Consider the following 144,179-nt stretch of genomic DNA (forward strand, 5'->3'; position numbering starts at 1 on the left):
GCTTGTTTTGAGGTTTTAATTTGTAATACATATATAATGAATAGATTTAAGTTCCAATCAATGACTGAATAACAGTAGAATATCTTTTTTCCTGGTAAATTCCACCTCCCATACACATTGCTTGAAAGGTGAATGGTAGTTATGGGAATGAGAGCTAACCTAAAAATTTGGAGACGAAGAAGAGAAGAACATGGGAGAAAGTCAGTAGATATAGAACTGCAGGATTAATATTCTTTTCAGCCAGTGTCAATGATCTTGACATAAATTCATCAACTTTCCCTCCTTGCTGAGTAGTCTGTTGGTGTAAAAGTCTTATAATGGATTTCACATAAGGAGCATAGCATTCAAACTTTGGCATATAATGCTTTCCTGTGTGTCCATTTTAAGCATCTGTATCAATATTTGAATTTTAGAAGCCTCGAAAACCTAAAAAACACTTTAGAGGACTAGAAGGACTTCAATGTTAACATTTTTCTAGTTAAGTCAGGAATATTGATGGTGAAATTTTGTCTGTGCTTGGTAGAAAATTTTGACATTTGTAAATGGAGGAATTTATTAAATTGTAGGCAGAAGTTTGTTAGTCATTCAGTGGCTAAAACTAACACACTTAATAGCTGAAATGAAATTGATTCAATAATCTAACTTTGTATGTAGAAATTTAATCATTTTATAATTTTGGAAGCTAGTAATGCTCTCCAATCTTGCAGCCTTTGCTCAGTTCCAACTCAAACACAGTATCACACCTTTTCTACTGATAAAAATGACTAAAGAAAACATTAATATTTTAGAATGACTACCTTAAGATATATAAACAACCCCATGAACATGGGAAACAAAGATCATTGTAAGAGGTGAAAGCAGATATTCTGCAGGGAACCAATGACTTTATTTTCAGATTGCTGCCTTGGATTTCTCCAAGTTTCTCCAGGTAATACATTCAGCTGGAGCCCTCCTTGCAAACTAAACTCTCCACACATGGTATTTAGAATGCAATGCTTGAAAGCTCTCTGAAAGTACAGAGAAATGCAGAGGCTATAATGCATGTTTAATTTATAACATAAACTGCTGACGAAGACTGAGCCAAAGGCAAAATATTGTATCTCAGACCCATTTACACCTGCTCTTGCTAAATTCTGCAGTGGCCCTGTGTAGTCTTCATTTCACTTTAATTTTAAATTCAATATTAACAGGTCACCTTGGTGCCCTTGAATTCCCTTACGAGAGTAAACTGAATACCTGTATGGACGACTGCTGTACTTGCAGGAGATTGTCCTTAAAGACCAGCTGTGCTGAACTCTGCTGCCCACCAGTACTCCTGCTCATTTGAGCTCTCCTTCAGAAAGGGCTGAAGTATGCTCTTTCAAGTCCCAAGAGCCAACACATGTGACCGCTTTTCTTCATAGCAGAGATGTGCTTGGACATTGGTAGATGGCAATGTAAATAATGACATGACATATGACATGTAGATCATGAAGCAAATGTCATGATGTGTCCACAGAGTGAGCAATGGCTGTTCTTTCCAATCCAGAGATCAGTAAAGCTGGGCGGTGCAGCCCTGACAGGAGACTGTGGCAAGTTCAACCACCCTAACATGGACCCAATATGGCCTATTAAGGAAAGACAATGGCCTACTAAGGACCTGAGAATACCAAGCTAGCCAAAGACACAAGGCTGTTGAAGGTCCATTCCCTTTTCCACCCCCCAACACTGCTGCAGGAAGGAGGTAGAGACATGTTGCCAGCCGCACAGTCCCAGAAGATGTGGGTCCACAGTCAGTCAGAATTAACAGAAATCACACTCAATGAAGTATAAAACAGGATCCCGCTGGAGAGCCAATTCGAGCTGGTTTCTCCTCATGGCTACAGTCCTGCAGTGCAATGGGGACCCACCCCTCGGACTGGGATGCCAGCCAGTTTAATGTCCACGGGACTGATAGCACTCATATGTCAGTGACTGTGTACATTTTTGGTCATCCTCTGAAAGGATTGTTCATAAAACTTAGGAATTCTTAAGTCAGTTGTGTAGTAATAATTCCTGATTGACATCCAAACCTGTGACTTATTTTTGCTTGTTGGAGTGCTAAGTAAATCCTTATTATTTCAATAACTGATTGTCTGTTTTGTGGGTGCCTTCACAAGTGAGACTGTGAGATATTATAGGTAGTGTGGACCTACAAAAAAACAACTGATGGAGAAGTGAGAAAACCTTAGCCCTCAATTTGATCAGATGAGTATGTCTATAGGCGGCCCTTGCATATGCATGGTATCAGCAGTAAGTACAGAGCAACATGGCCAATGCTCTCATGCTCACTACATTAAGACCTTGGAATCGCTAGCACAAAACTCGTGAGATGAACAAGCAAGAAAAGGTAAACGCAAAGATAAGAGGCACATCTATAGCAAGTAGTTGTTGTGCTTTATCACTATAGCTGTGAGATCCTTAGAAGTGGAACTCACTGGGGTAGTTGCTAATAAGGTAACTGACAATACATAAGGCCTTGCCTGTGCACAATAAAGTGATTTTGTTTCACCCCTTCACAGAGTCCATGCCTTAATTTCTACAGAATTCGCCAGTGGTCTCAAAGGTGATGCCCAGCTGCCACACTGTCCCGCACAATTGCTCTGTTACAGCTTGCAGTAACTGCACATGTCTTTCGCCATCTGTAGGACCTCAAATCATAGAATCATAGAGTCATAGAATCATAGAATCATAGAATCATAGTATCATAGAATCATAGAATCACAGAATAGTTTGGTTTGGAAGGGACCTTTAAAAGTCGTCTAGTCCAAGCCCTCTGCAGTTAGCAAGGACATCTTCAACTAGATCATATTACTTGGAGCCCCATCCAACCTGACCTTTAATGTTTCCAGGACCGGGACATCTACCACCTCTCTGGGCAACCTGTTCCAGTGTTTCACCACCTTCATTGTAAAAAACTCATACTAGTTTAAGTCTATTCTCTTTTAGTTTAAAACTATTATGCCTTGTAATATTGCAATAGGTCTTGCTAGAAACTTTGTCCTCATCATTCTTTTAAGCTCCATTTACGTACTCAAAGGCCTTCCTGGAGCCTTTTCTTTTCCAGGCTGAACAACCCCAAATGTCTCAGCCTTTCATCAGAGGAGAGGTGTTCCATCCTTCTGATCATCTTTTTTTGGCCCTCCTCTCAAACAACCCCAACAGGTCCATGTTTTTTCTGTGCTGAGAGCTCTAGAGCTGGATATAGTATTCCAGGTGAGGTCTCATCAGAGCTAAGTAGAGGGGCATTCTCATATGAGATGTCCTTTATGTCCATTCACTGGACTCCCTCAAGTTGCTCCATAACAGTCTCGTCCTGTGGAGCCCAGAATTGAGAGATCTAGATAGACTAGAGAGCTGGGCAACTGCAAGCCATAGAAAATGGAATGAGAACAAGTGCAGGATTGTCCACATGGGACATGGACATGGTGGATTGACTGACCTTGACTATCTGCCAAGGTGCCCACCAAGTCACTCAGTCACTCTCGCTCCTTGTCTGGACAGGGGACAGAAAATGTAACTAAAGGCTTGTGGGTTGAGATAAGATGGGGAGATCGCTTACCAATTACGATCATGGGCAAAACAGACTCAGCTTGGTGTAAGAAACTTATTCATCGGTAAAATATTGGAAAGGACAAAGTCTTCAAAGCAAAGATAATATTTTTATTTTAAAATTCAGCACTGAATTGGATGCCCTTTAAAAAAGGCATGCCATCTTACAAAAGTAGTGGATATATATACTAGTTTTAGACAAAGAATCATATAAATCTCTTCAAGATTGCTCATTATATTTTTGGAGTATTCAACCATGTCCAGAGACTCCCTTCAGGTTATCATTTGACCTAAGATAACTACATCTTGCTAGACAACTAAACATCATGTCTGGAGATTGTCTGCATATTATCTCTTGGTACAAGACAGATTTATATGACAAGATAATTAAACATATAAACCAGCCACAGCAAAATTTATCAATTAATTCTCACATTGGGGAAAGTAGCTTAATGTATTTCCAATCAAAAGTCAGAGTAGGGTAATGAGAGATAAAAACAAATCTTAAAATACTTTCCTCCAAACCTTCCTTCTTCTTGGGCTTAATTTCACCCTGGACTTCTCTACCTCCTCTCCACCCAGTAGCACAAGGGGACGGGGAATAAGAGTTGCAGTCAGTTCATTACTGTCACAGTTTGGATCCAGACCACTTTGACTGGCAGATAAACATGAGCAGCTGTGATCCAAATTCCCTTTCCCCTACCCCAAGGAAAATGAGAGAAAAAGACATGTGAGTTGGAAACTAAAACCAAAATAGCTTTAATTAAATAATAATAACAACAACAACAATAACAACAACAACAATAATAATAATAATAATAGTCAAAACAAATACAAATACAAAATTGCCACTCCCCAACGACTGTGTCATCACAGATGCTGCAGAACAGGCATGGGGAAAACGTCTTAGGATGGACTCAGCATCCCTTCTGACACATCCATGCATAATGTCTGCAGCGAGGCCCATATTTACATTTCTTTGCAAAGTAAGAAACCAACAGCCTCCTAGAACGTGCGCGGTGCGTCTTGAACCCGTGGTAGGGCACATCGCATACCTTTGGCGACTCCTGCTGCCTGCCGGGCAAAACCGCGCTTCCGACAAAGACGGACAGCAGAGTAACAATTCCTTTCATAGGCTCGGTGATACTTCAGCTTTCTGAAAGTCTTCTCTTAGCTGCTGTACTTCCATTGAGTTTAAGATTTCCAAATCCACCTCTGAGTAAGAAAACATAAATTCCTGTTTTCTCATTATTTGGCTGGGTTTTGGAAAGGCGTTTCTAAAAAGAAAACTTCATCTTGAAAAAGTAGATGAAGTCTAAATTAGGGAATGAGCTCTATTGTCTCAATATATACTTTGCCAAAAGGATTGGACTTCTTTTTGAACAGAGATTAGTCGCAATATAAAACAATCATTATCGCTTTGTTCTACTTTGCATTTCTAATCCTGCAACATTCCAGTTGCACTGCTTCAAACACAAATCCATTATAACTGAGGAAAAAAATAATTTCTTAGTCATTTGTACACAAGACTGTATACCTGATTTTGATACAATGCTAAAGAAAACTAAGGACAAAATGTGTGCTGTGATGGATAGGGAAAAAAGACTAATTATATATGACCATATTTCATATGAGACAGCATTAATGACAATTAAGATAACTTTGACTAGATAATGCAAACAAAGCAATTATAATAAAGCACATGTTAGTCAGAGATTTACAGGATCCTGAGTGCGCAGAGGTGCAGAGCTGTCAGCTGGAGTGGTTCAACTATTAGCAATAGAGGAGGCATCTCAAATGACTTATCATCTGTAGAAGACATAACATTCTGTTATCAGTAAAGCAATGCCTAACATGGAAAACAGTAAAATTTTGTCACATTTATTTAGCTTGAGACAAAATCACTGGAACAGGCTGCCCAGGGAGGTGGTTGATTCACCTTCCCTGGAGGTGTTTAAGGCACGGGTGGATGAGGTGCTGAGGGATATGGTTTAGTGTTTGATGGGAACGGTTGGACTCGATGATCCGGTGGGTCTCTTCCAACCTGGTTATTCTGTGATTCTGTGATTCTGTGAAAATAAATCCCCAGCCATGGCACACAACAATACTGTCAAAACCTAAAGATGTTCTAAGCTATGCTGGAACACCAGCACATGCAGTTAAGATCAAAGCAAATCAGCAACACAAAAATGAATGAAACAAAGTCTCAGGCTCACCAGAGAAGACTTCTGAGTATCTGCCCAGGAGCTTGAGCACAACTCAAGCAGTCAAATAGGAAATGAATCTCCTAAATACAGAGAAGATACAGGTCATAAACCCAAGTGTGTTTGTGTTTAGATATGTCTGGGGGTCATACTTGCACTTAGATAGCTCCATGAATGGAGGTACAGCTGGAAGTAGAGCGAAAGAGAGGTGTTAAAATTGAGAAATGGTTAAGCCTAACCATAAGTTATGTTTCAAGAAAGATACCATTATTATTAAAACCACAAAAGAGTGATACTTATAAGATTCCAGAGTTCTAAACTTGTTTTCATCATTGACTCTATTTCTTTTCAGAGTCCTTTTATATATATGTTTTAGGGTCAGTTTTCCCTTTGATTACACTAATGTGGTTTAACTTGTAGTTGACAAGCAGGTCAAATTATTTTAGTATAGCACTTTGAGATCTTTCTGGAAAAAAAAAAAGATTGAGCACAGAAAGAGACAGAACTATGTTTCATTCCCTCTATTTAGCAAGTGTACCACATATTTTATTAATTTATGCAGGGGCTACCTGCAAAGATGAACAGAGATTCATCTGTCATTTCAAATTCAAAATACACAGGTGCATAGGAATGTTGACATACATCAAGCAGAAGGCTGAAGAAGACTGTAGAGCTATTTATTTACTTACTTACATATAAAGGCAGCATCTAGCGTACCAATAATCAACCTATAATCCAATATTGACTATGCACCTATATTAATGTATTTCTTTTGGGCACAGACTAGAATGACTTTTGAATCATCACTTCAATGCTTTAGAATGCTAATTTCAAACTGAGCCACCTAGAAGGATCTCAGTGATTAATTTATTAACGTTAGCTGCTAATATAATTTAGGCTTCATTTTCTGGATGAAGAGAGGAAGTATATGTATGGTTAATGACTGATAGTAATCCAGTTAGATGTGGAATTATTACACTGTGCACAACTACTGTACTTTCAGTTATTCTGCATGGCCAAAATGAAGGTGGGGGGTGGGGGTGGAACATGGGACACAGGATGGATGACAACTATTGTAAGATGTACTGCTTTTGGTGTTTCTCTCACAAACTCTACTTTTAGCTTCCTTGGGATGGTATTAATCCCTTGAATATGTAAAAAGTGTAATCCAGGTGCATTGCCAAATCTTAGAAACTGAGTAGGGGAGCCTCATCTGCTGAGTAAGGCAGCCCCATCAGCTCCCTGGGTAACAAACAGCACAATGAAAAAAAGGCAAGAGGTGATAGTACTGGGAGACTCTCTTTTGAGAGTCATGAAGGCACCCATTTGCTGACCCACCCCACTCTCGAAAGAGATGTTCTGCCTAGCAGGGGCTTGGATCAGGGATGTCACCAAGACTACTACAGCCGCTGGCTACCATCCACTGCTGGAGAATGTGACACTTGAGGGAAGCCTTAGCTGCAGTGACCATGAAATAGTGGAGTTCAAGATCCTTAGGGAAGAGAGGAGGAGGCTCATCACCCTGTATTTCAAGAGAATAGACTTTGGCCTCTTCAGGGTTCTGCGTGGTAGGGTACCAGGGGGATGAAGCCCTGGAGGGCAGGAGGGACCAAGAAAGGTAGTTAATATTCAAGGATCACCTCCTCCAAGCTCAGGAGCTCAGGAGCATCCCAACGAAGAGAAAGTCAGACAAAAACATCTATGAAGGAGGCCTGCATAGATGAACAAGAAAATCTTGGACAAACCTAAACACAAAAAGGAAGCCTATTGAGGGTGTAGCCAAGGGCAAGTAGCCTGGGAGGAACACAGAGAAATTGTCCAAGCAGCTGGGGATCAGGTTAGAAAAGCTAAAGCCCTGGTAGAATTAAATAATTAAATCTGGCCAAGGACATCAAGCACAACAACGGGAAACATAACCCCCATATTAAAAATGGAAAATTAAAGACCCGAGGAACTAAAGGCCATTCAGTCTAACTTCTGTGTCTGGCAAGATCATGGAGTAGATCCTACTGGAAACCACGCTGAGGCATCTGGAAAATAAGGAGGTGATTTCTGACAGCCAACATGGCTTCACTAAGGGTTAATTGCACCTATTTTGGTGGCCTTCTACAATGGGGCTACAGCTTCAGTGGATAAGGGAAGAGTAACTGACATAATGGCTCTATGTCCAAGTGGAGACTAGTGACAAGCAGCACTCCACAGGGGCCAGTACTGGGATCAGTGTTGTTTAACATCTTTGTCACAGACATGGACAGTGGATTCAGGGCAGCCTCGGCAAGTTTGCCTATGACACAAAGCTGTGCAGTGGGGTTGATATGCTGAAGTGAAGAGACCCTGACAGGCTTAAGGGGTGGACCTGTGCAAACTTCATGAAGATCAACAAGGCCAATGCAAGGTCCTGCCCCTGGGTCAGGGCAATGCTAAGCACAAATACAGGCTGGGCAGATAATGGATCAAGAGTAGATCTTGCGGGAGTTGATGGATGAGAAACTCAACACGAGCTGGCAATGTGCACTTGCAGCCCAGAAAGTCAACCGTATCCAGGGCTGCATCAGAAGTGTGACCAGCAAGTTGAGGGAGGGTATCTTCTCCCTCTACTCTGCTCTTATGAGACCTCACCTGGAGTACTGCATTCCATTCTGGAATCCTCAGCACAGGAAGGACATGGATCTGTTAGAGTGAGTCCAGAAGAGTGCCACAGAGATGATCAGAGGGCTAGAGCACCTTCCATATGAGGACAGGCTGAGAGACTTGGGCTTGTTTAGTCTAGACAAGAAAAGGCTCTGGGGAGACCTTATAGCAGCCTCCCAGTACTTAAAGGGGGCCTACAGGAAAGAAGAGGACGGAGCTCTTTAACAGGGAATGCAATGATAGGATGAGGGGTAATGGTTGTAAACTGAAAGAAGGTAGATTTAATTAGATAGGAAGAAATTTTTTACTGTGAAGGTGGTGAGGTACTGGAACAGGCTGCCCAGAGAAGTTGTGGAAGCCACATTCCTGGTGGTGTTCAAGGCCAGGTTGTATGCGGCTTTGAGCAACCCAACTAGTAGGAGGTGCCTCCTTTAAATTAAGTCAGATGGAGTTCCTCAAAAACTGAAAGCAGGCTTTGGTGTCTAAATTGCACTGCCTTTTTGCTTTGAACTTAGAGTGACATAATTGCAAAGTTCTGATAGGATTTTAAGCATTTTTTCACAGAATCACCAGGTTGGAAAAGACCCACAGGATCATCGAGTACAACCATTCCTATCAATCACTAAACCATGCCCCTCAGCATCTCATCCACTTGTCTTTTAAACACTTCCAGGGAAGGTGACTCGATCACCTCCCTGGGCAGCCTGGTCCAGTGCCCAATGACCCTTGCTGTGAATTTTTTTCCTGATGTCAAGCCTAAACCTCCCCTGGTGGAGCTTGAGGCCATTCCCTCTCATCCTGTCCCCTGTCACTTGCAAGAAGAGACCAGCACCCTCCTCTCTACAACCTCCTTTCAGGTAGTTGTAGACACCAATAAGGTCTTCCCTCAGCCTCCTCTTCTCAAGGCTAAACAACCTCAGCTCTCTCAGCTGCTCCTCGTAGGACTTGTACTTCAGCCCCTTCACCAGCTTCATCACTCTTCTCTGGACATACTCCAGAGCCTCAACATCCTTCTTGTGGTGAGGGGCCCAGAACTGAACACAGGATTCAAGGCGTTGTCTCACCAGCACCAAGTACATAGGAAGAATAACTTCCTGGACCTGCTGGTCACACCGTTTCTGATACAAGCCAGGATGCCATTGGCCTTCTTGGCCACCTGGGCACACTGCTGGCTCATGTTCAGTGGGCTGTCAACCAACACCCCCAGGTCTTTCTCCTCCAGGCAGCTTTCTAGACAGACTTCTCCTAGTCTGTAGCACTGCATAGGGCTGTTGTGCCCCAAGTGCAGGACCCGGCACTTGGCCTTGTTAAACCTCATGCCACTGGTCTCAGCCCAGCGGTCCAGCCTGTTCAGAATCCTTTGCAGAGCCTCCCTGCCCTCCAGCAGATTCACACTTCCACCCAGCTTAGTGTCATCTGCAAACTTGGTAAGAGTGCACTCAATGCCTTCATCCACGTCATTGATAAAGACATTGAACACGGCTGGATCCCGCACTGAGCCCTGGGGAACCCCACTTGTAAGTGGCCTCCAGCTGGATTTAACGCCATTTACCACCACTCTCTGGGCCCAGCCATCCAACCAGTTTTCCACCCAGGAGAGTGTACGCCTGTCCAGGCCAGAGGCTGACAGCTTCCTAAGCAGAATGCTGTGAGAAACTGTGTCAAAGGCTTTACTGAAGTCAAGGAAGACCACATCCACAGCCTTTCCCTCATCCAATAGTTGAGTCACTTTATCATAGAAGGCGATCAGGTTAGTTTGGCAAGACCTGCCTTTTGTGAACCCATGTTGACTGGGCCTGATCACCCAGTTCTCTTGCATGTGCTTCATGATAGCACTCCAGATCATCTGTTCCATGACTTTCCCTGGCACTGAGGTCAGACTGACAGGCCTGTAGTTCCGTGGATCCTCCTTGCGACCCTTCTTGTAGAGGTGCACAACATCAGCCAGTCTCCAGTCCAGTGGAGCTTCCTCAGTCTTCCAGGACAGTTGGAAGATGACAGAAAGGGGTTTGGCCAGCACATCGCCAGCTCCTTCAATACCCTTGGGTGGATCCCATCTAGCCCCAAAGACTTGTGGGTGTCTAGGTGGGCAAGCATCTGGTATGGTTCACTGATTTGGTCATGTTATTGTATTCCTCATGTCTTCAATAAAAGAAAAAGAAAAAAGAAAAATGGAAACCAGTTGCTTCAATAACAAAGTTTTGGTGTTTGGGGTTTTTTTTCCATTTTTTTAAAATGGATATTCCAAAAACTGTAGACGTATTTTGCAGTAGGATTTATAACTAATGTATTTGCATAACTATTTCCCAACTCAAAGACTGATTTAAGGCTGTCAATATATACTTAATCTGACATTTTCTAAATTACAAGATGTCAGATTCTTTAAATTACTTAAGGGCCTCTGAAGAACAGTCACACATCGAAATGACACAACACCACTGCTTTAGCAAGTATGCAGAGAAATGTTTGTTACCTGTATCACTGAATGTTCCCCATTTAAAAACACCAAATAGCTAAATGCATTCCTGCCACAAATATAAAGGTATTAATTTCATCTGAAGCTTTTCCTTAACAAACAGTATTATTTTATCTTCTTGTTTAATAATAATTTACTAAGCTTCATGAAATCTCTCTGAGATATAGCAATGTTTTTATTTCCATTCTGCACCTGCCTGCAGAATCTGGAAGGACTGATCAGGAAGGAGGCCACTAGAAGTTCAAGATATGCTAGCATGCAAATAGAAAAAGCAAGGAAGAGACCAGATGAACAACATCTATATATTACTGTTGCAAACCCTGAAAAGGGAAATCTATGCTAGAAATAGAAAAACAGCTCTCTAAAACAGATTTATGATGGTTTAAATCTACGTGTAGGAGCTGACATTTTTTGATTGTTCAAAAGATGTTTTGAACAACTTTAAACTTAAGAGTTTAGGAGTGTTTTAGGAGTAGATAGAGTCTTTGACTATTATTCTTTCCCACACATTACTGGCACTATTCTTCTCGTAGAGCTTCCTAATGAAAAAAACATACAGTTGCACTATCTCTATTAACTTTTTCATTCCCTACCTTCTTCTGCAGTAAATTTTGAAATCAACTAGCAAGTTCCAACCAAATCTGTCAAAATTGCTAGGGCTCTGAAAATACAGCCTGTGCCTATAAAGACAGGTCTAAATGAATGACCCTGATATCTGGTATCAGCTGGTATTCAACAAAGCCAAAACAGCCTCCTCCTGCTCTCTTCCACCCTTGCCCCACAACACAGCACAGTCAGAGGACACAAAAAGGAACCTGAAGTGTTGAAGAGTAGGAAATGTCATAGAACATAACAGATTGAGATGGTAGTATACAGGATACAAGTTTGCATAAATGAAGACCTTAGTCAGCTGGAATACCTTTGTTTTTCTTCTTTCATGTACTTAGAAACTGCCAGGTACAGCATGAACCTGTAACAAAGGTAACTTTTTTAGTCCCACTCTGTAAACAAGAAAAAGGTTATCTAGTAAGCATAGGTATCCACTGGTGTGCTTATGGCTGGGTCTGCTCATGCCATTAGCTTTTCTGTTCTAAAAATACCTGTCTGTTTGTACATTCAAAGCTTGAAATAGTTTTAAAATTTGGGCGCTCTTTTGAAACAAGATACTGACTTTCAAAGCAATAAGCAAGAATCAAAATAAGTTGCATCCTGTCCTGGACACTTCAACTGAACCCATGTACTTTTCCAAGTAGGTGAAGCAGTCAATAAGCATTGTAAGAAAGCACAACCCATCCTAGGGTGGCAAGTGGAAGCATAGTCTAAAGATGCTACTCTTGCTAGCAATGGCTTGCCACCTACATTGGAACTGCTCTGGTGTACAGGACTTGAAAAGGCAACCACAGGGTTAACCATTTGCACAGATACAGATGAGGTGTTACTAGGCTGCTTACAGTGATGATTATCACATGCAAACTGAGTAGCCTCAGTAAAGCTTGAAAATTGCAATACTCTGAAATAGGTTTATTTAGCTGAATCCACCCCTCTTCAGCTTCTCTTGATTCCCTTGATCTTAGCCAAAACTTAAGATATAACAATGACTTATTTGTGAATTTTTAATTTATGGGGTCATTTTTTACTAAAATTAGAACTAGAAAGAAAATTTAAAGCATCAGTTCATTATGAAAATAATGACTTGAAAATAGACTTTTAATAAATATAGTAATGGCTGTAATTGTGCCTTCATGAGCAGAACAGTCCGAGATTGTTGAAAACCGAGAGGGAAGAACTGAAAGCATAGGCCAAAGATAAATAAATTCATAACAAAGCAATGTCATCCACATTCCATTTGTAACAGAGAATATCCTTCCCCTTCCAGACAAACTAAAACTATAGAAAACTAAGACTGGCAATATCATCCAAGAATTAAGATATCAAAGGCAATTAAGAGAGAACAGTCTACTTTTTTTCATTATCAGATTCCAAAGTACAATGAAACTAAAAATCTAGAATTAACTGCTTTACAAGCTCCTCTTCTTCTCAATAGAAAAGTTCCTTATTTATTTAAAAGAAAACTGGAAGAATTACTATATGAAGAATTATACGTAAGTATTTACTGTGAATAAGTAAGTCTCCACAATTTAATTTCTTTCTCCTATTCCAGAACATAGTCTAAAGTAGTCTATCATTGTCTTTGCAAGCATTAGTCACAGCTTTGTCTTTATCTTGAAAATACCAAGGGTTATTGCCTCAGAGGGAGGGAAAAAAAAATTCTACTTCTATCGCAGTTTATACTTTCTTCAGATAAACCTTAAAAAAATTACTCCCATGCTTCTAAGGCACGCAAAGTCTACACCCTGAAGCTGCTTTCAGAGAGAATTAATGGTTCCAACAAATCAATGGCAATTTACATAGACCAAACAAAACAGTAGTGTAAAGAGAAGTGTGAACTTTTCTCAGCTATCCTGTTGGATGTTAACTCTTAAGTCTCATTATAACCATTTAAATCCTTCTGCTTAAATTACTTCTTTGGTCTTTTCAGCAAAACATTCAGCCAGTGCACTGATCTAATGTTTCTGTTCTGATGTTCCAATCAGATACAGATACTCTATCCAGACAAGGCAGAAATTCAAAATTTTTTATTTAATTGTACTATATATGAGGTGTAAGTAAGGCCTTGAATCATGCTTGTCCAGTTATCAGTTTGTTGTTAAACTCATACACTCAAGAAAATTTATGTATTAACTTATACCAGCTGAAGCTGTTATATTTTATTTTAAGTTGAAAATAATTTACTTGAAGTTGATGTACTTATATATTTTTAAATAATCCAAGAAATGTATCGATAAATTATTAAAAACTCCATGCTTAGTTGGTCAAGTTTAGACGATTTATTTAATTAGCCACTAAAATATTTTTTGTTCCATATTTCCAGTTTCCATGCTCTGCAGATAACAAATCTGCCTGCATTTTAACAGCAGCTCTAACTCCAATTTATTTAAACCACTGTGAAAACATGCCTTCAAAGGAGATTTCCAAGGCAGCCGAGAAACTCTACCAGTAAAGAATCTAGGTGAAGGAAACTGAAGAAGCTAAGACTATTAAGTAAAATATGACTAAAAATGTAAACTTCTTCCAAGTTTCATAATTAAGGGTTCAAGTCATATCCTGCTGAAACAGGAATTTGTTCTGCTTAAGTCTTCCTCATATTGCAGTGACTCCAAGTGAGGTTACCAAATGTGAAGCACCTTCATTTCTCAAATGCAAATAAAAGGGCATGTGCACGTACATCCTGAGGAACAGCACCTTCGGACATATTTATAAGACTTAGGGAATGGAATCTATGTCCTGGGCTGCAAAGTGTAGACTAGTACCTTTAACTGCTGAGTTCAGGAAACAATTCATATTAGCAAGCACATGGGCTAGCTTGTCTGCTACAGACAGGAAGCAGAAGGACATCTCACACCCCTAACCAAATCATGCAACTGTTAAAAAACCTGAAGGCTACTCCTTACTGGAAAGGAATTAGGTTTAGCCTTATTAATTTGGATGTGAAATCCACTGGTGTCAAAGGCCTGGGTGACAGGGTGGGGTGTGTGTTGGTAAAAAAACCTCAACCAACCGTTCATATTAGATTAGCCAATAGTAACAGATCATGGTAAAGTTTACACACAAAGGCCTTCCTGGCAAAAGGGTGTTCATAGCAAGAGCAGTATGTCTGTATCGCGTAATTAATCTAAAACAGCTTTGCCCACTCCAGAACCTTCTAGCAACCATGAGGCAGTTTTCCAAGGACATGCTGGGCTGCATATAACTGAAGAAGATAGAGGTGCTGTGCATCTGCAAATGGAACCATACGTAACCACAATTTTACAATTTTGGTAGTACTGCTGATAAAATTCTCTAGCACTTCTTCTGTTTTTACTTATGCTAATATTCATCCTATGATATGTTCACAGTTATTTTTGATTGCTAAAATAAGCTGTTACAAATAAATTTAGTATATATTAAGTAGAGTCAAACTTTCCTACTGTGCAGAAAGTGAACATCTTCTTAATGAAGCAGAGGCCACAAACACTCTGAGGAATACCAGGAAATAGTGGTCATATTTCAGATGTTTAAAGATTTGGGGGTTTAACCTGCAAGGGAAACTGTGTATGTTTAGTGTATCATAGAACCATAGAATCATAGAATAACCAGGTTGGAAGAGACCCACCGGATCATCGAGTCCAACCATTCCTATCAAACACTAAATCATTCCCCTTAGCACCTCGTCCACCCGTGTAATCAGTATTTAAACGTAGAACATGTCACAACATTAATTCTAACCATGCAAAAGATACAGTAGCTGCCACATGAAATGGAAAATCTGGACTTTGTCCCTCAATTCTTCTCCTGAAAGATTTGGTAGTTTTTGTTAATTCTTATACTAATGTCTAAGCCAACATACTGAACCTATGGGGAAACTACTTCACTTACATTTCTAAACCTAAGTTGATCACTACTGTTGATGTTGCTATGGATTAAAAATTAACATGTACTAAAATGAAATTATAGATGACTCAAAACAGCAGCCTCGAAAGATACTTTCTAGCAAACTATTTTCTATACATAATTTCTTACGGAGGGGAAGGAATGAGGAGAAACAAAAAAAAGAGAAGGATGAAAGTCATTGTATCTCTGAATTATTAGGAATTTTGATAGAAAAACAGAGAAATGTGACTAACATCTACACTCTTAACTTTTTGGATGGTTATTAGGCCTTGAGTGCATTCTACAGCTAAGCAACTGGAATTGCTGGAATTCATTTTGTTTCCTTTTTTTGTGTGTGTATGTGTTCTTCTACCTCCTTTCTTCCCAAAGCATTTTTTCCCTATCTCTCCAACTAGACAAAGAGTAGCAGTTTGTAAGAGAGATTCTGTTAACAGAAAGGGATACTAAAATTATTTATTTCCTATTATTTGTATTGAGCTGTGGTTGCATTATTAAAGGTTTAACTGATGCTTTTATTAGGGCTGAAGCAACTCTCCTATGAAGACTGGCTGAGAGAGCTGGGGTAATTTGGCCTGGAGAAAACACAGTTCTGGGGAGACCTTATAGCAGCTTTCCAGTACTGAAAGGGGGCCTACAGGAAGGCTGAAGTGGTACTTCATACAAGGGCAGATAGTGACAAGGGGTAATACCTTTAAACTGAAAGAGGGTAGATTTCAGTCAGATATACATAAGAAATTCTTCTCTATGAGTGTGGTGAGCCACTGGTACAGGTTGCCCAGAGTTCTGGATGCCCCATGCCCAGAAGCGTCAAGGTCAGGCAGGATAAGGCTCTGAGCAACTTCATGTAGGTGTCCCTTTCCACTGCAGGTTTCCCTGCAGGTGGACTGGAACTAGATGATCTTTAAAGCCCCTTCTAACCCAAACATTTCAATGATTCTGTGGGTCACATTGATATTAAAGGTGTAAAATATGCATTTATGTATCTATATTGATCTATGGGAGTTTTGCATCAGCTTTAAAACTCACTGGAGCCTCACTCTGTTATTTATCTATGTATTCAATTAGTTCATCTAAGTAAGTCACACCATTTGTACTCCTAACATCTAACATGTATCTGAATTCTGCACAGTGCCTATCCTTCTGGCTGAACAAAGCAATGGCTTTCTACTGTTTCTTTCCTCTAAAAAAAAAAAATTCTAAAAGCAATAAAAATCCTTTCATTACGGTCTGAACTATCCTTGGTAAAGTGTTTTGGTATTAATTACCATAATTTAAAACAGTCTTCACTTTAAACTTCAGTCCATTGATGTTGCAACACTCGTATATCACAATACAGTATCCTCCCTTAAGCTGACTTAGGCAACTGTACGTGCTTCAGTAAGGAACAGAGTGTAATATAGCATTTTTGTAAATTTGGAAGCTGTTTTCTTGCCTGAGCAATTCCTTGCTCTAGAGGGAAAAATTATTCTGAGATTTTGGGGTATTTTCGTATGGGTTGCTTGGCTAGTATATATGTCTCAGCTCCAGGCAACTCCAGGAAACTCCATCAATGCAGCAGCCCACCCTCCAGACTAGCTGCCCACCCGTCACTAAGCACTGAATCAACCAGCTTTGCTCACCTTTGAAGAGCAACCATGAGGTAAGCTGTAGGCCCAAGACGTCTCCAGTTGAGTGACTATGGCTCAGACCAATAGGCTCTTGGCCAACATAATTCTTGAAGTCTGAATTCATTTGACAGCTAATGTAACCACTTTCCTGTACTATAAGCACACAGTGGCTGGCTTCCTTCAAGTGTCCCTTCTTGACGTTAACTACCACTGCTTCCCTCTACCACTCTGCGAACATCTGGACACACAACTTTGTTTTCATGCTAATCTTGACCTCTTTCACTCTTGCAAGGTGCTAAACAAACAAATGCAGAAAGGTCTGGTGCCAGGTGTCACTCGCTAACACAATCTTCCTTTAAAGTGATACAGCATGTGTGCCTCTGAAGGGGAAACCACAGGTAAGCTGCTTCCTCTTTCCAAATGTTTGGCTGTGGGGTTGCGTATTTTACAGCACGCTCTCACTTAACTACCACTGCTTCTCTCTACCACTCTGGGAACATCTGGACACACAACTTTGTTTTTTTTTTTTCTGTTGGGCTCCCCCCAAAGAATGTGACGCATGTTAAACAAATGACTCGCGTTTATCACTTAGAAAACCACGGGCAGTAGGTTCTGGAAGGATGAAGCCCAGGCCCCAGTCAGGGGACAGTCCACGCAGATAAACATCCAGCTGGCGACAGCACGCCAAGCCTCCCTAAATATAGCCCGGTACCATTTGCAACTCCGTAGTTAGTCTAAGAAATGCGGTCGCTTATGTCGCCAGACTGTGATTTTACACTGAAAACCCCAGAACAAACAAAAAACACGCGACACAGAACGGTAACAGGCGCCCCACGCCAGACTTGCGGCCGCGCTCAGGTCATGGCGCCCCACCGGTCCGGGCCACGCCCTGCGCCTTCACACAAGGCTGGGATCTGCAGCCACGCCGGCCTCCGCGACCGTCCCATGAGGCGGGCAGGACCGCTACCCCCAGCGCAGCGAGCAACAAGTCCTGCCTCCGTCACCTCCCTCTGAGCGACCCGCCAAGGCTGTCCGCCGCCCTGGCCTTGGCTCCTCCTCCCTCTCCTGGCGCTCGCTCCCAAGGCGCCGTACTGACATCACGCCCGGGGTTTCCGTCCGACCGAGGGAGGGAGGGAGAGGCTGAGCGGAGTGGTAGCGTGATGGCGGCTGGCGGCAGGAATTAAGGGGTTGCTGAGCAGACCAGCGTAGCACCCACCCCGCTTCTCCCAGCACCCCTCCCTGCCTGGTTCGGGGCCCCATTGTTCGAGCCGGCAAGGGTAGTGGGACGACCCCGCCCCGCGGGGCTGAGAGGAGCCGGCGGCCAGCGTAAGGAGCGACGGCCAGGCCCCGCCGCGGCCACGGGAGCAGCACCCGACCCTGGACTGCAGCACTGACCGTTCTGCGGGACGCAGCGCAGGCCGGGGCGGCCGTAGAAGTGCCAGGCCGGGCTCACGCAGGTAGGTATAGAGGCCCGCCATGGCCGCTCTTCCTTTTGCCGGCCGGGAGTTGTGTGGCTTTTGAAGATGGAAAGGTGGGGGGGGAGGGCGAGTTGGGCGGAACTGAGTAGATGGGGCCGGGGCCGGCAGTCGGCAGGGGCGGGTGGATTCCTTGTGCGGGGCTGCATGCTTGGTCCCTTTCACTGTTGTCCGCGCAGGAAGGGAACTGTGAGAGCCGAGGTGGGCAGCGGGGTCGAGCCACCTTCATTGCTTCTTGCGGGCACAGCAAGTGTCCAGCCGCCCAGGCAGGAGAGCGGCCGCGGCTCCCCTCTGGCCACAGGGCGCATCGGGGGCAGCGACCATGGAAGACGGCGGCGGCCTTGGAGACAGTGCCAGGGGGCCTTGGCTGGGAGCGGCGCCTGGGCAGGCCGCGAACTGAGTGTCGTCTCTGGGGGAGGGAGGCAGCCCTGGCCCAGGTTCCCGCGGGAATGCCTGGGGGCGGGCAGAGGGAGAGCGGCGGTAGAAGGCCGCAGGAGCGTGGTGCCGAGGCTTTGGGGAGGGATTGTCGCTGAGCCGGCAGCGAGCGGCAGGGAGCAAGTGTTCGGTGCTGCTCAAGCTGCTTCCCGGGCTGCGGAGGGTGCCGGGCCCGGAGGCGAGGGGGCGTTTGCCCGCGCGGAAGGGCGGGCAGTGGGAAGCCTGCTGTCGAGTGGTGCAGAGGGCGGCAGCCCCGACTGCTTCGTGAGGAGCCGGCCTGCCTCACCTCAGCCGCATAGAGTCTCCGACTTCTCTTCGCAGCCCCTTTGGGGTTGCAGGAGTCCTTCATATCATTTTCTCCTCCCTCATCGCTTTTGTTTGCTGGCCGGAGTGGTATCAGAGATAGTGCCTGAGTGCGGGGCATTTCTCGACCCGGAGCGAGGCTTCCTCGCGCATCCTTCCCCCCACCGATGAGTTCTGGGGTTAGGCTGTTGAATATTAGAGGAGAGCACCTCGGGGTGGGCCATCAGCAGACGAGCCCCTAATCGCTTTGACGCCACTAGATTTGTTAGAGGCACTGTTTGTTATCTAATTATCAGCGCGTTTATACTTGCAGTCGTTTTACCGTGAGTCTAAACTTTCCCTGGCTGCAGCAGAAACTGTGGTGATCTGATCTAAGATACTCTTGTATGTGAAATAATGATCATTCCATCTGGGGGATGGTTTGATTTAGTTGGAGCAATTGTTTTTAACGGGGCAGTCTTTTATTTTATTGCCTCTACTCACAACTGGATGTAAGCATTATGTATGTATCAGGAAATGCATTGAAATACATTTTAGTAAGCAGATCTTAGCAGAACATAAAATACCTGGGTTTTACCTATGGGTTCAGGTAGGCAGTTTTTCCTTAAAATTTAGTTTTGCTTTTTCCTTAAGTCAGTACTATGGCGAAAGTTAAGCCACGAGGTATGTTGCAGACATGCAGTAAGCTATGCTTCTCACTTTGCAATGCTAAAAAGAGTGTTATTTCCTATTCTGCAGCTGGTAGTTCCACAGAAATTGCCATCTCTAGTACCATCAATGAAAAGTTGCATAAAGAAGCACAATGGCTTGTATGCTGGGACCCAGCTGCAGTTGAGCAAAAAGCTGAGCAGGTCTTCCCTGTCATGTGTTTGTGTATTTCATTTAGTTCTTCTAAATTTTCTAAGTGTAACTAGTAAAAAGACCTGTTTTTCTTTTGAGAAGACTTTTTTGTGGTTTTCATAGACATCAGGAAAGACTTTTTTTTTTTTTTTTCCAGACAGGAAAACAGTGATAAAATGATCAACCATGAACAGGTAAAAGACAAAAAGCCATTTTTCAGTTAAAAACATGATATCAAACATGATGCTTCCTTTCAGTGTTATTAGTGAAAGACCAAGTTATTTTTGGTATATTTTTAGTTGCAAACATACTATCAAATTGTGTCAATGTTTTCCTTTACCATTTTAGGCACTTTGGGAGAAATCTTGAATACTCGCAGAGAACACTAGAGCAAACATATCATCTGGAAAACGTACAGAGTACCAAGAAGTGGATTTTTTATATCCACATTGTAACCTGAGTGGGCTTTTATTTATCTTTTAAACTTATTAATATTTACAATGAATGGGCACAGTGATGAAGAAAGCATAAGAAATAGTAGTGGAGAGTCCAGGTAAGCACTTGGTCATTTTGGTTATTCTTGGCTATATATTCTCCTATATTTTGTTTACTAGAAGTGGTATGTGTTTGAACTTGGTGCCAAAGCTTCCTGGTTAGCAAGCAGAACTTAGTTAGGAGGGCTCGACTTGCTTTCTTACAGATGCTTAATCTACTTGTCACATTCACATCGCTTAAGCTCAGAGTTGTAATAATCTTGTATACATCTTACATAAGTAAAGCTTAAATAGTATTAAAACAGCAGTGTCAAAAGCTGAAACATTGGATTAGGATGTAAAGCTACTGTTCATAAAGTGGAAGGCATGGACACATATTGTGTTGTGTAAAACCGTAACTAGACTCTATTTAAAAGTGGAGCAATGGGCTGTTCATTTTAGTTTTTGATTTATGATTTTTCCCTCTTTAGAGCTGTAAGAGTGGTGTTGACTGAAAGTGTTAAGTTTGTATTTGTTTTCTGAAGTGAAGGTACAGTTTTTGAGCTGTGATTTGTTGATTGTTTTTAATTAAAGATCAGTCCTCTTATCATAGAATCATAGAATAACCAGGTTGGAAGAGACCCACCGGATCATTGAGTCCAACCATTCCTATCAAACACTAAACCATGCCCCTTAGCACCTCATCCACCCGTGCCTTAAACACCTCCAGGGAAGGGGACTCAACCACCTCCCTGGGCAGCCTGGTCCAGTGCCCAATGACCCTTTCTGTGTAGAATTTTTTCCTCATGTCCAGCCTAAATCTCCCCTGGCAGAGCTTGAGGCCATTCCCTCTTGTCCTGTCCCCTGTCACTTGGGAGAAGAGGCCAGCACCCTCCTCTCTACAACCTCCTTTCAGGTAGTTGTAGAGAGCAATGAGGTCTCCCCTCAGCCTCCTCTTCTCCAGGCTAAACAACCCCAGCTCTCTCAGCCACTCCTCGTAAGACTCGTTCTCCAGCCCCTTCACCAGCTTTGTTGCTCTTCTCTGGACTCGTTCCAGAGCCTCAACATCCTTCTTGTGGTGAGGGGCCCAGAACTGAACACAGTATTCGAGGAGCGGTCTCACCAGTGCCAAGTACAGAGGGAGAATAACCTCCCTGGACCTGCTGGTCACACCGTTTCTGATACAAGCCAGGATGCCATTGTCCTTCTTGGCCACCTGGACACACTGCTGGCTCATGTTCAGTGGGCTGTCAACCAACACCCCCAGGCAGCTTTCTAGACAGACTTCTCCTAGTCTGTAGCACTGCATAGGGTTGTTGTGCCCCAAGTGCAGGTCCCAGCATAATGCTGAATGTATGTGTAGAGTGTTCGCATATTTGGAAGGTCCTGATTGGAACTTCCCTGCCTTCATGCAGGATGACGGCCAATTCGTAGGGATGGAATTAAGTTCTCCCTCTAGAGCAATGCTAAGTTCAAAAAGTTCTTCCTGCACTGAAGGGTTTAGATTTCTAAAACTGGAAATACAATGAATGCTGAAGGTTTAAGAAGTCAAAAGTAAACTTGAAAATTAAAAGTGGATTTAGGCTTCTGAGAGGTGGCTGTGACCACACTGTTAGTCTACCCATCTGCCTCTTTGCCCTTCTCTCTGATAACAGCCTGTTGAACCATTTATGTGGTTCTGTCAGTCAGGGGGTCATAAAGAAAACTGTTCTGTGGCCTTTCTGTGCAGCCACTGCTTTCTGTGGAAACTAGAGAGAAATCTAAGTTATTGCCTTAAGTGAAGGAAGCCAGGAGGAATATAGTTGTAAGCTGATCAGTCAGCATATGCTGGTCATTAAGCTTGTTCATTGTACAGTGCATGATGGAGTGGGAAGAAGGGGAAGAGAGAAGTGTTTGGGCAACTTTATATGCAAATTGCAAGGAAAATTATGAACAATAAAACTAAAAAAACTTCAGTACCCTTTGTGTGGTTTTATATCAAGATTACTGTTCTGTAAAGGAGTGTCCTAAAAAGACAGTAAACGTTCAATCCCGTGAATAGTTTCTAAGCTCTTACATAACAACTCTTGAAGATCTCTGCTTCCAGTAAAATTGATACTGTTCCATTTATCAAACAAATTTGGAGTTTATTTTGATAAGCTGCAAAATATTCCTAGTTATGTAAAAAAAAATATTTAAAAAAGTAATTTGTGAGCAAGGCTAGTCTTCTGGACTGTAAGACCTCCAATGAACATGAACTTACCAGGATGAGTCATGATTTTGTGTGTAAATTTTCATTTTACTTGAAACAAGGCATTTTGCTAAAGATTACGTGGGAAAAACTACTGTGACTGCCCATAAGTAACTGTATATGGAAGTTACTTAAAAGCTGAAGCCATCTGTACCAACTAAACATTAAAACTAAGTATCAGCAGAATGTAGTCAAAACTTGAGTCAAGCAAGTCTTTGTTCTATATCTTAGGTGTCTTACTGAGCACATGTTAAAGGTTTAATGTGCTGAAAACTTTTTTCCTTGACTTGTATCAATCATTAACCTCATAGCTTAATTCGCAGGTGGGTTTTGGAAAGCTTATTTTCATGTTTGCCATCACTATCAGGAAACTGTTCTAGTAAATAAAAGTCTGTAAAAGTCTAGTAAATAAAAGTCTGTAAAGTCTAGTAAATAAAAATCAATTTCTGACTAACCTAGTTCCATTATTAAAATAACAATTGCAATAGGAGTGTGGTACAGAATATCTCTATATGACTTGTCCCTGTTGTTTAGTCTTTTTTCTTCATCATTGTAAATTTCTAGAACTCAAGATGAGGATGGATGTGGAGGTGAGTTGCCTTAGCAAGCTGCAACTGCAAGCAGATAACTAACCACAACTTAGGAAGTGTTGCTGTGTTTAGCCTTCAAATCTGGAAATGTGAATTCTGCAGAATGAAAATAGGGATTGGTAACGAAATATGTTTACTAAGCTTCTGGTGGTCTTGTTCCGTTCAGAATGCTAATGGGGGAAGTGGGACAAGTAAAGAAAGCCACTGAGAATTGCTGCTGGGAGTAAATTGCAGAGGTGATCAGACTATCATGAACTGGTGCAGTTGGTGACAAAAGGCAGATACAGGGGTAATCTAAGGAGTGGCAATGGTGATAACTATAAGAAATATTTTAATATTTGTGTCACTTCACTGCACTTGTAAAGTGCCAAATCTGTGTAGCCCTTTACTTCCTGGTGTAAAGTTCCATGGCTGTCACTTAATGAGTGACAGTGTTGGTAGAATGTTAAGAGAAGTGGTGGATCAGGACTGGATTTACAAAAGTACACAGGCCTCATGATTATGGCATTTTATTGTTTTATGGAAACACCGTGACTTGCTAAATTTGTGGAAAGCCTGTAGTGGTAGGAGGGCTAGAGAGGGGACTGATCACAAACCTTTGGTTTTATGCACTCCCAACTGGCTGTGAAGGTGAGTTACTTCTGAAATATCTGAAAGAAATGGCTAATTTGCCATGCTCCTGCACTCCTTTCAAACATTGCATGTGTTGATTTGCCTGGTAGACAACTCCCCTTACTGCAGGTATTGAGCCTGAAGTTCTGTTTTGCCACAGATGGAAAAGTGCATCTCTTGTATTTTTCACAGCTGGATAGCTGGCTCCAGTGTTTTCACTTTCCTTGCCTATTTCAGCAGCTTCTACAGCAGTACCATAAGTAGTAGAACCAAGCATGATGAAAGCTGTAGACTAGCGTAAATGCTATTACCAAATCTTGTTACTTGATATTTTGATTTCTGTGTGGTAAATACAGTGGAGTCTACTTTTCAGCCTCTTGCTAATTTGAATCACCTCTCTGCAATATTTTTAAATGGCTCAAGGTAAAATATCACAGATATCATTCATCTGAACAGCAGGTGACTATAGACAAAAAAACTTTATAACAATACTGTGACCATATGACTCTTAAGCGTCTGTTATTTAATGTTCTTGAAAGCATTCTGTTACAAACCTGAATGGAAGTAAATATTCTACTTGGATAGTAATAAGAAAGCTTAATCAGCAAGGAAGAGCTGTTGTACCTGAACTGCAAGACAAGCTCCAGGTAGAACAAGGACTGCAGAAGCGAAACATTGGTGATAATTGGGTAGCTATCTGATTTTCAATCTCTTTGCTCTTCCTATGTTCCTATGTAGCAGAACAAGGTATAAAGGACTTGAGCAACCTTCCTTCTCTGTAGGTAAAAAGGGATGTGCACAGTGCAGCTTAACTGGAAAGTAGCTGGCTAGTACTCCCCATTTTTTCAGTAAGGAGAAAGCAGCTACTTACACCAAAGACTTACGCTATTCTTTAAACTCTTAAAAGTCAATGTTCATAGAAAATATCAGTGGGTTTAATTTAGTTTTTTCAGTATAAAGATGGTCAAGTAAAGACTAAAGATTGTCAACAATCTTCAATTCACTATATAAATTAATACCTTCTATTGGAGATTAAAAGATTAATTGAAAGCTACAACTTTTAAGTTCTTGCTTTTCAAGAAGTCGAAGTGAGGCTTGAAACAGATATTCCCCAAGCATATTTGCAGACTTACTAGCTTCTTTTTGGTAGAAGTTTCATTGATAATATTAATAAAAATGTGTGTATGTAGCAAGAAAGAGCATATACATAAAACTGTACATACATAGACAAATACTTATATATTAATGCACAGGAATTCTCAGATCAACGAAAGTACCTGAATGGCAAATGAAACTACTGGTAGAACATACTGTGAATTGCTAGTGGATAAAACAAGCTTTTCATTTCTGTAATTAGTCTTCTCTTTAGTTATTAAGTTGCTGTTTTATCAGGAATGACTTCTTGCAGAGTTAAGCACATTCAAGTATGAAATGGTGTCCCAAACCAAGTTAAAAGCATCTTTTAGATTATTTTTGGAGTAGTGCAGGTAGAATATGTATCAAACTTGAACTATTTTTTCCAAATGGAAGAAGAAATTGCCAATTGATGATACAGCATTAATTGTACATCTGGTCTCTCATTTGGTGTTGGGACTCCTGCTGAGTTTATCCAGATCCCAATCTCTGTGTAACCTAATTGGTGGGCAGACACTTGTTCTGCATATTTTTTGCTCAGTTCCACCATTCTGGCTCATCCAAGCTTTTAAAATGCTTTAAGGCAGAGTGGAATTTTGTGGTACAGGCAGGACATTGTGTTGCCCCTGGAACCAGTTGCATGTCTAAGGGTGGTCACGTTGTGCAACAGAGCAGTAAAGCTCTGGGAAACCACTGATACTTCCTTGCCTGTGAAGATTTTTGGAACTTCTTTGTGCTTTAAAGGTGTATGTCTTACGGCTCTCAATAAAGGCTTCCAGTGTACTTCATAGGGTCGTGAAAGTTGATAGATCATCAGTGTAGTTCTGATACCTTTGCTTTGGGGAAAGTTTATAGTGGCTGAATATAGTCTGTAGGACTAGAAATACAACACATCTCTGAGTTGTTAGCCCGTATCAGGAAAATCTAATTGAGTTCATGTTTTGTAATAGCTGAGGACAGGAAATAATTCTTGGTACCCTGAAATTCTTACTCCTGGTTCCCTCTTCATTCACTGGTGGTGATAAATAAGATACGTCTTCCTTGAACATGTAAAACAAATTAAATAGTTAATTTTTAAAATTAAAAATATCTAAAAAAAATACTTCCATGGCATTTGCCTGAAGAAACTTAACTTGTGATCTTGCAATTTTAAGAGTTTGGCATGCAACGTCTGTTACTTCTGCATGTTTTGAATAGGCTTTTCCTGTTCAAATGCTTGCCTTGAACTTCTAGTTTATTTTAAAAACAAAAAAAAGCCACACCAAAACCCCAAACAGCCCACTGTTACCTCAAATGCTTTTCAAAGACCCTGCAGTGTTTTCTGACGAAGAAATGCGTTTTTAGTTTTGCTGTTGTTTTCCATGCATTATTTTAGCCATTTTTACAGCAGCAAGAAGTAAATTCTCCAATTGCGTGTGGCATTATGTCCCTGTTGTTTAGGTAAAAGAAACTTAAAACAGGCTTCTAAACGTTTATCATTAAATTTAATGAAATTTTGCGAAGTACAGGATTGAGCATCACGTGAGTTAAAAAATTGCTGGAACGTCTTTGTGTTCTGAATAGTGAGCTTTCAAATGTCTTGCTGATTTGGATGGCTTCATACTATCATTAGCTAATATCTCAAGTCAATACACTTCAGAGGGTTAATTAACAGTAATGGGCATCAGTACATATTTCAAGTAGTCTTGATAATTCCAATTTTTTTGTTTCATCTTCTTGTCAGATGTGATTGCTTCTTATCAGATGTTTTTGTTTTCTGCCTTGCAATGTGGCTAACTAAGACCTTGTGCTAGGAGTAGAGGTGTCGGCTCTGCCATTTTTGTTTGTTTGTTTGTTTGCTTGCACTTACTATGTTAGTATTATCTTCAGTCCACTGTTCTTTGCAGGAATCTTTTTAAACCACTTCTCCATTTTGTGAGGGCTGGTTTGGTTAAAACTAAGTAACATAATCCATAAATCCTTCTAACAAGGCAGAGGCAAACTACAGTATATTGCAGTGCACAGAAAGGGAATGATGGAGTGATTGTGCTGCTGTTAACACTTTCATCTTGTGGAGCACACACTTCCCCTGGCACATCTCACCTACAGTATTTGTCGCAGAACTTCCAGATATACAGACTGAGTAAGATTGCCAGTGTCAATCTGTATATTAAATGTTTACAAAGGCTGAATGTGTAGGTGGTTGTTTTGGGTTTGATTTCTCAATTAAATCCTGAGTCAGAGTGACTCTAGGTTCTGCTCTTGGTCTTGCTTAGCAGAGTTTCCAGGATGATCTAGTCTGTAGTCTTGTTGGTCACAGAGATAAGACTGACCTGCCTTTAGTTCCCCAGGTCTTCCTTTTTTCCTTTTTTTAAAAATGAGAGTTACGTTTCCTCTTTTTCAGTCAGTGGGAACTTCACCAGACTGCCACGACTTCTCAGATATGAGGGATAGTGGCTTATCAACTTCATTCACCATTTCCCTTGGGACTTACAGATGTGTCCATTCAAGTCTTGGGAACTTGTGCACATAAAATAAAATATATTTAATTAGTTGGTTTTTTTGCATCCAGACATCTAAATCAACTGGATTTTTTTTTCTCTCTTTGGTCTCTCCACCATTCTGTTCTGTAGCTGGTTTACATGGTTCTTATATGTTGGCAGGTTGCTTGATTCCAGTGTCAGTTTCCCCAGGATACCTTAGATAAGAGGTACTTTGCTTTGATTGCCTCTGTCTCTTTATTCAGTTGAACCTGTGGTTAGCACGTTAATGTGTATGACAAATTTTACTGCTGTGTGGAAAGCTTACCTTAATTACAATCTTATGCCTTAATGTGTTGCATCTCCTTTAGATTTGTAATCCACATTATTATTGTCCTCTTTAAGCAAGCCTTGTACTGCATGGTGATTCCCTTCCCTTCCTCCAAGATTATGTAAGATTTAGACATTTGTCATGGCTTTTTGTCACTGGGACTTGCCTAGATGGTGTTTACTTATGTCTCAGGGTGTCTCGCACTGAGTTTCCACAGTCACCATGGCGTTTGCTTATCACAGTTTGCTATGCTGAGAAATGCTCAGTTATATGTGTGTTTTAATTTCTGATAAACAGTCTAAACTCTGGTCATACTCCATAGCCAGTGCCCTGCTTTATTTGGCAGGTGCGGTTAGTCTTACTGCACCATGTCTGAAGTAAGCCTGTGTTGACAGAAGTAGGAAGTTTGGGAGCAGTCTTGTTGCTTCCCAGTTTTCTTCAGCATGTGCAAGGAAACCCGGCAGCAGTGGGTTTCTCTACATCTCCAGCTTCAGAACAAGGAAGCTTCACCATGGTCTATTTCTTTTTGTTTCTTTCAAAGTTAACAGATGTAGATGGCTGATAGAGGTGCAGTCTGTCATAGTCTGTTTACACAAACAGCTTCATTTCTTCTTCACTGGTACAGTGTTCTGATGTTAGCAAAACCAGAAAGAGGAGCAATTTTCCTTTGGTTTGTGGTTTTTAAAATGTTGTTAATTAAGTTTTAGCTCTGCTGCTTCATTAAGTTAGAAAACTAAATTTTTCTAAGCTTTTGAATGGTCCTAAAATCAATATTTATCTTTAAATGTTGTGCTTTCTAAGTGTGCTTAATCTGGTGCAGAATAAACATACAAGTGGAATAATAATCTGACAGCTCAAGAATATGCCAAGGAATAAGGAGTGCCTTGGCACAAGGCATACCATCAGTGACAAATTCAGAGTGGTCTGTGTGGATAATTTTGCTGGTGTTATTTTAACATAAAAACACAGTCTGCATAGCCTGCTTTCTTTCCTTTTTATGTGCTTCTATTTTTTTTTAAGGAGTGCTGCTGATCTATAAACATTGATCCTTTTAGTTGCATAGGTCTTTGTGGAGTAGATTTAACTGTTAGGAGGTGTGTATGTATGTATGGTGTGTGAAGGAGCTGAACAAGAATTTTGGAGGGGCTGGAAAGTTTGAGTGAGTAAGGAACATTTCTACCACTTCTATTTCTCATTTAACTCCTCCATGTTAATTTGAATGGCCTTGCTTCATCTTGCTTTTTTAAGGCTTCACAAAGAGTATCTAATTACACTCTGAACTCTCATTCCTTGTTTTTTTTTTTTAAGTTCATTCATTTCAACTTATTTAATTGTCTGTGTCCATTTGTGTGCTGCCCATTTGCCTGTTACAACTTACCAGATGATATACAGGTGAAGCTAAGGTGAGTTTTTTTCTCTTTTAATTGTGTTACCTTGGCAGTTCTGTAATATCTCATTGCAGCCAGTCAGATGACGATTCTGGGTCAGCATCAGGTTCTGGATCTGGTTCAAGCTCTGGAAGCAGTAGTGATGGAAGCAGCAGCCAATCAGGCAGCAGTGACTCTGACTCTGGTTCAGAGTCAGGCACTCAATCAGAATCAGAGTCTGACGCATCTAAAGAAAAGAAACAAATTCAAGCTAAACCACCAAAAGCTGATGGATCTGAGGTACGTGAAACATGTAAATGATCCCTTTGTAGGAGAAAAGAGTTCTTAAAAAATTATTCAGTGCACTGAGTTCCTAGAGCAGTTTTCACTTAAATAAAAAGATGTAATGAAGTGGTATTAACTAGGTTTTAACTTGGTTGGATTGGTGAATGTGTGCGGTTAGAGATCTTAAACGTTGGGCTAAGTTTCTCATGGATTACATGTTTGAATTGAGTCTTTTAAAATTCTCATTTCCTAAATTTGATCATGCAGAAGCACGTACAAATTTACTGGAATTTATGGAAGACAAAGGCCAATGCAGTGTTTTTATTTCTGAAATTCTATTCTTAACATTTTTCTAATGCTTAGTTTCTTAGTATCAATAAGTGATTGTAGAAAAATTTCAGACTTACCTACAGTTGGCTTTCTTTATCAATAACTCAGCTAAATGTGGGAAGAAGTGGTGTTTTGAATAATCTCTTAAATCCAGTGGGCCAAAATTACCTGCACTATCTTGTAGACTTATGTCAGTAGTAGATAGTATATATGGAAGGTAATCATGTATTAGTTATGATGAGACTTGAAGACTGTTAAGGATTCTCTGTGTGAGAAACACTCATTCACTGGTAAAATATTAAAAAGGACAAAGTCTTTGAAGCAAAGGCAATAATGTTTTTATTTTACAATTCAGCACTGAATTGGATGCCCTTCTAAAAAGGCATAATGCAAAGGCTGATTACAGAAGTTTTATACTGGTTGGACATACATATTCGTACAGATTCCGAGAAACACATATTCAGGAAATATTGGTTAAACATACACGGAACTCATCTCGCCCATTCTCAAATGTACATCACTGTTCCTTTGTGTCTTCAGAATCCTCTGATGCTCTTTATCTTATCTCCTTACTCATTATCTCCTCTTGGTGAGCTCAGGTCTGCCCTTTGTTCCTGCTAGGGGACTGTCCTTGTTTCAACTAGTAAACAGGCTAAACTCCTGTTACAATCGCATCCTTGTTACTGCAAGCTGGCCAAGATTTGCCTCTATATATATACTAGTTTTAGACAAAGAACAGTGTAAGTCCTCGAAGAATATTTATTTAAGCTGGAGATTGTCTGCATATTATCTCTTGATATGAGACAGATTTATATCACAAAATAATTAAGCATACAAACCAGCTGCAGCAAAACTTACCAATTAGTTCTCACATCTGTTACTTTTTTTTTTTGTGTAATTCAGTATTAATGCATGAAACAAAAACATATCAGCTAAGCGGTCTGAAAGGATTTATCTGGATCACTTTAAAAATGTACTCTATAGATGCTTTACCTTAGTAATATCTACATAGTTATTGTTAAACTTGCTGAAGAAGTTGTCCTGGCAATTATTATGTAACGTTGTGTTCTGCAGAAATCGTTCTACTTTAAAACGCAATTTGATGTTATTAGTGTATGCTGTGTTTTGTAGTGATTTTTATAAATTGATAAAATGTAAGATCAGTCAGTCATAGTCATGCTACTTGGGAAAAGTAAGTACATGGTAAACTGGAGGCTTTAATTGACTTCATCTTCATTCCTGTTCAGTTTTGGAAGTCTAGTACCAGTATGCTTGCTGTGCAAAGATCAGTCGTGATAAAGAAGGAACAGCAACAGCGAAAGACAGCCTCATCAGACAGTGGTTCAGAAGAGGTGAATAACATAACTTAGATTTTAAAAATGTAAACATGCCCCTCTCATTGTCTTCAGGTATTGAATAAAATTACTTAGAGATAGGTGTGTAAAAGTCTGGTTTTAATCTATAAAAGTAGAATTCAAATAACCGAAATTTTTAAAAAGAAAAGTGAAAATATATCTAGTTACTTGTTTGCAAGTGAGGTGTGCCAGAATTATAGTAGCCTTGATTACTTGGTATTTTCAGGTAAATATATGGACAATTTTCAAGTCACACAGTACTGACTTGCATTGTATTTTCAGCTTCTTGAGTTTTGTAAAGACAATTGAGAATGCTAAAAGATTTTTTCAACTTGTTTTTGTATAAAGGTGGCTGCTCAGGCGTTCAAAAATTATGTATGGAGTAGAAAATGCATTTTTGCAAATTTTGTAACAGTTGCTACAAAAGACTTGATGTATTTTAAGGAGGACACCTGTATTCCAAGTATTGTAAAACCTTTATCATGCACTAAGGAAATGTTGACTTTGTGCAGTAGGAACGTCTTGTAAGGACACTAGTGACTATGAAATTGGATTTATTTATAAAGCAGACTAAATCACCTACCATTAAAACGTTAATTTACAGCTGTTAAATACTCTCTTTCGTTATTCTGAAAGATGCCTTCCAGGATAAAACTTAGTCTAAATCTCAACTTAATGTCTGCAAGATTGGTTTTAGGAAAATCTAATTTCAGGAGGGTTCTTTATTCTTTTGAGCATAACAGAAGAAATACACTATTCTCAATGTTCTTAAACTGGTTTTTTAATGTAAAAGACATGAAAGATAAGAAAGCTCCTATGGGTAGGAGATTCTATTAGGATTTTGACAGAACCTTCATCTTGATTAACTTGGGGGAGCTTAAAGTATGCCAGTTTACATGTAGGCAGAATGGTTATTTTTTAAGACAGGACTGTTCTGTGATGCTGGCACATTGTATTCATAGATGGCTAAAACCAAAACCAGTAGCAGTCCTTATCTCACTCAGCATTAAGAGCTACAGGGCAGGTGATGGGAGAGAATAAAACATATTTCTCCAATTTCAAAGTGGGAGCTGATTTATCTTTTTAATGTTAGAAGTACTTCATTCTTTTTTTGATAATGAATTGTTGGGTTTTTTCTTCATCAACAGGATTCATCAAGTAGTGAAGATTCTGGAGATGACTCATCCAGTGAAACCAAGAAGAAAAAACATAAGGAGTAAGATATTTTCATAAGTAATATCAAGTAATTCTTTTAATCGTACTGACATGAGTCATGCTTTGTTTCTGCCCATTTGAAGTGCTCAGGTTCCATTTTAATTCATCTTGATCTTGCATTTCCAATTTTGATAAGCATTTGAATAGTTAAAATCTGAAAGGAACTGTATTAATTTCTGAGTGAAAGAGTCTGCAGTAGGGAAACTACTTAAGTAGGTTTTCTCACAACAAATTTAAGTTAAAATTTTAGTTAGTGACAATACTTTTTCTTTGAGTTTTTGTTCCCTTCTGACATGTTTGAAAGTTAGTCTAGTTCTGACAGTAATTAAGTATGAATAGCAAAGAATTTTAACTGAAAATAACCTACTTCTAAGTGATAGATCAGAAGTTTGTGAAAAGGATTAGATATTGTTATTGTGGCGGTGAGAAGCAGTCAGCTCTGTTTCTTATAAGCAGTGTGTAGAAATTGAGGTGTTCTATCATGCCTCTTCTCCCAGTTCATGAATCACCTCAGTGTTCAGAGTTACCAGTATAGTATCTTAAAGAAAGGGTAGTTGAAAAGGGTGGGGGGGGGAAAGAAGCTGTAACTATGCAGAATGGTACTTCACTTGCAATGAGCTGTTAATCTCAGTCTTTGTTAGTTAAGAATTTCATGATGTCATAGCCAAATCACTTTAAATATCCAGTGCTCAAATTTTTGTCCTGTGGCTTTCCTGAACGTCTGCAGCTATCCGACATGCAGATCAGAGATTTCTAGATATATAATCTAGCTTTAGAGATGGTGCTTTATATCTGTTCTTGACATTTCCAAATAAGTACAGGTCATGAATTTCTCTTACTATTATTTAATTTACTGTTTGCAGAAGAATTATTTTAGTAGGACATTCTATACCACTGCCATGTGCCAACTGTACAATGGACATATATATGTATTTGTTTTGGGTGATTGGAACAATGGGAATGTGATGTCCTTCAGGACCCAATGTCCTGCAAGAGAGAGAAGAGATGGGTGTAATCAATGCACAGATTCCTAGGATTCCTGATTGGAAATTAGGGAAGATATTTCTTGTTCGTCCAAGCTGTGTTACCATTACTACTACTCTAACATCTTGGTCAGGTAAACCTGAACCTGATGATTATAAAGATTTATTAATGTTTCAGTAGTGTGTACCAGACTCTTTTTTTTTTTTTTCTTTCTTTCTCATTAAGCTATTAAGATTAAATTTGCCTTTATAAAGTCAGAGTTTGAAGTGAGATAGTATTTGTCAGTGGATACATCTTCCCTGTTGCAGTGAAGTTCACCTCAGTTGAGCAGGAACAAGCTGATCCTGCTGCTCAGTCGCAAGTGTATTGCTCATATTATCTTGACTGGTTGTTGAACGCTCATCTGGGATCTCAATAGGAGCTCTTCACAGCCAGCGCCACTCAGTGGTTGCTCCAGTTCAAGTTTTTCTGAGTGCTTCTCAAGTCTGCTTCTTAATTTTTGATTCCTGTGCCAAAGTTGCTGATTCTTTGTGTGGGCCATGGGGACCATAGATAATATGGTCCATATGGTACAGAAGGGCTTTATGATTTGATAAACATATATTGTTCCAGTTAGACTTTTTAAGTGCTTTGATTTCTAAATATAACTTTAACTCATTTCTTCATGTTGAACTTTATATAGAAATCCAGAGTTTTGTTTTACTTTGTATTTTAAATCTACCTCTTGGTAACAGAAAACTTAGTCAACTCCCTTTGAAGCCATTGGGCATTTTAACTTATCTTTCATTCAGTGGTGACGATTTGCTGTCTCATCAGCCGGCATAACTGGTGAGATTTTTATTTCTGTGAAGAATGTTGAAATTATAGTAGGTACCTTTGATTAAAAAAAAAAAAAGGCAGAAAATGAGCAAAACAACAAACCACAATGTAAGTTACTCTTTTGTCTTTCAATATGTACAGTGAAGACTGGCAAATGTCGGGATCAGGGTCTGTCTCAGGCACTGGTTCTGATTCTGAATCAGAGGAAGATAGGGAGAAAAGCAGTTGTGAAGAGAGTGAATCTGACTATGAGCCAAAAAACAAGGTCAAAAGCCGGAAACCTCCAAGCAGGTAAGAAGTTGTGCATTTGGATATTTGGTACTATTTCTAATAAATAATCGCGCATTTACTGCTATTGTACATGCAAATGAAAACCTTAATGCTTATTAAAAATTGCAAATTTTTGTAAAGCTATGTAAGATGTTAATATACTAATGCTTTTATTGTTGTCCCCATTGAAACATCATCGTTGTGTCATATCTTACTGTGTTCAAGAATTAAGCCAAAAAATGGGAAAAAGAGTGCTGGAGTGAAAAAGAGACAACTTGATTCATCAGAGGATGAGGAGGAGGAGGAGGATGATGATTACGATAAGAGAGGATCTCGTCGCCAGGCAACAGTCAATGTTAGTTACAAAGAAGCTGAAGAAACTAAGACAGATTCTGATGATTTGCTGGAAGTTTGTGGAGAAGATGTCCCACAAACTGAAGAAGATGAATTTGAAACTATAGAGAAGTTCATGGATAGTAGATTTGGACGAAAAGGAGGTATTTTTTTTTTGTTAGTGTTCTTAAGATCTTGTAGTGTGTTGAGGAGCAGATTCAGCAAATGTTTTCAGCTGTAGGTCACCTACGAGGTTTATGAACAGCAATAATTTTAAAGTTACCAAAATGTGTCTTGTTTTGCCTTTCATATACAAAACGATGTTCCTTTTATAAAGGCCCTTTTAAGTGTTGTGAAGTATAATTGCATACCAAAAGAAATGAAGTAGAAGATAGCTCCATATTGCATAAATGCATGTCATATTATTATGCCGCTGCATGTACAGCTTATACTTGTTGAATATAGTGGAATGGAGAGACTGGACTGGGTAGGAAGGCTGTTCCCTACAGGATGATGTTGGCAAGGCTGAACCACTTAAATTATCTCAATAGAATGCAATATGTGGAATAACTGCAAAATGCATCTAAAATTTCAGTGGTGCACTTCCACTCTTCAAGGTATTTTGTAGATAGTGGTAGGTGTGTAATTTCCAGCAATAATGGGATGCCATATTTAGCTTTTCTGCTTATGTGTTTGAGTCTGTAAATTAGGATTCTAATTATAAAAGCAAACACACAGAAATCTGCAAATAACAAACCTTAGGCCTCTTGCACTTCAGAACCACCTTTCTTTGTTAGTTATACCCAGTCTCTCAAAGTTTCTGACACATCTTGGAACTTCCTTGTCTCAGCTTTCTTCTTCACTGCTGTACCAAATTCTAGCATATTCTGCTCCAGTGCATAGTGTTACTGCTGGAACTAAGCTTCTGATGTTCTTCCTGCCCAGATGATGTTGCTGCTTGTGCTCTTTTAATATTTGCACTCTGTGTTGCTTTATCTGGCCCCTGCAGCTTGCTTGGCTCAGTTCCTTACCTGGCTGTTGGTAAGATAACAAAGGCCGAAAAAGTAGTAAAACAAGTCAAGGAAGAAAGGTATTTGGAGTATCCCTAGTAGTAGGCTTTTGATGTCTCAAGGCTGACTAAGCATAATGTTGGATGTCTTTTGCATGCTCAGAAATGAGAGTAATGTAACAGAAAAGACAACAAGCAGCATTAGTGGAGCATACCCTGATGATGACTTTAAAAACTACGAACACAAACAAAATTCTCATGAGAAGAGATAAGACAAGTGTACATTAGGTGCAGATGTTTTGGTAGCTTTTTTGATTGTCTTCTGACTACTTGTGCATCTGCTAACATATTTTCATCGTAATTGTTAAAGTAGGAGTAATGACACGAGAGTTGTGGATACTTGTCAAGTATGTGCTTATCTAAAAGTATTGCTAAGTGCTTTCTATGCTACATTTCTTACTGGTTAACTTATAACAATGCACATTTAATTAAGTTTTATGGTGTGGTTTCTTCTGCAGCCACGGGTGCTGCAACCACCATCTATGCAGTTGAGGCAGATGGTGACCCAAATTGTGGATTTGAAAAGACAAAGGAGCCAGGAGAAATACAGTATCTTATTAAATGGAAAGGTTGGTCACACATCCATAACACTTGGGAAACTGAGGAAACACTGAAGCAACAAAATGTTAAAGGAATGAAGAAATTGGACAACTATAAGAAAAAGGATCAGGAAACAAAACGATGGTGAATATTTTTATGTAGACTAACTCAATACTTACTTGCTAACAATGTAGATAATTCTTGTGTTTCTGAGACCTGTTACCTCTTCTTGATGGCATAATTTCAAGCATCTGTGCAGCAGGAAGAGAACGACTCCTTTACCTGGTCTTGTAAGATAATCATCTGGACCAGTTTCTAGTGTTTGTGTGTGTATATGTGATAAATGAAGTTTTAACAAGATGGATAGTGTTTCAAAATAAGTAATGAACTGTATCTTTTACTGATTTTGTTGTTAAACTTTGATCAGAGTTCTTCGGGAATCACTGCAGAGATTATTTTTATGGTGCCATTTCAGATTACTTTAAAGAATTCATTTTTTTTGGCTCAAACCTGAGGTTCAATCCTGAGAACACAAACCTAAAGAAGTTAGTGCATTATAAAGTAACATTTTTGGTGTTCAGTTTTATTAGTGTGTTTAATACAATCAATGAATACTGGTGGGATTTTTAGCAACTTAATCATAAGATAAGTTCTTAGAGGGTGAGATACTCTGAATGCTGTTCCATGAAAATACCCTGTAAAGTACACCACTTATTCCTGAGAATAGGTGTTCTGAATTAGCTGCATAACTAGTACTACCTGTAGCTGTAATAGTTGTGTCTCTTGATAAGCATTCTCAGTTGTTATTGTTGAGGCACCTAGGCCAGATGCAACAATTTTTTAGCAGGAATTTTTAAGTTGTTCGTTCAAAGAAGGTCTCTAAGCAACATTCCTGTGATGTGTATATTCAGAATTTTAGAGTTGCCAAATTTTCTTACTTTTATAATAATTCAGTATAACTGTTTTAAATTAATTCCCATTACAGGCTGAAAAATGCCTCTCCAGAAGATATAGAGTATTACAACTGCCAGCAGGAACTTACGGATGATCTACATAAACAATATCAGATAGTGGAAAGAATAATTGGTATGTTACAAACTTGCACACAGAAACCTAAGAGTTCTGTATGTTCATTGCTTATATGTTGCATTTGTATTTAAAAAAATACTCATTACAAGAATATTAATATAATTAACTTTTTACTCCAAAGCAAAACTTCGGGTAAAGAGAAAATTTGTCACAGTGTTTGTCCTATGAAGCAACCTTATGTTATCTTTTTGCCTAAGATAAGTGTTTTCATAAGGTACAGTAGTAAAATTACACAGATACATGATACAGATATCTCTGGTGTATTTCTGCAGCTCATTCGAATCAGAAATCAGCAGCTGGTTATCCAGACTACTTTTGCAAATGGCAGGGTTTGCCTTATTCAGAGTGTAGCTGGGAAGATGGTGCTCTCATTGCCAAAAAGTTTCAGGCACGCATTGATGAGTACTTTAGCAGAAATCAATCCAAGACCACTCCATTTAAAGACTGTAAGGTGAGTATGTGATTTGCAGTGGATTTATAATTGTTTACTGAGTCTGGCTGGGATGGAAATATTTTTCTTTGTAGCAGCCTGTATTTTAGTTTGTGACCCAAACAGTGTTGATAATATGGTAGTGTCTTTGCTGTTGCTGAGCAGTGCTTGCCATGTCAAAGCATTCTCTGTTTCTTGCTCTGCCGCCCCTACCATAAGCAGGCTGGGGGTGGGCAAGGGGCTAGAATGGAACACAGCCAGTACAGCTGACTCCAGCTGACCAAGGAGATATTCCATACTGATTAATGTTATGCTCAGCAATAAAACTGAGTGGGCTGAGCAGGGTCTTCAAAGGTGGCTGTTGCTTGTAGACTTGCTGTAATCATTCTGGTAGTGAGTTAATGTGTGACTTCCCTTGTGTCACTTATGTTTGGGGTTTTTTTTTTTGTTGTGGGGTTTTTTTTTAGTTGATTGAGATTTCTTCCTTCAGCTACTAAACACTTCATTTTGACCCACAAGTTTCCATACTTAAACCCTTTTGTTTCTTTCCCCTATCCCGCTAGGGTGGAGAGTAAGTAAGCAACTGAGTGGCAGCTTAGCAGCCAGCCAGATTCAAGCCACCACATCAGCTGTGATAGTAAAAATGTGAAAATCTTCTATGAATTCAGAGATAAGATACGTGTTATGAAATATTTCTTGTAGGATATTTAGAACAGTAATAATGATATATGGTAATATTTATGGAAAATAGCACTGCTAAGAGCAGGTTTTGAAGATACCAGTCCCGTGCTTATTTACAGGTGTTCAAAGATGGTCTTGTTTAGTATTGTAATTTATTTCAGAAGTAAACTTTGAGTGAGTTTATTTCACTCCTGTTTTGGAATTTAGATTAACAATCAAACTAATTTCAACTTGTAATTGTCTTGGTGTTTTTATATGGCTTAATGTTCGTCAATAGAGAAACACTAGGCTTGGTGATCAAGTAGATCCCTTTTGCTGTTTTTTTTTCTATAGGAAGCTATTTTGGTAACTTTAGTCACTAGTAGGAGTGATGATCAACTTGCTTTCGACAGGTTCTAAAGCAGAGGCCAAGGTTTGTTTCACTAAAGAAGCAACCATCTTACATTGGAGGACATGAAAGTTTAGAGTTAAGAGATTATCAGTTAAATGGATTGAATTGGCTTGCTCACTCATGGTGCAAGTAAGTATAGTCTAAAATGAGCTTTTCTGCTTGTAAATTCTAAGCATTTGTAAAACTTTGAATTTGATTCTTCTGTGTTTTTTTGAAGATGTGAAGGGTTTCATAGAGTAAGCTCAAAGTAGAGATCTGAGGGGAGCGGTTTTGCTCTATGTAGTGTGAAAGCCTATCATTACATGTCTATTCTTGAAAAAACAGTTAAGCTGTTTTGTTGCTTTGCTTTTTATTTCTTATGGCAGTAAGTAATATTTTTTAAAAAACACACTAACCTAACCTAGCAAATCCATAAACCCCAAAGCATACTCTTCTGAAATGTAAACATTAGTGTTACACTTTTGAAATTAGACTCAAGGAATACTTGCAAACTTTTTGTTACGCTTGAATCAAATTAAGAAGATCAATTGGAGGAGGTTAGAAATTGGTTTTTTTTCTGAGAAAACAATGGAAATAAACTTTTGAAAGACTTATCGTTGCAAAATCTTGAAAACTGATATGAGTGAATTTTATGCTTAGAAGATAATAACTTGTCCAATTCCTAACCTTCTCTGCATCCCCGCTAAATCTCTTTTTCTTTTTTTTTTTTTTTTAGAGGGAATAGCTGTATTCTTGCAGATGAAATGGGTCTAGGTAAAACAATACAAACTATTTCTTTTCTGAACTACCTGTTTCATGAACATCAATTGTATGGGCCTTTCTTGCTGGTCGTGCCACTCTCTACCTTAACATCGTGGCAAAGAGAGATTCAAACTTGGGCTCCTCAGATGAATGCTGTAGTTTACTTGGGAGATATAACTAGCAGAAATATGGTGAGTATTTCTCTTAATCATTGGAAAGATAATCAAGAATCACTTTGTATTCCTGTCCAATGCAAATCTCCTGTATTTTGCTTATGACTGAGCAAAAACTCACTGTGCATTTAAGATGCAAATTGAAAGCTTAGATTTTGCTCTGATATAAATGAGTGTGACAGATTTCTTCCGTGCTTAATACTGAACAGGGTTAAGAATTTCATCTTGCATTTGAAAATGAATTATTTTTTGCCATATGATTGTTTAGGTGGATATAGTAAAAATAAATATGTAAGCAAGCCAGTCATGATCTTAATTTAGTTTTTGAAAGGCCGTTGATTTGTTTTCTTAAATGTGTTTTCTAATGTTGGTAATCTTACCCATTAAAGTAAAAATATTTTATAGAAATTATTTGCTGTTTATTCAGATGTTTAAACAAAATATTGGAGTGCTTAGAGAGGATGGAACTCAAGTCTTGTGTAAGTTAATATGTTGTGCTTCTGTTTTGTCATCATATAAATGTGTGTCACGAAACGTTTACATTGCTGCAGTACTTAAAATTGTCGCAGTAAAACAGACTTTTTTTTCTCTAGCTTACAGTTCACTTGATTCTTTTTGTAGATTAGAACTCACGAATGGATGCATCCACAGAACAAACGATTAAAATTTAACATTCTTCTAACAACGTATGAAATTTTGCTGAAGGATAAGGTAATTCCATTTCTTCAGGGAGATAAAAATAATTTCTGTGGCGCAGAGTTCTCCTTAGACTGGCGTGTATTTGTGTTGTGGATCCTTAAATTTATGGAGACTGCAATAGCTTTTGTTTTTTGAAGTATGACAGTGTAACTTAGGGGGTGTGTATTTCGTGTGTATTTTTTCAAGCACTTTTAGATTTTCTGGGTAACACTTCTTTCTCCAGTTTGCTTGGGAACTTTCAGTACTGTGTTACTCCTTTCCCACCTTCAAGAGCTTTACTTCTTTGAAGACCACCATCAAGGAACTAAAAAAGAATTTTTTTCTTTGTTACTGTGTATGCAGTAGCGTATGTACATGTATTACTGCTGTTGCCATAGAAGTAGCAGCAGAGGTATTATTAATCCATCTCACAGTATTTGGAAATTTTTATGGATAGTTAAGGAGAGCTGTTAAGGAGAGTCTTTAAGGAGAACTTTTTTTCTTCATTTGTTTGTACGTACTAGGAAGCAGAGGTCAATAGTGACTTTTTTTCTGTCATGTAGAAATTGTGGGTTAGACTTTTGGCTGGTTTTTTTCTTGGTATGCTTGCACAGTCTTTCATCGAGTGGGGCAAATACAAAACCATAATTAGTACTAAAGACATAGAGCTGTCCATGTTTTATTAAAATAAACCAAAAAGTGATGGTGTTTACAGCTTGATTATAAAACGTGAGAAACTATGCAATGTACATAGTTGTATAATGACTCTTCCCCTCTTCCATTTCTTTAAGTCATTCCTTGGTGGTCTGAATTGGGCATTCATAGGAGTTGACGAAGCTCATCGTTTAAAAAATGACGACTCTCTTCTGTACAAGACTTTAATAGATTTTAAATCTAACCATCGTCTTCTTATTACTGGAACCCCTCTACAAAACTCCCTCAAAGAGCTTTGGTCTTTGTTGCACTTCATCATGCCAGAAAAGTAAGGAAGTTTTACATGATTCTTTTGAATATTTTTTGTTCAACTTCCTTTACATGAAGTACTGTAATGATTTGAAAATTACAGTAGAGGTAGAGAATCATACTGAAAGATAATTTAAATATTCTATATGAAGTAGATGAATTTGTTTTTTCATGCTGCATCTGATGAGTAATGCTGGTAGCAGTTGTCACCTTTTTCCATTTTAGGAGTCTACAAAAACGATGAATTGATGTATGGGTCAGAACATGGAAAAAAGGGTTCATGTTAGCCTAAGAGGAAAGGCGTGTGGATTTACTCTGGGGAAGTAAAATGGAATCTTTTCATGTGTTAGTACAGTTAATGAAAACAAATTTGTACCAAGATGCCCTATATCCTGTATTTCAGCCAGATAGTTGATTTTCCCATATGGTTGATTTTGCATACAGTAAGCTTACTGTATTGACCTTATTTTGTAATGACCTCTGTTTTTACTGAGGATAAATTGGAGCACACGTGACTGGGAGACCAAGTTCGTATTGGACATCTTGTAAATGCCAGGCGCTATTAGTTTGAGCTAAGGATTGTAGTGATTTCTTCAGAAACTTTTAGGACTATAACACTATGGTCTAGTACCGTACCTCATTTGATCATGAGGTCTGTTCTGCTAGTCTGTTAGCACAGCAAATAGTTACGGTTCAGCTAGACCATACATGCTGAAAAAAGTATATTAAGTAGTCTCTTGTTATCTTGCACGCCCTCCAGCAATGCAGCTACTTTTTCATGCTGCTCTCGATAGATGTAATAACGGAATATCTGCAGGTGAGTATCCTTGCAGGAAAAAAAAATACTGGTTTTCCACTGAACAAGTTAAAATTAAGCATTCTGTAAATGCTTTTGGAAAACTCCACTTTTCTGTTTAAAGGCAAAGTATTTGGACTATATTGTGAGATGAAAATTCAGAAATTGGATAAATGGTCCAGTGGGGAAGAAATCTGAATGTGTGTGTACTGTTATGGTATATTTATGCACACTTTGTGTTTGTGTTATCTATCTTCTTGAATTTTGCTTCCTTGATTCATTCGTAGTATGTCACTGTTCTGCACTCATTCTTCTTTATGTTGAAGGTTTTCCTCCTGGGAGTATTTTGAAGAGGAGCATGGCAAAGGGAGAGAGTATGGTTATGCAAGTCTTCACAAAGAACTTGAACCATTTCTACTGAGAAGAGTTAAAAAAGATGTAGAAAAGTCTTTACCTGCTAAAGTTGAGCAAATTCTGAGGATGGAAATGAGTGCATTGCAAAAGCAATATTATAAGTAAGTAGCAACAGTTTTTAAATTGTGCTGTTGTAGTGATAAGTTTATATGCAATTTACTGAAGTACAATTTTTATAATGCAACAGCAAATTCTGTACAGCTAAGGGCTCCAGAATTATATTGGTCTAATGTCTATTCATATGGCTTTGCTTGGCTTATTAGTGTGCTTTTTGGGAGCTGCTTTTTTTTTTCTTATTTATATCTTGAGAGCTTACATCTGTCTGTCTTCCACATATAGTTAGAAATTACCTATATTGTGCATTTTATATCACAGGTGGATTTTAACCAGGAATTATAAAGCCCTTAGTAAAGGTTTAAAAGGCAGTACCTCAGGCTTTCTGAACATCATGATGGAACTCAAGAAGTGTTGTAACCATTGCTACCTCATTAAATCACCAGATGATAATGAATTCTATAATAAACAGGAGGCCTTACAGGTAATTTAATTTTGTACATTAAAAAAGAGTTGTGTTTTACATTAGTATTCACACAGTTTTACAGCGCTCTGGCTGTTTATTAATTCTTATTGGATTGTATTAATAAAAAGTTCTCTGGGAAATGTGCATCCTGTATTTTACAGGGATTTAATTGATTTTTTTTTCTTAATTGGAACTGAGTAATTGACAGATAATTGACTAAGTAAAATTTCCTTGGTTTTAATTATAGTCAAAGTAACAAGGAAATAATCTGAAACTGGCTGAGTATTTCGATGCAAAATAAATGTGAGACCTATTTTATACCCAAGTAAAATAAGACATCTAATTGGGTAAATGTAATATGAGTGGAAATGTACGCGACTGACGGTAATACATCAGTGATCTGCAGAATGCTTTAAAGTCCTTTTTTATAACCAAGTACTGTTCTCTACATACCTGGAAACAACCAAAGTGAAAGGAAATGGAAGTAAGGAGCGTGCAAAGCTCGGTCTGATTTATGTTGTTATTGTAACAGATGAAAAACAGTCATCAGTACCAGAGATGGTCTGTTGTTTCTTTTTTTTTTTTTTAACAGTTGGCCAGTATTTGTACCAAAGTGAATATTTGTACAAAAACCGTGGAAATACACTGAGAAACAGATAAGGCTATTGTTGTTGATACAGTTTAGAAACATTTATATTGGTATAAAGATGATTTTTGTTTTTCTATAAGCTTTCAAGTCGATTATTTTAGTACTATCCCAGACCTACTAGTTTGTAGCATAAAGAATGAGGCACCTATGTCAGAATTCAGCACTCCCTAAAGTTCTGTCCCAAGCATCTTCACATAAAGTGGCCTAGTATATTCAATGTTAAATTTCACATTTGCTTGAGTTTCTGTTCCTGCTATTCCTTATGGAACTGAGAGGCTTAATAGGCTATAGGTAGGTTATAACATTAGGCACCACAAAAAAGATTCCTCTAGTTTTAGCTTGCCTGATAAACTTAATTGGTATGGTTTATTTAAAAATACTTAGAGTTAAAGAGGAGTACTTTTTTTTTTTCCCCAAGAGATGGGAAGTGAAGAGAAAACAAAATACTAGGATAATTTTTTTCTCATTCTTATATTTTATTGATGACCTTTTTTTTTTTTAACTTGGACCTGTATCATAAATACTTAGACTTTAAAGCCCATATATTTCAGTTGTTTAGATGTGACTGAATAATGCGTTTTCTTTAAAATATGTGATTTATTAACCGTGTTGATTTTAATGTAGTTGATTCTAACTGAAATCAGAGTAAACTTTCATCTTTAGTTAATGCTGCATACTAGTAAATTTATGTGACAGTGTTACAGACACATGAATTTGGTGGGGCTTTTTGTGTTCTATCATATCCACATTTAAAACTATGGAATTCTTAAGAAATGCCAGAATTGGTCTTTTATTTTTTTCTTCGCACACCAATAGATAGAAAAGCAAACCTTGAGTAAAGCGTCTAACCAACTGCAGCGTGTGATAGTGTTGAGATGAACTTATTTCGTAATATGTGTTTCTTGGGGTTTGTAGCATTTAATACGTAGCAGTGGGAAACTAATCCTTCTTGACAAGCTACTGATTCGTCTGCGAGAACGTGGCAACAGAGTTCTGATTTTCTCACAGATGGTAAGGATGCTGGACATCCTAGCAGAATATCTGAAGTATCGTCAGTTTCCCTTTCAGGTAAGAATCTTGGTGGTAGAAGCCAAGAAGCTTTGATTCTGAATACCAAGTACAAGAAAAAATTTTTCTTCGCTCCAAGGGTCACCCTCATTGGGTTCCAGAGCACTGGAACAAGTTATCAAGAGGTTGTGGAATCTCTGTCCTTTGTGACATTCAAAAGCTTTGAACATGAACTTGGACAACCTCTTTCAGCTGTCCCAACCTGATTATCATAGAGTTGTAGAAAGATTTGAGTTGGAAGGGACCTTTTGAAGGTTATCTAGACCAAATCCCATGCAGTCCTTAGGAGCATCTTCAAGCATATTATGTTACTTGGAACCTATCCAGTCTAACCTTGAATGTTTTCAGGGGTGGGGCATCTACCACCACTCTGGACAACCTGTTCCAGTGTTTCATTACCCTCCTTGTAAAAAAAACTATTCTTTACATGTGGTCTACATCTACCTTCTTTCAGTTTAAAACCATTACCTCTTGTCCTATCACAGCATGTCCTGCTAAAACGTTTGTCCTCATCATCCTTTTAGGCCCTCTAAGCACTGAAAGGCTGCAATAAGGTCTCCTCAGAGCCTTCTCTTTTCTAGGCTGAACAACCCCAGCTCTTTGAGCCTTTCTTCATAGAAGAGGTGTTCCAGCACTTTCATCATTTTTGTGGCCCTTCTCTGGACCCAGCCCAAGAGGTCAATGTCTTTCTTGTGCTGAGGGCTCCAGAACTGAATGCAGGACTGCAGGGGAGGTCTCACAAGAGCAGAGTAGAGGGGAGAATTGGCTCCCTCGACCTGCTGTTCTCCCTTGTTTTGATGCAGTCCAGGACATGGTTAGCCTTCTGGGCTGTGAGCACATGTTGCCAGCTCATGTCCAGCTTCTCATCCACCAGCGTTTCCAGGTCCTTCTCTTCACGGCTACTCTCCATGCATTCTCCACCCAGCCTGTATTTGTGCTGAAGCTTGCCCCAAGCCAGGTATATGACCTTGCACTTGGCCTTTGTGAACTTGAGGTTTGCACAGACCCGTTTCTCAAGTCTGTCAGGGTGCCTCTGCTTGGCATCCCTTTCCTCCAGCACCACACATGTTGGTGTCTTCTGCAGACTTGCTGAGGGTGCCCTCTGTCCCACTGTCTGTGTCACTTACGTTTGTCACAAGACAGACCCCTGAGAGACACCACTCGTCACCAGTCTCAATCTGGACATTGCACTGTTGACCCACTACCTTTTGAACATGACTAACTAGTTCTTTGTCCAGCCATCAAATCCATAGCTCTCTAATTTAAAGAGGAGGATGTTGTGAGGGACAGTATCAAAGACCTCGTAGAAGTCCAGATAGATTGACATGCTTTTCCCTTGTCCACTGATGTAGTCACTCCATCGTAGAAGACCACTAAATCCAGGGATTTGCCTTTGGTGAAGTTGTGCTGGCTGTCTCAAATCACCTCCCCGTGCTTCATGTGCCTTAGCATAGGTTCTAAGGAGGATCTGCTCAACAGTTTTTTCCCAGCAGAGTGGTGGTGCTGACATGCTGGTAGTTCCCAGGTTCCTCCTTTCTACACTCTTTAAAAATGGGTGCAGTATTTCCCATTTTGTAGTCACAAGGGAATTCACCTGACTGCCATGACTCCGCTGCTGTCGTGGGGAGTGCCTTTGCAACTAAATCAGCCAGTTCCCTCAGGACTCTGGAACGCATCTTGTCCCTCCAGTCCTTGCCTTGCAGTCCATCCACTGTAGAGGATGCTAGAGAAGACTGAGGTAAAAAAACCTGTTTAGTACCTTGGCCTTCTCCTTGTCAGCTATTACCAGTTTGCCAGTTGTGTTCTTTGGGCAGGTATGCTTTCTTTGGCCTTCCTTGTTGAGGAGTTTTTAGATCAAAATGGGCTTATATATTTAGATGTGCACAACCCAGCTTCTGCACCTGAATAAAGTTAGCCTTGTAAAAGAATTAGTCACTGTAGAGGACACGTTGCCTTTAAGGTTTCTCTCTGTATTATTAGAAAGTTGCTCTGCCTTGTACTCCTCTCACTTCTCACGGGAAGCTTTCCTCAGTAGTCCTTGACTTGTTGTTTTGTAGACCAGAGTGCTCACATAGCCGTTTCTCATGGGAAAGCATAATACTGTAGGTAAACAATGATTGTTTACTGCTAAAAGAGAACTGACAAATCAGCTTGTATCACCATGGCTCGCCCCTGCTGAAGAGGGGTATGAATGTAATGTAAAATCTCAATAAAACGGCTTCACTTGATCATATTGGTCGTGTGATGTCCCTATCCTCTGCACTTCCTTTTCTGGCTGACGTAACTATAGAAGCCCTTACTATTCTTCGCAACCCTTGCCAAGTTCTGCTCCATCTACGAGGTGTCTTCTTGACCTTATCCTTACACAACTGGGCAGCATCACTTTACTTTTTCCAGGATACCTGTCCCTTCTTCAACTGCCTATGCATTTCCTTCTTGCTCTTTAGTTTGACCAACAAGTCTCAACATAGCCGTGCCAGTCTTTTACCTTCCTTACCTGATTTATTATACCCGGAGACTGAGAACTCTTGCACTCTATGCAAGATCTGCCAGCTCTGTTCTGCTCCCTTATCCCCGAGGGCAGTTTCCCAGGGGGTTCTATCAGTTAACTCCCTGAAAAGCTGCAAGTTTACTTTCCTAAAATTCAGGATCCTAGCTTTACTCTTTGTCTAACGTGTCCATCAGGACTGCAAACTCCACCAGGGCATGATCACTGTAGCCTAGGCTGCCTCCAGCCTTGATGTCACCTATCACCTTACTTGCCTTGGTGACCATCAGGTCCAGTGCTGCATCCCCTTTGGTAGGCCTATTACCTGGTAGAAGAAGTTATTCTCAAGACACTCCAGGAGTCTTCTGGATTGCCCACAGCTCACCATGCCACCTTTCCAGCAGATATTGGGGGTGGTCAGAGTCCCTTAGCAAGACGAGAACCTGTGAGTGCAATGCCTTTTGTAGCTGGAGTAAGGAAGGCTTCATCAATAGGTTGCTTTTGATTGGACGGCCTATAGCAGATACCAACCACACGATTCTTTTTCAGTCAGTCTCTAGTTATTACCCATAAGCTTTCAGCCTGCTTACGGCTGTTGTTTAGAGATAGCTCCTCACACTGTATCCTCTTCTTCATGTAGAGAGCAATGCTTCTTCCCTTCCTTCTTCACCTGCCCCTTCTGAACAGCTGATAGCCACACTCAGTCACAGAATTCATCCCACTGAGTTTCAATAATGGCAACCAGGTTGTAGCTTTCTGGTAGCATGGTGGCTTCTAACTCCTCCTGTTTGCCCCTGCTGTGTGCATTGGTGTAGGGGCACTTCAGCTGGGCTGTGAGCTATGTCACCTTCTTAGAGGAACACTGCTTAATTCCTTTGAGGTATAATATTTCACTTTTGTTGGCTTGTTGGATCCTATTACCTCAAGAGCCCCTGGCTCATATCCATAAGGCTTCAATTGTGTTGCAGTGTTCCCAGAACCTCTCAAAGAAACAGGTTGAAAGCCCTCACTAGCACCTCATCCCTCTAACCTTGCAATGTCATTCCTCTGCTTGTCTCAGTGAAGGCTGATATTATCCCCCTCCCACTTCAAGTCTGGTTTAAAGCTCTGTCAATGAGCCCTGCAAGCTCCTGAGCAAAGACTCTCTTTGACAAAGATTAATCCCATCTGATGCCATGTAGGCCATCCCGTTATCAAAAAACCAAAACTGTGGCAGCAACACCAGTCATGGAGCCATGTGTATAAGATTGCATGTGTCTGTTTCTTCCAATGCCACTTCCTGCAACTGAAAAGAGAGGAGAGAACATAATCTTACGCTCCAGATTCCCTCACTAACCATCCCAAGGCTCTGAAGCATCTTTTGTTTTCTCTTAAACTATGTGTTGCAGCTTCATCACTGCCCACAGGGAAGAGTACCAGTGGTAATAATTTGAAGGCTGTACCAGGCTAGGAAGTTTCCTATTAATGTTCTTATCTGGGTCCCCAGGGAGGCAGCAGACTTCCCCAAGAGGAGGGTCTGTTCAGCATATTGGACCCTCTGTTCCACTCAGAAGGCAATCGCAATTTTAACTGATCTTTTCTGCATCGTGGAGGTGGTTGTGGTGTAGAGGGTAGGTGTTTCTGATATTAGCAACCCCTCTGGTATAGATTGGCTGCCATGATCCATTAACTGGCCTTCCACATCCAGAACCTCATAATTGTTGTACAAAGCACCTGGGAAGGCAAGGTGGGCAAGGAGGGAGTTCTCTTCCTGCACCGAGTATGGACTTGCTTCCATTCACTCATTTACTTAAAGCTACTGCCTCCATTTTGAGGTTAGAAGAGTTTGACAAGATGACCTCCAGAGGTCCCTTCCAACCTCAACTATTTTGTGATCATGTTGCCGCTTTGCTTAAGAAAAGATGTAAGAAAAAGTGTTCTCTTTCTGGAAAGACTGGCAGCTTCTGTATGCTTGAATAGTATTTCGAAATTAAACTGATGAATTAAAAATTATGTATAGAGTTGCATTACTTTTTTTTCCTTCACGTAACAATTTTGGCAGTTGAGAATTCAGCTTGCTCCAGTTTTTGAATGTAATATAAGAATTGCTTTTTAACTCAATTCAATCTCTTCAGAGACTTGATGGATCAATAAAAGGGGAATTGAGGAAACAAGCACTGGATCATTTTAATGCAGAAGGATCAGAGGTATGGTATTTTTTCCCCAAGGGGTTTTCCCAAGAAATACAAAAAGCCTTTCACAAAAAATAAAGTTTGCGAAAAATGAGGCATGTATCAGTAAGGCTGAAAATTGTTATTGCCTGCCTGCACTGTAAGGTTTACATCTGCTAATTTTTTTTTACTCTTAAGAACAGGTTAAATAGAAGGCATATAGCTTGTAAAAATGACAATCAGTTGTTTAGCTGTACAGTTTTTTTAAATTGGAGTAATTTTTTTTTTCCACTGTTTGTTGGAGTAATTTTAATGACTGTAAAAATGCTGCAGAAATTTAATCTTGGCTTGGTTGCTTTGTGGATCTTAACGCAACAGTGTTTACAAGAGCATTGAACTAATAAGAGCAGTTAGCATCCAAAACATGGCTTTGGCAATGGGCAGAACTAACTTTGTGAAGACATACCTTGAATTGTTTCACATATGGCTTCTGTTATCTTCATGTGTTACCACCTTCATACTAGCCCTGAAAGAAATAGTGATTTCTACCCATTATTTGTGAACAACCTGTGTATATATAGTTGTCTGTTACAGAGTCTTTCTTTTCTGCGTTGGAAGATTTGTAGCTTATTTAGCATCTGTACTATGCAAGCCATTCCATGTCTCATATCAGCTTTAATATTTTGTCCTAAGCTGGCAGATGTGGTGGAGGAGAGGTTGCTTTGCCTCGTTGTTTGATTGGTTTTTAAATCAGTGATTGATGCATAATAGCATTTGTCAGTTGCTGCTGGTCTTGTTTCTACTGTGATGGAGGCAGAAGTGTAACATAACATAAACTTAAGGTATTTTTTAAATACAGAAGTCAGTTCTATTTCATATTTGCAGCCTTTTCTAAAATCTTTGCAGTTACACTATGCATTTTTTGAGATGAAGAGGAATTTAAACTTCATGTGTTTCAGAAATGGAGGCAAACTATGCATTTGTGCAGCAGTAAAATTACGTTATCAGTTTTATTTTTTTACTTCTTTCCTTAAAATTCAGAACATGGTTTTGGGCCATTACTGATCCAAAGTCTACATAGAAATCTCTAATACAATTACCAAGGTTCGTTCCTAAGTATAATGGTTTGCTATTTTCTGTAGCTGTACTGGAAATAGGGACTTTTTTTATAGAGTTTTGCTTTATTCCATGTCTTCAGACCCTCCTACAGTCCCTCATAGTTGTCTCTGAATGAGTGATTCCATATCATCTACACGCTTTTTCAGCTTGTTGCTTATTCCATTCTTATATTGTTCTTCAGTGTGTTGAACAGCATTGAACTTGGCAGAAGACTTTTGCTTCCTGTCTCTTAACTGGTTACCTGAAAACTCAAGCATCTTCTCTACTCTGACATGGATGCTTAGTCTTCTGAAACTTGAGGCAGGCAGTATGGGAGAGGGACTTAAATACAGACATGGCCTTAACAATAGCGATTGTGTAGTTTTTAGCCAGTCTCTTGTTCTGGTGCCATTTTTTTTGGTTGGTGATCATCTTCTAAGATGCTGCTTCCTTTAAACTGTTGAGAAGTCAGTAACTATTTATGAAAGAAATTTATATCAATATTTGTTTTATACTTAAAAGAACCATCAGTTATAGAATAGTTAAAGAATTGATTTTGTAGTCTGCACAACAGACTGTATAAACAGATGTCATACTGGTTGCTATTTTATATAATACTACTTATTATTTTATGATTTCAGGACTTCTGTTTTTTACTGTCTACCAGAGCTGGAGGATTGGGTATCAATTTGGCGTCTGCTGACACTGTAGTTATATTTGATTCTGACTGGAATCCACAGAATGATCTGCAAGCACAGGCTAGAGCACATAGGATTGGACAGAAGAAACAGGTACACGCGTTCAGCTTTAAGCTCCAAATCAGGAGGGTTCCATCAGTAGTTGTCTGCTCTCTGTCTGCATTATTCAGTCTTCATTTATTTTTAAGAATAATGAATACTTCCTGCATATGTCCAAAAATGTTAGTAATGTTCATTTAACTTTCTTTTTTAAAAAAACGTCCCTATGGAGAGACAATATGGTAGCTGTGGTATGGGAGAGGGAGAATACTTGTGGTCTTGTGTATCCCACATTCACTGGTGGCATGTCATTCTAGAAAATAACTGCTACATCAGTCGCATACCCCTTGCTTAGTTCTCTTCAGGTTTCTTTCTTGCAGCAGATACACATTAATAATTGGAAATGTGACAGTTTTACCTGTGACAGTTGTTGTGCCAAATTACTGAAGTTTAAAAAAGGCAAGTCTCAGAATTTACTGCTCTATTTTTGTTTTAAGTGCTTATGTAAAGACTGTGGTAACGTGATTAAACTAGTATTTAATGTTTGAAACCAGTCAAATTCAGAAGATGTCTTCACCAAGACTGAGATTTCTCCTTGTTGCTTACTTTTTTTAAAATATACATAGGTTAATATTTATCGGCTTGTCACAAAAGGATCAGTAGAAGAAGATATTCTTGAAAGAGCCAAGAAAAAGATGGTGTTAGATCATTTAGTAATTCAGAGAATGGACACTACAGGGAAAACCATACTACATACAGGCTCTACTCCGTCAAGGTAGGGTTTTATTTGTTTCCATAGCCATTTATCCATAAATACATTTGGCAAGTAAGTAAAAATGTATTTTACTTGGTAACGAAAGGCAGAATAAGATTAAATAATGAAAGATGTGAAATTGTCTTTATAGATTTTTATTTGCATATTAAAATATATATATAAAGAGTTTTTGCTTAACAGTAAGAAGAAAGTTTAATTGACTTATGATTATGGAGGACTTTTTCAGGTTACTAAGATAAAGTGTTTTTCCTGAAACGTCATTTATTTCAGCTCAACACCTTTTAATAAGGAGGAGTTATCAGCGATTTTGAAGTTTGGTGCTGAGGAACTTTTTAAAGAACCTGAAGGGGAAGAGCAAGAGCCCCAGGTAAGCAGTATTTCTGCACCACATAGATAAAACAGCTGAAAATATGTATTAATTATTTAATTGTAAAGAGAAACTTCTTTTTTAGGAAATGGATATAGATGAAATCTTGAAGAGGGCTGAAACTCGGGAAAATGAACCAGGTCCATTGACTGTAGGAGATGAGTTGCTTTCACAGTTCAAGGTACTACTCTGTGCTGTCCCTCCTGCCATCATTACACTTTTCTTTATAAATGGAACTACTTGTTTTGTGTACCTATCCATATCTTCATTCTTATAAAACATACGCCTCAGTCTTTGTGTCTCTAATAAAATGTCTGTTCACCTCTACTGGATATCTAACATCACTATTTAAACATACATGATGTATTTTTCTAATAAAATAAGAGATATTTATGAAGGGGTTAATAAGAATTCTAGGTAGTTTTATGTTCTATTTACTGTCTTTGTTAAGCAGCTGTAGTATTGTTGAATGCAAACCACAAAGTTTTCACTTCTTAGTCAATGAGTTCTAGTAATAACTTTTAGCCCTGAAGTAATCTTAGGTGCCAGATATTTTAAGCACTCTCAGTTGAGCGTATTATAATTTGGGTGGAAAATAAATGCAAAACATTACGTATTTGCTTAGATTATAGCTTCCCTGCTGATCATTCATTAGTAACATATTTTTATTTCTACTCTATATTAACATTTAGTTAGTTTTATATTATTACAGTCTCACATCAACTGAGACATTCACATGAGGGTAGACCTATTTTGAAGGAAGCTAAACAACATACAACTATTGATAAGGTGTTTCATAATTTGATAATGCAACTGCATTAGTCAGATTTTAAAAGAAGAAAAAGATTCTGATCTTCTAAATTTTAGCCCATGTTACGTGAAGTCTCTGTCAGTTTCATAAATGAATGAAAACACTTAAGTGTTTCATGAAGCATTTAATATATCTGAATTTCATATACATTATAAAATAACATATTTATCAATACAAAAAGTGTATAAACTCATAAAATATGCTATCTAGAAATTTGTTTCACTAAAATATTAGTTGCTTAGTCTTTTTTAAATCAGGCATGATTTGCATCATGCACTGATTTGATGGAAATACATATATTCTGGTATGCAGGTGGCCAACTTTTCCAACATGGATGAAGATGATATTGAGTTGGAACCAGAAAGAAATTCAAGAAATTGGGAAGAAATCATTCCAGAAATCCAGCGGCGAAGAATAGAAGAGGAGGAACGACAAAAAGAACTTGAAGAAATATACATGCTTCCAAGGATGAGAAACTGTGCAAAACAGGTGTCTCTTCATTCTGACTGACTTTTATTTTTATGTTGCTGGTGATTTCATTAGGGTGGGGATTGTTCTTGGGGTTTGGGTTTGGGGTTGGTTTTTTTTTCTTTTATGAACACATTCTGTACAGGCTAGGCAAAACTACTTATTTTTTAATCTTGTAGCTTTGAACTACTTATTCTGAAATTCCAGATCAGCTTTAATGGAAGTGAAGGGAGGCGCAGTAGGAGCAGAAGGTACTCTGGATCTGATAGTGACTCCATCTCAGAAAGAAGACGACCAAAAAAACGTGGCAGACCACGAACTATTCCTCGAGAAAATATTAAAGGATTTAGTGATGCAGAGATCAGACGGTAAGATATAGGGGGGCATGTGTGTTTAAAGGGAGAAGACAATTAGTAATTATTCTTACTGTTCTTCTTGTTGTTATTATTAATAATGACAATACTACTAATGATGATGACAATATCTTTATTTTGAACATCTTTGAGATCTTTTTATTCTAGGCTTTTAATGTTTTACTTTGTGTGCTGATGTAGTGAGCTGTCACGGCAAGAATTTGAACCTGGTTTAATGAGGGATAAACTTAGGTTTAAAAAATATTCTTGATTATTTTTGCTTTGTTAATTCCTACAACTCATGAAGGCAGTGATTTCAAAATCTGTTGTTGCTACGGTTGAGCTTTTCTTTTAACATACAAACAAAAAAATCTACTTCCCATAATTTTCTCTGAAAACTGCAGTGCAGAAAGAGTATGTAAATCTTTTTGTTGACAGCTACAAGAATTAGAGTGTATTTTCTTTTCTTTTTAAAATCCTTGACACTGTGGTTTAATTAAATATGCTTTTTTTAAAACTAAAAATGTATAAAAACCTCTTTGAATTTTGTATGGCAAGTCCCTTAAATATTTGGTGCCAGAATATTTTTTTGATAGAAGGAGGAATTGTTGTTTACCTTTTGGGGTTTCTGAAATGCTACTTTGCTCTGAAATTTCAGTATGCATATTTCTCTGAAATGCTGTATGGTGTTCAAAATATCTTTGTGTAGAGAAATAACTTCAGCTACTTTTTTACTTCCCATTTCATTTAACAATGCAGTCAATTTGTACTTGTTTCACGGCTGTTCTTGTGCTTGTGCTAGTAATTTGAGGCCTTGATTTTTTGAAGAAATTTTCTTTCTTTTTTAAAGTTATATTTATTTGGTTTATTTCATTTCCTTTCGTGGGTATCTCTAGTTTCTTTCCATCACTTACACATTCTTACAGAGTATCTTTCATGTGTTATTTTTCAAAATTTTCAAATTTTCATGTTGCACATTGCTTCTTTCATAATATAGACCATAATAACATAATGTCTGAAATCTTTATGTACTCTAAATCCATATTATATTTTCAGATTAGAGGCATCCAGCTGCTGAATCTTTGTCTTGTGAAATTAATAGAGTAATTTCTGAAATAAATTGTACCTTCTATTGTTTCATTTACATCAGTTCTTAAACTATCAAACTAACAATGTTTTGGTTATCTGGATATACTAAACTGCCCTACTGTCTCAACCTTTTTTTTGTTGTCTGTATAGCATTGTACCAAGATTAATAATTGTTGTAATACTATTTAAACCAATGTAGTTAGTTAAGCATGCATTTAAATTGCAAAATTATTTTCTATAACTAGGTTTATCAAGAGTTACAAGAAATTTGGTGGCCCTCTTGAAAGGTAAAATTGTTTGATTATTATTTTTGTTGCAACTTGGAACCTTCTTTTCATAAAAGTTAAAACAAAATACCAAAACTTAGTCTGGAGAGGAAATAGTGTCTAGTCTTTTGCCTTGATTATAACATGACCTTGGCGTGATATCTTCCCTTTTTTCATTTATGTATGCAAACAGCAACACAACAAAACTTTCAATTTGTAGGATGACGTCCTCTATTTCTTTATACTTTACCTGCTGTCTTGTTTAATCTTCACTGGTGATGATAATTCATTTGTTTGGTTCAATAGCCTGTAGAGTGCCTATCAGTTTTTGCACTGGGGCTGTCAAAGTTAGATTGCATTTTCTTTATTGTTTCTTCTTATTTTTAGGCTTTCTTTACTCTTCCATATTTTAAGAAAAAACTTCCCGTCCTTATTGTCATAAAAAATACTTATAGTCTGTATGAACATACTACATATAATTCCTCTTTTTAAAGACATACAGTTATTTAACTCAAAACTGTAGGGCTAGGGCCCTTTACAGTTGTTGTATTGCCCTCTGATACCTGTATCACCTTTTTTTTTTCTGTTTGGATTGCAGTTGCACACAGCATGGCCATTCTGGTTGACTGATAACTTACATGATCATTTTTCTAGTTTCAGAGTCTGAAGGAGTCATTCACAGTAACTAAAGTTTCAGAGCTATAAAAATGTGTATTTGTTTTATTACAGGTTAGATGCTATAGCTAGAGATGCTGAGCTTGTTGATAAATCGGAGACAGATCTTAGACGTTTGGGAGAGCTTGTACATAATGGATGCATTAAAGCTTTAAAGGACAATTCATCTGGACAGGACAGAGCAGGTACAATGTGTTCAGGAGGGAGTGGGGGACAGCAATAAAAATGTCAAGTCATCTCAATTATTCTTGCATTCTGATCATAACAGAAACCAATTTTGTTGTGGGACAATGTAAACAAATTTTAGTATGCTGGGTGATTTTAAAAGAGTTATTGTAAGAGGGCTTACTTTTTTCCTTTTCTGTGTGTGAGTTGTCATTGGAGAATGCAGTCTGGTTTTGCTTTACTATGAAATTTAAAAGTAATCTCTTGTTATCTAGATCTTTTGTGTCTGGAGCTTGATTCAAGCATTTGGTTAAGAAAAAGTCATTTGGCAGAACTGAAAGGTTGCTCCTATAGCATCAATCTTGCTTGTCTTTTTTACATTTTTTTGTACAATATTTGTAAATATAAATATTTTAATAGTTTTGTCATTTATTTTAAGGAGGTAGACTTGGCAAAGTTAAAGGTCCAACATTCCGAATCTCAGGAGTGCAGGTGAATGCTAAGCTAGTCATCTCTCATGAAGAAGAGTTGGCACCGTTGCATAAATCCATTCCTTCAGATCCAGAAGAAAGAAAAAGGTATTGATTTTAATTTTATAAAAGAAATAGTAAAGTAGAAGGGTTTTTTCACATTTTCTTAGCTATTTTCAGACGACTGTGACTCAAAGCATAGTGACAGTATTGTTCCCTCTGTTCCCTGTAAGGACTTGCAGCAGTAACCTGCCCAACATCTATTATTCTTTCTTCACTTGCTGTAGAAGCCGGTAGAAGCCAGCTTTTGCTTCTCAATTTTATTCACTGGGGAGTGTATTCACTTGGTAATAATAATCAGAACTCAGGTTCAGGCTTGCTAAGAAGCTGCTGTATGTCATCTCTGTTTGAGGGGAAAGCGGCATCTGTAAAAGCACAGCAGGAGTTGTTTCTGCCCTCCCATGTCACCTTGTGTTATCACAATCTTTAAACTATCTGCTTAGCTAGCAGTTACACACGGATGATGATATATGCTTTTATCCATTGTAAGCCAACTGCGCGTCACAGCTCCTGGCCATAGATGTCTCTGTTTCGTCATACTTTGATCTTGATCAACTTCAAAACACATTCCAGTACTGATTTCAATAAATATTTTATATAAATGTAAAGGAAATATAACAATAAATGTTTGGATTAATGTTCTAAATACAGCAGCTTCTTAGCAGAGGAAATAAATCTGGTTACATCATTTTAGTATGTTCTCTTCGTACTTGTTAAGCTTCATAAGTAAAAATCCTTTATTTGTCTTTCTGATTTATTTCTGCTAGATATGTCATCCCATGCCACACCAAGGCTGCTCATTTTGATATAGATTGGGGTAAGGAAGATGATTCCAATCTGTTAATAGGCATCTATGAATATGGTTATGGCAGCTGGGAAATGATAAAAATGGATCCTGATCTTAGTTTAACACAGAAGGTATGTCATGTACAACATTCATCAAGGACTCTTTTTGCTTAGGTAATAATGTCACTAAGAAGTTATTGAAAGAGTTTGTTTTACAATAACCAGAATTATAAAGGCATACATCAGTCTTATATCTTAGTATCCTTCTTGTGGTATATTATTAGATCTTAAAGGTCTTGTGTATTCAGTTGAAGTGCACCTTCTTGCAGTGAATTTTGTTGCCATATTTCCATGTAGTTGGACCTCTGTGACTTAAATCTTACTTTTCAGTGTTTCCCTTCTGTGTTTTAGATGTTCTGGTTTTTTCCATTTTGTATTCTTGAACTTCTGGGAGGCAGGTTTTTCTGGAAATTTGATTTGGTTTTCCCATGCGTACTTAAGTTCTGGGTCTCCAGTTGAAACTGTCTTTCACTCGACATGAGAATTGCTGCATTACAGTTCATGCACTAGCTCTTTAGCCATAGTGAGCAACAGGTACTGAGGAAAAGACTGGCACGAACTAAACTTTGACAGTGCTAACAGCCTATAGTTTTGGGTTTTGAGGAGACATGGCTGTGTCCAAATTCATTTAGCAATGATTCCTACTTATGCCTTCCATTGATTTACCTGGTCTTTGAAACCACTAATTTATATTTTTGTCTTCTGCAATATCTTGTAGAGAGTTCTGTACTTAGAAAATAAATGAGGCAGAGCCAGTAGTTCTGTGGATGGCTGGTACGGGAGCTCAGAACTTCTTAGATAAACTATTGGAGCGGAAACAGAAATGTGAGGCTAGCTTCTTGACTTTGTTTTAAACTGTGAGGCAGTTGCCAAGGCTCTGCATTGGCTGTGATTGAACAGAAATTGAACAGAAATTGAAACATTTCAGAAATTTGCGATTGCTTCAGGCATGCTGGCATGTTCGTTAGGTATAGTTGAAGCAGCTCTTTCTGTTCTCTGTGCTTCAGGCTAGCATCTTCCAAACTTGATATGTCCTCATAGCTGCAACACTACCATTGTTCTCCTCAGATTTTGCCTGATGATCCAGATAAGAAACCCCAGGCAAAGCAGTTACAGACCCGTGCAGACTACCTCATTAAATTACTGAATAAAGACCTTGCAAGAAAGGAAGCACAAAGGCTTGCTGGGGCCGTGAGTAAAATTTGGTATTCTTTAGATAAAACAATACACTTACGGGAATGTCAGCTGATCCTTTTCATTTTTAGTTCTGCTCTTTTTCTTTTTGTAGTTTTACTTTCTACTGCTAATCACATTACATAATACTAACTCAATAAATTAATGACAAGTTTCATACTGTATCATTCATTTATTATTTGTGTGTATTCTTTACTGTTGCTTTGTGTTGTGCCTTCACTTCTGAGAAATTTAGTGGCTACGAGTGGCAATATATAAAATAAAATGAACCCTCTATTTGATGTAAAAAAAAACCAAACCAAAAAAAACCAACAAAAAAGCCCCAACCATAAGGTTCTATGGCAAGTGTAGTGCAAAGATGCCTGTCAATTGACACATTAAAGAGATCAATTTGCATTCAGGGCAATTCAAAGAGGAGGAAAACAAGAACTAAGAAGAATAAGGTGGTAAAGGCTGCAAAAATAAAAGAAGAAATAAAAAGTGATTCTTCACCACAACCCTCAGAAAAATCTGATGAAGATGATGATGAAGATAACAAGGTAAATACTCATAAAGTAAAGGTGTCTTTTTAGTTCTTCCTGTTAATATTGATTCCTACTATATCTTTTGCTTGACTTAATAAAATCAAAGCTCCTGATTGTCATCTTTTTCCTGTGGCCAGTACAGTTTATGCTGCAAAAGTACAAGCACATGAAAGACTGAATGTGTTGTATTTAATGATAAACCAGCAGCTGAGGAATTTTGAGTAGTTTTCCAAATTATATTATAAAAAATGTTGTGGTCCAAGTGGCATTGCTCAGTTTCAGCATTCTTTGATGACTTCAGCATTGTATTTGCTAGAAATGCAACAGTCATAAAAATAATGTTTCTGGGTAATGTGTTATTACTACTGATAGTGATTATTCAAGTGAAGTTTTTTAGGCTCAGGGAAAAAAACATCAAGCTCAATTAGAATAAGCAGTATGGGTAAATGGTATTTCAAGATTTGCATGTGACAGCTTCTGGATATGGCCTGGCTTTCATTATCCAAAAAGACTATTTAACCGACTGTTTAATCTTGTGTTCTGATACTTCTAATGCATTCCTTTGGGTTTCTGCTTTTGTTAGGTCTTTATTTCTAACATCCCACAGCAGAAATCACTAGAGAGAAAAATTTAGATAAAGTTTAGAGCCATGTCACACCTAATTTTTTTTACTTTGAAAGTAGCTGAAATAAATCGTTCCAAATCTATATGTGTAACAACACTGCATGTATGTGTATAAAATACTACTTGGTTTAAAATAGACTAACTTGAAGTGTTTTACATAACCGTTTTAAGACAATGTGATTGTCAGTTCAGAAATGCTGAGTGGAAAGTTAAAAGTGAGTCAGCCTTAGAAGAGCCGTGATAGATCTATGAAAAGTAGACTTTTTTAACTAAAGCATTCCTGTATTAACTCATATTGTTCTGCCAGAAAAAAATAAAAAACCTGAATGTAGACTAGCTTATGTTTATAAACACAACAATTTGTTTGTAATGTAGGACTAAGGATTCTTAAGTGTTCACAGTTCCCAGTAAATCAACATGGGCAACAGAATCCTGAAACTAACGAAGTTAGATGTTCAGACACTATTTAAAAAAATGAATGTTTGACTTCATCTGCTCTCAAAACAGAAGACCCTGCAAGTCAGTTAGTAAGCCTTGTTAGGTTCTGGGGAAGTGTCTAGAATGCTGTCACCTTTTATATACTTAATAACAGATATGCATCACTTCAGTACCTTTGAACACAGACTAGCAACTGCATTTCTAAAAACTGGACTAAAAATGGATTTTAACCACTTAAACGGTTGGCTTTAGCTAATTAGCTGCCATGTTGTGTACAGTATTTAAAACATAGCTGTTTGAGTGCTAGAACATTCAGGAAACTCTTGAAGTCATATTTTTGCTATGAAGTTTACATCATATCCAAATAGCGAAGTCCTGGTAGGGCTAATTACTTGATACCTCATCTGAGTAACTAATCAAATGGGCCCCTATCAGGCAATCTGCAACTAAAGACCTTTTTTTAAACCTAGTAAAAAGGAAACCTTTGGAAAAGAGAACGTTGGGACTTCGGTTAATCATCTGTGAATGATTAGTATAGGAGTAGTAAAAACCTAACTGGAACAAAGCTAACTAAAACAGAGGTCTTCTAACATCCCCTTCACTTGAGTGTCCTGACCAGTCAGCTCAGTTTTGCAAGATCTAATTCTTTAGCATTTCTTAGCTCTTCAAAACTTTACTACCTTTTAGAGGGACAGAATTCTAAGTTCATTCTGAGGTAAGTGGACATAATTTCTCACCCCCAGTACCACTGCCAAATCAGGACATGCTTTGTCACATCAAATGAGTGAGTAGTTCCCATCTTTCTCTACAACTGCATTCAGTGCATAGGTGTTTAATTTATGTCCAGAAAGAAAAAAGACATACATAAAGTTTTGTTTTAATCTGATAGTTGCAAAACTTCTATAGCTAGGAACTCAGTTTGATGTGACATATATGCTTGCGTATTACAGGATGAGATTGTTTCAGTGAAACATCCACATAAAAAAAATAAAGCAGAAAAAGAAAATGAAGAAAAACCTGAGCCAGATATTGGTGTAAAGAAGGAAGCTGAAGAAAAAAGAGAAACAAAAGAAAAGGAAAATAAGAGGGATTTGAAAAGGGAGAAAAAAGAAAAAGAGGATAAGAAAGAATTAAAAGAAAAAGATATTAAAGAAAAGAGAGAAAACAAAATAAAAGATTCCACACAGAAAGAAAAAGAAGTAAAGGAAGAGAAGGTAACTAGGTTTACTTATTTTACATAGCACTAGAAAAGGCCAGTAGGTTTTCATTAATTATTTTGACCTGAGAAGGTTTGTTGGATCTGATCAACTGTCATTTCATTGAAGTGTTTTATGTGATTTCAAGTTCTGTTTTTACTGCCTGAAACCTTGAGGACAGGCATATGAAATGTGAAATTACATCTTCAGTGATACATATTTTAAATGGATTGAGAGTGCAATAAATCATTTTATTCCTTTCCCATTCTTCTTTTCCGTCTCACAGAGACAGTAAAATGTACTGTCACTGAATGTCAGCATAGATTTTATTCTTATTATTGAAGAGAACACAGTAGTTATGGGGATTGTCATATATTATAGGATAATTCCAGGGCCAAAATAAACTTTTCTTAGATATTTTTATATCTTGTTTTTAGGTAAATGAAATCAAATCTGAAAATAAAGAAAAAACTAAAAAAATGCCATCGTTGGATACTCCAGTTCATATTACTGCAACTAGTGAACCGGTTCCTATATCAGAAGAATCTGAAGAACTGGATCAGAAAACTTTTAGTGTGGTGAGTCACTTTGTGATAAGTTAAGTGTCTATAGTCCAAATGAGGACAATTTCTGATGTTCTTGATCCTGTTATTTGGCACAGTAACACAGGTGATATTTTTCTAAGTAAAGACTCAGATCCGTGAGTGTTATTGACGCTGTACTACAGTGATCTTTGTCTTCATTACAGCAGTTTTATTTTGTTGTTTACTGTATTTATGTAGGATAGTAGCAAAATATATCCAGTGGTCTGAGTGCTAATATATTTAGTTTATAGACTCTAAAGATGCCTCATCAAGATGTGTATCTCACTTATTAGGAGTGGACATGAATGAACTTCTGTACAGTTGCTGGAGTCTCTCCAACTTCACCTTATATATGCCTTTGTTCTTTGTAAGATAACAAGTAAAATTAAGTTTCAGCACTTGCCTCCTGAAGTATCACAGACTTAATTTAGTAAACATAGGAAGGAACAAATGTTGAAGCCCTTAGAAATAACCTTACTGGAGTAATTCCTGCAAAAGAATTCCCTTTAATCATTACTTCTGATTAAGAACAGAATCGATATTATAGGAAAAACGGTACATACACACAATTTATGTAAGTCATCTGGGGCGATTGGAGAGGTATCAGTTACTTTTGAGCACCTACTCTTCCATAAGTGTTTTGTCATTCACATTTCAAAAGTAGTTTATTTCTGACAGCCAGGTGTATTGGGTACTGGCTATGAACTACAAGTAGGATTCTCTTCTGTATGGCAGTGAGTGGTCTATGTATGGTTTTATTCGAAACATTCCAGGTAACTCAGCTGTGGTTTCCAAGATGAGCCATAAGTAATTCAGATAGATATATTTATGTGGTTCAATAACAGAGAATCACTTAATTTCCATGTACAGTTACAGTTTTCTGATCACTTCTATGCTTAAGCAGTGCACTCTGTAAGCTGTCTTTTAAAGGCTACTTTAAGCTGTGGCCGGTCCAATATGTAATGCAGTTAATGCTTAGTTATGTGGAGATATGAGCTGGTAATGGAATAGCTTCCCTGATTTTTCATAGTTGTCCCTTGATTCTTACATGGTAATGGTGATGTTTCATTTCATTCCATTGAAAAAAAAGAAAAGAAACTTTTTTTTAATCTACGGACGTCCTGTTTTTCTTACTGAAAGTAATTCTAAGTTGGATCACTACTTTTTGTCCGGATTTTTTGTTCTAAAATGTGTGTTTAATCATTATGCTATGTTCAGATGCAGTCTAATTAGCTACACTTTCAAATGGAAATTACAACTGTGGATTGTTCAAGCTTAACTAATTTGGCTCTTTGTGACAAGGAGAAGTATGCATGGAGAGAGTGGCATTGTAGTTGGATTGTATTCCTAAGCAAGCATGTGTAGTTTAAATCATGCTAACTTGCTTATCTGGATTTATGATTAAAAAATTTTATTTCATTTGTGAAAATGAAAAAGCATACATATTGCCACTGTTGTTGTTACTAATGTAGGCATACCCAAACTACCTTTACTCTAGATAGTACAAGTTCTGCTAGTATCTGTATAAGACTGAAATTTTAAAACTGCTTAGAGAAGCAATATTGATCTTGCTCTGAATGGAAAGCTGCAGAAAGTATGTTTGAAATGCACTGGACACTGATGTTTAATTTTGACATTGTGTTTGTATTGCTTTCAAGATGGTGAAGTCTTGTCCTACGTGCTTATGCTGAAAGTTCTGTGATTGTAAAACTCACTTCTAATGAGTCCTTTTCTTCAGCAAACCACTTACTTACATTAAATTGGTGCTTCCTTAAGTCCTTGATGTCTGTATTTTATAAAATGTAATGCTTTCATAGAAGACTACATTTCCAACTAGGTTTAAAACATAACTATTTCCAAGAGAAATCTATAAAAGATATTTAAGAGCTGTGAGCAAATGTTGTGTTCTGTTTGCATAGTAAAAATACTGTCTTTGCATATTTGTGTTATATATATACATATGTATATATATATAAGTACCACAGTAAAGGGCAGGTCATGTCTTGCAATTTGTTTTTTCCTTTCAGTTAATATATTCCTTTTTCCCATCTAACAGTGCAAAGAAAGAATGAGGCCTGTCAAAGCAGCACTGAAACAGCTGGATCGACCAGAGAAGGGCCTTTCTGAAAGAGAGCAACTGGAACATACTAGACAGTGTCTAATCAAAATTGGGGATCACATTACTGAATGTCTAAAGGAGTACACAAATCCTGAACAAATTAAACAGTGGAGAAAGTAAGACCAAGAAGCTTGTTTTTTATTGAAACAGGAAAATCTGTAATTGTTTCTACAAAGTAGAATAGTTTTCAATTATTTCTCATTTCTTATTCTCCCTTTCTTGTATCTTTCTGCTCTTTTAAATGGGAATCTATAAAAACAGTTAGACGTGGTTCTGACCAATGGATTGACTTTTTAATACTGCATTGCAATGCATTTTGTCCAGTAGGTGGAGTCATAGCACTTCCTACAAAAAAAAGCAAACCCTAGCTAACTTTTTACTTTGACTGTGTTAGTGGAAAAGCTTTCTTACCTTTAAGGATCTGGTTTTCAACTTTGAGGCTTTTCTTTTTTTTTTTTTTCTATATTTTGTTGAACCTTGTATAACTTCTGTGTTGCAGAATTCTTTATTATTTTAAAAATAAATTACATATTAACAATTACATGGTATAAGTATTTGTCATAACATATTCAGATGTATATAAAAACTGAAAGAAGAGTGTGCCTTTATGAGGTGACAGTTTAAAAAAAAAAAAGAAAAATCATTGTTTTGTAAACTTATGGTATTTCACTGTTAAGTTCTTAGTGCAGTTTGAGTGACCTTTATCAGAAGATGCACTTTATTCGTTTATGGTTGCAAATACTTCCTGCACTTCTCCATAAAAATATAATTTTCTGAAGACTTCTGTTAGAGCTGAATGTTTCTGCTGGTTTTACTTTGTATGGTTCAAAATAGTAAGGTGCTCTGAGATACAAAAGCAAGATTCACATTGTACATTTTGGTAAATGTTGCATTTCTTTAAGTGGAAAATTGTTATAGAGCTATTACTAAAAATAATGCTACAAAATTATATGTTATTATTAAGATATGTATTTCAGCTATCTTTGATAAGGAAAAGTACAGTTAAGCTGTTTAACTTACATAAAGTTATAGATATTTCATTAGCCACACCATTGACTCATTGTCTCTTTCTGCACACCTGTAGACCAAAGTTGTAATGTCTAAATAGTGACAGTGAAGGAGCAGACTACTGAATTCCTAAGCCTGTATGCTTCAGATACTTCTAAACTATGCTGTAGTCTCCTTTAAGCATTCCACCTGTAAATTTGACTAAACTAATTCTAGATTTTAGATCTGCTACCTGTGAACATAGAATCAAATGTATGCAGGTTATTGGCTTCTAGACAGCAAAAGACTTGATTTGTTGTTCTTTCATTCCTTCTAGCACAGATTAGGCACAGAATTATTGTGATGCTACTTCCATCCTCTTTGACAGTTTTCATTTGGTTTCAAAAGCTGTGGAAAATTCCTATGAGCGATATTTTCATGCAATAAGGCTTGTAGGTCAAACATCTTGCACTGTAAGAGATTTCAGGGGTTATTTACACACTTACTTAAATTCTTGTGTACCGAGTGGCAGATACTCAAAATTCAAACATCCAGAAGACATACAGAACTGGTAGCTACATTTTTAAGCAGTTACACAAATCAGTCTCTTACATAGTTCCTATTAGTACTACTTTCCATACACTGCACTGGAGTACTCACAGTAAATATTAGAGTGACAATTTGTTAAATGAATTGATCTTTCAAATGTTTGAAATGGTAATGTTTGCTAGGCAATTCTGTTTAAAAAATTGCTGAATTTAAAAAATTCTGTTTAAAAATTGCTAGGCAATTCTGTTTAAATTTTATGGTGTTTACTAAAGTATTATTCAAATAATTCATTAAATGCATCTTCTTTTGCACAATACAAGAAAAACAAATGTACAGAAGGCTAAATTCTCTTTTGTTCTTCCTCAGAAATTTGTGGATTTTTGTCTCTAAGTTTACAGAATTTGATGCAAGAAAGCTGCACAAACTGTATAAACATGCAATCAAAAAACGCCACGAGTCTCAGGTAATGTTTCAGACCCCTTCCAAATCCACAAGTATATATTTTAAATATTATAATTCTTCTATTAGATTTAAAGGATTATAAGGAAACAAGTATATTTCAAGTACCATTTGTGGTTTTAGTAGTGTCTTTTGTTAGGATATTTTCCTAATGTAATCAGATGAACTTTGGGATTTAGCAATGAATTCTTATACTTCTCTCTTTTAGCAACACAATGACCAGAATACTAGCAGCAGTGTGAATACACATGTAATTAGAAATCCAGGTAAGAAACATCAAGTATATTCTTGAGTTAGACATGTCAGTGTTAATGTTTATTTCATTTCACATATCTCCTATCATTTTTTCTGTTTTATTTTGGGAAGGGAGAGAGGTCCACTCAAAATCTGTAAATTTCTTGGAAATTCTGTGCCTGTATGTGGCAGTGACATTACAAAAGCTATGTAAGAAAGCAAGCTTTTCCATGAAGTTGCAGTTTGTTACATGAGCTCATGTTGTTGACAATAACACTGATTTTTTTTTTTTTATGCTCCTAGATCTGCCTTCTCGTAATATTTGCTTTTATCCTGTGTTATGTAACACTTTAAGTGTATTTTCATGGACTTAAAATCAACATTGTGTTTTAGGAATACCAGTGAAAGTCTTTCATTAACAAGGTGTACCTTTAAAACTTATTTACTAAAGCCATCCATTCTTAGTGAGGAAATTGCTCTACTAAAGGCACCTTTACTTACTGCTTATTTGAACCACACGTAGCTTCATAGACTGAACAGAGTGGTTGAAAAGTTTAGTCCTACATATATACATCCTAGCTTGATTTCCTTTTACTTCTGGGTTTCTCCCAGTTCACTTGCATTAGTGCATTTGTCTTTCAACTATTTAGTCTTGTTTCTGTGAAATTACGATGTCATTTTCATGCTGCTTTACATCGGACAGGTAGAAGTACTGTTTTGATTAGGTGAAGAAAACACTTCATGATACTTCATTTTAACCTTTCCTTTATTAAACAGATACAGAGAGACTGAAGGAGAATACAAATCATGATGACAGTAGCAGGGACAGTTATTCTTCTGATAGACATTTTTCACAATACCATGATTACCATAAAGACAGGCATCAGGGAGATGCTTATAAGAAAAATGACTCCAGGAAAAGGCCCTATTCATCCTTCAGCAATGGAAAAGATCACAGAGACTGGGATCACTACAAACACGACAGCAGGTGAGTGTCTTCAGCATTTTGAAAATCTGTTCAGAATTATCTTCCTGGTTTTGTAGTATGCTTGTACAGATCTTATTTGTGTAATGCAAAATTGCAAAGATGATATCTCTCCAATGCAGTTCTGTTGATTTGATATAATTGTGGCTCTTAATGTGTGTTCAGTAACACTAATTTCTACTTTTTAGATACTACAGTGATAGTAAACATAGAAAGTTAGATGACTACAGGAGCAGAGAGCACAGGTCAAACCTGGAAGGAAGTTTAAAAGACAGCCGGGCTCATTCAGAGCACCGTTCGCATTCAGACCACAGAATACATCCAGATCAGCGTTCCACTTCAGAGTACAGCCATCACAAATCTTCTAGAGACTATAGGTACCACTCAGACTGGCAACTGGACCACAGAGCTTCCGGTAGTGGCCCAAGGTCACCGTTAGATCAGAGGTCTCCTTATGGTTCAAGATCTCCCCTAGGACACAGATCTCCATTTGAACACTCATCAGATCACAAAAGTACACCTGAACATACATGGAGTAGCAGGAAAACATAACAAAGACTGATATTTTCTGGACCTTCTTTTAGCCATATACAGTAAACTAACACAGTAATTGCCTTACGTGACTTGAAAGATATGGACGCTGGATATTCTGTTAGTAGCAGTATTGTTACTTCTTTCCAGGATACAAGGTCTATAATCCCAACAGAAGAAAAATATTTTTGTATTTAAAGTTTATGCTGCACTGTGCTGCAAATGTTGTGGCACTCTTTTTTTAAAAATAGAAGATGTTTACTTTTACAGGGACCTCACACTGCCCTTTTCAGACTGGATATTACTATAAAACTCTTCATATCAAAGTGGTTTTAGGCTGAACACATTTTAAATTATGTTTGTAGGTGAAATTTGAAACACTGACCTGTACTCATATTTCAGGAAGGAATGAGTTTATTTTCTTTTGTTTCTTAGTAAGAACTTTCAAGGACTTTGTTCACTTTCCAAAGCTACTTGTTTACATTGTACACTGCGACCACCTTGCCGCTTTTCATCACAAGCTTGAATATTTAAATTCTGTACCTGTAACTGTAAATTAGCCAGGATTCTTCCTGTTTGTGATCAATTATAATGCCTTTTTACAAAACAAACATACAAATAAAAACAAAACACACAAAGCAATGGCTGTAAATTATTGTAAAATAATTAAATGAGCTTTTTTCCCCCTCTCAGGCTTTTTCTGACTTCCTTTTTCCACCATCTCAGGCCTTCAGTGTACTCTAAATGTTTTAATAAAACACCTGATGGAATCACTGTTCAGAATGTAAAAATGGGGATAGAGAACATTATATTCCATTTAGTGCTCCTTTTTTATTAGATGCTTTAGATACATGTTTTGGGATTTGGTTTGTTTTTTTGGGTTTAATTTTCCTATTAAAATGTCAGTGTTGTGATGTTTGTAATGAAATGGTAAGAAAGACCGAGCTAAACTGTGGTCTGAAGTTTTTCAGGTGCATTGCTTTTAAACAAGTATTAAGTATCTGAAAATTTCAGAATCCAAATAAGCCAAAATTTATTGTATATCCATTTGCGTTCCCTCTTCATCATGGGCAATAATGTCAAGTGTGCTATGCAGCCAGCTAATATTTTAGAAGATTTTAATTACTTTTATTTACAGAATTGTTAAAATGCACACCGACTGTACATAGATAACTTCTATCTGACAAATTAAATTTAAACAAAAAGGATATGCGGGCTCTTGTAGTTTTCTGCTATGTGTTTCTTTACAGTGCTACTTTTTATCAGGTTTACCCATAAAAACATTAAATTCTTAAATACTAAATTTTGATGTGCAATGTGATAATTAGGGAATATATCTAGGCTGGCATCATGTGGTTGGAGCTATATCTGTATCTGAATTTTCTTCTCCTCTTGCACTTTTTCCAATGTTGAGCATTTTTTCAAATTAAACAGGTTTTACATGAAAATTTGTCCACAGATAATCTGCTGGAATCTCAGTGTGACCATAGTTGCTGCACAAATTTTAAGCTTATTTAAAGTAGGCTGAAGCTTGATGAATCCTGCTTCATTTCTTAACTCTTTATCTTCCTAGGATTTGTAGGTTTTTGAGTTGTTTTGCTTTTAGGCTTCATTGCTGAAGCAGTTTTTAGGGAGTGGAGTGGTGTGTGTGGTAAGGTTATGCATGTGTACCATCGTCTTCCAATGGTAAAAGTCTAGAATTTGGACCATTTCCAACCACTGACTGATTCTTACTGCTTTGGTAGAGCATAGATCCAACAGTGGAGGATAGAGCAATCCTACTAAGCCTGAGTTCACCATCCGTGTAGCTATATTATGGCGTTGTGGCTGACTGCATGTAGCCTGACATGGTTAGTCTGCATTTGTTTTTGTTAAAGGTATCTCAGGTGTCTGAAATAAGCATGACAAAAAATACTTCCTTGGTGGCTTTGATGCTTAGGATTACATTGGCAGGAAAGTTGCCTGGTGGAAAAGGACCTGGAGGTGCTGGTTCACAGTCAGCTGAACATTAGCCAGCAAGTGTGCCCATGTGGATAAGGCCAATTGTATTGTGGCTGGTATCAAAAATGGTGTAGCCAGCAGGGCTAAGGAAGTGAACAGTACTCAGTGCTGATGAGGCCCTCCTTGAATACTGTGTTAAGTTTGGGGTTCCGCACTGCAGGAAGGACATTGAGGTGCTGGACTGCATCCAGAGAAGAGCAACTAAACTGGTGAAAGGTCTGGAACACAAGAGTGGCTGAGGGAACTGGGACGTTTAGTCTGGAGAAGATAAAGCTCAGGCGAGACATTATCACTCTCTACAACTACCTGAAAGGCAGTTGCAGTGAAGCATGCATTGTTCTCTTCTCTTAGACTATGTTAATTTTTATTCAATCATATTTGTGGATATACAAATGACACTCAAAACAGTTCCAATTTTTCCCCTGTAGTTTCAATTAAACTTTAAGTATAAATTTTGATGGTGGAGATGCTCATAAGCATTATTTGGAAGAATCCCATATGCTCTGCAGATAAACCAATTCATCTTTCACACACATTGCCTTAATCCTTATTTTGTTCATTCGTAATGAAGAGGCTTCAAGGAGTGTGTCCAGTTCCAAAGCATTCATCAGATACTACTGGTCCATTAGAGGTTTTAGGAATTAAGAATTCAGGTGACTGCAAAAAAAGTCTTGATATGCCTATTAATAAAAATTCGGGTACTTCATCTGCCATGCATAGAAGTCTATGATTTCCATCTTAATCCTTAATACTTCTCAGATCTAACCTTTTCAGTACTACCTGAAAAGAGTGGATTTTTGTTCAGTCTGAAAAAGCACATTAAAAAAATGTATTGCTGCTATTTGTTGTAAGGATAGAAAAATGCATGCTGTGACTGGCTGCCATGAGCTTATGAGGTGCTCTGTTGGCCTCATCATTTATGTGCTCACAGTCACTCTGTGTCTTCCCCACTTTGATCTTTAGGGTACAGGTCTTTGTAACTGAACAGCACTCAAACAGCTTCAGGTTATAAAGGTTGATAGCCTTTCAACAGCAGAACTTTCAAGCACCAACCACAAAAGCATCACACCTTCTGCAAAAATAGGATGCTCCTATTAAAAGGAGTGTTCCTCAACTGCCCTTCGAGATGTGAGCAGCACAACAACCTGAAGCATTGACTCACAAGGCTGAATACCTTTGATGCCTGTCATCCTTTTCAGAGCTCAAGTACCTATGTGATGTTCTGTCATTAGCAAAGGGATCCTGTCACCTCCCCAGCCCTTACTGTTGCCCACAGATGTCCCACTTAAAGTGTTAAATCCCAGTGAAGTATGCTTGTAGCAATGTATTTAGGGAGGTGTTTTGATCTCCAGTGTTGTGTTAAAGAGCAGATTTTTTTATTATTAGGAAATTACCATTACTTGGGAAGCTGGGCAAGACTAAAGACAATAAAGACCACACTGGTACAGCTTTTCTTCCTAGTAAGACATTATAGTGCAAGTTTCTGCATAAACAAGTTTAGTTTGAACAGAAAATAAATTAAATACTATCTTCCTGTTTGTGTTCTGTGGTTGAAATGAGATCCTCTCATTTTTACCTTTACAGAAATAAATGTAGACAATCTCTTGCTTCTATTAAAGCAGTAAGGACTATTGAAACAATGTGTCACACATTGTATGAGTCATCCACTTGTACTGATCAAGGTTTGCTGAACTATGTTGGTACAGATATGTAGGGCTGTCACTTGTATCTCTTCATTCTTCCAACAAGCTAGTATGATAACACCTGAAATTTAAGCATTGTTCTTAAAACCTTATGCTGAAACTTTTATTTGTGAAACACTCCAGAAGTAGTAGCTAAGAAATACAATGGTATGAGACACTGCTAGGAGCAGAAAAAAGAGGTTCACTGAATTCCTTATTTATTTATTGTTTTCATATTTCTCCCTAGTCCTACTCTTGAGACACAAGTCAAGAACAGAAGACTCATGGGGAGCATGTTCTGGTCCACCCATCCTTACATTCTAACACTGTAAGGAGTCATTAAAAGATCTTCCTTTGAATGTGCCCAATACTAAAAAGAAAGAATGTTTCTAGTGTGTATTTTCCCACCCAGAAGCCTTACCCATTTACTGGCAGTTATCTTTTTTTATTTTCCAAATTGTTAACAACTGAAAAAATGCTTTAGAGTAAATAATGACATTTAATGATGCTAGTTAATTTGCATTGAAAAAGTACGCAACTAAAAAATTATTTCTAGACCTAACATACAAAGAAAATAATTATTTGTAACTTCATAAACCTGCTGGGGAAGCTGCTTACTTTGTTTTACACTCTAAAGCTGAGTCAGCATTAGGCTTTTAATTTATATCAATATAATTCCCACTTAAAATATAGCAGCAGAATAATTTTTACAAAAATCTTAAGACTGTTAATGTTCTGTATGATGTATATGGAAGACAAAATTAAGGGGACATGTTTACTGAATACTGGTATGTTCTGGTCAAGTGCATCATTTTCAGTTTACTCCAAAACTTCATTATTTACATGAACTAATAAATACAGAAAATTTGTATCCATTTATTGTGGATTATCGATTCTTTAGTTCAAATTTGTCTCCTTCCATTGTATAATGTGACTTATCTTCATTAAGATTAATCATTCACAGGGAAAAGAAAGAGTAATAGTCCTTTGACATACATAAATGCTAATGTGAATTTTATGAGGAAACTTCAAAGCAATTAATTATAGTTCTATGTTTAGTCAACATCCGAGTCAACAACCCCAAACTGCGTAGTCAGGCTTGATTCATCAGGGTACTACTTTTATTCCAGCTATAAGGAAAAATGTAGCCGTGTAATGTTATTAGATTTATGTATGAGGTAGCTGCTCTCTGAACACTGGTTAACTGCTTCACCTTTCTGTAACAAGTGACACACAACCTTTGACCACAGCAAGTCATGTGGCTTTGTATGGAAGTCCCACAGGACCTGGACCTCTCCATTATGGTACAGACATTAGAAGGTATCTCTTGCACGTATCATGGATGTATCAACAGTCAGGCAGTGGTAGTCTATTCCACTGAAGTGTTTTCTCAAGTGTTTCCTTGGCATCATGTTATCTTTTACATGACTGAATGTAAAGCAGATAACTTATCAATTTGCCTCCCACACTATGGTCACAAAGGACTCCGCAGCACAGAGGAAAGGGCAGTAGGACCAGAACAATTCATACATTGCACAGGTCAGTCCTGAGCCCAGAGAAGTGGATGTTGCCCTTCCTGTAAGTGTTCAAGGACAGCTTGGAAGGGGCCATGAGCAGCCTGATCCTAGCAGGAGGTGTCCCTGCTCGTGGCAGGGGGGGTTGGAACTAGGTGATCTTTAAGGTCTGTTGCACTCTATAATTCCACGAAAGGCATAGTGTGCCCAGTTATTACAGTCTGCAAGTATGAAATAGTTAAATTAGTTGAAAGAGTCACCTCTATGAAATTCAAGGTCAGTAGATAACTGCTCTTCCACAGTTTTAAAATACTAGAAACTCCATGAAAAAATTCTAGAGAAACTTGCATGACTGCAAGTGGAAAAAAAAAAACCCTACCCTAGTTGGGCTGTCATAAAAACAGCAGGAGAATGTGTGCAGTTTAGAGGGCTTGCATTATTTCAAGTTACAGTACTAAACCCAAGGAATTACGATGTATGTTACAGCATCAATTCACTTGTAAGTTAACTAGGCCACGTTCACATTTTTGGATATTGTATTTGTACTTAAGGACCACTCTTGTAACATGGTGGAAAATACTTTCTTAATAGGGAGAACACAATGTTGTTTAAGTGTAAAACTCAAAACAGACCTTATTAGAACCACAAACTATGTTTCCATTACAAAAAAAGACATTGTCATTATTGATTTGAAATTTGCTTACATTAACTGTAAGTCAAGTTACCTTTCCACTCATAACCTAAAGGCTTTGTAATATAATAACATACAGCATAAGCAGATGGGCTGACACCCTACCATTTCTTTATAAAAGAAAAGTTAAGCTGAGGGAAGAGTATTTTTAATTACAGCATTTTCAATTTTTTTCCCCCATAAATGTAACAGTGACTTGACATTTGCATAACTGCAAAACAAATGCATAATCTTAACTCACACCCCTCTATGCAATTCTTACAATGCAATTTTAATGACAGTGAACAGACTACTTTTTCTAGGGAATTCCACATCATACACTGCAGAGTACACTGCAGTAAGCACATGAGGCAAATTCAGTATTTGTTTTCTTTTACCATTATTCAGCGTATGATCACAGAATAAAAAAATTATTTTTGTTTTCCTCAGGTACTGTGATGCACTCAGTTTAGTACTTCAAGCACTTTAAAATGTATGTTTTATGAGTTGAATTGGGGTTATTCCAGCATAACAAGGACATGAAACCCACACCGATTAGTACTAATGTATACTTCAATGTTTTATTTTATCTTCACTTAATGCTTTGAAATACTTTTATTTATTCAGTGTTTCTTTAGCCCTTAATATCTTCTTTCAGTGATCAGAATTGAATCAGATCTTTTGGTCTGAGATTTTTTTTCTCCTAGCGTGTTCCTGAGCCCTCCTAGAAGGAGCTCCAAATTGCAGCAGGAAGCAAGTATGGCCATTGCCAGGTGTTCCTGTTGAGGCAAGCAGAGAGTTTGTTTCCTTGTCTAAAAAACAGCCTGTAGGAGTTCCGATTATTAAATCAAGTCTTTTCATTGTCTCTTGATTTAAAATAAAATACCCAGTAGCTGTGAGAAATAAAATGAGGAAGCTGAAAGCAGGCATATTTAGGGAGACCTGTCCTGAGCTATGCATCTATTCATAAATGCTGGAAATAAACAGGTTACAGATGTGGTAGGAACTCACATGCAATTCTCTTCCTATTTTTCACACTTTGAAGCTTGAGTAATAAGTTTTATGAAAATGTTAACGTTCAGTTTCAGAGTTCCAGTGCACCACTGTTATTCTAAGAAAATTGCTTCTTCTGGATTTTTTTTTTGCACGTAAATGCCCATTAGGATCACGAGTAAGATTCAGACTCCTGACTGTACCTCTGTGAGGGAGCAAATGTGGAACAGCTGCAACCTTCCCTTGGATCTCCCCATCTGTTGTAGAGATGGTGAGTGGTTGAATGCAATCTTTAAATACATTAGGCATCTGTTATTGGCCTTGCTGGCATCCCACATACAAACACACTGGTATTCCCAGGTGCCAGAATTACACAGAAAAACAGAAAAAGTAATCTTCAGGCTACGTAGCTGGTATCATCCTTGGAAAGTATATTCTCAAAGTAGTTAGGTGCCTCACCAAACACACTGGATGATTACTCTGGTATATCTTCCATCTCCTTTAGGAATGTGACAGCAAAGTAAATCTGTAAGGCATCAAATCTTTTGATGTTTGCCAAACACTGAACCTAGCTGCAAGAGACATACCAGGCTTGAAAGACTGGCCCTGGTGTAACTGTTACGCAGAGACTGAAAGAAATCTGAATTTCAGCCAGTTGCGAAAGAAGTTGCTCCATCATCACTCATGGGAATCCTAGCATATCCCTGTAGATGAAAAGGCACATGTGCTCTATTGTCTGTCTGACAGACAACAGCACCTGGCTCTTATGGCCTACCCCTCCATTCATGGTTCTTGAAAGCATGTGAGAAACAGGGATTTTAGACAGAGTTGGGTGGTTACAGCTATTTAAGGAAAACAAAACCTCATTCACCACTGTCCTGGTTTTACTACTCAAACAGCATACTGGTAGATTCTACAGGAAGTTATTCACTCTGTCATACCTGAGTCTTCACCTGCAATGTCTTTAAAAACCATAATTATTGTAGGGGGGCATAGAAAGTTACGCACTCACATATCAGTAATTGTCATTTTTTGTTTAATAACCATTTAAGTACTTAGATTTGGAAGCTTCAGATTCTAGAGAGTCTGCAATTTTAAATAACAGGATAACCATTTAGTCTGTATTATTAGTGAAAACATTCTTTTGGGGAACCTAGTAAGGAAGAAATGCTTTTTTTTTTTTCTTTTCCCAGATCCTCTTGTCCCAAAATATCTGTTGTCATTTCTGGTTAATTATTTTTATTACTTCCATAGAAGACTTGAAAGGTTTCAGTTCCTTATAGTTCTCAGACTCTTTTGAGCCAGGTGCCTTACATAGCATGTTGATATTTAAAGATTTGTATTATAATTGTTATCACTAGCAGACAAGTTCTTATTTCTTAATACTGAAAGAGCTTATAAGATTTTCACTTTTGAAGTAAACCTCCTTATTTCTCCCTCCTTCTTACCATACTTTGGCTCACATCTCTGTGTTCTAAGTAATCTGGGGATAAATAGCTAGAAGCATCTGAAGAAGCAAGGACTAGATAAAGCCAGGGCATATCAACCTACTGGCACTGCATCGAGGTCAGAACAAAGCGATTAGAGATAGCACCACTGACAGTGACTTTTTAACTTGTCGTAGCCGCCAGGAGGGTTTGCCAGCATTAGGCTATCTCTGCAGAGAGACAGACTTAGAGAGATATATGTTTGTCTGACATGAGATGCTATGCTACCTATAGAAAATGGGAGTGGATGTGTTTCAATCCTAACACAGTCTCTGAAGAGGGGTCTGATATGGTTCCAAGCAGACTGGTATGAAAAAGCTGAGCATTCATTCTGAGCAGTATCAGGCCTCTGGGGTTCTCACAAAAGAGCGGACAACTTCAAGAATTTAATCAGACATAGCTCACCTATTGTACTGAGGATATTTGTAATATCCTGCATCTGCAACGGTGTCAGGGGTGAGCTAGCTTTTAAAACAACTTTCAGTATCATATACTGTCCTACTGCAGCACTAGGAAGCATAACAATGAAACGTTTGGGTTGTACTGCTATCTAGTTAGACTTTTTGAGAGTGAGATGCTGTGGAGTAAGAAAGATTGTCAGGATCCACAGCAGAGGTTTGTAGCTTCTCTCTATCAGTAGGAAATATTTGGATAAAATTCTTACAGGACTTGACAACGCCAGCTCCAAAGTCGTGCTATCTTCTACCACAGTTCCCAGCTAAGGAAGCAGCTTACACTTTCATTTATCACTGAAAAATAAAAGCTGATGAACCCAGTAGGATAATGATATTACAGTCACCTGAGAAGGCAGGAAACCTTTGTTTAAACATCTCCTTTTCATAATTTAGAGTGGGGATTCCAACAAACAGTTATCTTACTTTCTAGTCAAATATAGTAATAATTTGGCTGCAGGGCATTTACAAGTTTTGGCAGTCTCACCTGTTGAAACTGCTGTGCTTTCTGTAAAACATTTGTGTGGTAACAGCAGTAAGGGACACATCAAAGGACAGCCTAAAAGATAAAAAACACTTAACAGACAAAACAGCCCCTGCTCCTATGCAGACTTATGTTACGTAGTTTGTGTCATTCACTGGAAAATGTAAACAGTCAGGGAACTTAAGGCCATTAATTTTTCCCCCACATAAAACTGCTTTGGGAGGGGAGAAGGGGCCAGTACAGGAAAGATGGGGTGTCCCTGTTGCCTTCTTCAGCAAGCTTTCAAGAGAAATCAAGTATATAAAGCTTCAGTGTACAGGTCAGGGCAAGTAGGTCAGGTGTGAAACTTTCAGAGGCCAAGATGTATTCATCAATCAAGCACGGAAGACAGATACGGTGCTGTGCAGGAGATGCTCTATCTGCTGGCTTGTCTCTAGCAAACAAGACAAGGAAGCTAGGCTGAAATTTAAAATGTACACTTCAGGGCTGGACTAATTTCATCTAACTTCAGCTATTTATAAATTAGCTGACTGGGTTTCCCCTCTACTGAAGGATATCAGTAGGTACTTCCAAAACATAACTCAAACCAACCTCTCATACTGCCATTTACTCCACTGACTACAGAGAAGGCCTACGTGCTTAGTTTACTTGATTTAGGTTAAATAACTTTCAAGAATTAAGTATGTCCATCAAGGTACCTAAGATCTTGTTTGGATAAAGCCATCACTTTATAACAACACAGAACGGCATTAATTTTATAAGAGCTCCCAGCAGTTACAGCACTGTCACTCTCACAAGATGTGAAAGATGGAAGCACAAGAATTTTTACTTGCCTGTGCCAAACTACAGCAGAATGCTTCCCACCACTACTAAACAACTCTTAGCATCACCTGCCAAACATGAGTGAGCAGATCAGATACCTGCCAAAAAAGTCCTACAAGTAAATCAGGCAGATGAACAACATGTGAATCTGGCTAGTACATACGTACAACCCTCAAAACAACCCTTTTCTTCTCTGCTCAGCAGCAAAAATACAGGTTCCTTGATGGACTTCACTGGATTAGGAGAGTTAGAAATCCTAAAGAATCTATTCTGTTTTGAGCTAAAGCAGACCAATTCTCTGACTTTTCAGCTAAGCCTCTTCGAAGTAGCTTCATTTTCTGAAAGTCAACAAATGTTATTTCAGGCAGTGGCTGCCTCCAGGATGGTTATCACTAAGGTAATGGGGCATTGGCACGTAGAGAGGCCATTGCTTATTTCTGTGGAAATCAGGGCCATCCTAAAGTTGGCAGAATGCCTTAAGTCAAAGAGGGGGAAAAGGTGGCACCTGCAGAGGAGCAGACAGGACAGGTGACCTGAAACTGACCAAAAAAGCATTCCATGCTGAATACATCATACTCAGTATAAAACTCAAAGGTCATGAAAATCAGCCCTCTTCTCTGACTGCTGACATACAGTGAGGTCTGCCCCTGACCCTGATCCATGCGTTCCCGAGTCCAGCTCCCACTTGCCATTGAGTCCAGTTAAAGCCTTTGCCCACACCTACCCTGCAGCATCAGAGATGATGTACAGTCACCTTGGGAGTTTGATTTGGGTTTATATAGTTGTATGTATTTTATTATTATTATTTTCCTTTTTATTATTATTTCATAAAAGGTGTTTTAGTTTCCACAAGTCTCTCTTTCTCATTTCTATTTCCTTGGTGGGCAGAACTGGAACTACAATTATCCAGTTTAGCTAGCCAGCTGAGGCAGGGATTGGGGCTAACCTAGGACAGAAATGTCTGGGTTCAAGCTAGGAAGGCTCTACTATGTATCTCATTTTGGACTTAAAACACTTGACGCACCAACTAAACATATAAAATTTCATAGATTGAGCCCTCAGCACATACATGTTTTGTGTATGTAATGGATAATTCTTCTACTGTTGTGATGTAGCAACAAAGTAGAAAGTAGGCTTTAAAATTGCACTAACAATGAAAATAATTCCTATACAAAAATTATTGGCATTACTCATACAATGCATTCAGACCTTTTTACACCTACTTATCAGTTCTGATACATACCCCTGCATGTATCCAAAGTCTCTAATGAATCTTAGTGTTCACAGTTCATTTACTAATCTGCAGCATTTAATTTCAATGAAGTCTAATTTACAAACATAGTCAGACTAAAAGAATTCTGGACCAGATCAGATGCAATCGGTTTACATCAATATTCTTACCCAAGGAGATTAGGAGAATGTATTTTGCACCTCATTTACTCTGTTAATTTACAACAAACATCCTGATACCAGAGACATTTGGTATTTTCTAGAAACACCCTAATATCTTCCCAGAGATGCAGCAACTTATTATTGCCTATAAACATCCTGGCCTCTGCTTAGGGACGCAGACACTCAGTCTTAAGAATTTGAGGAACTCAGTAATTAATTGACTCAAGGTTGAAAATGTGCAATGAAACAAGGCAATGGGTATCAGATAGAGAGAGTTTGTGATTGTTTAAGGACATGCCTGAAGGGCATCCCTATCCTAACTAAGGATGTGGAAAAGAAATAAGCAATTTTGTTGTAAAGTAGAATTGTGCAACATAATGAATGTATATATTAGATAGGAGTAAGAATTGCACTAGCTAGGTAGGATTTTGAGCAACAGTTTGGTATAAATAGGCCCTTGGGGTCTTCAGTAGGTTTTGCAGATCTTCCACTTAGGACTCTGCAGAATAAAAGCAATGTCTCCTCTCTAAACAAAATACAGAAACAAACAAAATACAAACAAAATACAAACAAAATACAAACAAAATACAAACAAAATACAAACAAAATACAAACAAAATACAAACAAAATACAAACAAAATTTCAGGAGTTTCTTTTTTGTAGATCTCAAGTAACAGTATCACAATAAATTTACCTTAATACTTGTACTTGATTTGTAGCTATGTTGTTCTCCAAAACAAGCTAATTAATAACAATAATAAAATCTAATAACAACATTGACCCATACAATCCTTTGTTTGTTTTGTATACAGACATAATTAGCAGCACAACATAGAAAATGCTTATCTTGGAAACAATAACAAAGAACATTTTCTAAAAAAACCCAAAACAGTCATTGCTAGTCACGTTTAGACATTGTATCAATAGCAGTTAACAGCTGGAATAAGGAAAGCCAGAAAGAAACACAGTTTTCATCAGTAAAGACACACATGGCAATTTAAAAAACCCGAAGCACGAAAATTGCAGTGTAAACCACAGTTGAACTTACATGAAGAAATGCAAGATTTGAAACTGTGTTGAATCTGTCAAAAGAGAAGAAAGCCACAAGCCACATGGGCTTTGTTTCCTAAACACTTTCACTAATGAAACCCTCATTAGGCAGTGCAAGTCTTGCAACACGGCTTGCTTCACTCCAGGATGCACATAACTAAATGGCCACTTGTACCACCTCAAAACCGACAGAACAAATGCATGGTCTGCATAACAACAATGTGAGAATGTCAACAGCTGGAGATCTGTCTTCTGGCAGTACAACAGCAATGTGAAAGGAAATCCTCTACTGAAGGGCCCTAGCTTGACCATAAGAACAGAAGTCAGGTTGTTCTCAGACCCTGCATTCTCTCAGGTTCTATTCCACTTACCAGGAGTGCTACACAGTTTATTCTTCCAGCCAGGTTTTACAGTAAGGAGAAAAAAGAATTTTGGTTTGACAATGAGTGGAGCATACTATTTCCTTTTATTTCCTTTATGAGCCATACATACATACAAAATGAAGGATTAAGTACATAGTTTTCTGCCTAGTTCTGTGACATGCTCTTTAGGGAAGTTGTCAGACTCCACAGCTACAAAGAACTATACTCAGCCACTGTTAAGAGCTCTGTTAGCATAGGTTCAGAAGATACTCTGGTTAGAAATGCTCTAGAAGATACTTAAAATAATCTTTTGATTTAGCAACTAATATAAAAGGCATTAGCCTTTTTCAAGAGAAAAGCCAACAACAGACAGCATCAGTAAACAGTTTACTACTTGTTACATTAAAGTACTGATGATCATGCTGCGTTGCCTTCTGCAGAATTTGTAGATCAAGACCATTTTGACAATGTATCTACCATGTAAGATTGTTCCCCACACACCTCAAATTCTAGTTGTAAAATAAGCTTGGTAAAACAATACTAAAACCTATGTCTGTTAGGTCTGTCTTGGTAGATATCTGATATAACTTGTTTTAAGTTTTGGTACTTGCAATTTGACTTCATACTATGTGATTAACGCTACAGTTGAAATATTACAGTTTCCATGTACACTTAGCAGATCACCTGGTTATACAAAGTTCTGTAATATTATGGACTCTTCTATACAATGCATTTTTCAATGCCTCAATCTCTTCTTCAGTTTAATAGCAAGTAATTTTCTCTTCCATGGTTCTAACGGTATGAGAGTTCTCCAGTATCTTTAAAGAGGATTTTTGTAACACCCCTGTTACAAAAGATGGATGCGGCAATATCAGGACACTGTGTTAAAGCTGTTCTAAGTATCTCCGCAAACACTGCGAAGAAACTGTAGAAGTCAGATCCAGAGTGGATGGTTCCTGATGTTGGTTTCCTGTACACTGTTTCTTCAATAAAACTGGCCCATTTTGCAGCTGCTGGTCATAAATTTCACTACACAGCTTACCTAGCAGAGGAGAAACGAGCATCTCCAAATAAGTACTCAGCACATTCCAATACAAGAAGTAATGGCTAGGACGCAAACTGAGGCTTTGTTTACAGACTGGCTGCCCAATACGTGGCCCACGTACTCTGTTTCCTCTGCACCCCACCTGAGATCACACCACATTACAGGCATTCCTCAGCAGTGCAGGCAACTCTTTTAGTTCATCCTAAGTATTTAAGCACTGCACAGCCGCTCTTTTACACAATCATGTACTTAATGGTATATTCATGACCCACATTAAAAGGTTTTGCAAAGACTGACATATTGTGGGATTTCCAAGCATGGAAAAAAAATATACGTAGCCTTCTAAATGGCAGCAATTTGTAGAGCCTGTGGAAAAAAAAAAAGCATTCCCTCTAAGCTTAAGCTCTCCTTACACTAGCTTTAAAATATCCATCTTTGGCATTAACTAAAGCTCTCTTGGCAACAGCAAACTTCAAGAATGAACATGTGTAAATAACATTTTCTTAAGAAATCCCACAGCAGGAACAAGAAAAAGGAAAACTCTTTAGGGAAATTACTACATTTCTGAAATACTATTTAACTGAGAGGCTCACAATGCAGTGCTAGTATACACATATATATAGCATACATATGTATACACATACAGAATCCAGAGGCAGAATAAATTAACTAGTATATAGCGCCTGTCCAATAAATATGCGCACCACTGCAAAGCAACGCTAGCTTCATTCATAAGCTTTCAGCCATGAGAACTTTAAATACAGAGCACTGATGAGAAAGATCAGCCACGCAAAATATGGAGAAGGCTGTCACTACCAGATGAAACTGCAGGAGCCACATTATTAGACATATCATATATACACAAGGCTAACTAATCTGAAACAGCACTATCAGACAACACAGACAGAACAAGCTGCCAATAATCTAATCTAATTTTTTCACTTTCAGCCTTAACTCAGTTCTGGTTACTTTCACCTTCAAGTATTCCCAGAATAACACCTGTATGCAGCTATCCATCCATGCAGGGAATTAGCCTTTTTGAGGAGACTACTGCTGTACTTACCAGTGAACAGTGTCCCTACCCTAGCCAGAAAAGTCTTCATAAAGAACAGGAGCTTTCATTCCATGAATAAACTCCATCTCCCTCCAACACTAGCTCAAGTTTGCTTAATAACAACAAGCACTATTGAGTCTTAGTCCAGTAGTACTTCTAACATATCGGTCTAGTCTCAGATGAACTGTTTTAAAAGTGAAATGAGCCCATCTTAGAACTGTGTTTATTGTAGCATGTATTAAAGCTCCCACTTCTTGCAGCAGATTAAGGCACTAGGTAAAAGCAGCCTTCAGGTCATGAAATCATTCTACTCTTAACTCCTTAGTAAAAGCAGTCAGAGGCTGTGGCTTCTCTCCCCTCTTCCTTCTGAATAGTATAGACAACATTAGCATCTAAGCAAGGAATAGAATTCAGGCTTGTGATTTCTCCAGTCCATCTCAAAGAATAACTTAACCTTTTAGCTTAGAGACAGCTGCAATCATTACTTTCTATGCTTATATGATTTGACGATTAATATCTTATAAAGTGGTCTTTCCACTGGTTCTATAAAGCTACGTAAGTCTGGCTCCAATGCATTCCCTTTTCTTCTTTTGAAACTCATGCCAAGAAACTATGAAATGTCAGAATTAGAAAGAAGTTTCTGTAATTCAAGTTATTCATGATGGTCGTCTGCACTAATGGGAAGCACTTCATTCTCTCCCTCCAAAGAAGTGATGGCCATTTGTTTAAGAGGCAAAATACAATTCCATTCTTAATGATTTTAACCAGTGAAACAAAGTTACTACAGGAAAGAGACACGTATTCTCTAGAGTAAGGCAAATGATAGGAAAAAAACCCCACAAATTAATCCAGTTAAAAATACCTGTTAAACTGAGTAGTGTTTAGAGGGAGCACTGAGTATTCTGCACGTTTATATGCATAATACAAAGATAGTCAGACACACACATAAATATTTAATATATAAAAAATAAAGTGCTTTCTATCAGGACCCAATGCAAGGACATTATAAAATATTTCACCAACGGAAAAAAAACCCTACTACATCAAACATACATGAAAACAGTTAACACTATCTACAGTCTGATGGACATCCCAAGACAAAACATCACTTCACATACACAGTATACACATATATATTCATCTTTACTCAATATATTATTACAATATATATTTCAATAATCTGTTATAAAAAAACCTACAAAAATGCCACAAGGATGAACCACAAAAATCCAAGACTGACACAGAATTTGCTACCCTTGCCCACAACATGACCTCCACTGCTGGGAAAGATATGCCACTGCTCTTTTCTGGGGTGCAGTGCCTTGACATCCTGCAAGGCAGTGTGAGCAGCAGCCGTGAAGTTAGTGTCACCAGTGGTGAGTAGATCAAATACACATGAATGAAAATAAATGTCCTTTACCATTATCTTCTCATGGCATTTGGTGCTGGCAGTTTCCAGTGTGTACACTGACTGGGGATAAGCAGCACCACCCTGAGGGAGCAATTGCCCCATCACAGGCAATGGTAAGTGGCCACTATCATCAATGCGTTCACTTGAAGGGCAACCATTCATACACAGCTGCAGATCTTGGCTCTCCTCGTAGGTCACGACCAACTCCTGAGGCATGCGAATGGCCAGTGTTAAGTAGTGTCCAAGCTGGCGTATATACACGGTGGTCCCGATGTACTTGGCATGCATTTCAACATATTTGCCACTGACTTTCTCCACAATTTGCAAGCTCTTCCTGTTCCCATCACCTCCATTTGTTGTACCATCAACAAAAGCTGCAGGCAAATCATTGGTCACTGCTTGATATACTTTTTGATCTGTACAATCTTGGTATGATTTAAAGATAATAGTTATCTGGGGAAGTGGAGGGGAAGGAAAAAAAACCAAAACATGAAAATTAGTGGGGTGGGGTGGAAATCATATTTCTATTCCTTTTCCATCTTGCAGCTAAACATATCTGGGACTGCCCACTAGGTCAGAGCCTGATAGTTGTCCCAAACTCATGTCTAAAGGAAAACAGTCTGTACACATGCCTACAGTAAGATTTTACCAGATGGCAATTGTTAAATTTGTTCTTAGGCTGGCCTGGAAGCATGCTTAATTGAATATAAAGCCTTTTCCTTTCTTGACATCCAATTAACTCCCTCCTGCCAGACAGTTTCTTAACACTTCGGAATGCATCCTGCAGTCAGAGAAGTGTAAGTGCCAAGTAATTCCTACAAAGCTAGCCAGAATGACAATACCAGAATGAGACTGTGTGAAATCACAGGATGATAGAAGAAAACTCAGCTTCCCCCACTCACAATACTCTCATAATTCCTTTTACAGTGACTGCATGGCCCTTGTCAGGGTACTGCAGGCTTGTTGGACGCATTACCAGGAAGTGTGAGACTACTTAAAAATCATTGATGTATTTAGTGCTTTTATCAGCTATCAACACAACAGGCAAGAGATGCATTACCAGGAAGAAAAACTAGTGAAGTAACTGCTTAGGGCTCCTGGACTCGTTTTTCCTAGGAACTAGGAAATCTGACACTTCAGGTTCCCAGTTGCTAGAAAACATGCCCATGGAGAGATAAAGCAAGACTGAAAGATACTCGAAGACATGCCTTTAAAGAGCGACTTCCAACACAGAAATCAGAAACATAAAACAACTACTCATCCTTTCAATACTACAACTGGCCTTTTAAATCTTTACACTCATTTGAATAAGCCATAACAAAAAGAGTAGGTACTCCTGTCTTACTTGAAGGGAATGATTAGACTTTTGAAGTGTCTAGTGGCTTTTCCTGAAATAAAAAAGTATGAGGAATCACATATAAATACTAGAAATAGATACGTTACTTCCTTTGCAGTTTCAGAAGGGAGTGTCTTCTTGAAACAGTCAGGTAATTTTGCACCAGGAACATTATCTGCATCATTGATTGATTACATCAAAATTGTTTACAGTTTACGATTTAAGCAGTCTACAAAATTTTGAGTACTCCAACACACATTAGAAGGCATTTTCAATCTAAAAATGCTTAGTGAAGTAAACTCCACAACCCAGAGAAGAGAAACTTGAGATCTGTCAAATTATTAGTATTTCTACATATAGATTGAATATAATCCAGAGCCTCATGCAGTAAAACAGGTCTTATATTTTATATAACACAGTTTTGATGAAACAGACTTCTGTCTCGGATGGCTCAGATAAAGAATCAATACCACTTCCTTGAGCACATTTATGCTGCTCTGCAAGGAAAAAAAAAATTACATTTCAACAGAAGTCAAGTACTAAGTCTGCTCAGCACTTGAACAAGTCTGGAGTCGAAAAGAGTTAATGGTTTTAATGAGAAACAGAACTGGTTACTTGATAATATGAGTTAAATAAGGTAACTGCCAAAATTTATCAGGAAGCAGCCGCCAAACTATTGTCTCCAAAGCTCCCTCCTCTGCAAGAATGAAATCACAAAATTTCAGAGACAGAAAGGGAGAACAGAAGACTTCACCCTAAGGCAAGATCAACAATAATACTGCATGCTGAATGAGGGCATAATGACTACTAAGTGAATGAAAGCCTCCAACAGATGTAACACTTCCATGCAATTTAGTGTGTCTGCAGACTTACTGAGGGTGCACTTGATCCCCTCCTCTGGATCATTAATAGAGGTGTGAAATAAAACTGGCCCCAACACTGAGCTCTGGGAAACACCATGTGTAACCAGATGCAATTTCATTATCCACAACTCTCAGTGCCTGACCATCCAGACAGTTTTTTTACCCAGCCAACAGAATGCCCATCCAAGCCACGAGTGGTATGTTTCTCAAGGATAACACTGCATGAAACTGTGTCAAGGGCTTTACTAAAGTCCTGGTAAACAACCGCTATAGGCTTTTCTTCATCCACTAGGCAAGCAGGTCACCTTGCTCAGAGGCAGATCAATTTGGTAAAACAGGACCTACCTTTCTTAAATCCATGATGACCCAGTGACTTGGTTGTCCTGCACATGCCATGTGATAGCACTCAAGGTGGTCTGTTCCAACCTTCCCTGTTACCAAGGTCAGGCTGACAGGCCTGTAGTTCCCCAGATCCTCCTTCCAGCACTTCTTGTAGTTGGGCAGAAGATCTGCCAACTTCCAGTCACCTGTGACCTCCCCAGTTACCCAGGATTGCTGATAAATGATGAAAGTGGCCTGGTGGACACTTCCACCAGCTCTCTCAGTATCCTTAGGTGAATCCCATCCTGCTCCATATACTTGTGTGAGTCTAAAAGGTGTAGCAGGTTACTAACATTTTCCCTCTGGATTGAGGGCTCTGTTCTGCTCCCCATCCCCATCTTCCAGCTCAGGGGGCTGGTTGCCCAAAGAACAACTGCTCTTACTATCAAAGACTGAGGCAAAGAAGGCTTTAAGTATCCCAGCCTTTTCCTCACCCTTGGTGGCAATGTTTCCCCACACAAACAACAAATGATGGAGATTCCCCTTAGGCCTCCTTTTGCTGCTAGTGTATTTATAGAAACATTCTGTACTGTTTTTTACTGCAGTAGCAAAAGTTCTAACTTGGCTTTGGGCCTTCCAAACTTCTCCCTGCATAATATCACATCTTTGTAGTCCTCCTGAGATGTCAGCCCCTTCCTCCAAACGCCATAAACTGTCCTGTTTTTCCTGAGTTCCAGCAAAAGCTCTCTATTCAGCCAGGATGGTCTTTTTCCCCAGTGGCTCACCTTTCAGCACATTGGGATGGCCTGCACCTGTGCACCTTTAGGATTTTATTCTTGAAGAACGTCCAGCCTTCCTGGACTCATTGGCCCTTCATGACTGCCTCCCAAGGACTCTATCAACAAGGCCCCTTAACTAAGACAAAGCCTGTCCTCTGGAAGTCTGAGATGGAACTTCTTACAAATATAACCTTTACTTCTCCAAGAATTGAAAACATTATTGTTTTATGATCACTATGGCCAAAATGGCCTCCAACCACCACATCAACCACACATCATTCTCTGTTTGCAAACAACAGGTTCAAGTGGGGTACCTTCTCTTGTTGGCTTACTCACCAGTTGTGTCAGCAGTCATCTTCCACATACCCCAGAAACCTCCTAAACTGCTTCCTCACTGCTATACTGTATTTCCAACAGATATCTGGGAAGTTTAAGTCCCCCATGAAAACATGGGCCAGCAATTGTGAGACTTCTCCTAGCTGCTTATACAATATTTCATCTGTCTCTTCATCCTGGTTGGGTGGTCTATAACAGATTCCCAGTAAGATATCTGCCTTGTTCACCTTTCCCACGATTCTTACCCATAAACACTTACCCTTTTTGGCACCCTCATGAGGCCCTAGACAGTCAAAAAAACTCTTCAACATAGAGGGCTACTCCATCACCTCTCCTCCCTTGCCTGTCCCTTCTGAAGAACTTAAGACATCCACTCCAGCACTCGTTGTGTGTGAAACCACACCATGTTTCTCTGATAGCAATTATATCACAGTTTTCCAGCTGCAGAATGGCTTCCAGCTCCTTCTCTTTGTTGTCCATGCTGTGTGTACTGGAGTCGATGCACTTTAGTTGGACTATTGATCCTATTACCTTTTTTGAAAGAGATGCCCGAACTCCTATGTGACTGTTCTCCGATGCTTGCATGGTTTCTAACGCATAACAATCCTTGTGTCTTTGCTGCCACATGGTTCTTCATTCCCTACTCACGCTTAGATGGCTAAAGTGTTGTGTGCATTAGTATAAGACATTTCAAATATGCTCTAGTGTATTCAATTCAGCACATCATGGAGCAGACTGAAGGACTTCGCTAACACACTGTGCCTCACACACTGGCATGCTGCCCCACATCTTATTAATAATGAGCCTGGTTTTACCCTTTCCTCCTTCAAATCTAATTTAGAACTCTTCCAATGTGCTCTGATAATTCTTGTGCAAAGATCCTTTCCCCACTTTGCGAAAGGTGTTCCCCATCTGTTGCCAGCAGGCCTAGTGGTGTGTACACTGCGCCAAAATCAAAAGAACTAAAATTCTGTCAGCGACACTAGTGATGGAGCCAGATATTGATCCACTGGGTCTTCCTGTTTTTTCCCATATCATCCCCTGAAACTGGAAGGATAGAGCAAAAAGACTTCTTGTGCTCCTTATCCCTAAACAAGCCATCCCAAGACCCTGATGTCTCTCTTGATCACCCATGGACATCCTACTGCAACTTCATCGCTGCCTACATGATAAAGAAATAAAGGATAATAATCTGATTGATGTACCAGAGTGGGAATTTGTTTTTTTCACCTTTAACGCAGTCTAGTCCTCCCACAACAACAAGATACAAATGTAACTTCTGTCTCTAGAAATGCAATTTCAGGTGTTCAAGTCTACTACACCTACTACATGCAAGATTCGTGAGGAAAGAGTTCAGACAAAACCTGCCTAAGCATTAGACTTCATCAGGACATTAAAAAAAACAGAGAGGAAGTACCACATGCAAGTAGGTGATACTACTTACTGAACACGCAGTGACTCTGGGACAATCTGTAAGTTGTTGGTTGTTCTTTCATTCTGGTTGGGGTTTTCGGGGGGTTCGTTTGTTTGCTTGTTTGTTTAGCATAGAAGGACAGAAGGTTGATGTCCTTCTACTGACAGATTTTAATCTTGCCTAATTTTACTGTCATAGTGCACAAGTTGATCCTCCTCTCCAGTCATCTCTGAGTTGTAGTTTCAGGCAAGCGCTTCTATCACCATGCAAACATACAGAACCTACCTGAACACTGCTGAAAACCCAAGCTGCTACTAAAATGCACATACCTACCTCACCCTCCACAATTACTACTCCAAGCACAGATGGTCACAATACATGTCTTGCAGAGCTCACAGTCAGCTGTAACGAAAGCTAGTCAGACACACAGTGAACACTGATCACAAGTATGTTATGCAAGTATTTAACCATTGAATATCTAACCAGTAGAATAAGTACACTGAAAGATTGTCTCCACAGTGTTTCTTATAGCATTACATGTTGCTACTGAGCCTTTCTTTTTCTAACAGAGAGCAGCAAGGAAGCAGATGAGATCCCACATGCTTTCTACAGCTACCCAAAAGGACGTCGCAGCAAGGTGGGTGTTGGTCTCTTCTCCCAAGTAACAAGTGATAGGACTAGAGGAAATGGCTTCAAGTTGCACAAGGGGAGGTTTAGATGGGATATTTAAAAACTTCTTCACCAAAACTGTGATCAAGCATTGGAACCCTGGAGGTAGTTAAAAGACATGCACATGTGGTGCTTAGGAACATGGTTTAGTGGTGGAGCAGACAATGTCAGGTTAACGGTTGGAGTCAATGAATTAAAAGGTCTTCTCCAATCTAAATGATTCTATGATTTTATGATGTTCTCCAACAACCACTTTATGGAGCATGTCCATAAAGATGGAAAAACTAATTACATGTGATGAGTTATCTGATGCTCCTATTTAGAAGAACAACTGGATGGTAACATGAAGACAAATGTTTTAATGTGACTTAAGGGAGATTAAGTACTTTGTCTTCAGCCTGCAACAGTCTCCTGCAAAAACTCAAACCACGTTGCAGAAGAGATATTTAAATGTTTTGACTCTAGGAAAAAGAATGTTTACACCTCATGTTCCTCCACCCTGCTAATACCATCAAGTCAAAGCTTTAGGTGCAGTAAATCACTATGTTAAAAGCTCTGTGGTTTTTATCTTTTCTGTCTTTCCGTTCACTCTCTTATCCTCCAGCTGTCCACTATGGAAACTCCTGGATAGGAAAAACTCCATTTCCAATTACTGTAAACAGGAAGGAAAATTTTCCGTAGGCAAGCCCAAACATCTCTGCCTCATTTGCTATTCAGAGACAATGACACTAGTGATATCCAGAACACCTGTCACAGAAACGAAAGCAAACGAAGACTGTGTAGCCTTCCAGATATAGCACACGAATAATTTTTTAAAAAATCACAGAATCACAGAATCACAGAATAACCAGGTTGGAAGAGACCCACCGGATCATCGAGTACAACCATTCCTATCAAACACTAAACCATATCCCTCAGCACCTCGTCCACCCATGCCTTAAACACCTCCAGGGAAGGTGAATCAACCACCTCCCTGGGCAGCCTGGTCCAGTGCCCAATGACCCTTTCTGTAAAGAATTTTTTCCTAACATCTAGCCTAAACCTCCCCTGGCGGAGCTTGAGGCCATTCCCTCTTGTCCTGTCCCCTGTCACTTGAAAGAAGAGGCCAGCACCCTCCTCTCTACAACGTCCTTTCAGGTAGTTGTAGAGAGCAATGAGGTCTCCCCTCAGCCTCCTCTTCTCCAGGCTAAACAACCCCAGCTCTCTCAGCCGCTCCTCATAAGGCCTGTTCTCCAGCCCTTTCACCAGCTTTGTTGCTCTTCTCTGGACTCTCTCCAGAGCCTCAACATCCTTCTTGTGGTGAGGGGCCCAGAACTGAACACAGGATTCGAGGAGCGGTCTCACCAGTGCCGAGTACAGAGGGAGGATAACCTCCCTGGACCTGCTGGTCACACCGTTTCTGATACAAGCCAAGATGCCATTGGCCTTCTTGGCCACCTGGGCACACTGCTGGCTCATATTCAGTCGGTTGTCAACCAACACCCCCAGGTCCCTCTCCTCCAGGCAGCTTTCTAGACAGACTTCTCCTAGTCTGTAGCACTGCATAGGGTTGTTGTGCCCCAAGTGCAGGACCCGGCATTTGGCCTTGTTAAACCTCATGCCATTGGACTCAGCCCAGCGGTCCAGCCTGTTCAGATCCCTTTGCAGAGCCTCCTGACCCTCCAGCAGATCGACACTTCCACCCAGCTTAGTGTCATCCGCAAACTTGCTCAGGGTGCACTCGATGCCTTCATCCAGATCATTGATGAAGACATTGAACAGGGCTGGACCCAGCACTGAGCCCTGGGGAACCCCACTTGTCACTGGCCTCCAGCTGGATTTCACACCATTTACCACCACTCTCTGGGCCCGGCAATCCAACCAGTTTTCCACCCAGGAGAGTGTGCGCCTGTCCAGGCCAGAGGCTGACAGTTTCTCAAGCAGAATGCTGTGAGAAACTGTGTCAAAGGCTTTGCTGAAGTCCAGGAAGACCACATCCGCAATCATTTAATATACAATAATAATACAACATATGATAACAATAATACTACAATACCCTTCCTACTTTCTCTAATAGACATTTATCCTCAGGAAAACCCAAAAAGAGCTTCCAAGACATGAGAGTTCTTCAGCTATAGCAGGAAAAAATCAGACATAAAGATGCCAATGACCTCCCCAAAACTCATACAGGAACTCTTTCAGAAAGAAAAAGAATGAAGAGATTAAACTCAGTTTCCTGGCTGCTCACTGATGATCCTTCACTCTTCATGCAAAAGGCCCTAGGATCCAGTGCCAAGGACTTAAGCACATCAGACAAGTCAAAAACCATGATTTTCAATTTTCAGCTAGACCACAGAACATACAATGTCTTTTATCACTGCGAAGAAACATGTGTAGTTACTATGGGCACCACAAATATGCAAAACACCCACTAACAAATTACTAAGAGTATTTTGTGGATAAAAACACAACTCCCACAAGAGGACATCATCTTTCCAATTAAGGAATTAAAAGAAAAAATTTCCTGCTTTTCAATACTTTCCTGTCATATCCACAGTATAAGTGGAAGGGAAACATACTTCTATGCTTCACATTCTTTCTAAAATCTACTTTTGTCATTGGTTTTTCCTTTATGAACTCACTGGACAGCCCTCAGGCAGCTGGGGTCACACAATTTTCATAGGTTTTGAAGAAAGCAGACAACTTACTTTATAAATAATGTTCACTTGATTGTCAATTCCTATAAAGCTTGGTACACCAGAAAGCTATAATAAACTTGAAGGCAGTAATCACCTACAAGGCCAAATGTTCTGGTTTGGCCTAAAGTAGAATCAGTTTTCTAACTTCAGCTAAGTAACAATTTTCTAAAAGTTACCTGCATGTTTTTCTGACAGATTTTCTCTCTAGAAGTGATAACACAGGGTACTGGTATGGAGAAAGGCCTTTGCTTACACGTATTACTATAAAAAACAAGGCCATCCTCAAGCTGGTGGAATGCCATAAGTTAAAGAGGCAAAAAAGGGTTACATCTGCAGGGAAGGGCAGACAGGACAGGTGACCCCAAACTGACCAGCAGAGTATTCCATCCCATATACACCATACTCAGTATAAAACTGAGGGATCATGAGTGTCAGTCTCTCTTCTTTGATAGCCCATGACCTCATTTGGTTTTTTGCCCCAATCCCAGATCCATGTGTTCCTGAATCCAGTTCCCAAGTCCAGCTCCCTCCTGCCACTGAGTCCAGCCTGGGACCTTTCCCCATGCCTGCTCTGCTCTGTGGTGATGCAATCATTGAGACAGGGCAATTTTTTATATCTGTATATATTTCATTATTGTGTTAATAATAATTAAAAAATACTATTGATGTTTCATCAAAGCTGTTTTAGTTTTAGTTATCAACCAACAAATCTTTTTCTCTTGTTTCCCTAGGGCTGGTTGCATCTAGCCACCAATTCACACCGGGCTGGGGGTAAAGCATGACACCAAGTGATGGTACGCCCCTTGCAAAAGCACAGTGCATATGGGGTGAAGATTAAATATTCTGTGCCTAGAGCTCCTTAAATCACTTCTCCTTAAAAAAAAGTGCATTCAGGAGAAACCAAATTTTCTACTCTTTTTGCCTTTGCTTTCCTTAGGTCTGCTTTAGTGTAGATTAAGTCGCCCAGTTAGCAATTCAGTATTTGTTTGGCTTCTTCACAACTTAAGTTCAGTATAAATTTATTACTTCCCATTAAACACCTATCTCAAATATCTCCAATGAAAAAGCAGCAAGAATAAAAATGGGTAACTTTCTAGAACATTTCTTACAAATAAGGTAGAAGACCTATTTGCAAGCAAGTACACCAAGCAGCAGGTAGTCCACCACAACCAAATCAGAATACTTGCAGAGAAAAACGTCACAGGAGTGAAACTAGCAGTGGTAGTGGAGTTTAACAAGCCTTTTCTTTATCTTTTACAGCAGCCTGCTCCATAAAGAAATGAGTCAAGGGGAAGCATTAGAGATATTAAAACTGATCTTGCTAAGTTTACATGTACATTCAAACAACCCTAATTTCATACAAACAGAAGTGCTGATAAGTTTGTTTACCTGCCAAAGAAAGAAAAAAACTCAAAGGTTCTACAACATACAACAGATAATAGCATTAGAGACATTACTAATATCCTAAGCCACACATCTTATTTCATTTAATTGTTTCTGCACACTTAGCTGTACTGGTGCAACAGCAGGGAAGTTAAACCACTACCAGAAGAGAGAAAAACATATTACCACTTTTTCCAGAATAACAGGTTAAAGAATACAAAAATATCGAGAATAAAGACAGAAGGTACACCATTTAAAACATGTACTTTCCCCCAGTATGCACAGACAGCTATCTCCTGATGTTCTCTTGATTATCTGTTTGAGAAGACTATTCCAGCATAACATGCTACCATAGTCAATCACTTCCAGAATGTGGCTTAAGGGTAAGATAAGATCACCTACCTACTATCACCACACCCTAGACACAAGCTGTACACAAGATTCAACCTTTTCCACTGGTACTACCAGGAACAAGGAAATACAGAACATTCTGGAAAACTTTAGCAAAACCGAGGAAGGAAGCTTACTGCAGATTATGAAATGCAGCTTTTTAAGTAAGTTAAACTTATGTAAGAGTCTTTAAAAAAGTAGCTACTGGACAGATTTCAAGGGACCTAAGTCCCAGAGCTTACTCAGCTTAGCCTCATAGCCTCATTTTACACTCCTTCACAATGCATTCACAATGCAGCCTGTTCCTGATACAAGCACGAGTTAGAAAAAGTGATTCTGAATTTCACTGATGCAGCAGTCCAGCCTCTTGCTTCTGACAAATGCAAAAATTTGCCTCACTTATATAAGAACTGACATCAGTCAGTACCTTAAAATCCAGCACGAATGCAGCAGCAAGACTGATTTTGACTTATTACTGCTCAGCCATCTCCATGGAAGACGTGCAGGCTCTTATCTACTGTGACCAGCAGCCTTTGCTCCTGACCCTGGTAATAAAAAAACTACTTCCAAGCTCAACAAAACAGTGAAAATCCTCCAGTCATGAAGCTGTGTACACATAGCCTGACATACTTTGACAATATAAGAGGTACGTGATCACAGTTAAAAAAGAGCATTTCATTCCAAAAAGGGAACAAGATACATGATGGCATCAGCTTCAAATGTATGTTCAACTGATGTCTCTTACTGATCAAAAGATGGCCCCAAGTTCAGAGCATTTTTCACCCCTGGCTCTGGAAGCAAATCTAGGGAATTTCAGCCAGGCTCATGTTTATATCTCCTTGATTTCTTCTTACAGACACACTTGCTATCTGCCTAAAGCAGAAAGAGACAATATAAGATAAGAAAATGGCATAAACTACCAATACTCACACATGCACCCCTCATCTAGCCACCTGAAGTCACTGAAAGGAAATCAGTCTGAAGTCTCGCCTGTCTGAATAGGGGACACAGACTCAGCAGAATGTTCAGGCTTCTCTTGTTAAGCCAGGGTACTGAGACCTTCAGACAACCATTTTGCGCCAATGTAGTTTTTTTGCTACCTCCTCACAACTTTCCACAGTCCCCCTTGTTGTCTCTGGCCTGAACCCTCAGTAATTCATCTGTTGTGCCACCCTGTCAATATTTTTTAGTTTCTATCGTTATGGCTATGCAGTTTACAGAATTTATGAAAAGCAAAGACTTACACTCTTTGCTTGCTACTTGCCTAGAATTCCTACTTATGCAGAGGCAGTCACATACACTGCAAACTTGTAGTGTTTTAAAGCACTACATGTAGTATCCTTAAAGGTTTCTGTGGTGACATGTAGTGTTTTCCTGTGGTAGGCAAGGGCAGAAGGAAGAAAATGACCTGTTTCAAGTTTTGTTTGATTCTCAGAAGAGGCTAACAGTTTTACTTTCTTAGACTATTACGTGGAAGATACTCAAGCTGCTACACTTCTTAACTGTTAAAAGCTAGCTGACTTACTCTACTGTCTTGGCCTTTTACTTCTGTGTGCACACACAATGTTTAAGAACAATCCATACCTTATTTGTAGCAGTAGCGCTGGATCCTGGGAACACAGGCACGTTGGTCACTTGCACTGTTAAGTAGTTATTGTCTATGAGGGGCCAAGCACCTTCCACTTTGCATGTCTGGAAGTAATCCTTAAAAGTCCTCAGATGAGGATCGCCAAACAAGCCACAAAATACATAAGCAGTAGCAGGAGTCTTCCCTCCTGCCTGATGTTCTCTCGCTTCTGTGTAGCCACTGTAATTGCAGGGATCATGGGTCACTTCAGGACTAGTGGAGGATGTGGGTCCATCTTTGGAACAGTTTCTCTGGCTCATGAGATCACTGATTCCAAGCACTGCAGAATGGTAGACTAGGTTTCCACGGCATACTTTGGAATTGCGGTAGGTACAGGCAGAGTACACTCGCAAGGCCTTGCAGAACTCCAAATCAAAGTCCTCAAGAGCCAAATTTAGATGTGAAGTTAAGGATACAAAATCGGTGGTGCACTCCTGGATTCGACAAGGTGTTTGCAGCTGGCAGTCACCTAAGCACAAAACAGATGGCAGAGAGAAATCAAGCAATACCCCATTCCACACTCACAAGTACTACAGAAAACAATCAACCAATCTACAGTGTTCCCCAGTGCGGAAAAACTATGTCATAGAGAAAAAGGTGCTTGGAGGCAGAACAATAGCAATGCAGACCATCTCAAAGGCTGAGATGATCCATGTATAACTTAATCCATTACTTGATACTCTCTCAATGGAAGTTAAGAGCAGTAATTCCTGCAAAGAATGACACCAGCATTTCTTTCTAGGTATCAAGGTGATGATGCAATTATGTGCTTAAGTTAACCACTGTTTTTCAGTGCTTTCCACATGTTCCTGAACTTTTAAACGGAATCCTGCCCCTCAGAAGGATGTGGTAGAAGCAGCGATACACATTTAGACAAAACCAGCCCGAATTAAGCAGAAAACAGTTTCTCTTCCAGAAATCCAGGGGGGAGGAGGTTAGGGAATTGGGCAGGCCACACACCCAATTTGCTTTATTTCCTGACAATACCATAGCTAAAGCTTCATTGCTTGCTTTTTGAGACTATTAAGTGGAAAAAAACCACAGCTGTCTGAAGTGCAAGTTGCCAGCAAAGGAGTCCATACACTGGAATAGCATAATTTAATTCATTAATAAGACAAAGGGTAAAGAAACCCTCTCCCCACAAAAAACTGAAGTACTTATCAGATGTACACAACAGGTATCCAGTTCAATTTATATGATCAAACCAAACAGACCTATCTGGCCACCTGATTTCCACAAAGAAAGCATAATTACCATCCCAGCAAGCAAACTGGAGTTTCACAGCCCTCTCCTCTACAGCTCTCACCATCCTGATCCAAATTCTCATGGCAGCTAACAACTGTCTTCTGCAGGTAACTTTTACACAAGTACCAAGGAGAAGCAGAAACAAAATAAAAAAGTCTACAGACCACACTAAATGAAACAGAGCCATTCATTCCACGAGGGTTAAAACAAGCACTGCTGTCAAAGAAGGTATCAGGTTCCTTCCCATCCAAAGAGTTGAAAACAGCCATAACAAAAAACTGACCTTCAAAAATAAAGTGTGCAACTCTTCATGCAACAGCTGTCTGAGCATCCAGAACTATCTCCTAAAAACATGCTGTGCTTTTTTGTTCATTTTATGACCTATAAAATTCAGCTGTGCATACATTAATCTGTATTTTCAAACTGTAATAAAGCAAATTTTGAACACCACAAAAATGCTCACAACGACACATGAAACTGGGGGAGGGAAGAAAATACAACATACCTACGAGATACTCCTTTGTTTCTCCTCTCAAACTCGCCTTTACAACATTTCCCACTTGTTTTGTTTGTCTGCAAAGTAAAATAGGATTGGGTCTAGTCTGATTCTAATAGCCTAATTAAAATGTTCCTAAAGTTCTGAGACACAAGGAGTGGAAAATGCACTTCGTAGTAATGTAGCGCTTATAATTTTTAAGCATAGTTGTTTTCTGCAATTCACACAGTGATGACAGCATATTAGCAATTTCTTTGCTTGCCCTTTAGCTGACTCTTCTGTGAATCAGTACTTTGAATATTCACTTACTCTGAATATGGAAACCATTAACTTATAATCACTACATGTTTTGGTAGTGATGGGTAGCTAACACAAATCCTCTGTCAAAATCCTAAGACATTACAAAGCAGAAGGAGGAAGTTTCCAACCTAAAGCCAAGCATGACAAGGAATTTTATGAGTAACCACTAAATTTCTCACTTGATGTTTGTGCAAGTAGTATGTAGCTTTACAAAAGAACAGAAAAAAACCAATCAAATTTTATGTTTTCAGACACACATAAGACCTATGCCAAGTAAAATTACACAGGTAACATTGATTCAGAGTCTGGCTTTCAAAGCATGAAACCTTTTCTTATATTTCCCTTCAGGTATGATTTGTGGTATTTTAATACGTAATAAATTAGTCTAGCTAAGCAAAACAGTCAAGTTATCAAATAGCCTAATAAATCTTTTCCTCCACACTCCTTGTAAGTGTAGGAAATTTGCTTGCTGCTTCAGTGGATTCTTGGTGTAGATAGTAGTGAATGAACAGCAATTTGCCTAAGATCAGATGATGTCTCCCTGCAATGTTTTTCACTAAAACTGGAAGTATATAAAAGCACTCAAGCTACAGAAAGGCATTTACACGTAATTGCAACTGGTCAGATCACTTCCGAGATGAATATACAAACTGCGTCAGCAGGCGCCTGCAGTTTGCGGGGTACCTTCCACCTTCTCCTCAGTTTCCAATCCGTCAAGCAAACGCCGACTCTACTTGAAATACGGAACAGCAGTCCCCTGCGTCTTCCAGGCAGGCCACCGCCTCCCTGCTTCGCTCCCATCACGTCCAGCTCTTTATCAGCGCCCTCAAAGCAGGTTCCCGCCTCGCCCCGCCTCACGCAGGGCCACAATACGGGGCACTCCGTGAACGGACATCTCCGCACGCTGCCCAAACGATCACCTCTCTCATTCCCGCACCAGCCCGCGCCCGCGCCGGCTGAGCCCGCAACGCCGTCCCGCAGCCCCGGTACCGCCGCGGCGAGGCCGGGGCTTCCGCTGCACCGACCGCGGATCCGGCCCACCCCGGTACCTGAGCCCAGCAGCAGTCCCAAGCAAGCGAGGAGGCCGAGGGCGGCGAGCGAACGGCGGCGCGGTCCGCGGCGGCGCGCCGGCTCAGCCCCAGCAGCGCAGGAAGACGCAGGTCTCCCCATGCCCGTCCATGCAGGTCCTCGGGACGGCGGCGGGACGAGGCCGCGGCATGGGGCGCCGGGCGACCGACCTCCTCCTCGCTGCTTTCCTTCTCCTTTCCTTCAGCGGAGTCCGCTAGGCCACAGCGGGACAGACGCAAGGCGGCAGTACATGGCGGCAGGAGGAGACGAGCACGAAGGGAAGAAGCCGGTGAGCGGGAGGCCGAGAAAGTGAAGACAGGCGTTAACAGCGTGTAGTCCCCAACAGCCGGCAGGCCCCGGGCCGCCGAGTGCGCCGGCGAGTGCGCCGCGGCCGCACCCGGCCCCACCCGGAGCACCGCCTCCCATTGGCTGTTCGGCCTGCCGGCGAGTCCTACGACACACTGACGGGGCAGCCCATGTGCCTCGGGACGGGACTGATTGGAGCGGAAGGGGTGTCTTCAGCAGCCCTGCTTTCTCGCGCCGTGCCTGTGAGGGGCGTTGCGCTAGAATACTTATCTCCCTGCTTGGCGTCGCTGGGCGCGGCGTGGGCTGCCTGCTGCCGGCCCTGTCGTTCGGGGTCAGCCCTCACCTGCTTGTACCTGCACTTCTGGCCGGACCCCGGCTCCTCGCCTCGCGCCTCCGAAAACCAGCCTGAACCCTGGCCTACTGGGGCAGCCCCAAGCAGCCTTCTGGCTCTGCCGTACCTCAGTGGGTATCCTCCCCACGCTGCCCAGCTCTCAGCCGCCCTAGCGGCCGATAGCTCCATAATTCCCGAGTGCTAGGAGCCCACTTCAAAAGCTGCGCATACAACGCAGTTCTCATTGTCGGTGTGGGAGCGATCCCTATACGTTTGCAATTTTGGAGTGTGTCTCTGCTGTGACTGTTAGAGAGCGGTGTGACCGTTCCGCGGCAAAGCAACTGCTGATCACCAGTGTTGGTGGGGGCTCTGCAAAGGCTGCCAAGGGAATCTACTAACAGGCAACAGATTTCTGTCTGGGCACCTTCCATGGGGTAGCAGTTCCTGGTCGATTGCAATGTTTGGACTGGCATTCTGCTATGAATGTCAGAGCGCCAGGTGACCATTCCACAACATAGGAAGCGTTGATGCCCAGTATTGAGTGGAGGCTATGAAAAGGCTGCTAAGAACCATCCATGTGGGAAGGTTCGCATGGAAATTTGGGTTTTGAAGCAGGGTTCTGCTGATGGAGGACAAGGCAACTGCTCTGCAGCAAAGGAAGCACTAATCCCCAGTATTGGACGGCTCTGAAAGGGCTGCCAAGGGAATGTTACAATCAGCAACAGCTATCAGCCCTCACACTTTCCATGAGGTAGCAATCCCTGGATGTTCACTGTTTGAGTGCAGCAATCCAAAGATTGCTTGCCAGGGGAAAATGTCCAGACTGAAAGGTATTGCCTCCTAAGAGGTTCCCCTGGAAGTCATTTTACAACCACCAAAGACGCTAAGTATCAGCACTTTCTTCATCTATGTTCTTCAACCAATCTTAGCAGACCCCAGCTCCAAAGTTGTGATTTCTTCTACAAGAAGGGTCGGAGGCAGGGTCCAGGGAACTATAGGCCTGTCAGTCTGACCTCAGTGCTGGGAAAAGTCATGGAACAGGTGATCTTGAGTGCGTCATACAGCACATGCAAGAGAACCTAGTGATCAGGCCCAGTCAACATGCGTTCATGAAAGGCAGGTCTTGCCACACTTACCTGATTGCCTTCTATGACAAAGTGACTTGCCTACTGGATGAGGGCAAGGCTGTGGATGTGGTCTTCTTGGACTTCAGTAAAGCCTTTGACACAATTTCTCATAGCATTCTGCTCAGGAAATTGTCAGCCTCTGGCGCACACTCTCCTAGGTGGAAAACTGGTTGGATGGCTGGACCCAGAGAGTGGTGGTAAACAGAGTTAACTCCAGCTGGAGGCCAGTTACAAGTGGTGTTCCCCAGGGCTCAGTGCCAGATCCAGACCTGTTCAGTATCTTTATCAATGACCTGGATGAAGGCATTGAGTGCACCCTTAGCAAGTTTGCGGATGGCACTAAGCTGGGTGGAAGTGTCGATCGGCTGGAGGATAGGGAGGCTCTTCAAAGAGATCTGAACAGGCTGGACCGCTGGGCTGAGACCAATGGCATGAGGTTTAATAAGGACAAATGCTAGGTCCTGCACTTGGGGCACAACAACCCTATGCAGTGCTACAGACTAGGAGAAGTCTGTCTAGAAAGCTGCCTGGAGGAGAAGGACCTGGGGGTGTTGGTTGACAGCCCACTGAACATGAACCAGCAGTGTGCCCAGGTGGCCAAGAAGGCCAGTGGCATCTTGGCTTGTATGAGAAATGGTGTGACCAGCAGGTCCAGGGAGGATATTCTCCCTCTGTACTCGGCACTGGTGAGACCGCTCCTCGAATCCTGTGTTCAGTTCTGGGCCCCTCACCACAAGAAGGATGTTGAGGCTCTGGAGCATGTCCAGAGAAGAGCAACAAAGCTGGTGAAGGGGCTGGAGAACAAGTCTTATAAGGAGTGGCTGAGGGAGCTGGGGTTGTTTAGCCTGGAGAAGAGGAGGCTGAGAGGAGACCTTATTGCTCTCTACAACTTCCTGAAAGGAGGTTGTGGAGAGGAGGGAGCTGGCCTCATCTCCCAAGTGACAGGGGACAGGACAAGAGGCAGTGGCCTCAAGTTCCACCAGGGGAGGTTCAGGCTTGACATCAGAAAAAAATTTTTCATGGAAAGGGTCATTGGGCATTGGAACAGACTGCTCAGGGAGGTGGTTGAGTCACCTTCCCCGGAGGTGTTTAAGACACGGGTGGATGAGGTGCTAAGGGGCATGGTTTAGTGTTTGATAGGAATGGTTGGACTCGATGATCCAGTGGGTCTTTTCCAACTTAGTGATTCTGTGATTCTGTGAAGGTGCCAGGACAGAAAGCTATTGCCTGTTAGTAGTCCATTGAAGCCAAACCAAGACCTCACTAGTCCATTGAAATACAAGAAAAAACAAGTCAACAACAAAAAAAAAAGTCAATTGAAATCAAAACAATTCCATTGAAGTTAAAACAAGGCCATTGAAGTCAAGACTACCAAAGACAAAACAAAGCCTTTGAACTAAAGACAAGTGCACTGATGTCAAAACAACTCAATTGAATTCAGAACAAGTGCACTCAAGTCAAAACAAGGCTGCAAAAGTCAAAACAAGCCCAGTGAAATCAAAACTAGTTCACTCTATTCCATTGAAATTCAAAGCAGTCCATTGGTATAAAAAAAAATCTTGAAATCAAAACAAATGCACTAAAGTAAACTTGATTCATTTGAAGTCAAAGAAGTCCACTGTGGGAGCTACACCAAATATATGGAAGATTAATTGGGACTAGTGAGGCTGGTACCAGGAAAATAAGAATAAACATGATTAAAAATCTTGTGCTCCAAGCAAGAGTCCTCAGTGTGTGAGAAAGCCAGTCTAGAACAACCCACGTGGGAATGGAGTGTGGGTGTGAAACGGACAAAACGAAATATCTGGTTTGTCTTCTGTATGCCATGCTGATTAGAAGGATATACTTGGAGAAAACTGTGAGGTCTTTACCTCCTTCATCATGGCAGGCCACTGTAATCAAAACAACTCCATTAAAGTAAAAGCATATCCCCTGAGCTCAAAACAAGTCTCTTTTAAATTCAAAATGGGTCCTCTGGATTCAAAATAAGTCCGCTGAAGTCAAAACAAGAATTTTGAAGTCAAAGAGGGTGCACTGAAGTCAAAACAAGCCCAATGAAGTCAAATCAAGTCCATTGAAATCAAAACATGTCCACTGAAGTCAAAACAATTTCTTTGAAGTCAAAAGAATTCTACTGAAGTCATAAGAACTCATTTGGATTCTAGGCAGGTCTTCTGAGCTCAAAAGAAGTCCATTTAAGTCAGAACAAGACCACTGAAGTAAAAAAACCTCACCCGAAGTAAAAACTTGTCCATTGAAGTTAAAACAAGTGTTTTGGAGTCAAAAGACAACTGAGGTCAAGACAAGTTTCTTGAAATATTCCGGTGATGCTATTTACAGTGAAAGTGCTGCGAGAAGGAAAGAACAAGCAGCAGCTTTCTGTCCTAGCACGCCTCCTTCAGGAAAATTTCTTTCAGTGCAATCAACAAAGAGCAGATAGGCGAGACCTTTTCTGCAGCGTGCTCTCTCGCAAATGATACCAGTCTGCAGAGCTGGCTCTAAAGTTCGATCTTCAGGGATCTACCCCGAAGATGACTTTTCTTGACTTCAGTGGGCTTCGCTGGACATATTTCCACTGCACTGGACTTATTTAGACTTCAGTGGATTTGGTTTGCCTTCAGAGGGTTTGTTTTGACTTCAGCGGACTTATTTTGACCCCACTGGATTCATTTTGATTTCTGTAGAATAGTTTTGACTTCAGTAAACTTGTTTAACTTAGGTGGATGTATTTTGACTTAAGTTGATTTGGCTTCAGTGGACTTCGATGGAATAGTTTTCACTTAAGAGGGCTTGTTTGGACTTCAGAGTGAATAACTGAATATACAAGGATACGAACCTGCAGAGTAGACTGTAAAATTGACACATCCAGGGATTTCTCCCAAAGGAAACATGCTAGGACAGAAAGCTGCTGCTTGTTCTTTCCTCTCTCTCATAATGCTTTCCCTGCAAACAGTAAAGCTGGAATAAGGAAATGCTTTGGTCTAGAATGGTCATATAAGAATTGACTATACTCAGAATTGCCCGACAATGAAATTTGAAAAATGTAGTACCTGCTCCCGCAGAGAAGAATCTAGGAGTGGAAGCTGTTGCTTGTGAAGTGCTTCTCCTTATCGCCTTTTGACTGCTGCAACCAAACTGCACATAAGTGCTTGCTACGCTGAAGCAAAGCAGTGTATGCTTCATGCAAGCTAAACCAAGCCGGGCTGCAAATGTGGGAACTTGGAAACAAATTGCTCCTAAATCAAAAGTGGCAGGAGGGAAATTTGCTGATAGTTAGGTATGGGTATGGAATGTTTCACCACCAGGTATGTGAAGGATAATATGGCCAATACCCTTACGCTCGTTGGCAAGAAATGGTGGGACATCTAAGTGGGAGGAGAGAACGTAGAGCTGAGATAACTGCAAATGAACTTTTGGGACCTTTTGATTACTAGACAAGAAAAACATTTGTAGCAACTAGGGTTATGCTGAATAGCTGTAACTGTTAGAATGAATCGCTGTACTGTGAAACCTTAGTGTGGAATATCACTAGGATAGCTGGCTAACGGGGCAGATAAGGGTATGTAAAGCTTTGCTTGTGCATAATAAAGGGCTTTCGTTACTGCACCCAAATGGGGTCCATGCCACAAATGGTGCCTGAACAGGGACATCCCTGGTATTAAGGAGAAGAATCACTAGGCAGAAGTGACTGGTGGCAATGCTTGGTTGAACTCAATCAAGCCAGTGGGAAGCACTGAAACGATCTGGACGTTAACACCTGAAAGAAGGTGAGCAACCGAGGATGAGAACAGGAAGGGGTCTTTTATGTCCACAGATGAGCGGTCAACCCTTAATATTTTTAAGTTATTATTGAAGAAATGAGGTGTCAAGTATGAGGAACAACAACTAAAACCTTTGTTAACTGACTTAACCAGACTTAACCGAGTAAACACACTAACCCGATTTAACTGACTTAACCAAATTACCTGACTTAGCCAGACTTAACTGACTTTACCAGACTTAGCAAGTCTAAACCAGTCTAAACCACCTTATTCCAGACTTAACTGACTTTACCACTTAACTTACTTAATCGACTTAGCCTTCTTAACCAGACTTAACTGACTTAACCAGACTAAACCAACTTAACTGACTTAACAGACTTAAATGACTTAACCAGACTTAACCAAGTAAACTGATTTTACAGACTTGACTTAACTGACTTAACTGACTTAAATGACTTAACCAGTCTTAACTGACTTAAAGACTTAGCCGACTTAAAAACACTTAACCAATTTTACCAATTTAACCAGACTTCACCGACTTAACTGACTTAACCAGAAATAACTGCCTTGTTCAAGACTTAACCGACTTAACCAGATGTAACCAGACTTAACCGACTTAAATGACTTAACTGACTTAACCAACTTAACCACATTTAACCAACTTAAATGACTTACCTGACTTAAGCGACTTAAACAGACTTAACTGACTTAACCAGACTTAACCGACTTAACCAACTTAACAAACTTAGTCAGACTTAACTAGAATAAACTTACTTAACCAGTCTAAACCGCCTTATACCAGACTTAACCAACTTAGCCAGACTTAATTGACTTTACCGACTCTACCAACTTTACCAGACTTAACCAACTTAACAAACCTGACTTAACAACCTTAACTGACTTATACAGACTTAACCGAATCATCCAGACTTAACTGACTTAACCAACTTAATCAGATTTAACAAGACTTAACCAACTTAACCAGACTTAAATGACTTAACCTACTTAACTAGACTTAAGTGACTTAAACTACTTAACCAGACTTAACTGACTTAACTGGCTTAACCAGACTTAACCGACTCAACCAACTTAACTTCCTTTACAAGACTTAAGCGACTTAATTGACTTAACCTACTTACTCGACGTAACAGACTTAACCGACTTAACCAGACTTAACCATCTTAACTGATTTAATTGACTTAATCAGACTTAACCGACTTATACAAAACTTAACCAGTCTAAACCAGTCCAAACTGCCTTATACAAGACTTAACAAACTTAACCAGACTTAACTGACTTAACCAACTTAACCAATTTAACCTACTTAGCTGACTTTACCAGACTTAACCGACTTAACAAACTTAACCAACTTGACTGACTTAACTGACCTAGCCAGATTTAAATGACTTAACAAACTTAACCAGACTTTACCAGACTTTACCAGACTTAACAAGACTTAACTAGACTTAACTGACTTAACCATCTTAACCTACTTAACCAACTTAACTAACTTAACCAGACTTAACCAACTCAACCGACTTAACCAACCTAACCAGACTTAACCGACTTAACTGACTTAACTGACCTAACCAGACTTGATGACTTAACAAGACTTAACTGACTTAACCGTCTTATACCAGACTTAACTGACTGAACTGACTTAACTGACTTAAAAAGCCTTAATAAGTCTTAACCAACTTAAGCGAGTTCACCAGACTTAACCGATTTAATGACTTAACCAGACTTAACTGAGTAAACCAACTGAACCAACTTAACCGAGTTAACTGAGCCAGATTTAACCGACTTTACCAGACTTAACCACCTTAAACTGGAGTTAACCAGTGTAAACCAGTCTAAACCAGTCTAAACCGCCTTATACCAGCCTTAACCTCCTTATACCAGACTTAACCATTCTAAAACATTCTAAACCGCCTTATACCAGCCTTGACCTCCTTATACCAGACTTAACCATTCTAAAACATTCTAAACCAGTCTTAGCCAGTCTAAACCACCTTATACCAGACTCAAGTGACTTTTCCAGACTTAATCAGACTTAACCGACTTAACCTCCTTTACAAGACTTAAGCGACTTAACTGACCTAATCAGACTTAACCAGAATAAACCGACTTTAGCTGTCTAAACCATTCTAAACCTCCTTATACCAGACTTAACCACCTTATACCAGACTTCAGCAGTTTAAACCACTCTAAACCAGTCTAAACCACCTTATACCTGACTTAACCAACTTAGCCAGACTTAATCAACTTAACCGACTTAACTGACTTTACCAACTTTTCCAGACTTAACCAACTCAACCGACTTAACCAGACTTAACCATCTTATCCAATTTAACTGACTTAACTAGACTTAATTGACTTAACCAGACTTAACCGTCTAATACAAAACTTAACCAGTCTAAACCAGTCTAAACCGCCTTATGCAAGACTTAACCGACTTTACCACACTTAACCTACTTAACAAACTTAACCAACTTACCTGACTCAACTGACTTAGCCAAACTTAACTGACTTAAGCAACTTAACAAACTTAACCAGGCTTAACAAGAATTAACCAGACTTAACTGACTTAACAATCTTAACCTACTTAACTGACTTAACTAACTTAACCAGACCTAGCTGACTCAACTGACTTAACCAACCTAACCAGACTTAACCAACTTAACCGACTTTAAAGCCTTAATCAGACTCAACTGACTTAACTGACTACACCAGACTTAACCGCTTTAATGACTTAACCAGACTTAATCAAATAAACCGACTGAACTAACTTAACCAGAATGAAATTACTTAACCAGACTTAATGGGCCTCACAGATTTAACTGACTTAACAATACTTAACCAATTTTACCAATTTGACCACACTTAACCAACTTAACTAGTCTAAGCCCCCTTATACCAGACTTAATCACCTTATACCAGACTTAGCCAGTATAAACCAGTCTTAAACAGTCTAAACCTCCTTATACAAGACTTAATCCACTTAACCAGTCATAACCAGACTTAACCGACTTAACCTTCTTAACTGATTTGACAGACTTAACAGACTTAACCAGACTGAACCAACCTAACCAGACTTAACCAGAATTAACCGACTTTACTGACTTAACCAGACTTAACCTCCTTATACAAGTCTTAACCAGTCTAAACCAGTCGAAACCTGTCTAAACCACCTTATACCAGTCTTAGCCAGTCTAAAACCACTCTAAACCATCTTATACCAGGCTTAACCAACTTAACCAGACTTAGTCAACTTATACCAGACTTAACCAGACTTAACTGACTAAACTAGATTTAACCGACTAAACCAACTTCACCGACTTAACCGACCTAACCAACATAACCTAATGTAACCTAACCTAATGTCTTTATTATCACCCTGTATGATGTGGTGGAGCACACTTTGAGCTGGTTTGTGGATGATGCAAAGCTGGGACGAGGTCTTGACCACCTTCGTCTGGTTCAGCCTGCCTTTAGCACGGCAGTGAGACAAGAGGATGCTCAGAGCTCTCTTCAAACCCGAATTCTGCTGTGATTGAATGCATCATCATTGCTCCTTTTAGGAAAATATCTTGGTGTGAGAATCATTTAGTTGTACCCCATCATTAAAAAGGACCCTAGGCAGGTGACAAGGAATGATCTCGTTTCTGCAGGCTGGAGGATATGTTCCATTGAGTGAATTCAGGCATTTCATCCTGGGTCTTTAGACCTGGGACTGGAGAGATATTCAGCTTTCTTCTGTCCTTGTCCAGCTGCAGGGCTTCAGCCCCAATGGGCAGTGATGCCCTCAGCCAGAGGCACAGGCAGGAGGAGCTGGAGCCATTCTTGTGGGAAACAGAGCTGGGACATGGTCACAGAGCTCAGAACAGATGGTCTTCAAGGACATCATCCTGCAAGCTCAGCAAGGGTCCAGATACACTCATTCTCAACTTGTAAAGCCATCCAAGGGCCTCAGGATGAGATTTTGCTGCTTCAGGAACCGTTAAAGAAGAAACAAAGATGCTGTATGGCGACTGCTGGATTTAGGAAGAGTAGGAGTAGGCAGATCTGAGATTTTCTGTGTCCTCTTTGTCTCTCTCTCCCCAGCAAGGTCTCTTAGGCCTCTGTGACTCAGGGCAGGACTCCAGAGGAGATCAGACATAGGTGACTGGGGATCAAATCAGGGATTAATTGAGCAAAAGCAATCCTTCCCAGTCTATGAGACAAGAGGGCCAGCATCCCCGGGAGCTCAGAGAGCAGGAGAGGTCCCAGTGAGGCCACTCTCCATCATCTTCTACAGGTCATGGAGGCTGAGGAAACTCCCAGACCACTGGCACCACTCCCACATCGCATTCCTTGTCAGAAGTGGCCCTCCCCAGCTTTCTCAGTGACCCCCTTCTGGAAGTGGAAGGCCGATATAAGGTCTCCACAGAGTCTTCTGTTGTCCTGGCTGAGAAAGTTCCAGAAGGAAATCAATATCTCTTCGGAAAATCTCTTTTGAAAGGGCATGGGATTGGTGGAGGTCTATTGTGAGTAAAGACAAGGAAGTGTCCTGGTGTCCATGTCCATCTCCTCAGGGCACTCCTCAGCTGGCCAGGTTTCTGCCCATGGTGCTCTTTAGTGCTCCATGGGCTCTGAGCTGAAAAGAGTTTAATAGGTGAAATAAAAAAGATAGAAAGCAATGTAGTCCAAACCAAAAACCAATGCAAATGCCACCTTCCTCAAGCAGACTGACACCCCGCCAGTCTACCACCGCCTGTCACCTTGAATGATAAAAATCACCACTTCTTCCTTCTTCTGGCACACTCTCTATCACTGAGGGTGGTGTCCAACTTATGGGATCTCCCTCTGGTCACCCGGGGTCAGCTCTCATGGTTGTGTCCCCCTGACAACTTCTTGCCCACCCCCAGACACTCCCTGGGGGGGAGCAGAGCGAACAACTGTTGACACTAGGCAAAGGAGACAATTGCTGCCTTCACTCTTCTGGCACCGGGACGATGCCACAGGACCCAGTGAGTCTCACATTTCAAAAAGAAAGTGGAGATACTGGAGCGGACCTGGAGGAGGTCTGCCAGGATGGAGCTAGGGGCCCACAGCATGAGGGCTGAGGGTACACTTTGGCCTGCTGGGGGAGGCTCAGGGCAACCTGCTAAGTGGGTCTCTATGTCTTATGCTCATAGAAGAACTTAGGGAACAAGAGAGCTCAGGTGATCTCTAGTCCGATGTGAGCTCCAAGCAGGGCCAGCACTGAGGTCAGGCCAGGCTGCTCAGTCCATGTCAGCATCCACAGAAAGAGTTTATGCATCAAGAAGGCACTGAGGCCATGATTAAAAGAGTGATTTGGGCATTTGATGGTTCCATGGACACAGCTATTAGTCGGCCATGGCTCCTGTGACACATGGGAACATCCATCTTCTTGTCCAGAGGTGGGGGATCCCTCTGCCAGTCTCCTGGCCTATCTCCAGCCCATGAGGTGCTTGAGGCTGGAAACAGAATTCAAACACAATGACGTGGTTACTATCACCTTAATTGCTCAAAGAGGTGGAGGCAGAGGAATCTCAGAGCTTCCAGGTTAAGAGCTCTATGAAAGGAAGAGAAGAGTTTTGAACAAAGATCGACTTTAGATCACGTCATGTGATGGCTCTACTCCCCTCTTTCCCTTATCTGCACCCTGAAACCACACCTGCTTTTCTGCCTCGCCTCTAAAACCTGATTACCTGATGGAAAGAAAGGAAGAAGGATGGTCCTAGGCCTCTGTTAATCTCCTGGTGTCTGGCACTTGGATGGTTATTATGTTGCTGTTCACCCCATATAGAACCAAGCTGGGAAGTGACTCTGCAAGTCTGACTCAACAAGGTCCATGGACAGGCCAGGCTGTGTCTGCACATCTACAGCACAGACCAACCTGGCCCTGAAACTCAATCCTGTCTTCAGTGTCTCCTGTCCATGGACAGAGGGATAAGTGGGGGCCACAGGAGATGCTGGTCAGGGCCATGAAGGCCCATGGATGCTCTTAGGGCCCTGGCACTGCCCCATGTGTAGAGAGAAAAGAAAGAACCACACAGAGCCCTGACCACAAATACAGCAGGATCCCATGGAGAGGAGCCAGGCTGAGGGAGAGGAGAAGTGTGGGGAGGAAGGAGCCATGGACATGTTCTTTTCTGACTGTTAACCCCCTCCACCCTCCATGCTCTTCCTTCATTTGGGATGGGCAGGTGAATTGGGAGCCACAGAATCATCTGAGCCTGGGAGAGAGTGGAAGGGAATGGGTTTTAATATTTCATCCTTGTTTCTCAAAATCCAAATCTTTCTTAACTGGCAATAAATTAAATTGATCTTCAACAAGACCACACGTCTTTGCCAGTGACAATCATTGGTCCCTGAATCTCCTTTGCTTTCTCTTGACCACTGAGCTTTTTTTTCTAGTTCATTCTCTCCCTCTCTCCCGCTGGTTCTGGGCAGGGAGGGAGCAGCTGGGTCAGGTCTGGCTGCTGGCCAAAGTTAAGCCACCACAGGACACATGAGGGCTGCTGTGTCCAGTATGGGGCTCCCAGCACAAGGAAGACCCTTACCAGCCTGGAGCAAGTCCTGCCAAGGCCAGAAGGATGGTTGGGCCTGGAGCACATCATGGACAAGGAGACGCTGGAAGAGCTGGGTTTTGAGAAACCTTTTGGAGTGAAACACTGAGCAAAGACCCAGGGCAGCTGGGGGATTCCAGTTCATGGACTTTCTCAGTGTTTGATAAGACAAGACCATGAGGCCCTGATGTGTTTGGAGCTGTGTGAGAAAGGGAGAGACCAGCAGTGGCAAGAGCTGGAGGACTGATGTGCAGAAAATGTCAGTAGGAAATGAGTTCCCTTTTTATTAATAATGGTGGTAGAGTTGGGTAACACTGAGCAAAGGAGGAGGACACAGGCGACCATGTAGCCAGAGTCCCTCCTTAAGGTTGGGAGATGCAACCAGACATGGAAATGGCTGGTGTGTTGGACTCATCTGGGACAATTTCACTGGGGCAGCTTCCCCAGGGTGTCCAGGGGACAATTGCTGGTGGTGCATGACCTATAATTGTGCCAAATGCTTTGGCTTCACCAGGGGCAAGTCCAGTATGACCAACTTCTTGCTTTCTATGATGAATTAAAGACAGCATTGGACACGGGAAATCTGATGGATGTGATCTATCTGGACTTCTGGAAAGCCTTTGACACGGTTCCCCACAACATCTTTCTCTCTAAATTCAAGACACGTGGATTTGATAAGTGGATGGTTTGATGGATGAGTCATATGTTGGATGCTTGTATTCAGAGACTAGCATGCAATGGCTCAAAGTCCAGATGGAGATCCGTGACGAGTCATGTCCCTCAGGGGTCTGTACAGGGATCAGTGCTGCTTAATATCTTCATTAATGATATTGATAGCAAGATCGAGTTTGCCCTCAGCAAGTTTGCAGATGACACCAAGGTGAGTGGTGCAGTTGTCACACCAGAAGGGTGGAATGTCACCCAGAGTGACCTGGACAGGCCGGAGAGGCCTTGAGGTGCTGGTCTGTGGTCATAAGATTCCAGTATTGCGTGTGCGCTGGGGCAAGCGGCCGATGCCTTGGTGTACCTGCGATATTAGCAGCAAGCACGGGACAAGCAGCCGATGTTCTCATGCTTGCTAGCTTGTTGAGACCTTGGAATCTTTATTAAGACCCATGGGTTAATAGGAAAGGAATGCATTAGGCAGAAAACAGGAAGATAAGGGGCACATCTACTGGAAACAGGGGAGTTGCACTCTGTCGCTGTGCTGTGGGATTCTCAAGGGTGGAAATTCTCTGGGGTAGCCATTACTGGACACAGAGGCACTATATAAGGTTTGCATTCTCTAAATAAATTTGATCTCGATTGTCACCCCTATCGACGAGGTCTGTGCCTTAATTGCTACACTGGGTGGACTGGGACGCACTGGGATGCACTGGCAAGGACTGGGATGGCACTGGGATGGCCTGGAATGGCACTTAGGTTGGAGCAGGAGGCACTGAGAGGCACTGGGATGGACTGGGAAGGCATCTGGAAGCATTGGGTGGCGACTGGGATGGGAATGGTGGGTTCTGGGAACACTGGGCTGCTTTCCCTGCCGGCACTGGGAGTACTGGGCTGGTTTCCAAATAAACACTAGGAGCTCTGGGAGCACTGGGAGGGCACTGGGGTGCACTGGAAAGGACTAAGAGGGCACTGGAATGGACTGGGAGGGCACCATGAAGTGCTAGATGGTGACTGGGATGGGACTGGGTTGGTTTCCCAGTAAGGACTGGGAGCACTGGGAGGGGAGTGTGAGGTACTGGCACTGGAATGCACTGAGAGGCATTGGGAGGGAGTGTGTGTGTGAGTGGGTGTGTGAGTGAGAGTATGTGTGTGAGTGAGAGTGTCAGTGTGTGACTTAACAGACTTAATTGACTTAGCTAACACAACCGACTTAACCAGAATTGACCAGACTTAAACCAACTTAACCAGACTTAACCGACTTAACTAGACTTAACAGACTTGAACAGACTAAAACAACTTAACTAACTAAACCGACTTAACTGACATCAAAGACAAACGACTTAACTGACCTAGCCAGGCTTGACTAGACTTAATCGACTTAACTGGCATAACCAGACTTAACCGATCTTACCAAACAACCGACTTAACTTCCATGGAAGGCTCTAATGACAACAAGAATTTGATCGTACCCTGCGGTACTTGTGCTGAACAGTCTGAAATTTTGAAGTGACGCTTTAATAGCCATTCTGATGTTACAGTACACAAGCCCAGAGCGAAAGTTCTACAAGTTGTGCTTTGCACTGAAAGCGCTCTAAGAGAAGACATTCAGAAGCAGCAACATTCCATGCTACCATCTTCCCTGCGGGAGATACTCATTTTTCCTTAAGAGCATTAACAGGCGCAGTTAAGCTACAATTCAGTACCTTATACTAAAACATTCTATTAGCCGTGCTTATGCAGCTTGCACTGAAAGCACTTCCAGGGAAGACTCTAACGAGAACCAAAATTTGATCGTACCAACTTCCCTGCGGTACTTGTTCTGAACGATCAGAAATTTACGTGATGCTTTAATAGACACACTGATGTTGCAGTACACAAGCCTAGACTGAAAGTTCTACAAGCCTTACTTTGCAGTGATACCAGTATAAGAGAAGACATTCAGAAGCAGCAACTTTCCATGCTAGTATCTTCCCTACAGGAGATACTCACTTTTCCTAAAGCACCTTAATAGCTGCAGTTAAGACACAATTCAGTACCCTATATAAGAAAGTTCTGATATTCGTGTTTATGCAGCTTGCAGTGAAAGCGCTTCCATGAAAGATTGTAGCGAGAAGGAGAATTAACTGGTAGCAGCTTCCCTGCGGTACTTATGCTGAACGGTCTGAAATTGTGAACTGATGCTTTAACAGCCATTCTAACGATAAAGTACAAAAGCCTAGACTGAGAGTTCTACAAATCTCGCTTTGCAGTCAAAGCGCTCTAAGGAAAGACATATTTTGAATGTCTTCTGAATGTCAGCATTCCGTGCTAGCTTCTTCCCTGCGGGAGAGACTTACTTTTCCTAAAGCGCCTTAATATGCGCAGTTAAGTCTCAATTCAGTACCCTGTACTAAAACATTCTGATAGTCGTGCTTATGCTACTTGCAGTGAAAGCGCTACCATAAAAGACTGTAACGAGAAAGAGAATTTGATCGTAGCAGCTTCCCTGCAGAACGTGTGATGAACGGTCTGACATTTTGAAGTGACGCTTTAAAAGCCATTCAGATATTAGAGAAACCTAGCCTTAAAGTTATGCATGTCTTGCACATGTCAGTGGAAGCGCTCTAAGAGAAGACATTCAGAAGCAGTAGCATTCCATGATAGCTTCTTCCCTGTGGGAGATACTCACTTTTCCTAAAGCGTCATATTTTCGCTGATATGTCACAATTTATTACCCTAAAATAAAACGTTCTGTAAGTCCTGCTTCTGCAGCTTGCAGTGAAAGCGCTTCCAGGGAAGACTCTAACGAGAGCCTGAATTTGGTCTTCAAAGCTTCCCTGCGGAACTTGTAGTGAACGAACTGGAATTTTGTAGTGGTGCTTTAATAGCCATTCTGATGTTACATTACACAAGCCTAGACGGAGAGTTCTACAAGTCTGGCTTTGCAGTGAAAGCGCTCTACGGGAAGATATTTAGAAGCAGTAGCATTCGACGATAGTTTTTTCCCTGTGGGAGATACTCACTTTCCTAAATCTCGTTATGAGGAGCATTTATGTCACAATTCAGTATCCTATACTAAAACGTTCTGTAAGTCGTTCTTCTGCAGCATGCAGTGAAAGTGCTTCCTGAGAGGACTTTAATGAGAGTCAGATTTTGAAAGTACCAGCTTCACTGCTGAACTTGTCGTGAACGCTCTGGAAATTTGATGTGACGCTTTAATAGCCATTCTGATGTTAGAGTACACAAGCCTAGACTGAGAGTTCTACAAGTCTGGCTTGGAAGTGAAAGCGCTCAAAGAGAAGACGTTCAGAAGCAGCAGTGTTCCAAGCTAGCTTTTTCCCTGTGGGAGACACTCACTTTCCAAAATCGCATTATTAGGCGCATTTATGTCACCATTCAGTATCCTATACAAAAACGTTCTGTAAGTCGTGCTTCTGCAGCTTGCAGTGAAAGCGTTTCCAGAGAAGACTCTAACGAGAGCCAGATTTTGATAATAGCTGCTTCCCTGTGGACTTGTGGTGAATGCTCTGGAATTTTGAAGTGACGCTTAAATAGCCATTCTGATGTTACAGTACACAAGCCGAGACTGAGAGTTCTACAAGTCTGGCTTGGAAGTTAAAGCGCTGTAAGGGAAGATATTCAGAATAAGTAGCATACGATGATAGCTTCTTCCCGGTGGGAGCTACTCACTTTCCCAAAATCGCGTTATGAGGCGCGTTTTTGTTACAATTCACTATCCTATAATAAAACGTCCTGTAAGTTGTGCTTCTGCAGCTTGCAGTGAAAGCGCTTCCAGAGAAGAGTCTAGCGAGAGCCAGATTTTGATAGTAGCAGTTTCACTGCTGAACTTGTGATGATCGAACTGGAGTTTTGAACTGACGCTTTAATAACCATTCTGATGTTACAGTACACAAGCCAAGACTGAGAGTTCTACAAACCCGGCTTTGCAGTGAAAGCGCTCTAAGGAAAGATATTCACAATAAGTAGCATTCGATGATAGCTTTTTCCCGGTGGGAGATACTCACATTCCTAAAATCTCGTTATGAGGCTCATTTATGTCACAATTCAGTATCCTATACTGAAATGTTCTGTAAGTCGTGCTTCTGCAGCTTGCAGTGAAAGCGCTTCCAGAGAAGACTCTAACGAGAGCCAGATTTTGATAGTACCAGCTTCCCTGCTGAACTTGTTGTGAACGCTCTGAATTTTGAAAGGACGTTTTAATAACACTTCTGATATTACAGTACACAAGCCAAGACTGAGAGTTCTACAAAACTTGCTTTGCAGTGAAAGCGCTCTAATGGAAGATATTCAGAAGCAGTAGCGTTCGATGATAGCTTGTTCCCTGTGGGAGATACTCACTTTTCTAAAATCTCGTTATGAGGCGCATTTAATGTCACCATTCAGTATCCTATATTGAAACGTTCTGTAAGTCGTGCTTCTGCAGCTTGCAGTGAAAGCGCTTCCGAGAAGATCCTAACGAGAGCCAGATTTTGATGGTAGCTGCTTCTCTGTGGAACTTGTGGTGAACGCTCTGGAATTTTGAGGTAACGTCTTAATAGCCATTCTGATATTAGAGTACAGAAGCCGAGACTCAGAGTTCTACAAGTCTGGCTTGGAAGTGAAAGTGCTCTAAGAGAAGACGTTCAGAAGCAGCAGCGTTCCAAGCTAGCTTTTTCCCTGTGGGAGATTCTCACATTCTTAAAATCTCGTTATGAGGCGCATTTATGTCACAATTGAGTATCCTGTACTAAAACGTTCTGTAAGAAGTCGTGCTGCTGCAGCTTGCAGTGAAAGCGCTTCCAGAGACGACTCTAATGAGGGTCAGATTTTGATAGTACCAGCTTCACTGCTGAATTTGTGGTGATCGAACTGGAATTTTGAAGTGACGCTTTAACAGCCATTCGGATGTTACAGTACACAAGCCAAGACTGAGAGTTCTACAAAACTTGCTTTGCAGTGAAAGCGCTCTAATGGAAGATATTCAGAAGCAGTAGCGTTCGATGATAGCTTCTTCCCTGTGGGAGATGCTCACTTTTCTAAAATCTCGTTATGAGGCGCATCTATGTCACAATTCCATATCCTATACTAAAACGTTCTGTAAGTCATGCTTCTGCAGCTTGCAGTGAAGGCACTTCCCGAGAAGACTCTAACGATACCCAGATTTTGATGGTAGCTGCTTCCCTGTGGAACTTGTGGTGATCGAACTGGAATTTTGAGGTAACGTCTTAATATCCATTCTGATATAAGAGTACAGAAGCCGAGACTCAGAGTTCTACAAGTCTGGCTTGAAAGTGAAAGGGCTCTAAGAGAAGACGTTCAGAAGTAGCAGCGTTCCAAGCTAGCTTTTTCCCTGCGGGAGATACTCACTTTCCCAAAATCGCGTTATGAGGCGCATTTATGTCACAATTGAGTATCCTGTACTAAAGCGTTCTGTAAGTCGTGCTTCTGCAGCTTGCAGTGAAAGCGCTTCCTGAGAGGACTCTAATGAGGGTCAGATTTTGATGGTACCAGCTTCACTGCTGAACTTGTGGTGATCGAACTGGAATTTTGAAGCGACGCTTTAATAGCCATTCGGATGTTACAGTACACAAGCCGAGACTGAGAGTTATACAAGTCTGGCTTTGCAGTGAAAGCGCTCTAAGGCAAGATATTCACAATGGGAAGCATTCGATGATAGCTTCTTCCCTGCGGGAGATGCTCAGTTTTTTACAATCGCGTTCTTATGCACATTTATGTCACCATTCATTATGCTATACTAAAACGTTCTGTAAGTCGTGCTTCTGCAGCTTGCAGTGAAAGCGCTTCCCGAGAAGACTCTAACGAGAGCCAGGTTTTGATGGTAGCTACTTCCCTGTGCATCTTCTGGTGATGGAACTGGAATTTTGTAGTGACGCTCTAACAGCCAAACTGATGTTACAGTACACAAGCCGAGACTGAGAGTCCTACAAAGCTTGCTTTCCAGCGAAAGCGCTCTAAGGGAAGATATTCAGAAGCAGTAGTATTCGATGATAGCTTCTTCCCTGCGGGAGATGCTCAGTTTTCTACAATCGCGTTCTTAGGCGCATTTATGACACACTTCAGTATCCAATAGTAAAACGTTCTGTAAGTCGTGCTTCTGCAGCTTGCAGTGAAAGCGCTTCCTGAGAGGACTCTAATGAGGGTCAGATTTTGTTGGCAGCTGCTTCCCTGTGGAAGTAGTGGGGAACGTTCTGCAATTTTAAAGTGACGCTTTAATAAGAATTCTGATGTTACAGTACACTAGCCGAGACTGAGAATTGAAAAGTCTGGGTTGGAAGTGAAAGCGCTCAAAGAGAGGACATTCAGAAGCAGCAGCGTTCCAAGCTAGCTCCTTCTCTGCGGGAGATACTCGCTTTTCCATAATCGCGTTCTTATGCGCATTTATGTCACCATTCAGTATCCTATAGTAAAACGTTCTGTAAGTCGTGCTGCTGCAGCTTGCAGTGAAAACGCTTGCCGAGAAGACTGTAACGAGAGCCAGATTTTGATGGCAGCTGCTTCCCTGTGGAACTTGTGGTGAACGCTCTGGAATTTTGAAGAGACGCTTTAATAACCCTTCTGATATTGCAGTACACAAGCCGAGACTGAGAGTTCTACAAATCTTGCTTTGCAGTGAAAGCGCTCTAAGGGAAGATATTCAGAAGCAGTAGTATTCGATGATACCTTCTTCCCTGCGGGAGATGCTCAGTTTTCTAAAATCGCGTTCTTAGGCGCATTTATGTCACAATTCAGTATCCTATACTAAAAGGTTCTGTAAGTCGTGCTTCTGCAGCTTGCAGTGAAAGCGCTTCCCGAGAAGACTGTAACGAGAGCCAGATTTTGATGGCAGCTGCTTCCCTGTGGAAGTAGTGGTGAACGCTCTGCAATTTTGAAGAGACGCTTTAATAACCCTTCTGATATTGCAGTACAAAAGCCGAGACTGAGAGTTCTACAAACGTTGCTTCCCAGCGAAAGCGCTCTAAGGGAAGATATTCAGAAGCAGCAGCATTCGATGATAGCTTCTTCCCTGTGGTAGATGCTCAGTTTTCTAAAATGGCGTTCTTAGGCGCATTTATGTTACAATTGAGTATCCTGTACTAAAGCGTTCTGTAAGTCGTGCTTCTGCAGCTTGCAGTGAAAGCGCTTCCTGAGAGGACTCTAATGAGGGTCAGATTTTGATGGCACCAGCTTCACTGCTGAACTTGTGGTGATCGAACTGGAATTTTGAAGCGACGCTTTAATAGCCATTCGGATGTTACAGAACACAAGCCGAGACTGAGAGTCCTACAAAGCTTGCTTTGCAGTGAAAGCGCTCTAAGGGAAGATATTCAGAAGCAGTAGTATTCGATGATACCTTCTTCCCTGCGGGAGATGCTCAGTTTTCTAAAATCGCGTTCTTAGGCGCATTTATGTCACCATTCAGTATCCTATAGTAAAACGTTCTGTAAGTCGTGCTGCTGCAGCTTGCAGTGAAAGCGCTTCCCGAGAAGACTGTAACGAGAGCAATATTTGGATGGCAGCTGCTTCCCTGTGGAAGTAGTGGGGAACGCTCTGCAATTTTAAAGTGACGCTTTAATAAGAATTCTGATGTTACAGTACACTAGCCGAGACTGAGAGTTCTACAAGTCTGGCTTGGAAGTGAAAAGGCTCTAAGAGAAGACGTTCAGAAGCAGCAGCGTTCCAAGCTAGCTTTTTCCCTGCGGGAGATACTTTCCCAAAATCGCGTTCTTAGGCGCATTTATGTCACAATTGAGTATCCTGTACTAAAGCGTTCTGTAAGTCGTGCTTCTGCAGCTTGCAGTGAAAGCGCTTCCTGAGAGGACTCTAATGATGGTCAGATTTTGATGGTACCAGCTTCACTGCTGAACTTGTGGTGATCGAACTGGAATTTTGAAGCGACGCTTTAATAGCCATTCGGATGTTACAGAACACAAGCCGAGACTGAGAGTTCTACAAGTCTGGCTTTGCAGTGAAAGCGCTCTAAGGCAAGATATTCACAATGGGAAGCATTCGATGATAGCTTCTTCCCTGTGGGAGATGCTCAGTTTTTTACAATCGCGTTCTTATGCACATTTATGTCACCATTCATTATGCTATACTAAAAGGTTCTGTAAGTCGTGCTTCTGCAGCTTGCAGTGAAAGCGCTTCCCGAGAAGACTCTAACGAGAGCCAGATTTTGTTGGCAGCTGCTTCTCTGTGGAAGTAGTGGGGAACGCTCTGCAATTTTAAAGTGACGCTTTAATAAGAATTCTGATGTTACAGTACACTAGCCGAGACTGAGAGTTGTAAAAGTCTGGGTTGGAAGTGAAAGCGCTCAAAGAGAAGACATTCAGAAGCAGCAGCGTTCCAAGCTAGCTCTTTCTCTGCGGGAGATACTCGCTTTTCCATAATCGCGTTCGTCACCATTCAGTATCCTATAGTAAAACGTTCTGTAAGTCGTGCTGCTGCAGCTTGCAGTGAAAGCGCTTCCCGAGAAGACTGTAACGAGAGCCAGATTTTGATGGCAGCTGCTTCCCTGTGGAACTTGTGGTGAACGCTCTGGAATTTTGAAGAGACGCTTTAATAACACTTCTGATATTGCAGTACACAAGCCGAGACTGAGAGTTCTATAAACCTTGCTTCCCAGCGAAAGCGCTCTAAGGGAAGATATTCAGAAGCAGTAGTATTCGATGATAGCTTCTTCCCTGCGGGAGATGCTCAGTTTTTTACAATCGCGTTCTTAAGCGCATTTATTTCACACTTCAGTATCTTATACTAAAACGTTCTGTAAGTCGTGCTTCTGCAGCTTGCAGTGAAAGCGCTTCCCGAGAAGACTGTAACGAGAGCCAGGTTTTGATGGTAGCTACTTCCCTGTGCATCTTCTGGTGATGGAACTGGAATTTTGTAGTGACGCTCTAACAGCGAAACTGATGTTACAGTACACAAGCCGAGACTGAGAGTCCTACAAAGCTTGCTTTCCAGCGAAAGCGCTCTAAGGGAAGATATTCAGAAGCAGTAGTATTCGATGATAGCTTCTTCCCTGCGGGAGATGCTCAGTTTTCTACAATCGCGTTCTTAGGCGCATTTATTTCACACTTCAGTATCCTATAGTAAAACGTTCTGTAAGTCGTGCTTCTGCAGCTTGCAGTGAAAGCGCTTCCTGAGAGGACTCTAATGAGGGTCAGATTTTGTTGGCAGCTGCTTCCCTGTGGAAGTAGTGGGGAACGCTCTGCAATTTTAAAGTGACGCTTTAATAAGAATTCTGATGTTACAGTACACTAGCCGAGACTGAGAGTTGTAAAAGTCTGGGTTGGAAGTGAAAGCGCTCAAAGAGAAGACATTCAGAAGCAGCAGCGTTCCAAGCTAGCTCCTTCTCTGCGGGAGATACTCGCTTTTCCATAATCGCGTTCTTATGCGCATTTATGTCACCATTCAGTATCCTATAGTAAAACGTTCTGTAAGTCGTGCTGCTGCAGCTTGCAGTGAAAGCGCTTCCCGAGAAGACAGATTTTGATGGCAGCTGCTTCCCTGTGGAACTTGTGGTGAACGCTCTGGAATTTTGAAGAGACGCTTTAATAACCCTTCTGATATTGCAGTACACAAGCCGAGACTGAGAGTTCTACAAATCTTGCTTTGCAGTGAAAGCGCTCTAAGGGAAGATATTCAGAAGCAGTAGTATTCGATGATACCTTCTTCCCTGCGGGAGATGCTCAGTTTTCTAAAATCGCGTTCTTAGGCGCATTTATGTCACAATTCAGTATCCTATACTAAAAGGTTCTGTAAGTCGTGCTTCTGCAGCTTGCAGTGAAAGCGCTTCCCGAGAAGACTGTAACGAGAGCCAGATTTTGATGGCAGCTGCTTCCCTGTGGAAGTAGTGGTGAACGCTCTGCAATTTTGAAGAGACGCTTTAATAACCCTTCTGATATTGCAGTACAAAAGCCGAGACTGAGAGTTCTACAAACGTTGCTTCCCAGCGAAAGCACTCTAAGGGAAGATATTCAGAAGCAGCAGCATTCGATGATAGCTTCTTCCCTGTGGTAGATGCTCAGTTTTCTAAAATGGCGTTCTTAGGCGCATTTATGTTACAATTGAGTATCCTGTACTAAAGCGTTCTGTAAGTCGTGCTTCTGCAGCTTGCAGTGAAAGCGCTTCCTGAGAAGACTGTAACGAGAGCCAGATTTTGTTGGCAGCTGCTTCCCTGTGAAAGTAGTGGGGAACGCTTTGCAATTTTAAAGTGACGCTTTAATAAGAATTCTGATGTTACAGTACACTAGCCGAGACTGAGAGTTGTAAAAGTCTGGGTTGGAAGTGAAAGCGCTCTAAGGGAAGATATTCACAATGGGAAGCATTCGATGATAGCTTCTTCCCTGCGGGAGATGCTCAGTTTTTTACAATCGCGTTCTTAGGCGCATTTATTTCACACTTCAGTATCTTATACTAAAACGTTCTGTAAGTCGTGCTTCTGCAGCTTGCAGTGAAAGCGCTTCCCGAGAAGACTGTAACGAGAGCCAGGTTTTGATGGTAGCTACTTCCCTGTGCATCTTCAGGTGATGGAACTGGAATTTTGTAGTGACGCTCTAACAGCCAAACTGATGTTACAGTACACAAGCCGAGACTGAGAGTCCTACAAAGCTTGCTTTCCAGCGAAAGCGCTCTAAGGGAAGATATTCAGAAGCAGTAGTATTCGATGATAGCTTCTTCCCTGCGGGAGATGCTCAGTTTTCTACAATCGCGTTCTTAGGCGCATTTATTTCACACTTCAGTATCCTATAGTAAAACGTTCTGTAAGTCGTGCTTCTGCAGCTTGCAGTGAAAGCGCTTCTTGAGAGGACTCTAATGAGGGTCAGATTTTGATGGCAGCTGCTTCCCTGTGGAAGTAGTGGGGAACGCTCTGCAATTTTAAAGTGACGCTTTAATAAGAATTCTGATGTTACAGTACACTAGCCGAGACTGAGAGTTGTAAAAGTCTGGGTTGGAAGTGAAAGCGCTCAAAGAGAAGACATTCAGAAGCAGCAGCGTTCCAAGCTAGCTCCTTCTCTGCGGGAGATACTCGCTTTTCCATAATCGCGTTCTTATGCGCATTTATGTCACCATTCAGTATCCTATAGTAAAACGTTCTGTAAGTCGTGCTGCTGCAGCTTGCAGTGAAAGCGCTTCCCGAGAAGACTCTAACGAGAGCCAGATTTTGATGGCAGCTGCTTCCCTGTGGAAGTAGTGGTGAACGCTCTGGAATTTTGAAGAGACGCTTTAATAACCCTTCTGATATTGCAGTACACAAGCCGAGACTGAGAGTTCTACAAATCTTGCTTTGCAGTGAAAGCGCTCTAAGGGAAGATATTCAGAAGCAGTAGTATTCGATGATACCTTCTTCCCTGCGGGAGATGCTCAGTTTTCTAAAATCGCGTTCTTAGGCGCATTTATGTCACAATTCAGTATCCTATACTAAAAGGTTCTGTAAGTCGTGCTTCTGCAGCTTGCAGTGAAAGCGCTTCCCGAGAAGACTGTAACGAGAGCCAGATTTTGATGGCAGCTGCTTCCCTGTGGAAGTAGTGGTGAACGCTCTGCAATTTTGAAGAGACGCTTTAATAACCCTTCTGATATTGCAGTACAAAAGCCGAGACTGAGAGTTCTACAAACGTTGCTTCCCAGCGAAAGCGCTCTAAGGGAAGATATTCAGAAGCAGCAGCATTCGATGATAGCTTCTTCCCTGTGGTAGATGCTCAGTTTTCTAAAATGGCGTTCTTAGGCGCATTTATGTTACAATTGAGTATCCTGTACTAAAGCGTTCTGTAAGTCGTGCTTCTGCAGCTTGCAGTGAAAGCGCTTCCTGAGAGGACTCTAATGAGGGTCAGATTTTGATGGCAGCTGCTTCCCTGTGGAAGTAGTGGGGAACGCTTTGCAATTTTAAAGTGACGCTTTAATAAGAATTCTGATGTTACAGTACACTAGCCGAGACTGAGAGTTGTAAAAGTCTGGGTTGGAAGTGAAAGCGCTCTAAGGGAAGATATTCACAATGGGAAGCATTCGATGATAGCTTCTTCCCTGCGGGAGATGCTCAGTTTTTTACAATCGCGTTCTTAAGCGCATTTATTTCACACTTCAGTATCTTATACTAAAACGTTCTGTAAGTCGTGCTTCTGCAGCTTGCAGTGAAAGCGCTTCCCGAGAAGACTGTAACGAGAGCCAGGTTTTGATGGTAGCTACTTCCCTGTGCATCTTCTGGTGATGGAACTGGAATTTTGTAGTGACGCTCTAACAGCGAAACTGATGTTACAGTACACAAGCCGAGACTGAGAGTCCTACAAAGCTTGCTTTCCAGCGAAAGCGCTCTAAGGGAAGATATTCAGAAGCAGTAGTATTCGATGATAGCTTCTTCCCTGCGGGAGATGCTCAGTTTTCTACAATCGCGTTCTTAGGCGCATTTATTTCACACTTCAGTATCCTATAGTAAAACGTTCTGTAAGTCGTGCTTCTGCAGCTTGCAGTGAAAGCGCTTCCTGAGAGGACTCTAACGAGAGCCAGATTTTGTTGGCAGCTGCTTCCCTGTGGAAGTAGTGGGGAACGCTCTGCAATTTTAAAGTGACGCTTTAATAAGAATTCTGATGTTACAGTACACTAGCCGAGACTGAGAGTTGTAAAAGTCTGGGTTGGAAGTGAAAGCGCTCAAAGAGAAGACATTCAGAAGCAGCAGCGTTCCAAGCTAGCTCCTTCTCTGCGGGAGATACTCGCTTTTCCATAATCGCGTTCGTCACCATTCAGTATCCTATAGTAAAACGTTCTGTAAGTCGTGCTGCTGCAGCTTGCAGTGAAAGCGCTTCCCGAGAAGACTGTAACGAGAGCAAGATTTCGATTGTAGCTGCTTCCCTGTGGAACTTGTGGTGAACGCTCTGGAATTTTGAAGAGACGCTTTAATAACCCTTCTGATATTGCAGTACACAAGCCGAGACTGAGAGTTCTACAAACCTTGCTTCCCAGCGAAAGCGCTCTAAGGGAAGATATTCAGAAGCAGTAGTATTCGATGATACCTTCTTCCCTGCGGGAGATGCTCTAGTTTTCTAAAATCGCGTTCTTAGGCGCATTTATGTCACAATTCAGTATCCTATACTAAAAGGTTCTGTAAGTCGTGCTTCTGCAGCTTGCAGTGAAAGCGCTTCCCGAGAAGACTGTAACGAGAGCCAGATTTTGATGGCAGCTGCTTCCCTGTGGAAGTAGTGGTGAACGCTCTGCAATTTTGAAGAGACGCTTTAATAACCCTTCTGATATTGCAGTACACAAGCCGAGACTAAGAGTTCTACAAATCTTGCTTTGCAGCAAAAGCGCTCTAAGGGAAGATATTCAGAAGCAGTAGTATTCGATGATAGCTTCTTCCCTGCGGGAGATGCTCAGTTTTCTAAAATCGCGTTCTTAGGCGCATTTATGTCACAATTCAGTATCCTATACTAAAAGGTTCTGTAAGTCGTGCTTCTGCAGCTTGCAGTGAAAGCGCTTCCCGAGAAGACTCTAACGAGAGACAGGTTTTGATGGTAGCTACTTCCCTGTGCATCTTCTGGTGATGGAACTGGAATTTTGTAGTGACGCTCTAACAGCGAAACTGATGTTACAGTTCACAAGCCGAGACTGAGAGTCCTACAAAGCTTGCTTTCCAGCGAAAGCGCTCTAAGGGAAGATATTCAGAAGCAGTAGTATTCGATGATAGCTTCTTCCCTGTGGGAGATGCTCAGTTTTCTACAATCGCGTTCTTAGGCGCATTTATTTCACACTTCAGTATCCTATAGTAAAACGTTCTGTAAGTCGTGCTTCTGCAGCTTGCAGTGAAAGCGCTTCCTGAGAGGACTCTAATGAGGGTCAGATTTTGTTGGCAGCTGCTTCCCTGTGGAAGTAGTGGGGAACGCTCTGCAATTTTAAAGTGACGCTTTAATAAGAATTCTGATGTTACAGTACACTAGCCGAGACTGAGAGTTGTAAAAGTCTGGGTTGGAAGTGAAAGCGCTCAAAGAGAAGACATTCAGAAGCAGCAGCGTTCCAAGCTAGCTCCTTCTCTGCGGGAGATACTCGCTTTTCCATAATCGCGTTCTTATGCGCATTTATGTCACCATTCAGTATCCTATAGTAAAACGTTCTGTAAGTCGTGCTGCTGCAGCTTGCAGTGAAAGCGCTTCCCGAGAAGACTGTAACGAGAGCCAGATTTTGATGGCAGCTGCTTCCCTGTGGAAGTAGTGGTGAACGCTCTGGAATTTTGAAGAGACGCTTTAATAACCCTTCTGATATTGCAGTACACAAGCCGAGACTAAGAGTTCTACAAATCTTGCTTTGCAGCAAAAGCGCTCTAAGGGAAGATATTCAGAAGCAGTAGTATTCGATGATACCTTCTTCCCTGCGGGAGATGCTCAGTTTTCTAAAATCGCGTTCTTAGGCGCATTTATGTCACAATTCAGTATCCTATACTAAAAGGTTCTGTAAGTCGTGCTTCTGCAGCTTGCAGTGAAAGCGCTTCCCGAGAAGACTGTAACGAGAGCCAGATTTTGATGGCAGCTGCTTCCCTGTGGAAGTAGTGGTGAACGCTCTGCAATTTTGAAGAGACGCTTTAATAACCCTTCTGATATTGCAGTACAAAAGCCGAGACTGAGAGTTCTACAAACGTTGCTTCCCAGCGAAAGCGCTCTAAGGGAAGATATTCAGAAGCAGCAGCATTCGATGATAGCTTCTTCCCTGTGGTAGATGCTCAGTTTTCTAAAATGGCGTTCTTAGGCGCATTTATGTTACAATTGAGTATCCTGTACTAAAGCGTTCTGTAAGTCGTGCTTCTGCAGCTTGCAGTGAAAGCGCTTCCTGAGAGGACTCTAATGAGGGTCAGATTTTGATGGCAGCTGCTTCCCTGTGGAAGTAGTGGGGAACGCTTTGCAATTTTAAAGTGACGCTTTAATAAGAATTCTGATGTTACAGTACACTAGCCGAGACTGAGAGTTGTAAAAGTCTGGGTTGGAAGTGAAAGCGCTCTAAGGGAAGATATTCACAATGGGAAGCATTCGATGATAGCTTCTTCCCTGCGGGAGATGCTCAGTTTTTTACAATCGCGTTCTTAAGCGCATTTATTTCACACTTCAGTATCTTATACTAAAACGTTCTGTAAGTCGTGCTTCTGCAGCTTGCAGTGAAAGCGCTTCCCGAGAAGACTGTAACGAGAGCCAGATTTTGATGGTAGCTGCTTCCCTGTGCATCTTGTGGTGATGGAACTGGAATTTTGTAGTGACGCTCTAACAAGGCAAACTGATGTTACAGTACACAAGCCGAGACTGAGAGTCCTACAAAGCTTGCTTTCCAGCGAAAGCGCTCTAAGGGAAGATATTCAGAAGCAGTAGTATTCGATGATAGCTTCTTCCCTGTGGGAGATGCTCAGTTTTCTACAATCGCGTTCTTAGGCGCATTTATTTCACACTTCAGTATCCTATAGTAAAACGTTCTGTAAGTCGTGCTTCTGCAGCTTGCAGTGAAAGCGCTTCCTGAGAGGACTCTAATGAGGGTCAGATTTTGATGGCAGCTGCTTCCCTGTGGAAGTAGTGGGGAACGCTCTGCAATTTTAAAGTGACGCTTTAATAAGAATTCTGATGTTACAGTACACTAGCCGAGACTGAGAGTTGTAAAAGTCTGGGTTGGAAGTGAAAGCGCTCAAAGAGAAGACATTCAGAAGCAGCAGCGTTCCAAGCTAGCTCCTTCTCTGCGGGAGATACTCGCTTTTCCATAATCGCGTTCTTATGCGCATTTATGTCACCATTCAGTATCCTATAGTAAAACGTTCTGTAAGTCGTGCTGCTGCAGCTTGCAGTGAAAGCGCTTCCCGAGAAGACTGTAACGAGAGCCAGATTTTGATGGCAGCTGCTTCCCTGTGGAAGTAGTGGTGAACGCTCTGGAATTTTGAAGAGACGCTTTAATAACCCTTCTGATATTGCAGTACACAAGCCGAGACTGAGAGTTCTACAAACCTTGCTTCCCAGCGAAAGCGCTCTAAGGGAAGATATTCAGAAGCAGTAGTATTCGATGATACCTTCTTCCCTGCGGGAGATGCTCAGTTTTCTAAAATCGCGTTCTTAGGCGCATTTATGTCACAATTCAGTATCCTATACTAAAAGGTTCTGTAAGTCGTGCTTCTGCAGCTTGCAGTGAAAGCGCTTCCCGAGAAGACTGTAACGAGAGCCAGATTTTGATGGCAGCTGCTTCCCTGTGGAAGTAGTGGTGAACGCTCTGCAATTTTGAAGAGACGCTTTAATAACCCTTCTGATATTGCAGTACAAAAGCCGAGACTGAGAGTTCTACAAACGTTGCTTCCCAGCGAAAGCGCTCTAAGGGAAGATATTCAGAAGCAGCAGCATTCGATGATAGCTTCTTCCCTGTGGTAGATGCTCAGTTTTCTAAAATGGCGTTCTTAGGCGCATTTATGTTACAATTGAGTATCCTGTACTAAAGCGTTCTGTAAGTCGTGCTTCTGCAGCTTGCAGTGAAAGCGCTTCCTGAGAGGACTCTAATGAGGGTCAGATTTTGATGGCACCAGCTTCACTGCTGAACTTGTGGTGATCGAACTGGAATTTTGAAGCGACGCTTTAATAGCCATTCGGATGTTACAGTACACAAGCCGAGACTGAGAGTTCTACAAATCTGGCTTGAAAGTGAAAGCGCTCTAAGGCAAGATATTCACAATGGGAAGCATTCGATGATAGCTTCTTCCCTGCGGGAGATGCTCAGTTTTTTACAATCGCGTTCTTATGCACATTTATGTCACCATTCATTATGCTATTCTAAAACGTTCTGTAAGTCGTGCTTCTGCAGCTTGCAGTGAAAGCGCTTCCCGAGAAGACTGTAACGAGAGCCAGATTTTGATGGTAGCTGCTTCCCTGTGCATCTTGTGGTGATGGAACTGGAATTTTGTAGTGACGCTCTAACAAGGCAAACTGATGTTACAGTACACAAGCCGAGACTGAGAGTCCTACAAAGCTTGCTTTCCAGCGAAAGCGCTCTAAGGGAAGATATTCAGAAGCAGTAGTATTCGATGATAGCTTCTTCCCTGCGGGAGATGCTCAGTTTTCTACAATCGCGTTCTTAGGCGCATTTATTTCACACTTCAGTATCCTATAGTAAAACGTTCTGTAAGTCGTGCTTCTGCAGCTTGCAGTGAAAGCGCTTCCTGAGAGGACTCTAATGAGGGTCAGATTTTGATGGCAGCTGCTTCCCTGTGGAAGTAGTGGGGAACGCTCTGCAATTTTAAAGTGACGCTTTAATAAGAATTCTGATGTTACAGTACACTAGCCGAGACTGAGAGTTGTAAAAGTCTGGGTTGGAAGTGAAAGCGCTCTAAGGGAAGATATTCACAATGGGAAGCATTCGATGATAGCTTCTTCCCTGCGGGAGATGCTCAGTTTTTTACAATCGCGTTCTTAAGCGCATTTATTTCACACTTCAGTATCTTATACTAAAACGTTCTGTAAGTCGTGCTTCTGCAGCTTGCAGTGAAAGCGCTTCCCGAGAAGACTGTAACGAGAGCCAGGTTTTGATGGTAGCTACTTCCCTGTGCATCTTCTGGTGATGGAACTGGAATTTTGTAGTGACGCTCTAACAGCGAAACTGATGTTACAGTACACAAGCCGAGACTGAGAGTCCTACAAAGCTTGCTTTCCAGCGAAAGCGCTCTAAGGGAAGATATTCAGAAGCAGTAGTATTCGATGATAGCTTCTTCCCTGCGGGAGATGCTCAGTTTTCTACAATCGCGTTCTTAGGCGCATTTATGTCACAATTCAGTATCCTATACTAAAAGGTTCTGTAAGTCGTGCTTCTGCAGCTTGCAGTGAAAGCGCTTCCCGAGAAGACTGTAACGAGAGCCAGATTTTGATGGCAGCTGCTTCCCTGTGGAAGTAGTGGTGAACGCTCTGCAATTTTGAAGAGACGCTTTAATAACCCTTCTGATATTGCAGTACAAAAGCCGAGACTGAGAGTTCTACAAACGTTGCTTCCCAGCGAAAGCGCTCTAAGGGAAGATATTCAGAAGCAGCAGCATTCGATGATAGCTTCTTCCCTGTGGTAGATGCTCAGTTTTCTAAAATGGCGTTCTTAGGCGCATTTATGTTACAATTGAGTATCCTGTACTAAAGCGTTCTGTAAGTCGTGCTTCTGCAGCTTGCAGTGAAAGCGCTTCCTGAGAGGACTCTAATGAGGGTCAGATTTTGATGGCACCAGCTTCACTGCTGAACTTGTGGTGATCGAACTGGAATTTTGAAGCGACGCTTTAATAGCCATTCGGATGTTACAGTACACAAGCCGAGACTGAGAGTTCTACAAGTCTGGCTTGAAAGTGAAAGCGCTCTAAGGCAAGATATTCACAATGGGAAGCATTCGATGATAGCTTCTTCCCTGCGGGAGATGCTCAGTTTTTTACAATCGCGTTCTTATGCACATTTATGTCACCATTCATTATGCTATACTAAAACGTTCTGTAAGTCGTGCTTCTGCAGCTTGCAGTGAAAGCGCTTCCCGAGAAGACTGTAACGAGAGCCAGATTTTGATGGTAGCTGCTTCCCTGTGCATCTTGTGGTGATGGAACTGGAATTTTGTAGTGACGCTCTAACAAGGCAAACTGATGTTACAGTACACAAGCCGAGACTGAGAGTCCTACAAAGCTTGCTTTCCAGCGAAAGCGCTCTAAGGGAAGATATTCAGAAGCAGTAGTATTCGATGATAGCTTCTTCCCTGCGGGAGATGCTCAGTTTTCTACAATCGCGTTCTTAGGCGCATTTATTTCACACTTCAGTATCCTATAGTAAAACGTTCTGTAAGTCGTGCTTCTGCAGCTTGCAGTGAAAGCGCTTCCTGAGAGGACTCTAATGAGGGTCAGATTTTGATGGCAGCTGCTTCCCTGTGGAAGTAGTGGGGAACGCTCTGCAATTTTAAAGTGACGCTTTAATAAGAATTCTGATGTTACAGTACACTAGCCGAGACTGAGAGTTGTAAAAGTCTGGGTTGGAAGTGAAAGCGCTCAAAGAGAAGACATTCAGAAGCAGCAGCGTTCCAAGCTAGCTCCTTCTCTGCGGGAGATACTCGCTTTTCCATAATCGCGTTCTTATGCGCATTTATGTCACCATTCAGTATCCTATAGTAAAACGTTCTGTAAGTCGTGCTGCTGCAGCTTGCAGTGAAAGCGCTTCCCGAGAAGACTCTAACGAGAGCCAGATTTTGATGGCAGCTGCTTCCCTGTGGAAGTAGTGGTGAACGCTCTGGAATTTTGAAGAGACGCTTTAATAACCCTTCTGATATTGCAGTACACAAGCCGAGACTGAGAGTTCTACAAATCTTGCTTTGCAGTGAAAGCGCTCTAAGGGAAGATATTCAGAAGCAGTAGTATTCGATGATACCTTCTTCCCTGCGGGAGATGCTCAGTTTTCTAAAATCGCGTTCTTAGGCGCATTTATGTCACAATTCAGTATCCTATACTAAAAGGTTCTGTAAGTCGTGCTTCTGCAGCTTGCAGTGAAAGCGCTTCCCGAGAAGACTGTAACGAGAGCCAGATTTTGATGGCAGCTGCTTCCCTGTGGAAGTAGTGGTGAACGCTCTGCAATTTTGAAGAGACGCTTTAATAACCCTTCTGATATTGCAGTACAAAAGCCGAGACTGAGAGTTCTACAAACGTTGCTTCCCAGCGAAAGCGCTCTAAGGGAAGATATTCAGAAGCAGCAGCATTCGATGATAGCTTCTTCCCTGTGGTAGATGCTCAGTTTTCTAAAATGGCGTTCTTAGGCGCATTTATGTTACAATTGAGTATCCTGTACTAAAGCGTTCTGTAAGTCGTGCTTCTGCAGCTTGCAGTGAAAGCGCTTCCTGAGAGGACTCTAATGAGGGTCAGATTTTGATGGCAGCTGCTTCCCTGTGGAAGTAGTGGGGAACGCTCTGCAATTTTAAAGTGACGCTTTAATAAGAATTCTGATGTTACAGTACACTAGCCGAGACTGAGAGTTGTAAAAGTCTGGGTTGGAAGTGAAAGCGCTCTAAGGGAAGATATTCACAATGGGAAGCATTCGATGATAGCTTCTTCCCTGCGGGAGATGCTCAGTTTTTTACAATCGCGTTCTTAAGCGCATTTATTTCACACTTCAGTATCTTATACTAAAACGTTCTGTAAGTCGTGCTTCTGCAGCTTGCAGTGAAAGCGCTTCCCGAGAAGACTCTAACGAGAGACAGGTTTTGATGGTAGCTACTTCCCTGTGCATCTTCTGGTGATGGAACTGGAATTTTGTAGTGACGCTCTAACAGCGAAACTGATGTTACAGTACACAAGCCGAGACTGAGAGTCCTACAAAGCTTGCTTTCCAGCGAAAGCGCTCTAAGGGAAGATATTCAGAAGCAGTAGTATTCGATGATAGCTTCTTCCCTGCGGGAGATGCTCAGTTTTCTACAATCGCGTTCTTAGGCGCATTTATGTCACAATTCAGTATCCTATACTAAAAGGTTCTGTAACTCGTGCTTCTGCAGCTTGCAGTGAAAGCGCTTCCCGAGAAGACTGTAACGAGAGCCAGATTTTGATGGCAGCTGCTTCCCTGTGGAAGTACTGGTGAACGCTCTGCAATTTTGAAGAGACGCTTTAATAACCCTTCTGATATTGCAGTACAAAAGCCGAGACTGAGAGTTCTACAAACGTTGCTTCCCAGCGAAAGCGCTCTAAGGGAAGATATTCAGAAGCAGCAGCATTCGATGATAGCTTCTTCCCTGTGGTAGATGCTCAGTTTTCTAAAATGGCGTTCTTAGGCGCATTTATGTTACAATTGAGTATCCTGTACTAAAGCGTTCTGTAAGTCGTGCTTCTGCAGCTTGCAGTGAAAGCGCTTCCTGAGAGGACTCTAATGAGGGTCAGATTTTGATGGCACCAGCTTCACTGCTGAACTTGTGGTGATCGAACTGGAATTTTGAAGCGACGCTTTAATAGCCATTCGGATGTTACAGTACACAAGCCGAGACTGAGAGTTCTACAAGTCTGGCTTGAAAGTGAAAGCGCTCTAAGGCAAGATATTCACAATGGGAAGCATTCGATGATAGCTTCTTCCCTGCGGGAGATGCTCAGTTTTTTACAATCGCGTTCTTATGCACATTTATGTCACCATTCATTATGCTATACTAAAACGTTCTGTAAGTCGTGCTTCTGCAGCTTGCAGTGAAAGCGCTTCCCGAGAAGACTGTAACGAGAGCCAGATTTTGATGGTAGCTGCTTCCCTGTGCATCTTGTGGTGATGGAACTGGAATTTTGTAGTGACGCTCTAACAAGGCAAACTGATGTTACAGTACACAAGCCGAGACTGAGAGTCCTACAAAGCTTGCTTTCCAGCGAAAGCGCTCTAAGGGAAGATATTCAGAAGCAGTAGTATTCGATGATAGCTTCTTCCCTGCGGGAGATGCTCAGTTTTCTACAATCGCGTTCTTAGGCGCATTTATTTCACACTTCAGTATCCTATAGTAAAACGTTCTGTAAGTCGTGCTTCTGCAGCTTGCAGTGAAAGCGCTTCCTGAGAGGACTCTAATGAGGGTCAGATTTTGATGGCAGCTGCTTCCCTGTGGAAGTAGTGGGGAACGCTCTGCAATTTTAAAGTGACGCTTTAATAAGAATTCTGATGTTACAGTACACTAGCCGAGACTGAGAGTTGTAAAAGTCTGGGTTGGAAGTGAAAGCGCTCAAAGAGAAGACATTCAGAAGCAGCAGCGTTCCAAGCTAGCTCCTTCTCTGCGGGAGATACTCGCTTTTCCATAATCGCGTTCTTATGCGCATTTATGTCACCATTCAGTATCCTATAGTAAAACGTTCTGTAAGTCGTGCTGCTGCAGCTTGCAGTGAAAGCGCTTCCCGAGAAGACTGTAACGAGAGCCAGATTTTGATGGCAGCTGCTTCCCTGTGGAAGTAGTGGTGAACGCTCTGGAATTTTGAAGAGACGCTTTAATAACCCTTCTGATATTGCAGTACACAAGCCGAGACTGAGAGTTCTACAAATCTTGCTTTGCAGTGAAAGCGCTCTAAGGGAAGATATTCAGAAGCAGTAGTATTCGATGATACCTTCTTCCCTGCGGGAGATGCTCAGTTTTCTAAAATCGCGTTCTTAGGCGCATTTATGTCACAATTCAGTATCCTATACTAAAAGGTTCTGTAAGTCGTGCTTCTGCAGCTTGCAGTGAAAGCGCTTCCCGAGAAGACTGTAACGAGAGCCAGATTTTGATGGCAGCTGCTTCCCTGTGGAAGTAGTGGTGAACGCTCTGCAATTTTGAAGAGACGCTTTAATAACCCTTCTGATATTGCAGTACAAAAGCCGAGACTGAGAGTTCTACAAACGTTGCTTCCCAGCGAAAGCGCTCTAAGGGAAGATATTCAGAAGCAGCAGCAGTCGATGATAGCTTCTTCCCTGTGGTAGATGCTCAGTTTTCTAAAATGGCGTTCTTAGGCGCATTTATGTTACAATTGAGTATCCTGTACTAAAGCGTTCTGTAAGTCGTGCTTCTGCAGCTTGCAGTGAAAGCGCTTCCTGAGAGGACTCTAATGAGGGTCAGATTTTGATGGCAGCTGCTTCCCTGTGGAAGTAGTGGGGAACGCTCTGCAATTTTAAAGTGACGCTTTAATAAGAATTCTGATGTTACAGTACACTAGCCGAGACTGAGAGTTGTAAAAGTCTGGGTTGGAAGTGAAAGCGCTCTAAGGGAAGATATTCACAATGGGAAGCATTCGATGATAGCTTCTTCCCTGCGGGAGATGCTCAGTTTTTTACAATCGCGTTCTTAAGCGCATTTATTTCACACTTCAGTATCTTATACTAAAACGTTCTGTAAGTCGTGCTTCTGCAGCTTGCAGTGAAAGCGCTTCCCGAGAAGACTCTAACGAGAGACAGGTTTTGATGGTAGCTACTTCCCTGTGCATCTTCTGGTGATGGAACTGGAATTTTGTAGTGACGCTCTAACAGCGAAACTGATGTTACAGTACACAAGCCGAGACTGAGAGTCCTACAAAGCTTGCTTTCCAGCGAAAGCGCTCTAAGGGAAGATATTCAGAAGCAGTAGTATTCGATGATAGCTTCTTCCCTGCGGGAGATGCTCAGTTTTCTACAATCGCGTTCTTAGGCGCATTTATTTCACACTTCAGTATCCTATAGTAAAACGTTCTGTAAGTCGTGCTTCTGCAGCTTGCAGTGAAAGCGCTTCCTGAGAGGACTCTAATGAGGGTCAGATTTTGATGGCAGCTGCTTCCCTGTGGAAGTAGTGGGGAACGCTCTGCAATTTTAAAGTGACGCTTTAATAAGAATTCTGATGTTACAGTACACTAGCCGAGACTGAGAGTTGTAAAAGTCTGGGTTGGAAGTGAAAGCGCTCAAAGAGAAGACATTCAGAAGCAGCAGCGTTCCAAGCTAGCTCCTTCTCTGCGGGAGATACTCGCTTTTCCATAATCGCGTTCTTATGCGCATTTATGTCACCATTCAGTATCCTATAGTAAAACGTTCTGTAAGTCGTGCTGCTGCAGCTTGCAGTGAAAGCGCTTCCCGAGAAGACTGTAACGAGAGCCAGATTTTGATGGCAGCTGCTTCCCTGTGGAAGTAGTGGTGAACGCTCTGGAATTTTGAAGAGACGCTTTAATAACCCTTCTGATATTGCAGTACACAAGCCGAGACTGAGAGTTCTACAAATCTTGCTTTGCAGTGAAAGCGCTCTAAGGGAAGATATTCAGAAGCAGTAGTATTCGATGATACCTTCTTCCCTGCGGGAGATGCTCAGTTTTCTAAAATCGCGTTCTTAGGCGCATTTATGTCACAATTCAGTATCCTATACTAAAAGGTTCTGTAAGTCGTGCTTCTGCAGCTTGCAGTGAAAGCGCTTCCCGAGAAGACTGTAACGAGAGCCAGATTTTGATGGCAGCTGCTTCCCTGTGGAAGTAGTGGTGAACGCTCTGCAATTTTGAAGAGACGCTTTAATAACCCTTCTGATATTGCAGTACAAAAGCCGAGACTGAGAGTTCTACAAACGTTGCTTCCCAGCGAAAGCGCTCTAAGGGAAGATATTCAGAAGCAGCAGCATTCGATGATAGCTTCTTCCCTGTGGTAGATGCTCAGTTTTCTAAAATCGCGTTCTTAGGCGCATTTATGTTACAATTGAGTATCCTGTACTAAAGCGTTCTGTAAGTCGTGCTTCTGCAGCTTGCAGTGAAAGCGCTTCCTGAGAGGACTCTAATGAGGGTCAGATTTTGATGGCACCAGCTTCACTGCTGAACTTGTGGTGATCGAACTGGAATTTTGAAGCGACGCTTTAATAGCCATTCGGATGTTACAGTACACAAGCCGAGACTGAGAGTTCTACAAATCTGGCTTGAAAGTGAAAGCGCTCTAAGGCAAGATATTCACAATGGGAAGCATTCGATGATAGCTTCTTCCCTGCGGGAGATGCTCAGTTTTTTACAATCGCGTTCTTATGCACATTTATGTCACCATTCATTATGCTATACTAAAACGTTCTGTAAGTCGTGCTTCTGCAGCTTGCAGTGAAAGCGCTTCCCGAGAAGACTGTAACGAGAGCCAGGTTTTGATGGTACTACTTCCCTGTGCATCTTCTGGTGATGGAACTGGAATTTTGTAGTGACGCTCTAACAGCGAAACTGATGTTACAGTACACAAGCCGAGACTGAGAGTCCTACAAAGCTTGCTTTCCAGCGAAAGCGCTCTAAGGGAAGATATTCAGAAGCAGTAGTATTCGATGATAGCTTCTTCCCTGCGGGAGATGCTCATTTTTCTACAATCGCGTTCTTAGGCGCATTTATTTCACACTTCAGTATCCTATAGTAAAACGTTCTGTAAGTCGTGCTTCTGCAGCTTGCAGTGAAAGCGCTTCCTGAGAGGACTCTAATGAGGGTCATATTTTGTTGGTAGAAGCTTCCCTGTGGAAGTAGTGGGGAACGCTCTGCAATTTTAAAGTGACGCTTTAATAAGAATTCTGATGTTACAGTACACTAGCCGAGACTGAGAGTTGTAAAAGTCTGGGTTGGAAGTGAAAGCGCTCAAAGAGAAGACATTCAGAAGCAGCAGCGTTCCAAGCTAGCTCCTTCTCTGCGGGAGATACTCGCTTTTCCATAATCGCGTTCTTATGCGCATTTATGTCACCATTCAGTATCCTATAGTAAAACGTTCTGTAAGTCGTGCTGCTGCAGCTTGCAGTGAAAGCGCTTCCCGAGAAGACTGTAACGAGAGCCAGATTTTGATGGCAGCTGCTTCCCTGTGGAAGTAGTGGTGAACGCTCTGGAATTTTGAAGAGACGCTTTAATAACCCTTCTGATATTGCAGTACACAAGCCGAGACTGAGAGTTCTACAAATCTTGCTTTGCAGTGAAAGCGCTCTAAGGGAAGATATTCAGAAGCAGTAGTATTCGATGATAGCTTCTTCCCTGCGGGAGATGCTCAGTTTTCTAAAATCGCGTTCTTAGGCGCATTTATGTCACAATTCAGTATCCTATACTAAAAGGTTCTGTAAGTCGTGCTTCTGCAGCTTGCAGTGAAAGCGCTTCCCGAGAAGACTGTAACGAGAGCCAGATTTTGATGGCAGCTGCTTCCCTGTGGAAGTAGTGGTGAACGCTCTGGAATTTTGAAGAGACGCTTTAATAACCCTTCTGATATTGCAGTACAAAAGCCGAGACTGAGAGTTCTACAAACGTTGCTTCCCAGCGAAAGCGCTCTAAGGGAAGATATTCAGAAGCAGCAGCATTCGATGATAGCTTCTTCCCTGTGGTAGATGCTCAGTTTTCTAAAATGGCGTTCTTAGGCGCATTTATGTTACAATTGAGTATCCTGTACTAAAGCGTTCTGTAAGTCGTGCTTCTGCAGCTTGCAGTGAAAGCGCTTCCTGAGAGGACTCTAATGAGGGTCAGATTTTGATGGCAGCTGCTTCCCTGTGGAAGTAGTGGGGAACGCTTTGCAATTTTAAAGTGACGCTTTAATAAGAATTCTGATGTTACAGTACACTAGCCGAGACTGAGAGTTGTAAAAGTCTGGGTTGGAAGTGAAAGCGCTCTAAGGGAAGATATTCACAATGGGAAGCATTCGATGATAGCTTCTTCCCTGCGGGAGATGCTCAGTTTTTTACAATCGCGTTCTTAAGCGCATTTATTTCACACTTCAGTATCTTATACTAAAACGTTCTGTAAGTCGTGCTTCTGCAGCTTGCAGTGAAAGCGCTTCCCGAGAAGACTGTAACGAGAGCAAGATTTGGATGGTAGCTGCTTCCCTGTGGAACTTGTGGTGAACGCTCTGGAATTTTGAAGAGACGCTTTAATAACCCTTCTGATATTGCAGTACACAAGCCGAGACTGAGAGTTCTACAAACCTTGCTTCCCAGCGAAAGCGCTCTAAGGGAAGATATTCAGAAGCAGTAGTATTCGATGATACCTTCTTCCCTGCGGGAGATGCTCTAGTTTTCTAAAATCGCGTTCTTAGGCGCATTTATGTCACAATTCAGTATCCTATACTAAAAGGTTCTGTAAGTCGTGCTTCTGCAGCTTGCAGTGAAAGCGCTTCCCGAGAAGACTGTAACGAGAGCCAGATTTTGATGGCAGCTGCTTCCCTGTGGAAGTAGTGGTGAACGCTCTGCAATTTTGAAGAGACGCTTTAATAACCCTTCTGATATTGCAGTACACAAGCCGAGACTAAGAGTTCTACAAATCTTGCTTTGCAGCAAAAGCGCTCTAAGGGAAGATATTCAGAAGCAGTAGTATTCGATGATAGCTTCTTCCCTGCGGGAGATGCTCAGTTTTCTAAAATCGCGTTCTTAGGCGCATTTATGTCACAATTCAGTATCCTATACTAAAAGGTTCTGTAAGTCGTGCTTCTGCAGCTTGCAGTGAAAGCGCTTCCCGAGAAGACTCTAACGAGAGACAGGTTTTGATGGTAGCTACTTCCCTGTGCATCTTGTGGTGATGGAACTGGAATTTTGTAGTGACGCTCTAACAGCGAAACTGATGTTACAGTACACAAGCCGAGACTGAGAGTCCTACAAAGCTTGCTTTCCAGCGAAAGCGCTCTAAGGGAAGATATTCAGAAGCAGTAGTATTCGATGATAGCTTCTTCCCTGCGGGAGATGCTCAGTTTTCTACAATCGCGTTCTTAGGCGCATTTATTTCACACTTCAGTATCCTATAGTAAAACGTTCTGTAAGTCGTGCTTCTGCAGCTTGCAGTGAAAGCGCTTCCTGAGAGGACTCTAATGAGGGTCAGATTTTGTTGGCAGCTGCTTCCTTGTGGAAGTAGTGGGGAACGCTCTGCAATTTTAAAGTGACGCTTTAGTAAGAATTCTGATGTTACAGTACACTAGCCGAGACTGAGAGTTGTAAAAGTCTGGGTTGGAAGTGAAAGCGCTCAAAGAGAAGACATTCAGAAGCAGCAGCGTTCCAAGCTAGCTCCTTCTCTGCGGGAGATACTCGCTTTTCCATAATCGCGTTCTTATGCGCATTTATGTCACCATTCAGTATCCTATAGTAAAACGTTCTGTAAGTCGTGCTGCTGCAGCTTGCAGTGAAAACGCTTGCCGAGAAGACTGTAACGAGAGCCAGATTTTGATGGCAGCTGCTTCCCTGTGGAAGTAGTGGTGAACGCTCTACAATTTTGAAGAGACGCTTTAATAACCCTTCTGATATTGCAGTACACAAGCCGAGACTAAGAGTTCTACAAATCTTGCTTTGCAGCAAAAGCGCTCTAAGGGAAGATATTCAGAAGCAGTAGTATTCGATGATACCTTCTTCCCTGCGGGAGATGCTCAGTTTTCTAAAATCGCGTTCTTAGGCGCATTTATGTCACAATTCAGTATCCTATACTAAAAGGTTCTGTAAGTCGTGCTTCTGCAGCTTGCAGTGAAAGCGCTTCCCGAGAAGACTGTAACGAGAGACAGGTTTTGATGGTAGCTACTTCCCTGTGCATCTTCTGGTGACGGAACTGGAATTTTGTACTGACGCTCTAACAGCCAAACTGATGTTACAGTACACAAGCCGAGACTGAGAGTCCTACAAAGCTTGCTTTCCAGCGAAAGCGCTCTAAGGGAAGATATTCAGAAGCAGTAGTATTCGATGATAGCTTCTTCCCTGCGGGAGATGCTCAGTTTTCTACAATCGCGTTCTTAGGCGCATTTATTTCACACTTCAGTATCCTATAGTAAAACGTTCTGTAAGTCGTGCTTCTGCAGCTTGCAGTGAAAGCGCTTCCTGAGAGGACTCTAATGAGGGTCAGATTTTGTTGGCAGCTGCTTCCCTGTGGAAGTAGTGGGGAACGCTCTGCAATTTTAAAGTGACGCTTTAATAAGAATTCTGATGTTACAGTACACTAGCCGAGACTGAGAGTTGTAAAAGTCTGGGTTGGAAGTGAAAGCGCTCAAAGAGAAGACATTCAGAAGCAGCAGCGTTCCAAGCTAGCTCCTTCTCTGCGGGAGATACTCGCTTTTCCATAATCGCGTTCTTATGCGCATTTATGTCACCATTCAGTATCCTATAGTAAAACGTTCTGTAAGTCGTGCTGCTGCAGCTTGCAGTGAAAGCGCTTCCCGAGAAGACTGTAACGAGAGCCAGATTTTGATGGCAGCTGCTTCCCTGTGGAAGTAGTGGTGAACGCTCTGGAATTTTGAAGAGACGCTTTAATAACCCTTCTGATATTGCAGTACACAAGCCGAGACTGAGAGTTCTACAAATCTTGCTTTGCAGTGAAAGCGCTCTAAGGGAAGATATTCAGAAGCAGTAGTATTCGATGATAGCTTCTTCCCTGCGGGAGATGCTCAGTTTTCTAAAATCGCGTTCTTAGGCGCATTTATGTCACAATTCAGTATCCTATACTAAAAGGTTCTGTAAGTCGTGCTTCTGCAGCTTGCAGTGAAAGCGCTTCCCGAGAAGACTGTAACGAGAGCCAGATTTTGATGGCAGCTGCTTCCCTGTGGAAGTAGTGGTGAACGCTCTGCAATTTTGAAGAGACGCTTTAATAACCCTTCTGATATTGCAGTACAAAAGCCGAGACTGAGAGTTCTACAAACGTTGCTTCCCAGCGAAAGCGCTCTAAGGGAAGATATTCAGAAGCAGCAGCATTCGATGATAGCTTCTTCCCTGTGGTAGATGGTCAGTTTTCTAAAATGGCGTTCTTAGGCGCATTTATGTTACAATTGAGTATCCTGTACTAAAGCGTTCTGTAAGTCGTGCTTCTGCAGCTTGCAGTGAAAGCGCTTCCTGAGAGGACTCTAATGAGGGTCAGATTTTGATGGCACCAGCTTCACTGCTGAACTTGTGGTGATCGAACTGGAATTTTGAAGCGACGCTTTAATAGCCATTCGGATGTTACAGTACACAAGCCGAGACTGAGAGTTCTACAAGTCTGGCTTGAAAGTGAAAGCGCTCTAAGGCAAGATATTCACAATGGGAATCATTCGATGATAGCTTCTTCCCTGCGGGAGATGCTCAGTTTTTTACAATCGCGTTCTTAGGCGCATTTATTTCACACTTCAGTATCTTATACTAAAACGTTCTGTAAGTCGTGCTTCTGCAGCTTGCAGTGAAAGCGCTTCCCGAGAAGACTGTAACGAGAGCCAGGTTTTGATGGTAGCTACTTCCCTGTGCATCTTCTGGTGATGGAACTGGAATTTTGTAGTGACGCTCTAACAGCCAAACTGATGTAACAGTACACAAGCCGAGACTGAGAGTCCTACAAAGCTTGCTTTCCAGCGAAAGCGCTCTAAGGGAAGATATTCAGAAGCAGTAGTATTCGATGATACCTTCTTCCCTGCGGGAGATGCTCAGTTTTCTAAAATCGCGTTCTTAGGCGCATTTATGTCACAATTCAGTATCCTATACTAAAAGGTTCTGTAAGTCGTGCTTCTGCAGCTTGCAGTGAAAGCGCTTCCCGAGAAGACTGTAACGAGAGCCAGATTTTGATGGCAGCTGCTTCCCTGTGGAAGTAGTGGTGAACGCTCTGCAATTTTGAAGAGACGCTTTAATAACCCTTCTGATATTGCAGTACACAAGCCGAGACTAAGAGTTCTACAAATCTTGCTTTGCAGCAAAAGCGCTCTAAGGGAAGATATTCAGAAGCAGCAGCATTCGATGATAGCTTCTTCCCTGTGGTAGATGGTCAGTTTTCTAAAATGGCGTTCTTAGGCGCATTTATGTTACAATTGAGTATCCTGTACTAAAGCGTTCTGTAAGTCGTGCTTCTGCAGCTTGCAGTGAAAGCGCTTCCTGAGAAGACTCTAATGAGGGTCAGATTTTGATGGCACCAGCTTCACTGCTGAACTTGTGGTGATCGAACTGGAATTTTGAAGCGACGCTTTAATAGCCATTCGGATGTTACAGTACACAAGCCGAGACTGAGAGTTCTACAAGTCTGGCTTGAAAGTGAAAGCGCTCTAAGGCAAGATATTCACAATGGGAAGCATTCGATGATAGCTTCTTCCCTGCGGGAGATGCTCAGTTTTTTACAATCGCGTTCTTAGGCGCATTTATTTCACACTTCAGTATCCTATTGTAAAACGTTCTGTAAGTCGTGCTTCTGCAGCTTGCAGTGAAAGCGCTTCCCGAGAAGACTGTAACGAGAGCCAGGTTTTGATGGTAGCTACTTCCCTGTGCATCTTCAGGTGATGGAACTGGAATTTTGTAGTGACGCTCTAACAGCCAAACTGATGTTACAGTACACAAGCCGAGACTGAGAGTCCTACAAAGCTTGCTTTCCAGCGAAAGCGCTCTAAGGGAAGATATTCAGAAGCAGTAGTATTCGATGATAGCTTCTTCCCTGCGGGAGATGCTCAGTTTTCTACAATCGCGTTCTTAGGCGCATTTATTTCACACTTCAGTATCCTATAGTAAAACGTTCTGTAAGTCGTGCTTCTGCAGCTTGCAGTGAAAGCGCTTCCTGAGAGGACTCTAATGAGGGTCAGATTTTGTTGGCAGCTGCTTCCCTGTGGAAGTAGTGGGGAACGCTCTGCAATTTTAAAGTGACGCTTTAATAAGAATTCTGATGTTACAGTACACTAGCCGAGACTGAGAGTTGTAAAAGTCTGGGTTGGAAGTGAAAGCGCTCAAAGAGAAGACATTCAGAAGCAGCAGCGTTCCAAGCTAGCTCCTTCTCTGCGGGAGATACTCGCTTTTCCATAATCGCGTTCTTATGCGCATTTATGTCACCATTCAGTATCCTATAGTAAAACGTTCTGTAAGTCGTGCTGCTGCAGCTTGCAGTGAAAGCGCTTCCCGAGAAGACTGTAACGAGAGCCAGATTTTGATGGCAGCTGCTTCCCTGTGGAAGTAGTGGTGAACGCTCTGGAATTTTGAAGAGACGCTTTAATAACCCTTCTGATATTGCAGTACACAAGCCGAGACTGAGAGTTCTACAAATCTTGCTTTGCAGTGAAAGCGCTCTAAGGGAAGATATTCAGAAGCAGTAGTATTCGATGATACCTTCTTCCCTGCGGGAGATGCTCAGTTTTCTAAAATCGCGTTCTTAGGCGCATTTATGTCACAATTCAGTATCCTATACTAAAAGGTTCTGTAAGTCGTGCTTCTGCAGCTTGCAGTGAAAGCGCTTCCCGAGAAGACTGTAACGAGAGCCAGATTTTGATGGCAGCTGCTTCCCTGTGGAAGTAGTGGTGAACGCTCTGCAATTTTGAAGAGACGCTTTAATAACCCTTCTGATATTGCAGTACACAAGCCGAGACTAAGAGTTCTACAAATCTTGCTTTGCAGCAAAAGCGCTCTAAGGGAAGATATTCAGAAGCAGTAGTATTCGATGATAGCTTCTTCCCTGCGGGAGATGCTCAGTTTTCTAAAATCGCGTTCTTAGGCGCATTTATGTCACAATTCAGTATCCTATACT

At 40.8% G+C, this 144,179-nt stretch overlaps 2 protein-coding genes across 3 annotated transcripts; one reads left to right on the forward strand and one right to left on the reverse strand.

Annotated features, from left to right (window-relative positions):
• Window positions 1–18,084: 18,084 nt before the first annotated feature.
• CHD1 (chromodomain helicase DNA binding protein 1) lies at window positions 18,085–68,893 on the forward strand. Of its 2 annotated transcripts, XM_069880802.1 has the most exons (37): window positions 18,085–18,436; window positions 20,381–20,585; window positions 29,324–29,528; window positions 31,091–31,195; window positions 32,347–32,414; window positions 34,358–34,507; window positions 34,712–34,983; window positions 36,347–36,572; window positions 37,414–37,514; window positions 37,790–37,968; window positions 39,021–39,148; window positions 39,735–39,951; window positions 40,555–40,644; window positions 41,403–41,593; window positions 42,697–42,885; window positions 43,160–43,322; window positions 44,869–45,021; window positions 49,624–49,695; window positions 51,399–51,548; window positions 52,121–52,269; window positions 52,540–52,636; window positions 52,722–52,817; window positions 53,760–53,936; window positions 54,123–54,283; window positions 55,603–55,644; window positions 56,353–56,483; window positions 56,903–57,041; window positions 57,761–57,911; window positions 58,908–59,030; window positions 59,435–59,572; window positions 61,570–61,833; window positions 62,253–62,393; window positions 64,456–64,634; window positions 66,421–66,517; window positions 66,722–66,779; window positions 67,525–67,735; window positions 67,921–68,893. In XM_069880802.1, the coding sequence occupies exons 2-37, from the start codon at window positions 20,533–20,535 to the stop codon at window positions 68,282–68,284; spliced, it is 5,430 nt and encodes a 1,809-aa protein (XP_069736903.1). In that variant the 5' UTR covers window positions 18,085–18,436; window positions 20,381–20,532; the 3' UTR covers window positions 68,285–68,893. The 2 variants fall into 2 exon arrangements, with proteins under 2 accessions (XP_069736903.1, XP_069736904.1); XM_069880803.1 differs by lacking the exon at window positions 61,570–61,833.
• Window positions 68,894–77,165: 8,272 nt separating this feature from the next.
• On the reverse strand, window positions 77,166–99,974 carry RGMB (repulsive guidance molecule BMP co-receptor b). The gene is given in 5 exon segments (XM_069880838.1): window positions 77,166–77,609; window positions 77,611–77,621; window positions 84,545–85,136; window positions 96,437–96,948; window positions 99,570–99,974. Coding segments are annotated over 5 exon segments (1,350 nt in total). The 5' UTR covers window positions 99,691–99,974; the 3' UTR covers window positions 77,166–77,495.
• Window positions 99,975–144,179: the final 44,205 nt, after the last annotated feature.

Source organism: Phaenicophaeus curvirostris, chromosome Z (genome assembly GCF_032191515.1).
Source record: "Phaenicophaeus curvirostris isolate KB17595 chromosome Z, BPBGC_Pcur_1.0, whole genome shotgun sequence".
NCBI classification, from domain to species: Eukaryota; Metazoa; Chordata; class Aves; order Cuculiformes; family Cuculidae; genus Phaenicophaeus; species Phaenicophaeus curvirostris.

Excerpts from the sequence above, each read along its gene's own strand:
- CHD1 (XM_069880802.1), top strand. The coding sequence starts at position 20,533 with ATGAATGGGCACAGTGATGAAGAAAGCATAAGAAATAGTAGTGGAGAG. Across the intron at positions 34,508-34,711 it reads AGCCGGAAACCTCCAAGCAG|AATTAAGCCAAAAAATGGGA; the intron begins GTAAGAAGTTGT and ends ACTGTGTTCAAG. Across the intron at positions 39,952-40,554 it reads ATATAACTAGCAGAAATATG|ATTAGAACTCACGAATGGAT; the intron begins GTGAGTATTTCT and ends TTCTTTTTGTAG.